Raw genomic sequence first — 144,179 nt, forward strand, 5'->3', positions numbered from 1 at the left:
CAACTTTGGGGGAAAGTGCTGTATGTGGGACATTGTTGTTCAACCGCTTAGTAAAGATAACATCGTGACCCAGTCGCCAGGATCACCTGTTGCCTTTCAAACACCCGCTCAGGAAAAGATCATGAATTGCCCTCGTAGCGTCACAGCATCTCCATAAAAACACTCATGACTTCTCTACGATCTGCGCTCCATGACAACACAACACAAGGTCGTGGTAACATCCAAACAATTCACAGTAAAAACGTTCTCCTTTGTTCTCAAACTAAAAATCTTAAATCAAGGTCAGCTCCGGGCTTTGTTACGCACCTACAACCACCACTTCTCCTTCCAGTAACAATAAAGAGTAAAGCATCTAATACGACTAAAATGTACACATTTTTCCAGTGCCACAGTTTTAATGTGTGCGTTTATTTTCATTGTGGTTCATCATCATAAACTTTTTTCAGACACGAAACGATTTGCCAAAATGTAAAATTCCAACATGTAATTGTGTGCGACTAAAATGTTCTCAAAGTTAATAGAAAAGTACAACTTCTGTATTTTCCGGGGAGACGAGACTGAATATCATCATCATGTCATAAAAACTTGGTCTCAAACTTGCGGCCCACATTCTATTTTATGTGGTCCGTACCTTAAGATCAACCTCTGGCCTCCTGAACGACCTCCTTCACCTGTAGAGACAGTAGAGTTTAGACTAAATATAATACTAATTATGATCATTAGCTATTGTAATGAACAGTGAGCAACATATATATATATATATATATATATATATATATGTATATGTATATATGTGTATATGTATATGTATATGTATTTGTATTTGTAATAGTATGTACACAATCTTGAAGCCAGCACCTCACAAAAGCTTTTTTGCGGTTTTTAATGGGTTTCACTGGGACATTTTTGGCACTAAGGCTTAAAGTGGGAGTATTTTTATACAGTTATTGACACATTTAGAAAATAATAAGAACATATTATATATATATATATATAGATATACAGTATGTACATATATTTGAGCATTATTAGTGTTTTTATTTTATACAGATTTTTTCTTTAAATTTTTCAACACTTTTACTTTGAAATTCTGCGAAGTATTATAGGAGTATACTTGCATTATCATGATGGAATATTGTGATATAATATTAAGCAAATTTCCCCCCATAGTTGAGCATTTTCTTTTCACATGGCCCCAGGTAGTTTGAGTTTAAGGTTAAACAGTGATCTAAATCAGGGAAAAGTAACCGTGAACTCCAACATCTGATCTTTCCACATTTACTGTTGCAGCTCCAAGCCCAGGTTTGTGTGTGTGTGTGTGTGTGTGGCCTGACCTTGGGGGCACTGTTGGGTGCCATTGATTTGTTTACCTGTGTGAGGCTGACAGTTTCTCATTAGGTTTCTTTCGCACAACACTTCCAGGAGAGGAGACCAGAGTCTGCACTTGGGAGCCGACGGCGTGATCAATGCACCTGATAGATCGGCACTGGCAATATAATTCTGTTGAATGGCGGTTTAATGGATGCGAGTGCTCCATTTAGTGGCCTCAATAATGTGCCTTTTGTGACTGAAGCAGCTTTGTGGGAGTTTGGAGGACACTCGTGAAGAAGGTGTGTGTCTAATCATGCCGGGAAAATCCTGACGCATTGATCCAAAAGCAACTTATCGTTATTTTTTCTTTCAGATTGCGTGGACGCAGTTACACAGAGGATACATTATAAAAGGGCAACACAATGACATTAAAAACTCATTTTCCTCACTTCTTTTACGATGCTGCTCTCACTTTTTTTAGTGACCTTTTAAAAACTGATTTAATATTTGTGTCATAATAACTGTGACACCTTTGGATCTGTGTATGATGATGTCATGAGAAATTAAACAGCAAAGCCTCACTGTGCTTTTATTTGTAAACCCAGAGTGGTAAAAAAAAAGAAGCCTGAAATTGGACATGGACACTAGGAGGCAGTGTTGTCACTGTCCTCTCAAACACCTCAGTGTGGCGGTGTTTGAGGAAATCCTCCTGTTTCAGGTATTGCTTTGTTTAGTCGACCAAATTTGAGTGGACAAGAAATTACTGCTTTTATCCTCTTTTTTAATATAGTTTTATTGTTTATTTGTTGTTTTTATACTTCCTACAGTGTTTTATTGTTTGTTCTTATGTCTATTTAGGTCTTATGTTTTTGGTTGGTATTGTTTTAGCTCTGATGTACAGCGGCTGTTGTTTTTTAAAGTGCTTTAAACAGAAAGTTGGATTGGATCTGTGGACAGGTTCATTTAAACGAAAACATACAAGCAGAGACTCAATAAAATATGTATATATGACGATATTAAAAGTATTACAGTAGGAACAAAGTGTATAACACCCCGGGGTGTTGCACCACAGGCTGTCTACTTCTCAGAGCAGTCAATACCATATTTAATGGGCAGGGACAGTCTTGGGGGGGGGGGCAACCGTTCTCTAATGATCAAAATAACACTCTGTCACTGTAATAGCCTGCTGTTCTTCATTCTTTGCCCACGACGGACCCAACATTTCTCATAGCTTTGTTTACAGCAGCACTGCTGCCCCTGTGGTCGCCACCGACTCCCTGTGTAACGTCGCCCCATCAAACATGATTACTTTCATTGGCAATTGATGGATCGCAGTCACTTAGCAGGGGGCGGGGGGGCGGGGGGGCGGGGGGGGAACTTTGATTCGGCGACAATTGTGAGGTTTTTTCTTTTTGTTTATGAAGACATGCAGGGAGCAACAGATGGCAAGCATATCTATAAATAAGTCACTCTCCTGAACGGGAGATTAGTGCATTTGAGCTGCTTTTTAATGGTCTCTGGGAGAGATTAAAGAAGTAATCTGATTCATAATGCATCTCTCTTTGCAGTGAGTCACTCGTAAACAACAAGACTACACCATTCACACACACATATACTGTGTATATACATGTATATATATATATGTATATATAAAATGTTGATAAATATACATGAATCCATCGTGGTTTCAGCCTGCGGGTCACAGTTTTCCAAGTTATTGAAATAAAAAGGAGTGAGTGTGTGTGTGTGTGTGTGTGTGTGTGTGTGGAAGAGAAATCTCAATTATATAACCGGCGCTGATCAGCCTACAGATCGCCGCCCACCTGAGGCTGAACCTCAGCCTCCTCCACAGATATTGACAGAATTCTTATCTTTTTTTCTCTCCCTTATTTTCAGACAAATATGAAGCCGTGATACGAGTTCTGTCTTCCTCCACATTTTAAGGAACTTCTTTTCCTCACAGAGATGTTTTTGTGTTCATAGTAAATAAGTATGTACAGTTTACACTGCACACACACACACACACAGTCTTGTACAGCATTCATAGAAAGGACACTCCCTACATTCCCTATATCTTAACCTGAAAGGTCCAGTGTGCAATATTTAGGTGGTAGTAGAGGATTATGGCCACATGTAAAAAATAAATACAACAGCATGAATTCTGAGATTAGTCAGAATTTTTGAGATTAAAGTCAGAATTCTGAGATTAAAGAAAAAGTCAGAATTCTGAGATTAAAGACAAAATTCTGAGATTAAAGACAAAATTCTGAGATTAAAGAAAAAGTCAATATTTTTGAGATTAAAGTCAGAATTCTGAGATTAAAGAAAAAGTCAGAATTCTGAGATTAAAGACAGAATTTTTTAGATTAAATTCAGAAATAGAGATTAAAGTTAGAATTCTAAGATTAAAAAAAAGTCAGAATTCTGAGATTAAAGACAGAATTTGTTAGATTAAAGTCAGAAATAGAGATTAAAGTTAGAATTCTGAGATTAAAGAAAAAGATAGAATTTTTGAGATTTGAGAATTCTGCTTATGTTTTATTTTCTTATACAAGTGGCCCTAATCTCTTACATATCAAATAAGGAGCATGTTTTGAAAGGACAAACTAAAACATCTTTCGGAAGGAAAGCATAGATTATTATAAACCATCACAACTAAATGCTGAACAATGCTAATCAAAACGAGCCGTAAACACTCAAAACAAAAAGCCTTTTAAATGAAGCGTTGAAGCCTGAGGGCTTAAGGATGTTGGCTGGTCGTCATAAGGTCAAAATGTCCTTTCAAAGATTGGTTTGAATCACAGTTTGTCCTCTCTTGTCCTCCGACAGACGTGCACACACACATGCACACACACACACACACACAGTACAATAAGAGAGGGAGAACTAAAACGGAGCAGAACATAAGACAATCTATAAACACATTTCCAGGAAATGCAAGGCTCAGGACGTCAGATAAAGCAGATTTGAGGGCTGGATCTTCAGATATCTGCCGTCTGGACAAACTCTGTGAGCGCCTCTTAACGTCACTGTACTTCTGTAGCGTTCTATGAAACCCGAGAGACTCGGGTTTGGTTCTCGTCAACGGTCACAGGCCAAACAACAAGCCTTTCCTTATTTCATTTAATGAATTCATAAACATGCCCAGGTGAGAAGGTGAATGGATTTCCTGGGATCTATTGACAGGTTGTTGTAACGAGTAAAAGCAGCATAAGGAGTCATGCACGCCTGAAGAGGACAGTTACTGTTTCCTGTCCCAGCCACAGTTCATCCACAGTTGTGTGAGTGAAGCTGGGTTTCTTTGTCACGTGTGTCGGCAGCTCTGACTCACTCAAGTCTGTGTTCAGATTACAGCAGAATATTTCACAATGTGACGTCTGTGTAATTCATGCTCGCACAAGTATGAAAATATCAATTAATAACGGATGTTGTTAAGAATATCATGATACTATCATCGATCATTTCAATTATTATATTTATGATTATAATGAAATTAATTAAGCTTTAAAGAGCAAAACAAATACAATGTGATTAAAAGTAATAATAAACAATGTATTATTCAATGTTCAATTCAATATTCACATCGACAGGGTTTCATGACAGATTAAAAAACAAACAACGGGAGGAAGAAAGAAAGACAGACAGCAAGAAAGAAAGAGACAAAGAGAGAGGGGGAAAGAATGAAATTGGGATTTAAAGGTAGACTACAGAAGAGGATTAGGCCACATGGAAACAAAATTTAATTTTTATTTTCTGTTTTATTTTGTTTTTATTTGTGGCCCTAATACTCTCCTGTAGTAGACAGTGATGATATTGTTTATGTACAGAATATAGGCTGTACAGCACTTCTGTTGTTTTAAATGTGCTTTATAAATAAAGTTGGATTAGATTGTATGAAATGAAGGGAAACTCTGCACTGATTTTCACAGAAAAACCTTTACTTTTACTTCAGTCAAATATCTGAATGCTCTCTCCTCCTCTGAGTTTCAGAAACATGACATAAAACATGTCTTTCTCACAGTTGTTCTGAAACAGGCTCACTTTCTTCTCAGGGATTCAGCACCGCGGACAGTTCCGGCTGCACGCTCCGCCCACTCGCACGGGGGCTCCGCGTCGCGCGCGCCGTCCGTCCAATCGTTGCAGTAGCAGCGCGAGCTGGAGAGAGCGAGGATAGAAGAGACGCAGCTTGAGGGGAGAGAAGCTTCCACCGAGAGAGAGAGAGAGAGCGAGCCGAGGAATCCACGCTGCGCTGCGTGACTCTGCGGGTTCAAGCACGCGCTCATGGGATAAAAACCTCCCGCTCACATTTGAGCACTTCCTCTCTCTCTCTGTGTGTGTGTGTGTGTGTGTGTGGCGCGCGCGCCGACCGTGTGCCTTCGCATGTGTTTTCTGCGAGGACTGAGAAATGATTTTGCAGCGCGAGCGCGAACGAAACCTCCCCACGCCTCTGTGATCCTCATCCACGCGCGGCGGTGATCTGACGTGGATCCGTTTGGACGTTGACAAACTTTTGCGCGAGCGCGTGTGAGTGTTTTTTTTTTTTTTTCTTCAATTGTTGTTGTTTACTTGGAGCCTGAGCATCCAGGACGACATGGAGGGCGAGAAGTACTTGCAGGAGCTCGTGGCAGAGAAGGACACGCTAGATCCGCATTTTCAGCACTCGCAGAGACTCCTGGACCAAGGTAAATAAACACGCTTTAAATACTCACATGTGAACGCTTGGTGATGGAGCCACAGGCTGAACCACGGCTGCAGCAGTAAAGCTGTGTGGTGTTTTTATGGAGTCTTGGCAGTTTTGTGAAGTTGTTGTGCACCAAAAGGCAAAAAAAGACACATTTGCTTTCTTTTGTTGGCTTAATGAAGACAAGAGGACACTTTGTCAATTCATCTGCAATCATAGGAATTCAAATGTCCACCAGTGTAGGACACAATTTAAAAAAAAGGACAAACAGAGGGATTAAAATGTATAAAGATTCCAAAAGATAAAACACAAGTGCTGCTGATTGTGACTTGCAGGATTGAAAACTACACAAAAGCACAGTTTAAAACTATAAAACGTATATTTGTTATCCATGATAAAGGTAAATTATGACAACGTGTGTGTGTGTGTGTGTGTGTGTGAAGGTCTCCCCTCGACACACACATTCTTTGTGTGGACACACACAGACATAAATCCATTCCCCAGCACCTTACACTAACCCTGAACCATCACAACCTAATTCTAACCCTAAAACCAGGTCTTAAACACACACACACACACCTTGGAACGATGAAAGCAGCGGCTCTGCTTCAGTCACGTCCTCATGTGTCGGCTGTGAAGTTCATTTCACTCCACATTCTAAAATGCACTGTAGCAGCAGCAGCAGCAGCAGCAGCAGCAGCAGCAGCAGCAGCAGCAGCAGCTTTCATTAATCTGCAGCTTCTGCTTTGAAGCTGTGAGGATTTTTTGCAAACACGCAGACGCCATGGAGCCGCTCGGTGTTGGGTCCACAGTGCGAGTGCATCCCCCTCCAGCAGCACTCACTCGTGGGCTTTGTCTACAGTCGAGACTGCTGTCGTCTTTAAAGGCAACAGACGAGACAGCGGCGTCAGTGAGCTCAGTGCAAACCGTCCTGCTGCACTGGAACTCATCTGAGTGAAGATTCAAATTTGAATGCTGTTTACTTGGAATTTAGCCTTTAAGTACATAAGAGTGGAAAATGTAATCATTATAAATATTAAGTGTACAATCACATGCTTTTCATTAGCCAGAATCAGGGTTTTGGGGCATTTTTAATGAGGCCATCACATTTATTTGACGGAATCTTTTGAGTCGTTAGATTGCTAGATTAGAGCTACACTTCATAGTTTCTCCAAAACACCTGGAAGAGAGCGGTGAGCTGCATCATGGAGCTTCCCTTCCCATAAGGGTTTACCTTAAAATGCCAGAAATAAGGTGAATCTATGTCTAAAAATGATAGTTTTTGGCTGCTCGGTCCACTGTAACCACTGAAAAATGACACCTGGATTACGAGCACATGGGAATTTATTCGACCCTTAGTGCTCGCACGGCGCAGATCTGTGCCGCAGGTGCACTCGTGGTAATTTTTGTGCAGAAGTCACAAAATTAGACCGTTTTTGTTTTGTTTTTGCTCATAAAAAGGAGCCAAGTGATCTTTCAAACACAGTACATTTTGCTCTGGTGTGTTTATATAGTTTACACGTTTACATTCAAACGTTTACATTGCACATTCTTATACATAGTAATGGGAAAAGCAGGCGAAATGCTCTGTGTTCATATCCAAAACAATAGAAAAGTACACGGAGACAAGAAAACACAGAGGAAAAAGTACTTATGTCTTTGCGACTGCTGTGTATTTACAACAGGAATCACTGGGGAAACCGTCGTTGTCTCATTTTGTCCAACAGCTTGAGGCGAAGACGTCGACAGAAGCAGCAAATCCTCACAGACTGTGGAGTAAAACACTCGCTCACCGCTGTTAGTTTACCAAAAATAGTTTGTGGTTAAAGTGACTAATCACTTTAACTCTCCGAGTCTGTCACACTATCACACGTGCCAATCTTCTCTCTCTCTCTCTCTCAGATATAAACAGATTGGACCACATTACACTGAGCCCAAGGTCAAATGAAACTTGCTGGGAGTGGTGTGACATGAAAGCGTTTGGTGATAATCTTTCATGATAAAAACCACTGGGATGAACCAGTTTGGAAAATGTGACACTTTGTTGATTTTCAAGGAATCTTAAGCATTTTTATTTTGATTATGGTTCTTGGGTCATATACAGTGAGGTAAAAACTGATTGACTCGGCAATTTAATTTTTCTTTATTCAACTTTGGGTTCGTTTTTTTAAGCGCAAACACTGGGACAGTGAATATTCTTCCATTAGCTATGACATTTTTACACTATTGAGGTTTGTCACCATTAGATTTTAAGGTCTTTTTACACTTGTTTAAACTTTAACGCCGCGCGTGTCTTTGCGGTTTGTGCTACAGGAAAAATTCCAGTGGTTTCTGAAAGCTGAGAGAAGTTGCACATGAAAGCCAACGTGGTGTTGTTATTACAGTCATTTCACTTGTGCTGTTGCAGGAAGGAAGGCGGAGAATCGGCGCCACAAGTACATACGTTTCCATTTTGGCCTGTTTTTTGGACAAAGATTTAAATGTTTTTTATTTTAAATGACATATTATACTGTTTAAATTTCAAATTTAACACAAAAGCTGGGGTTCGTGTACAACTACAGTGTTGTTTTTCTTTTTCTCCATTTGAAATTGTTAATACAGTATTTTAACGTGCAGTAAATTGGAAATAACTGCCAGATATTGAAAGTTATTCTGGGAAAAAATGGGCAAAAGCACTTACTCACAGGAACATTTTCTGATCGTTTCACACCTGCTGTAATAGTCTCTTCCGTTGTTGTGAACCAAAGGATTCACTGTTTTGTTTTTTACTTTAATTCATGCAAAGACAAAGTTCACATGGACTAAAAGCTGTAAACAAAAGTGATGTAAATGAAAATGCCGGTGAGTTATTCAGGTCAGATATTTACGTGGATAAAAAAGCAAAATCGCTCACAATTTCCAGGTTTTGTTCAAGCTGGTCTTCATGTGGAGAGCAAACCATAGCAAGCACTTTATTAATACATTCATTTCATTGACAAGCTCCTCCCATCGCCACGTTTGTTAGCCTTGCTAACGTCTCCTCCAGTCACCAAACAGTAAATGCTGTGACCAAGACTATATCTGTATATATATATATATATATATATATATATATATATATGTATATATATATATATATACATGTATATATATATATATGTATATATATCGCCTGCATTGACACCATGGAACTTCTGCTTTTGGATCGTACTACAAACGCATAAACGCTCCAGGGTTTGGTTTACCTGGACTCCTGGATTTACCTGGTGTGACCGCACCCTTAAACCATGTTTCCATCAGGAACAGAACTAAAGTACCCAACTGCAACCTTTTCCTTGGGGTAGCACAGTAAAATGGGAACGTTACGGGTGGAGCTAGACTGGCTTCACTCACGACAGTCAGCTGATAGAAAAGCGTCACTCCCTTGCAACCGGCGTCTATTCTCATAAAAAGCTTTGACGTCTTTTTGAGACGGACAGGAAAGAGACGAGCTGCTGGATGTCCTCCTGTGTTGTCTGTTGGGTCGCAGTCCATGTCCTTCTTCTCTTTTCCGTAGCGTAACTGTACCGTGATGGAAAGAGACACTTCTCTGGGGATGACCCTAACCCAAATAAAAATGATGGAATAAGGATTAAGAAAGATTCTTAGAGCTTTTTAACAGTTCCACTGAACTTCATTTGTGATATTTCTGGAGGGGGGCAAAGGTTGCCGATGGACACCATTGTGAGTGGCAGAGTTAATCTGTGACATTTCGTGAAGTGAGTGGAACTCTGTGGGGCACAGAATCCGGCCAAAACATTCAGTCTGCCACAACTCCAACACTGTAAATACTGTTATCTCTCTCATACACAACAGATGGACCCACAACGCAGCTTAGAAGAACACTTCCTCTGCCATCTTGCTGATGAGTTCTGGACTTGATTATGCAATCGTCGGGGGGAGGAAGTGCTACAAATGGCAAATATGAGATTAGCGCGGGTCTAGAGAGACTCGCATTCAGGAGAAATTAGGGGAGCATTGTGTTTGGGAAGCTCGGGGACAAGGCGGAGCGCTTTGATAAGTACGGGCCATTCGCAGAGCTCTTCTCCCACAAGGAGCGTATCTCTGTGACGAGCTTCAAACAGGCAGCGGCAGACAGACAGGCGCGTCTTAAACCAGAGCAGGAGACAGACAGACGTGTCGCAAACCAGCACAGGAGACAGGCAGGAGCGACAGACAGACAGGCGCGTGGCAGGGAGAGCAGACAGGAGACACAGGAGACAGGCAGGAGCTTACAGACAGACGCCTTTAAACCAGAACAGGAGACAGGGCAGGAGCGCAGAGACAGACGCTGCCTTAAAACAGAACAGGGGACAGGCAGGAGCTTACAGACAGACAGAGGGGTCTTAAACCAGAACAGGAGACAGGCAGGAGCGACAGACAGACAGACAGACTTTTAAACCAGAACAGGAGACAGGCAGGAGCTTACAGACAGACAGACAGACGGGTCTTAAAACCAGAACAGGAGACAGGCAGGAGACAGACAGACGCTGTCTTTAAACCAGAACAGGAGACAGGCAGGAGCTTACAGACAGACGGACGGGTCTTAAACCAGAACAGGGGAGGCAGGAGCTTACAGACAGACACGCCTTAAACCAGAACAGAGACAGACGCTGCCTTAAACCAGAACAGGAGACAGGCAGGAGAGACAGGCAGGAGAGACAGACAGACGCTGCCTTAAACCAGAACAGGAGACAGGCAGGAGCGACAGACAGACAGACGCTGTTTTAAACCAGAACGGGAGACAGGCAGGAGCGACAGGCAGACGCCAAACCAGAACAGGAGACAGGCAGGAGAGACAGGCAGGAGAGACAGACAGACGCCTTTTAAACCAGAACAGGAGACAGGCAGGAGGACAGACAGACGCTGCCTTAAACCAGAACGGGAGACAGGACAGGAGCTACAGACAGACAGACGGTCTTAACCAGAACAGGAGACAGGCAGGACAGACAGACAGACGGTCTTAAACCAGAACAGGAGACAGGCAGGAGGGACAGACAGACGGCCTTAAACCAGAACAGGAGACAGGCAGGAGCGACAGACAGACGGACGGTCTTAAACCAGAACAGGGACAGGCAGGGCGACAGACAGACGCTTTAAACCAGAACAGGAGACAGGCAGGAGAGACAGGCAGGAGAGACAGACAGACGCTGCCTTAAACCAGAACAGGAGACAGGCAGGAGCGACAGACAGACAGACGCTGTTTAAACCAGAACGGGAGACAGGCAGGAGCGACAGGCAGACGCTGCCTTAAACCAGAACAGGAGACAGGCGACAGGCAGGAGAGACAGACAGACGCTGCCTTAAACCAGAACAGGAGAGAAGGGAGACAGGCAGGAGCTTACAGACAGACGCGCTTTTAAACCAGAACGGAGACAGGCAGGAGCGACAGGCAGACGCGGCTTTAAAACCAGAACAGGAGACAGGCAGGAGAGACAGGCAGGAGAGACAGACAGACGCTGCTTAAACCAGAACAGGAGACAGGCAGGAGCTTACAGACAGACGCTTTAAACCAGAACGGAGACAGACAGGAGCGACAGACAGACGCTGCCTTAAACCAGAACCAGACAGACGCGTTTTAAACCAGAACGGAGACAGGCAGGAGACAGGCAGACGCTCTTAAACCAGAACAGGAGACAGGCAGGAGAGCAGGAGAGACAGACAGACGCTGCCTTTTAAACCAGAACAGGAGACAGGCAGGGAGACAGACGTAAACCAGAACGGGAGACAGAGACAGACAGACGCCTTAAACCAGAACGGGAGACAGACAGGAGCTTACAGACAGACGCTGCCTTTAAACCAGAACAGGAGACAGGCAGGAGCGACCGACAGACAGACGCGTCTTAAACCAGAACAGGAGACAGGCACGGACACATTTTGGGAGGCGTCAGAGAATCTACATGGAATCTTGACATTTTTTTTTATCTGTTTGTTTTTATCCGTTTTCAATTTATTTGCAAAGTGTGAAAACTTTGTTCGTAACCATAGAAACAGCAGCTTTGGCAGCGAAAAACATTACGTTTTTTTAGTGTTCAATTAAGAGTTCACATGTATGAATAAATCCACTTCAGACTCACTGTCCACTTGTTATTCCCCCTTTGCCAGAGACGACAAATTAAAAAGTAACTTTGAAAGAATAAAGAAAATGTTCTGTATATTATCACAGAGAAGAAGTGACAGAGGATATTTTGTGTAGAGTCTAACGCACGATGACGGAGGGAAAACACTTTGTCGTTAACGAGGTTAAATGTTTGTATTAAATATGCCAATTCAATCCCTGATCAATAGTGAGTTTATTGGGAGTGATTATTATTATAAAACTACTATAATAAGTTCAAATTGTCGCAGCAGCAGCAGATGCATTCAGTGTGTGGCTGCAGAGCAGCGTGGAGCCCAGTTCTAACCCCAGTGCAGCACATAAGCTCCATATCTAGTGCTTTATAATTGGACATTCCACCGCAGGAGCTCCGGCAGAATGTTTGCATTACATTAACAGCCTCAGCTCCGACCAGCCCAAACAAAGCATTGTCTCATTTTGTTAATTCATCTCATTTAACAGAAAGGAGGCTTATTTTTAGCCGTGATGAGAGTTAGAATGTCCACACTAATGTTGATCGTGATCTGTGGACACACTGAGCGACACGGCGAGCACAGGTGGAGGCGTCGTGCAGCCGAACCCCCGTCTGAGAACCGGGAGTCGACCGGTGATTTGACCCGCAGATGTAGCGAGCTGTACGAGGGCAGACGAGGGAGCAACGGCAACCTGCTCTGCATGCAGACGAGCAGGAGGAGCAGGAGGAGCAGGAGGAGGAGGAGGCCGCCGCCGCCGCGGTGTTTGCTTTGCTGCAGCCCCCACCGGAATCCAGGGGTGAAAAGTAGGGCAGGGCAACACAGGCCATAAAAACCCCCCTAACAAGGACTCATTTGCAGACACAGCGGCTGCATTGATTTCACTCGCTAATGAGGAACGCATGTTCTCACTCCATATGGCAGCAGTAATGAGTCAACGGTGCCATCATCATTTAGCTTCTTTTCCCCTCACTCAGTGTTTAACACGAGTCATTTCTGTTTTCAGAGAAACAGACAGACTTTGTCAGGGAATCGCAATTCAGTTGAATTCAAATCAAACACATGACGTGAGTCTTTCTGTTCCCGTTGAGGTGAGAAAGTGATGATAAACTGCCCTCGGGGTTTTTTTTATGTCATTGCAGTGTTTGAGGAGGAGTTGAGGAGTGATGCTATGTTTGTCATCAGAGAATCCAGAACAGGAAAAAGAAACCTTTTACTCCACACTTGTCGTCTTTCTTCATGTGTGAACAGGAGACTCCTGCTTTCACTTTACAGTACATGGACATTAAAGGGTTAAAAGCTAGTTTTTGACAGTATATGTTTGGTTTAGGCCTTAAATCACACATTATTTTTAACAATATTCTATTCAACAGATTCCACTGTAAACATGACAGTAGCTAACTGACCATCATTTCCTGAACAAAGAACCCATTAAAATAAATGCATGAATAAAAACAGGTAATAGTTCTCAATATTGCTCCACCTACTACTAAGGAAGCTTAAGGGTGAATTTGAAGGTTCTCCAACTAATAATGAGAAGATAAAGATCAAGCGTGTAGAAAATACTGTCAACATTCTTCAACTTCACATTCAGTTCAGTCCATCAGGGATTAAAGTTCCCCGTCGCGACGACAACATTCGGGGGGACTGGGCGTTAAGTGTAACACATGTGTACGTACCAACCATTCGCTCGCTACCTGCGTGTATTTGTACCAAACGTTTAAGGATGAATACACGTGCCGTTACACCCCGGTTTATATACTCTATATACTTCATGTTCCGGTCGCCATCAGTGAATAAAGTTGTCTGGAAAAGACAAATTCAATGTCTTTAGCCCATTCAATACTCGCTGATCATGTTAAATGTTACAGGTAAAGTCTGATATAATGTGTGTTTTTTAGGGCGGAGCTTTAACACAAGAGCAGACGGGAGGGGGCGGGACCCGTCTGTTTTAGTGTGCAACCTTTTCCAGACTCCTACCAAACTTTATCGATTGACGCTATCTGAACATGACAATGGTTTCAAATGTCTCCTAAATAATTATATATATATGCTCAGGAACCAGTACTAGTTAAATAGTAATTATTATTATTATTAGCGTTTATTCTCTCCATCTGTTCACCGCGCTTCTCTCCCGTCTCCGTCATCCGCTCGATGCATAGCTGGCCTCGGGCTCAGCCTGTTGATTTAACGCTGCCACTGTCACATTTTCCCATGTAGAACAGGCTGCTCCGCGACAAACGCTGCATTCATATTTCAAATGTTCACAAAGTGTGTGTGTGTGTGTGTGTGTGTGTGTGTTGTCCCCTCCTCCTCCTCCTCCTCCTCCTCCTCCTCGTCTTCCACCTGCATGCATACATACAGTGCTGAAAGGCTGCCTGGAGCTGTCTGCTACAGGACACAGTGATCCAAGAGGAGACTTTCCAATTAACGTGACTTGCCAGGGTGCTTTAAATAATGCAAAGTGCACTTGTTTAGGCAGGAGCAGATGATGTAGAAGTGTGTGTTTGCTTGGTCGGGGACTGGGTGCAGTTTTTGATACTCGTGTCATTTAACACACCGAGACCATCAGTCCCCCGAAGATGAATTCTGAAAGCCGTGCATTCTCCTAAAAAAAACCTGAGGAATTGTCAACGTTAGCTTCATCTTTATTTCCCGACCTCTGAAGCAAAACGGGAACATGAAAGGAAAAATGGCTTCAGGATAAACTTTTCTCTTTTCTCTAAAAGCAACGTTTCAAATTGACATTGGCAATTTGAAACAATGCAATTATCAGACGGTAAAAAAAAGGCTGAAAAGTTAGTATTTACTGAGCCTCACAGGGAAATGAAGGGGGAAAATTCTTCATTTATGGGCTGCAAACTCATGGTTTAGTGTTTCACTGACCTCCACCGATCCAATAACAATAGCAGGTTGTATCACGACAGCAAACCAGACGCCAGCAGAGCAAGTAGAGCAGGTCGCTGCTAAATATCAGAAAGCCTCAGCACGCCTCTCAAAAACATCTGGACCAGAGGAACAAATACGACAACAAATTCAAATGAATCAAATTTAGCAAATGCTCTGTGAATATTTAACTAACCTCTTACATGACATGTCATTTAGCATGTAATGGAATTTAGGTTTAAATTTTGCCGCACTTTTACATTACATTACATTACATTACATGTCATTTAGCAGACGCTTTTATCCAAAGCGACTTACAAAAGTGCATTTAAACATTTGGGTACATATAAGAGCTGGAAGTAAGTAAGACAACATCACGTGTTGCTGACATTAAACCAAACTAGGTTGAATGTTTGTAAAGATTTAAACAAACTGTGGGACAGGATGTGTTTGTGTAACGCGCGCTAGCTGTTTTAAATGCTGTTTTAAAGTTAAATGTAAATGACAGTACTGAAGAATCGTTGAAGCAGCACCATTTTCCACCATTTGAAAATCCAGTTAAATTCGTTGCTGTCTGTCGATGTCTGTGTCAATAGTTCTCGATCCATGTTTCTTTTTTCGTCAGAGGCAGAGAGGGATGAAAAAAAGGTTTCGAGACCCTGTCACGGCCTTATATCTTGTCAATCTTTACTTCTGTCTCTTATCCTCCTGCTTCTCTTCAAACGTGTGTCTCTCGCTCTGCAGCTCAGCAACGACGACGACACCAGAGTCATTGTTACCGTCCAAGTATCGGCTGTATTCACAAACACTGCCTCATGTATTAATAGGATATACACATATTTTGTTGCATCCAATCTTAATTGGTTCATGGAAGTATTTTGAGTGTTCATTACTCTGAAGATTATTTTTACTGACTAATTGATTAGTGTCGTTGACGTCTCATTTGTCCATAAACTAAATATATTCTGTTTGCTGTCACAGAAGGGCCAAAAAAAAAGTAGAAGAAGATTCACATTATTATTGATGTTAATAATAATGATAATAACACATGATGTGTCATCGGAGATTGAGGAAACACTGGCTTCACTGATAACGACGCTGCACTCAATTTTGAAATTGAATTTACATTGACATGACCGTTTGGATCGGTTCCTCAAACCTGGCGATCTCAAGTACTTAGTACCTGAAACCTCGGGGGGTTTTATTTTGAGCATGGAGGAAATTCAGCGTCACCTCCTTGCCAACATCACCTCTGCATCACTTATGGATTCACCCATCATGGTTTGCTGTCAGAGACACAGACAGGACACAGACAGACTTGGATTACACTGGATTAGTTTGTAAAGGAGAGGAATTGCCAGACTGTATCAATCTGTTTACTGCGCCTGAGGCCGAGAGACAAAGGGAGATGAGGAGAGAGGAGTGAGGAGAGGAGAGGAGAGGAGTGGAGTGGGTTTGGCGAGACTGGAGTGAAAGTAAGAGTCTTCTCTTCCCCAGGGGGAAGGTTATTTGTAAAGGGATTGTACCAAAGTCGGTTACAAAAGGGAAAATGCAATCTGTGGGGGGGATGGGGGTGGAATGGGAGTTGAAATTGAAGGAGAAACAGGTTATGGGAGTGCTGTCTTAGATGTGATGGTGATAAATAAAAAAAAAAAAGTTCAGCTGTCGAAGAACGAAGAAAACACAAGAAAAGTCCGAGCTACGGTGAAATAAACCCTGCTTTCCTCATTTTTAACAAAAACACAACCTCCTGCGTGAGTTGAGTGTTCTTACAGGTGCAAATGCAGGAGTGGTTCAGTTTCATGCGTGACTAAATCACTGTCATTACAGCGCTGAGGAAAGACAAGTGTGATTATCCCTCCACGGATCAGACGGGTGTGATTTTCTGTGGTTTTTTTTGACACCGTCACAAACTCTGAATCTTTTCTTCCACTAAATCACACTTCACATGTGACTCTGGATCCTCCCTGCATCCTGCGCCTTCATCTCTGTCGCTCTCCCACTTCTTTATTTATGTCGTTTTGTGCGGTTGGCACCTCTGTATAGAGAGGATTGCACTGGATTAGCTCCTCCACCTTCCACAACTGATCCGATCCATTTTGTGTAATCCAACTCAATTTAATTATGTTTATCGTTCCACCTCGCTGGTGCCGAGCAGCAGCAGCAGCAGCAGCAGCAGCAGCAGCAGCAGCAGCAGCAGCAGCAGCAGCACCTCGCCCAAGATAAGCCCGGGGACCTTGCGTCTGCCTGAGCTTGTTGCTTCACAGACAGATGGTGTAAGTCACCTACACTCTCTGTAAATACTGCGCGAGGCACAATGTAATGTTTCAGTGGAAAAAAACCCTCCGTCCAAACGTCGGCGATTACAACCTCCGTTATTTGTGGTGCAATAGGAATTTGTACGCTTAAGCAGGCTCCACATCCCACGATTTAAGATTTAATGTGCCCACTCATGTACACAAGACACTTTATTACTTCTTAGAGAGCTAGGCCTTGGCATTCGATATCAGAAGCTCTCAGTACAAAGTTGAAAGCGTCAGTCTGAATGCACTGAGCTGCAGATGTTAGCATCTGCTCTGTCATTTACACTGTTTCTGCAAAACCTCTGATCTAATCCAGTGACACTAGTCTGTTCTCTACTGTTTCTGTTCCTTATTGTATTCAGGGAGTTGTGTTTTTTTTTTGTTCATAACTTCACAGAGAACAAAACCATGTCAAAAAAGAAACTGGGAGGAGAATTAATATTTCTCTCTACTCTGTGGCTTTGAAATAAATACAACATCTGCCCATCAATCCACACTCAATAAGTGAAAACATCCATAAAAAATAAAAAACCCTGACCTCGACTGTGATCAGGTCTGAGACGCCGTCTAAACCTCGGGAACTGGTCCCCCAGTGGCAGAACGACGCGACTGCACATCGTTTAAAAAGCCTACAACCACGGCAAAGATCCTCAAAGAAAAGCTGCTGTGATCTGCAGAGAGACCCGAGGACGGCAGTCAACAGACTTCCTTCCATCTGCTCGGGAGAACGAGATAAACTGCTTAAATCCAAGCTCACAGCGACTCACACCACCAGACTCCAAACTGTGATTGTTGCCAGAAAGTCTACTGAATTAAAAATGTCTCAATAATACTTGCTAGTTTAAGCTATTTTACTCTGGAATTTACAATGAGTTCTTTATAAATGTGTACAAATATTGTCCACAATGAGGTGAATGAGTGAACGAGACAGAGCTGAAAATGATCACGACGTCATAGAAGAAAACTAAAAAAAACTAGGAAAAGTTTGTTCAAATACCACTTTGATGGCCGATCAACCCACGATGGCGGCCCTCCTGTTAGGTTTGGATCATGGTCATAATGTCATTTTTTCTTCATCCCAAACTTCTACACCTGCGTAGCAATTTTTGTGCATGTACGATAATTGTGCTGTTCAGGGTGAATTTGTGCACACTGACTGGCCTCAACGACGCCATTCATATGCATGAAGTCATTTTAGACTAAATCACAAACCAATCAAGGACCAAACGTAAAACCAAACGTAAAACCATCCAAAGACGTCCCACTAAGGCAGATAATGAACAAACTGTGAGCTTTATACATCTATAATTCCACCTGCATCTAGTAAAGTGTATATTTCAGAAGGTTTGAGTATTAATCCACATCAATGTGCACTAAGTGTTAAATATCCTTCTCCCCTAGGGGAGAAGAGAGAAGGAGAAGGAGAGTTAACCTGTGTTGTACTGAGAGTGGAGGAGACATGGATGCTCATTTACCACCATGTGTCCACCAGGAGACCTCTCTCTCTCCCTCTCTCTCTCCCCCTCTCTCTCCCTCCCTCTCTCCCTCTCTCTCCTGCTGGGGCTGCCTGCTTCCCCGTGTCTCCCGTCTCTATTTTAAGAGCCTCGTATTAAAGACTAATTGTGTTCGGCATTTGTGCGGACGTCTGCCTCTGGTTTCCTCCTCCTCCTCCTCCTCCTCACATGAATGAATAAGTAAATAAATAAAATGCAGTTTTTACGGCCGCCGAATAATCTCATCTCCTCATTTTCAATAAGCGCAGCCCCTCTGACCAGATGCCGCATGTGCATAGATTCTTGTTCGCTCATGAATGTGTCACTACCGTTCCAATGGGCTGTAAAACATTCATTAAGTCTTACAGGCGAAGCGTAAACAAGGGGTCAAATCAGGATATATGACCCTCATAACAAGCCCCGTCCTCCACTCTGTGCACCGTGATAAAATCATACTGCTGCTGCTGTCGGACTCGGTGACTGATGGCTCGTATGAGCTCCGTTCGGCTGCCCCTCTTGTTCAGAGTTTGACCTGAGTTCTGCACAACACGAGGCTTGTTAGTTTGACCTCGTGGTGAATCTGTCTCTCTGTCTGCCTGTCTGTCTGTCTGTCTGTGTTCTCTGTCTCCGCTGCCTTCATTAGTCTGTGGGAACTGTTTGGGGATGTACAGCAGTCTGTTTTTCTAAATATAATCATCAACAAATAATAATATGACCAATATGCAATAGTTACACTGTGAAGAAAACACATGCAGATCTACAAAGGTTTACAGTTTTATTTACTGACAAAATGACCAATATTTAAGCACCGATATGATGCTTGCTGATGCTCCAGCACTAGAAATAATAATAATAATAATAATGATAATAATAACAATAATAATACTAAATTGTTTTATTATTATTATTATTATTATTATTATTATTAATAATAATAATAATGATAATAACAATAATAATAATAATAACAATAATAATAATAATAATAATGATAATAATAACAATAATAATACTAAATTGTTTTATTATTATTATTATTATTAATAATAATAATAATAATAATAATAATAATAATAATAATGAGAAGAGTTTTCAGCAAGACCAGGTGAAGCTTGGTTGTTTAATTGGGGTTTCAGTGACGGTCACATGGTGTCGTGGTTAGCACAGACAGAGTTTCCTCTGAGTTCTCCGGTTTCCTCGCACAGTTCCAAAAACATGCAGATTTGGGGGATTAGGTCAATTGGACACTTTAAGGGTTCTATAACGGACAACTAGCTTTGAGGGGGTTTTTTATAACTAAACAAACTTTGTCTGGTTTATTTACAAAATCATTCAAACTGAGGAATTTTGGTTTGTGGACAAAAACCAAGAATTTGAGAACATCATTTCCAGGTTTGACAAACAGGGATCAAGTATTTTTCGACATTTTATGAACCAAGCGATTACTCAGTTAATCGAGAGAATAATCAAGTTAGCTGCAGCCCTTTTTTTTGTCAAACAGAGAATACGACTCTCCTGTGTATTCTCGTAATTAAGGTTTATGACAGGAAGTCGGTAGATGTTGTCGCTGGTCTGTGAAGTGGCTAAATATTCCCACAGAAACGACAGCAAACAGACATTATTATTATACTGTAATGTTAACAACGTCTTCTTCTGCAGTTTCCGCGTAACGTCACAGCGCCTCTCACAGCGACGGCATGTGTACTACAAGCGTTTTTTACCGTTTCCGTGTAGATGAGGCCTAAATTGACCGAGCGTGGGAGTGGACGGTTGTTTGTCTCTCTGTGTCCCTGTGATGGACTGGCGACCTGTCCAGGTGGTAGCCCGCCTTTCACGCCATGTCAGCTGGGATTGGCACCAGCAACTCCCGCGAAACTCATGTGGAGGTTAAAGCGGTAGGAGATGAATGAATGATTGAAAAAAAAAACAGAGCTCTGTGGCACAAAGTTCTCATAATATAATCTCTAATCTCTAATTTAGCACCATCATTGCCCCCCGCCCCCCGTCCTACTGCATAAGCAGAAACTTCAAACCCAAAAAATGCTTCAAACCCTTCAGAAACGTCTTCACCCTCCTTGTCACCCTCTCAGCTCTCCTGCGAGGGCAGTGTCGCTCTCAGCAGGCCGGGTTTTCCCTGTCACATGAGCTCTGTTTGACTTTCAGCCGAGGATCAGTCCGTGCAGATTTTGCACATTTGTCTTTTTTTAAACGGAATATCTGTTGACATAGAACATCAGCATCAAAAGAACTGACGGATAATAATTCATGAATGTAAAAACTCCGAGTCCGCTGCAGCCGTTTCATTAGGCACGTCGTGAATGAGCCGCTGGAAAACAAGAATCACAGCTCAATTCTTGTCTGTCATGTGTAATGCAGCTCTGGCAAAATATGATGGTAATTACAGAAAGCGTGCAGCACACACAGTCGATGGCTCCCAACGTGGCGTGTCGATGGGAGGATGCGAGAGGTGAACGGATAGAAATCAAGTTTATAGATCTGTGGTTCGCACTCGCCCACCTCTCCATCGAAGGGCCCCGGGTTTTAATTGCTGTCTGACCAGAGTTGCTTCTGTGTGAAGATGCCCCGATTGATAGGAGAAGCAGGAGGGGGGGGAGAGAGAAATGGTTTTCTTTTTCTGTGGTTGTTGTATTGACAGCTTCTCATCCTGGAGGAGCTGATAAGAACACAGGATCCACACACACACACACACACACACAGAGGAGTGGATTGCATTTCAGGGCCAGGAATCAGAGCTGTTTTTCGGGGACGAGCGAGCCTTAGAGGTCCTTGTGCTTGACAGTCGTATCCAGCGTCTGAGGACACCGAGGCAGGTGGAAATCTCTACAGTGGTGGGGCATGTGGGGCGTGTGGGGCGTGTGGGGCAGGAGCAAATGCAGGAGCAAAGAGGTTTTAACCTTGTAACATAAATGAATTGGCTGCATGCACAGGGAGCATCGTGTTCACAATCAATAAGAAGAGTGCATTGATTCACTGAGCAAAACACAGGAGAGCTTTTTGCATGCTGCATGTGAGGTCACAGCTTTATTTACTCCCCCACACACACACACACACACACACACACACACACACGTCCTCAGCAGCTATTTAAGTGAAATATCCTTTTTATTTATCAGAAATCTCACTGTATTTTTTATGTACTTAAAATTGCGGCTTAAAAGAGGATATGATCACCCATTGAAGGCAGATATGAATACATTATTTTTAGTGGTGATTTGAAGTAGCAACAATTGTGCAGAAGTCACAAAAATAGACAGTTTTTTATTTTGTTCATAAAAACGAGCCAATTGAACTTTGAAATACAAATATGATCTTATTTTAAAACATGTTTTAATACTTTTTTACTGGCTTGTCGGTGTGTTTATATAGTTAAAAGAAATGTCATCAGATTGCTCAGGTTGTGCTGAAAAAAGGATATAAGACACGCTATATTCTTATAGCCTCTGTATAAACTGTATGTTTTAACATAGTCATGGAAAGAAAGCAGCTGAAAAGCTTCGTGTTTTAAGGGTTAAACGCAGAGGTCAAATTCACTATCACTCATTGGTGTGTGTCGCAGTAAAACTTTATTCCACATTCTGGTTTATTCCATGAGGCTTTTGGAAACTGTATCCATAAATACACGAGCGTTGTAAAGTTTCAGACAGAAAATAATGTCCAACCTTCAGTTTTGATAAAAATGTGACTAAAAGACTGGATTTCACTGCAGAATTGTGTTGTTTTTTTTTGTTTGTTTTTTTTTGGGCGATTCAGCCGCCGTGCTCTGGTCAGGGAGGAGCCCTCATGTATCAGCGCAGGGATCACATCACCGATCAATACTTGATGTGTAATGAAAGCCAAATATCTACAGTAGGAGCAATAATACACGTACTAACCCCTCACATGAAATGACATCACTTCAAACACTTGACTTATCCCTCTTTGTGCTCTTTGTTTTGCACAATGCTTCCGAGGCCCCCGCGCTATATATATATATATATATATATATAGATATATATGTATATATATATATATATATACGTATATATATATATATATATATATATATATATATATATATATATATATATATAGATATATATATATATATGTATATATATATATATATATATATATATATATACATATATACGTATATATGTGTACATTCATGTGTGTGTGCGCATTATAGATCTGAGTGTCAGAAGTACATTACCCTCACTGAGCTCCTCGGGTCACTCAGCGAGAGGTAATTGTGGCTCCTGCTGAGAGGAAAAAGCCCAACTCACAGGAGCCACTTTCCATCCATCACGACTCATTCAAAGCCAAAGTAAGAGTCGGAATCCTGGGCTTCGGCCTGTGATGTTTTTCTTATCACCTTTTCTCCACTTCTGGCGGTTGGCAGTCGGAGCCGCTGCCAGCTCAGCTCACTTTATTTCACAGTTTGCAGAAATTAAAGTCGGCGACGGCCGGGTTCACACTCATTTAACTCCGAACGACACGTATGTGATTTATTAGCATTCTGTTTACATTGAGACTTGGCATGTTCATGCTGGATGTCTTTCTGTTTCTGTTACAAGTGAAAAATACATAAGTTAAGTGAGTGATGCTTTATTTATGCAACCACAGTTACAAGTCACGGTGCCATGCAATATTTCATGAAGACAAATTAAAGTAAATAGAGATTTAGTGGAAGTGAAATTAGGTAGTGTAGGGTCGCAAGGAAATGCTTTTTAAAAAGTTTTTTGAGGCAAAGTGTTTGAACATTGGAAAAATATACAATAAATCTTTTGTTTTTGGACAGTTTTCAATGAATAAAGTTCCAGTGGATGCATCATTGCATCATTGTAATGCATTTTTTAACTAAATTAAAATTTCAATTCCAACTGTTTTCAAACAATATAAGGCTTTACGATTTTTTATTTTGATTTTTGACTAACGTGATTTAACTTATATTATTAGAGTAAGTCGGTAAATGCAGTTTCAATGTGTCAATATTTCCAAACAACACTTTTCTAAATATTTTGTATTTCATTGTTTGAAAAAACACTTGTTATTGACCCTCTCTGATTTGTAAATATCAAACATTTGTTAGAAAATCCAAAACTCAGTAGCCAATCAGCAGGTAGCTTCCTAAGACCCGCCCATAGTCAGAATCGCAAACAAAAACCACGGCACAAAGAACAAGTGTATTTTCAAACAATAAAATACTATATCTTTGAATGATGTTTTATTTGCTTTTTAAAAAGTGTTGTTTGAAAATATTGACTCAAATCTAATTCCATAATGTGTCTGCACTTAGAGGAGATTTTTTTTTTTATTAACCATCTTATTTCAAAATAAAACCCCATAAAAAGATTTAGTAATTTATGTAGAGCTGAGCATTTCACAATTGAACTCGACACACATTTGTGTGAACTCTGCAGAATTTTCACGCCAACACACCGAGCTCATTCACACCGACGGCGGCGGAACACACACCCGTCACATCCACTCCATCTCAGCTCCCATGTGCCGCCGCAGGCCAATTCCCACTGAAACTGTGGCGGCGTTATTCAGTCCCGGTCTACCCGGCTGTTCTCTCCACATAACACAAATAATAACCCCCCCCGGCGATCCGCGGCGTCTGCCTCATTATCATATTTATTTAAAGTATGGTATGACCCATTTCATTCCAACACGGGTTTGTCTTGTCATGATTGAGTAGTCGCGTATTTAAGGGGAGCCTCCCGAGATGCCGCTGCACATAATGGGAACATTACTATTAAGCATAGTCACAGGCTCTGTCCTTGTCATTAAAATGAAAAGACGAACACTCCTAACGAGTGCATCGTTACAGATATATAACAGAATATTGCCCTTGAGTGAATGTTGGAAATCCACCTCAGTCACAGATCAATAATCTGTCATGTAAGCAATACGAGATGAAATACTAAATATGTTTGTGACACAGTATATAGAGCGGTGTTGGTGAAAGGACAGGGCTGCGGTGCTGCCCTTTGTAACCCGACCACTCTAATGGACCACATCTGATGAATGTCCATGATTGCACCAATAAAGCGCTGAGAAATCCTCCTGATTGCCAGGTGCACACGTCAGTGCGAGCGTTAATGGCTGAATCTGTCACCGGCCTGTGGCCTGGAATGGAAGATTAATAGCAGGTTGAGCGTCCACCTCTTATCAAAGTTATCAAATGCCCCCCCCCGGATATGTTTCCCCGGGACTTGGCCATGTCTGGGCTGCATCGATCTGCCGCTCACAAATTTATGGTTATGTTTCTTCAATTTGCAGAATGGCAAAAACATTGTTGTCTCCGCCGGCATCAGTCATTGACTTCCTGTAGGCGGCCGGGCCTCAACCCCAGCTGCCCCTCGGTCCCACGGGGTCCAACCGTCTCCGCTCGTGCCAACATAAATGTCATCGCCGATATTTCATACATCTAATTGACCCTGACCTTCTCGATTCTTTCCATCTATTGACGCGTGTTGTCTGTTGCTTTAAATAAAGCCGTACCTGCCTTTGTAGAGCCAGAGCTTTGGTTTTGATGCTGCAGATCATTCTGTTAAATCTGTCGAGGTCTGCATGAGCCGGGGGTGATGGGAGCGTGTCTCAGACTTGTGGAAATGAAAAGCTCGCCTAACCTGGTTTCACCCGACACCTTCGTGACTTTATCCTCACTTTGATTTCACCTCAGCTCCGGCCTCAGCCTCAGATTTAGCTCCCTTTCATCCCAACATTTGTCCTCACACGGTCTTGTTTAGCCCGGGTTTCTCGGAACCACTCGTCAAATGGCTCTAAGTTCTTGACTGATATTTCACTGGAGAATGTACATGTGTGTGTGTGTGTGTGTGTGTCTCTCTCCTCTGGGCACAGCACTGTTCATACAATCTCATTTGTTGTGTTTGCATTTTTAAATTCTGCTTCATTCTTTATTTTAACGTTATTCAAGTTTGGGGCAAATAAATCATTTACAATAAAAAGCAAAAAGGTTTTCGTGACCTTCCTCCTTAAATCTCAACCTTGGTTTCTTCGTGTGTGAAATCGCTCTGAAGTCGTTATTGTTGTTTTAATCCGAGTAACTCCTGTTTCTCTGATTCAGCTTCTCTCCCCCGTCGCGTCGCTCGGGTCATCGGCTGTTTCTGTCTTTTCCAAACATCTTCACAAAGCTCCAACATCTGGACGGAACATTCTCTCCGCCTCCTGCATTACGCCTCGGCATCATTTCGATTTTCAGTTCTTTCGAGCTATTTTTCACATAATGAATTCCACACATTATGGAGTGCAAGATTGAATTAATCTTCTCGTTCTGTGGCACGCTCTCTCTCTCTCTCACTCTCATGCTCTTCATATCTTCTTCCTCCTCATCTCTGTCTAACAGACAATGGCTTGTGCTGCCACAGGCTTCACAGCAACTTACCTCACTCACTCGCTAAATAGGTGGTGACGTTATCGGTGTGATGCTGAGGGGAAAAAGTACAGTAAACCCACACAGCGCCTTACTCATTGGACACTTTGGTAAATGTGAGTTCTGGATCAGGACTTAGTGATTTGCCCTCCTGAGGTGTGAGGTGGGTCGGAGCAGGCATCCGAGGGGTTTCCAGGTAGGAGTAATGCTACTGTTTATGGGACAGAAGGGGTCAGGGGTCATCGGGTGGGCACCCTCCTTCTCTGGTGTTCCGATGACAGGCCCCCGACGCCTCCGGAGGGCTCAGATGTGCCCCCCTCAGCTCTTAGCCCTTCTGTGCCACGGATGCTATGTTGGAGCCCAGGTGGCATCTTTCCTCTTCATCCAGAGCCATCGGCTCGCCTGCTCAGCTGCATCTGAGAGGGTTTTGAAGGCTTGGCGTTGGGCTTGGCCTCGAATTCCCAAGTCCTTAAGCAGCCCGGTCGATGTTTGTCCCACAAAGCTTTGCTTTTCCGACCACGTTGCTCAGCATCGGCTGCCAGCTCGGCATACTTGAGGCTCAATAGCATCCTCCCAGGGCACGGTCAGCTCTATCATGTACACTTTGTGAAGTAAGGAGGACCAGAGCACAAGGTCTGGTCTGAGGTTCGTGGTGGCGATCTCCAGTCGGAAGCACAGCCTCTGACCCAGATCCACCACCAATCTCTAGTCTCGTGATCCTCCCAGCTGACCAAGGTGCAATGTTGTGCTGGTCTTATACCAACTTATACCATCACAGCATTTAATCCTCCGAGTTCAACACAGAGTATGTGAGCTTTGACTACGGGGCTTGAGAACACATCCATCCATTAAAGACCGTTAAAGATTGAAAGAATGGGTGATTCAGTGCAGCAGTGGAGTTGTTGTGTGCCGTCTGAAAGGAGAACCAAAACCTACGTCTGTATTTCATACATTTGAAGCCAGCTGTTGTTGTTTAAGGCAGAGACAGAGGGAGGGAGGGAGAGAGAGAGTGGCAGCCATCCAAAATCATGTTTTCTCATCAATATTTGATTCAGTAAAGACAGTCTAAACACTCCAGGATGGGTTATAGTTGTTTTGCTTGTGCAGTTTAATCACCGAGAGCTCACAGAAGCAGGGTAGTAAAAACTATTTACAACAAAGCTACTCTCTCTCTCTCTCTCTCTCTCTCCCTCCCCCTCTCTCTCTCTCGCTCCCTCTCTCGCACACAATGAGTAAAAGCCCTGTGGCGGAGCTGGAATTATCATAAACAAGAATATTCTGTTCTGCAAAAACAATAATGTAATGACAGCTTTGGCACCGGGTAACACGAGCATCAAGAGGTGGTGTCTGGCCCTTAATCAACTTTTTTTTAATTGTGTACAAATTGACAGTGTCTCTAAATGTGTGATATATTGATATTGCATCATATGTAATGATATTTTTATATATATATATGTAAATTACGTCTGTGTCCATCTGACTGTTGCCAGAGTGAGTCCATTATTTTCAGAATAAGTTCGATTTTATTTAAACATTTCTGTTTTTCACAATTTGAAATGACTCTGAATGGCTATATTATCCACCAGCAGCATGTGGTTAACAACACATAATGTGTGCGAGTGTGTTTGTGTTTGACCTTTACCTGCTGAGGTTCCATCCCATTATCACCTGCCTACAACTGGTGTGTGTGTGACCTTCACAGCGATTGTTACAATGAGAGTTTTTCATTGGCAGGTTTTATGCAAACACATTTTTCTATTATCTATTATGGCAGCACAACAGAGAAAAACTAGCAATAATGACAAGTTCTGACAAGCTAAGCTAAAAGCTAAAGACAATGGCCAAAACACTGTTGAGACTGATTTAAAATAATAATACTTGCAGTTTTATTCAAAATTCTGCGCTTTATAGCATTTTTACACTACGGGACAACACATACAGTGGTTTATACAGATAAATAAATAAATATGATCAGGTTCATAATAGTATTTCAATTCAGGGGGGGCGTAAAAACATTTCTGGGGCATGACAGAAAATAATTGATTATAATGCAATAATAATAATAATTGCATTTATTTATATAATTCAGTGCATTTATTTATAATTATATCATTTTATTTATATCATTTATTTGAATGTTTATATAATTTATTTAAAAATAAGTTGTATATTTTTTATATATCATTTTCAAAAAAACCATTTTGGTTTAAGAGGAACTTTTTTTTTAAGAAACCATCAGCTTCCAGGAAGAGTTCCAGTGCAAAGCTGCTGATTTTTCATAAATCAAAAATATAATCAGAGCGTATCAAACGAAGCTGCTTGTCACGGTTCCAAGCTCGAGGTCGGCGAGGACGACGGTGTGTTTCGGTGCAGTGTGATGCTGTGCACCGACTCCAACCTAAAGCGTGGGTGAAGTTGATGGCAGCAATTGACAGTCGCTCGTCAACTGGGACCGCGGCGTGCTAATGATGTGCATTGTATGGTGAGGCCTTACACATGCATCTGCTATGGTGCGAGAACGGATTCTCACTTTCAAATGCGCGAAGCCACGTCTTCAGCATGTTTCGCTGTGAACTGTCATCCCGGAGAGAATGAATAGAGTATGTCTTACCTGCTAGTTAAGCTGCACAATAATTGGGGGAAACAACCCTGCTATTTCAGCTTTCCTTCCCCCATCATTCTTTACTCGCGTTGTTGTCGCCGTCTCCCCCGCTCTGGCTGCTCGACTGCAGCGACGAGCCGACACTGGGCAAGAACATGGTTAACATGTTTCATGTGACACTTTAATTTCCTCTCTGTCAATCAGTGCAACCGGCTGCATCTTTCTTTGCATCTTCATTGCTCCACTGACTGACGGGAGCTGCAGAAACTTGTGATTACGCATGAGAATGTTGCATATACTGGATGTGCAAATAAAATATGTATACGGTTCAAATTGATATAGAATAAGGCAAACGAGTATACATCTGAGAAAAATATTCCTAAATCCGTGCAGCGATTGTATTCTATCCTGGACTAAACTAGCCGTGTACAAAAGAGCCACCACGTGTTTTATGTGGACATGGGTGGCTTTAAAGGAATCTGCTATTCCACGAAAATGGATTTTGTTTACAGTAAATCTAGCACAATCTGGGCACGGAGGTGAGGGCTCCTGGGTGCTTCTGTACGCCTGCAGTGGCCTCGGAGAGACTGTCATAAAAATGGCGCGTCCTGAAGAGATAGCCGGCAGCACTGCTGAGTCGACAGCCCCGCTGTGTCCTCGAGTAGTCCATTAGCTTTACCTTCCCTCTTCTCCACACGATCCTCACAACACTAAATGAAGCCAGGCATATTTTCATCTTCCTGACAGCCGGGCTGCAGGTGCAGCCAAGGGAGATGGAGGTCTGTGTCAGCCTGCACATTCTTGCTTGCATGATTGGCCCAGATGTTAATGCACAGACCACTAGTTCATCGATACAGAACTTTTCTCTATTCACTATTTATCTGAAAGTGAATTCCCATCAATATAAGTATGACTTGGCAGAAGTTAAATGCCAAATAACCACAGTTTATTTCCTTTAGTGCCGCAACAGCAGCCCAGTTAAAAAGGCAAGAGGCTTCGAACTCCTTTAAACTTCTTCCACGAGCTCAAATAAAATAAATAAATGAGTGCCGAGTCGCCCATGTTAGCCAGTAACTTTCCAAGTTCAAATGAGCCATACCAGCCTCCCTCCATCTACGGTATCTAGGCAACGCCACAGAAAGCAGTAGCATCGAGGAAGTTGCCACACAAATCTACCCGCATGTTCACAAGCCACCTACAGTGTGTGTGTGTGTGTGTGTTAAAGTGTGTCTTTACTCGCGGATCGCACTTAAAACCTGGAAAAAATACCAGCGTCTGAAAGAACACAGTGTGGCTGCCAAGCCAGTCCACCTTCTCGTCCTGAGATGCTGTTCTCAAACTAGTCATTTGGTCCCTCAGTTTCTATCTTTTTCTTGAAATTCCAACTGCATCCTGGAGTCTTCAGTCGCAGTTAGATCTCCCTCAGTTTGAGTCAGCCTAGAACCCGTTTTGGACAAACTGTAAGTGCTGTTGACTTTAACGGTGAAGAGGTCATTACACACATGGGGATAGTGTATGAGGGGAGGGTTATTAGAGGTCTGAATTATCACTGCTTTTTAATTCAACATTCTTTAAAGGAGTCGGCTGTTTGGCACACAAGACACAAACCACTCACTTTAGGTCACATTACCACCCCGGTGGCTCAGCAGTGGCCTCTCCTGTCCACGGCAGCAGCAGCCTGTCTCTGGACTAACGTGTTAAACAAACACAGATTTTACAATCATGAGTGGTAGCCTTCCCTGCTTTTCTGCCAGGCTTTTTAACAGGCTGCGCTATTCTTTTCAAAAAGCTGACTCTGAAGCTTCATGTGCCCAAAAAGGGTGTATTTTCGTTCATATAATGACAAACGTTCGTCCGTTTCAGATTAAAATGCTTAAAGGAGAAGAAGATACAGGCAAACAGATGATTGTTACCACATCACAGCAGCTTTACATGAAGTATTTATGTGCAGTAAGAAGCTTTCACGTCCTCCGGGAGAAAGTTTTTCCGTGTGTGTGTGTGTGTGTGTGTGGAGGAGTTGCTGCATCCGCTCAATCTTGAGCCATGGTGGCCTTTACAAAACTAACCACCCACTCCAGTCAGAGATACTTTTTTTTATTTTTTTTCAATATAAAGTACATCTGCCAAAAACTCACCATGCGAGAATATGAAAAAAGAAAATAATGTGCACACTCATGAGCAAACATTCACACGTCTCTCTGCAATGTTTATTCTAACAGACAAGCACACTTGGAGCTTCTGCTGAAAAACCCCCAGCTTCTTCACCCAGACACTTCCTATGAAGACGTGTTAATTATATTTCCCATGATGCATCTCCTACCACAGCAAAGTTTTGCACAGTTGTGAGAGCAACTTTCAGACATGTAAAAGGCTACGTGGACTCTGTGGGGGTTCAAAATCCAAAGAGTGAACGAGTTGGTTCCAGGAACTGCTCGTAATGGCTCTCACCTCCCTCCACTTCTCCTTGGTTCAGTTACGGCTTTCATTGTCTTCATCCCCATATTGTTTGGAGTCATGGCGGAGTCGGGAGGATGCAGGTGCTCGGAGCCAAACGTGTCATTCCCTCCGGTGTGTGGTCGATAATGAGACTGGGAGAGCGGTATGAATAACTCCATGAACTCTTTTTCATTTTCTTAATCTGTCCCCACAGGCCAGGCGAGCAACACTGAGTCATTATTTTCCATCAGGTTGCTTTGCTACTTGATCACACATATCACTTCCTATGGGGAAGGATAAAAAGAAGGAAAGGGAAAATCTCCACTGCACAAATGAAAAGAGCTTCGAAATTCAATATCTTTAATAAAGATGGGGGAACAAATCTCCTTGTTAAGCCTCATGTAGGATTATTAACAACTGTCTTACAACTTTAAGTCAGCGTGGAACCTGTGACCTCAGGTTATCAGACCATGAAGGCACGAGTGGAGCGAGTTCAGGTCTCAATCAAGGAGAACAAATGAAACCATTCTCTACAGTTTTCCTCTTTCATATAATCCCACTCTTGATGCAGATTACCACAGATGTGGTTAAGTGCTTGGCGGAGCGCACAGATTCAGCAGGTCGCCACTGTTGCTTCTCAAGCGCGGAGCCTGAAGCAAAGCTAAAGCGCTCGCGATTGATTTAATCACATAAAATAGGAGTGAAATGTGGGGAGGAAGCTCTGATCTGAGCGTCTCCCCCGTGCTTTTAAAAGTATCGAGGCAGAGGGATCTTGCTGCTTTTCAAATCCTAATGAAGTAGTTGAAGAGAAAATGTCAAGGGCTGCACTGAGGACTCTGTGAAACATGTGGACGGACCCTTGAAATGGATTCTATAATAGGGGAAATATGAAAATGCAAATTAATGTGCGTGTTTATCTTCATTTATTTAGCCAGAGTACACTCTCTTTAGCAGTGGGACCTTTTATTCAAGAGGCCCAGAGGCACATGATGATTCTGTACCCCCAGTCCAGAATAAACCCGGGGTTAAAGCGGCCTATGCAAGATTATACCCCAGGTATATTATCGCCTAGGCCTCTTTAACCCCGGAGTATAAATTAACCTACACAAGAGGGGTATAGTCTGGCCTAGAAGGGTATAGTCTGGCCTAGAAGGGTTTAGTCTGGCCTAGAAGGGTTTAGTCTGGCCTAGAGGGTATAGTCTGGCCTAGAAGGGTATAGTCTGGCCTAGAAGGGTACAGTGTGGCCTAGATAGTGTGGCTCTAGAAGGGTATTGTGTGGCCTAGAAGGGTATAGTGTGGCCAGAGGGGAAGAGGCTGGCCTGGTTATAGTCTGGCCAGAAGGGTTCAGTCCTAGAGGGGTTCAGTCTGGCCTAAAGTGTAGTCTGGCCTAGAAGGGTATAGTCTGGCCTAGGGGGTGTAGTCTTGCCTAGAAGGTTATAGTCTGGCCTAGAGGGGTGTAGTCTGGCCTAGGGGTTCAGTCTGGCCTAGAGGGGTGTAGTCTGGCCTAAAAAGTGTAGTCTGGCCTAGAGGGGTATAGTCTGGCCTAGAAGGGTATAGTCTGGCCTAGAAGGGTACAGTGTGGCCTAGAGGGGTATAGTCTGGCCTAGAAGGGTATAGTGTGGCCTAGAAGGGTATAGTGTGGCCTCGAGGGGTGTAGTCTGGCCAAGAAGGTTATAGTCTGGCCTAGAAGGGTTCAGTCTGGCCTAGAGGGGTTCAGTCTGGCCTAGAGGGGTGTAGTCTGGCCTAGAAGGGTATAGTCTGGCCTAGGAGGGTGTAGTCTGGCTTAGAAGGGTATAGTCTGGCCTAGAGGGGTGTAGTCTGTTATAGTCTGGCCTAGAGGGGTGTAGTCTGGCCTAGAAGGGTTCAGTCTGGCCTAGAGGGGTGTAGTCTGGCCTAGGCGAGAGTATAGTTTAGCATATACTCGCCACACTCTGGCTTGGGCAGAGTAGTTTATTCTGGGCAGGGGTTAATCTGGTCTGTTACACCGGGTGTCATAACCTGAGACTATATGCACATGCCAAGTCATGACAAGGAGTCACTGTACACTTTAAATGTGGAAACATGTATGAAAACAATATGGACTTTTTTCCCGGCAATTATTCTCCACTGAATCAATGACCTGCTGGATTGTCTTGCCCCCGTTTTTTTTTTAAAACATTGGTATTGGTTGACGAGTCGTATCTGAGATTTGTTTGTATCTCACAGGTCGACTGCTTGTGGTGGAAATGAAGTGGCTCAGCTTCATGTTCACCTCCATCTTCTGGCAACATTCAATTCAAACAAGCACAGAACAAGCGTGTCCTCAACTTCAGGTCTCAGGACAAAGCGACACAGTTTTTTTAATTGCCCATTTCTCCACCCTCCCCTCCCTGTTCACTATAATGTTCTCTTTCATAAAATCCCAGAGACGTGGTTCAGAATCAGCAGGTCGCCACCATCGCACCTCAAGATAAAGCACTCGCATAAATGATACATGGGAGAAATAAAAGAGGAGAGGAACGCGGGGAAGCTTTTGCTCAGGTCTCCACCTCTGCTTCTAAAAGCCTGATCAGGCACAAAAAGGTTCATCAGATTTGTGACCTACTGGAGACGGCGCTATCAGAATAGCAAAGATTAAAAAAAAAAAAAGAAAAAAAAGAGGTGGCAGATTAATCAATCAATGATGACATTCAACGATTTTTTGCCACAGAAGGTAAAAAATGATGATGCAAACTAAATCCAATAAATAGCAAAGAATGCTTGAGCACAAAGAGGACGCATAATTAACACTGAGAGGTTGACTGATTTTACTTTTGCTCATTTAAAGGAGACTTTTGCTGAAAACGTGTGTCTCGGTGGTTTTTTCCCTCATGATTCATAATCAAAGCAAAGACAAAACAAAAACAAACAAACTACAGCACGCGAGAGCTCGTATGATTAGTGTGGTGTCCATTCAGAGATGCTCAGAAATGAAAAATACTGTTTGCAAACACACATGGATTCCACCAAACAAACGCTTGGCAGTGCTTCCTCTGTCGGTCATTGAAGAAACATGAAAGAAACGCTTCATTCTTTCATAAATGAAGTCTCTTTTCAGTTTCCTGCCTTCTTCTTTCTGACATTTATCATTTCTTATTTATTCTTGCACCAGACTCCTCTGGTAAATATTGAGATTGTAGACATTTCCCTGGTAATTGTTGGAGACTGACCCTACAGTTGGGCATTGTTGGGCTTGTGTTAGTGAGTATATTTACAGTCTGGGCTCAGAAGTCGTTTACAATTAGCGACGATGATTGAACTGTTGACTGGTGTTACGCTGCCTCTGTACACGCGTTAATGATCACTGTGTCAGCCATTGAGAGAGAGCGATGTTTATGAAAATGGTCTATTCCAATTACCCAGCTGTTATTCCAATGATGTGCAATTATTTACAGTCATAACTGTTCCGTCTAAGGTTTTTTTTTACAGCTCTGGTGCCTCCAGGCGCGCTGTGAGGGAATCTAAGGAATAAACAATTAAAGAGTTCTTTGTTTATTTCATATATAGCAAGAGTTTTCCAAAACAAAGTAGATTGTAATTGTGTTTAAATCAGGAAATCTGCTGGTTTCAAATCCTAATGAAGTGTTTGAGGAAATGTGACGGGCTGCACTGAGGACGCAGAGAGACACGTGGACTGTCCCTCCACACATGACACCGCTGACACGATGATTTTCTCATTATTTACGTAGCCTCTTCAACAGTGTGACCTTTTTATGACGGATTGAAGTGGCCCGCGTTGCTGCTATCAGCACACTGAGATGATAATCCCAGGCGTCACAACCTGTAGAAACACATGACAGGGAAGTCACCGTACACCTGACGGGGGTGAAAACATGCATGAAAACAATATGGAGCTTCTTGACTGAATCAATGAGCAGCTGGATCGCCGCGGGTCGACGGGTCATTGCTGCGACAAATGACATCAGATTTGTTTTTAGAAAAAAATATCTTTTTCCAGGGATCTCGCAAAAAAAAATCCACTGGCTCGTGGTCGAAACGTAGCCGCTCAGATTAAGTGGCTCAGCTGCATGTTCTCCTCCATCTTTGGAGACGTTTCAATGACGATACAGGCTGAGACATTGTTCAAAGGGGGGCGGTGTCCATTTACCCAGGAGAGAGCCGGTGTAATCCATCAGCACAGCCCTGGCCTCAGCTGCCGACTGCTAACCATCCCTCCATCTCGCTCTCTTCATGACTTCCCCCCAACCTCCCCCACTCCTCTATCAACGTCTCTATGTTCCGTCGCTCCGATGCCTTTTCGAGGCACACTGGATTAAACACGGATGATTTGCAGCTGAACCGGAGCAAAAGCATGCAAATATATACATTAACTAACAGACACGTTAGCAGCAACAAGGAATGATGAGAATATTAGTGAATCTGCAAGAACAAGGGCTTCATGCTGCAGCTTCCATTCCACTTTTTCAGCCTTTTACTTACATTTTTACTTAGTTTACGTGAAATAAAGTTGTTATTAATTTATTAAACAAACATATCTTGGAAGTGGTAGTAAAAAAAGTCAGAAACATTACATTATGACGTAAATTAGCTGCTCTTATAATCATAATAGTTTATCTTTAAACTTAAAAAGTTAGTCCCGGCATTAAATGTTTGATAAAAACGTTTCAGTTTCAGTTTTCATGAGCACTCTCTATATTATTTGCAGGTAATATTGCAAAGTTATTACTTTACCAGCTTAAGTTAATTGAGTTAATAAATAATTAGCATGAAAGTAATTCTACTCTGGATTCAATTATTCATGGGCAAATGTTTAGTTTTCCCTAATCTGCAGCTGCAGCTGTAGATTAAAGTCTCCAGACCTCCTACCTGTAATCCCTCTGCTGTGTTGCTGTGACGCTCGCCTGCTCTTCCGGTTCACAGTCGTCTGTGTTCTGTCCTCATTATCAGCAGCAGCAAAAGTAAGAGTGAACAATGCTCTCAGTGTGCTTCACGTCTGGAAACGAGAGAACGGTGCGCCCATTGAAGAATATCACTTACCGAAACGCTATACGGCGTCACGGGACGCGGAGGAGACGCTCGACTGCGCTTCACAGTCGTCCAACTGTCCAACTGTCCAACTTTTGTCCGCGGCTGCGAGGAGAACATACGAGGACTCATCATGCACATAATAAAGTGCACTCACATGACGATCGTCATCGAGGTCAAGGCTCTGGAAGACAAAATGAAAGAAAATCCCATAATAATATGAGACAATCTTTCTTATAATATGAGAGTTGAGGCGCGCACGGAGGAATGATCACACTTTGCTTCGTACATTAATATTTGATCGCAGTGAAATCATTTTAATCTCCTTCTCTAATTAAACTTTTGACAGTCGTGTAATGGAGGTTTGGGCAAAAAAAAACAAAACAATATAACACATAATGATTTAATTAGTCCCTGGAACTCATTAGGGGGAATTTACTCATGTACATTAGCTATCAATCCCATCATTCCCCAGGGATCATTTCACAAAAATGTTCAGTTTTGATGCCCCTTCATGTGTCAGAGGTGAATATTAATTAATTAAGCCATGTTTATTTACAGAGGGGAAAATAACTCCTCCTCCTCCTCCTCCTCCTCGGCTCAGTCTCAGTGTCGCAGAGCAACACGAGTGGAGACACATCGCTGTGTATCGAGCAAACACAAAGTCGAGCTGCTTGGTGGTTTTTTTACTTTTATTTCCGCTCCCTGTGGAGCAAGAGTTCACCGTCAGAAAGTCTCTCTCGCTCCGCTGCGTCTCCGGGACGGGAGCTCAGATCATGGCAGCAACTTATCAGCGATGACAGCTTTTACATTTTCAGCCAATGCCTTCATCTTCACTGATTTTCCCCAGATAACACACACACACACACACACACACACACACACACACACACACTCACAAGCAATCAAAAAAGAGCTTTAGTGGCCTCACAAACATTTGTGTGACCAAGAAAAAAGGATCATGTAACTGCAAAGTGAGTGAATAAAGGGCTGAGGACACATATATATAGATGTATAGATATAGAGAGCCCCGCCCCCCCCTCCCCTCATAGGAGGCAAATCATCTACACAACTTCTTTCAGACAGCACTGACTGAGCCTCTCTTGGCTCATTAGGACCTCCCTCATAGCTGTAAGACTCTTCATGGTCTAATTCCCCCGAGCTGGAATCTTTTTGGGCATCTGTGACGTGAATGTTCTTCAGAATAGTTTCAGTTTGACGCGTCGTAAAGTGCGACTTTTAATAAATGAGAATAAGAACGTACATGTGAAGAGACTGCAGTGCTTCCTATAACAAACGTGACACGCGGCTGAGATTTACATTTTTAAATGAAATGAACTTTCACTCCCAGTGAAGCAGAACAGTAAACTTAAGCAGCACCAACACTGAAGTGTGGAGAGAAAACATGATTTACAGCCAGGCTTCAAATTAAAAGCTGCAATATGCGAATTTAAACCATGTAACACATAATAGAAACAGCTCATATCTTTAAGTTCTCATAGATTTGATCATAGAGCAAACTTGGGATCAATTAACCCCTTAACATCTAAACGTCACATTTGTTTTTTTTTGCATATTTTAAGCATAAAAAGAGCAGAAAAAGTGCTTCTGCCCATTTTCCCAGAATAACTTCCAATATCTGGCAATTATTTTACAATTTACTCCATTTGAAAACACTGTTTTAACAATTTAAACACTGCACTTGTACGCGTTTCTACACTTTGCATGTTTCTCTCAATGTCTCTTTGTCTCTCAATGTCCAAAAGAATGGAAACTTATGTACAGTACAGGTGTTTTTCCCACACTCTCGTCTCTGGCGGCAAAGACACTGATTCTCCGGCTTCCTTCCTGAAACCGCACGAGTGAAATTACCATAATAACCGCACGTGGACGCAACTTCCGAGCTTTCAGAAAACATTGGGATTCTTCCGACAGCACAAACTGTCGTGTAACTACGGCGACGCAAAGTGTGCTTGTCGTCTGCGATATTATCCTGTAAATATTGAATTCAAATCAAATCTTAATAACAATAAAAATGTGACAGGAAAACATTTCCTCCTTTTCAAGGTTGTTGTTTTTGTGCGTGTGTTTTTGTGTGTGTGTGTTGGTCCAGGTTTCACACACACACACATGATGAGAGGGTTCTGTAAAGCCTGTGAATGTTGTTGGCAGCTTCATTCACTCACACACAGACTACAAAGCTTTGTTTATTGAGCTCCACGTCTCGTTTGCCGCCGCCGTCTTCTCAGTTTCATTAATGCATTTTATTTTTTCCCCACTTTTTTGCAACGTGAGATTCTTACAGAGAGTCGTTAATGACAAACACAGCAGCGTCTCACTTTACGACTCTATAATCAGTCCATTAATGTTTCTAATGTCCTTTAACATTAAACACTCCTCTGTGGAAGAGAGCACACTCAAGGTTATTAAAGGTCAAAGTTCTGCTCTTCACCTTTTTTAATTACAAGAACTTAAATGAATCCATTGATCTAAATCTCTTTTATTATTCAGTGGTTCAGTGGTCTTATGCTGGTGCATCTGTGTTTTATATTGTCTTATGTGTTCCGATTATTATTTTCTTTTCTACACTCTGCTCCGTTTATTTCTTCACCACAACTGTAAATCCATCTGCAGTGCCACAATGCCAGACTACGGAAGAGGATCAGGGCCACATGAAAAACAACATTTGGAAATGCAAAGAAAAACTAAGACAGCAGTCAGAATTTGAGATTAAAGCCAGCATTTTGGAGGTAGAAAGTCAGATTAAAGTCAGAATTCAGGAGATTAAAGTCAGAATACTGCAGATTAAAGTCAAATTAAAATCCAGAGTTCTGAGAAAATGTCAATTTGAGATTAAAGTCAGAATTCTCAAATCAAAGACGACTTAAAATAGAAAATAAAAAATAAAAAAAATAAGTGAATTCTGAGACTGACTTTTTCTGATTCTGGTCCTGGATTCTGGCTTTTAGAGTTTGTTACCAAAGAAAATCACCTACAGTGTGACCCTAATCCTCTTCCGTATCACGCTGCTGCTCAGGAAGTCAGAATCAGAGGCTTGGTCTGGGTTTGTGGCGGCGGCTGCTGCTGCTGCTTCATGTCAGCGCCTGACACTTTCCTCCCCGTGCACACAGCCGGTGCAGAGAGGCCGCTGCTGCCGCTGCTGCTGCTGCTGCTGCTGCTGCTGCTGCTGCTGCCGCAGGACGACTGCAAACATCAGCCAGCTGAGCTTTTTTTCAACAAACTTTCAAATAAATTCAAAAAAATACTTTATTCATTCCTCAAGGGGTGGAAAAAAAGTGCTCAGACAATTCACTTAAAAGAGAACACTAAAAATACCCATCACTCTAAAAATATGTCTGCTCAGTGGTGGATTAGGTTCAAGTGGAAATGCATTAAAGTAAACCAGCACTTCACACGTCTGAGAGTCCCTGGAATCATTCTTACATGTGGAATCAGCACGACATCCTGCTGCATGCAAAGTAAAGTATGCACTGAATGCAGCTGCAGTGCTGAGAGGCTGACAGATCGTGTGTGTGTGTGTGTGTGTGTGTGTGGAACACCTCGAGCAGAAGAGGTGATGCAGCAGGAATATTTCTTTCTCCTTTGTGGATTTTAAATGACCTTCTCTCGCCGCTGTGTACCACACTCTCTTAACGGCTAATTATACACTTAAGGCTGTGATATATGGAGTGTATGAACTCACTTACATTGTGCATAATATATACGTGCAGTTAATAATTTAGACTCATTTAAATTTTGATATTTGTGATTTACATAATTAATGGGCTCGTTTGCACTTTTACTTCTAACAGGGATTTAGGACGCCTGCGTCGCTGTAGTGTAGGTGGGTTTATGGAGAGAAGATTCTGAACGCGGCTCTCTGTGCTGAACCACTCACACCTGGATTATGTATATATATATATATATATATATATATATATATATATATATATATATATATAAATATATATATATATATATATATATATATATATATGTACATATATATATATATACACACACAGATCGCCATGTGACATCTGACCCCAGGCAATCACTGAAATGCTCCACTAATATTTAAACTTTTTCTTGAAGCTTTGCACAGTGGACAGTTGTTGCCATGGTTGGAATAGTAAAGAACATGTGCAAGCAGTCACTCTAAATATACAGTATAAAAAGAAAAAAATTCTGAGCGAAAAGTCAGATTAAAGTCCGAATTTGGAAAAAAAAGTCAGATTACAGTCCGAATTTGGAAAAAAAAGTCAGATTACAGTCAGAATCCAGAGAAAAGGTCATCTTAAAGTCAGTACTCTGAGAAAAAAATCAGATTAAAGTCAGAATTATGAGAAAAAAGTAAGATTAAAGTCTGAATTATGAGAAAAAGTCATCTTAAAGTCAGAGTTCTTTGCACAGTTCTTTGCCTGAGAAAAAAGTCAGATTAAAATCTGAATTATGAGAAAAAAGTCAGATTAAAGTCCGAATTATGAGAAAAAAGTCAGATTAAAGTCTGAATTATGAGAAAAAGTCATTTTAAAGTCAGAGTTCTGAGAAAAAAGTCAGATTAAAAATTCTGAGAGAAAAGTCATCTTAAAGTCAGAGAAAAAAGTCATCTGAGAAGAAAAGTCAGATTAAAGTCGAATTTTGAATCAGGTTTGAAAAAAAAGGATTACAGTCAGAATCCAGAGAAAAGGTACTTAAAGTCAGTACTTGAGAAAAAATCAGATTAAAGTCAGTCTCTGAGAAAAAATAAGATTAAAGTGAGTTCTGAGAAAAGTCATCTTAAAGTCAGAGTTCTTGCACAGTTTTTGCCTGAGAAAAAGCAGATTAAAATCTGAATTATAAAGAAGAGTCAACAAGTTAATTATGAGAAAAAGTCAAGATGGAATTTGAAAAAGTCATTTTAAAGTCAGAGTTCTGAGAAAAAAGTCAGATTAAAGTCAGAATTCTGAGAAAAAAGTCATCTTAAAGTCAGAGTTCTGAGAAAAAAAGTCATCTTAAAGTCAGAATTCTGAGAAAAAAGTCATTTTAAAGTCAGAGTTCTGAGAAAAAAAGTCAGATTAAAGTCAGAATTCCGAAAAAAAAGTCAGATTAGTCAGAGATTTTTTCAGAAGTTTTCTCCGTCGACATCCGACAAAATAATTGTAAATATTATGTGAATAATGTTTTGTCAGATTACAAAAAAAAAAAACACGGCTCAAAGAATACATGTATTTTCAAACAATAAAATACAATATTTTTGAATGATTAAATCACTAACTTTTTTTGCTTCTTAAAAATATTGACACAAATCTAGTTCCATAGTCCGGGGTCACAGGTCCACGCGATCCCAAGACGTTTTCCAGATATAGAGACATAATCCCCAATGTGTTCACATAATCTGGCAAAAATAGAACACTCTCACATCGACGTAACGACGACGGAGCTGCTGTGCAACGCAAACAGAGTCGGTGGAAAGTGACAAACTGACTAAAATCACTTGTGATGACACGTTCAGTGGTAAACACTCACATCAGTCCAGATTTTCCTCCCTTTAGAGACAATGAGGATATTTAATGAACCGTTTTCACAGACTCACGCTGAGGAAACTGTGTTAAACTGTGTTACAGTTACTGGAATTCTTTTTCTCAGCATGACACAGTGAATCTGCTCTGTGATGTGAGTGACTCGTGTTTTCATCAGTAAACAAAGAACAACATTCATATGAAAGTGTCTGCCATCCTAACGTGGATCCCGACGCCGATCCTAACGTGGATCCTGACGCCGATCCTAACGTGGATCCTAACACGATCACCATCCTGGCGATCCTACCATGGATCCTGACGCCGATCCTAACGCTGATCCTAACACAGATCCTAGCGGATCCTGGCGGATCCTGCCCTGGCGTTGATCCTAACGTGGATCCTGACACGATCCTGATGCCGAGCCTAACGTGGATCCTGACACCGATCCTACCGTGGATCCGGCGCTGATCCTAATCCTAGCGCAGATCCAGATCGGGATCTGCGATATCCTTGGTCCTAACGTGGATCCTAAAGTGGATCCTAACACCGATCCTAACGCGGATCCTAACACTGATCCGTGGACCTAATGCGATCCTGCGCAGATCCTACGTGGATCGCGTGACCCTAACGCCGATCCTAGCGTTGATCCTCGCGCCAGATCGCGCGCGATCAGGATCCTGCGTGGATTCTAACGCTGATCCTAACGTGGATCCTATCTTGGGTCCTAACGTGGATCCTAAAGCGGATCCTAACACCGATCCTAACACGGATCCTAACACCGATCCTAACGTGGATTGTAACGTGGATCGACTTCTGTTTGCCCAAGAAAACACAATAAAGAAACTTTAAACAGAGTCTGAGCAGTCTCAGCACGGGCAGACGATTAATCCCAAATACAAAAACCTGTCAGATAATCCATGTAAATATAAGAGAAGAGAGGATGTGTTTGTGGAGCTGATCCAGAACTCACGTCTCTGAATGTTATTTCGGCCGATGTCATTTCATTTGCAGAATTGATTCTTTTTCATCTTGAATTGTTTGAAGCTCTCCAGCGTAAAGAGACGACAAATGGCAAAGTAATTGATTTGACCCAGTCAGGAACCGAGGTTGACCGAGCTTGTTGTGATTAGAGGACGAGCTGTGCTGACGGGCGGAGCGTTAGCTTCAAATGGAAATGTTTGAGGAGAATAATTTCACATAATTCATCATTCACACCACTTGTGCTGCCTTTAATGCCTCTTTAATGCTCTCCGCCGCCGCTCCGCTTCAGCGGGAGCCCTCATCACAGCGGGGGCAGGCGCAGAAAAGCACCGCCGATGCTTCTGAGCATTTATCTGTAAGTCTGAACAGACACGTGAAGAGTCATTGAAATGAAAATGAAGGTGGGCCCGGGAACAGGCCCTCAGATAACGACGTACATTAAGCAGGCACAGTTTTCATTTTCAGGCCCCCTCCACTGCCTAATGACAGTTTTATGGGAAACTTCATTAGGCGACAGGACGTGGACACGCTGAACATCAGCTTATGCTAATCGTGGGATGCAGCGGCCTCGCTGTGGTCCTCTCACGTCGAGTCACCCTGAAGAAACTAAAGGGTTTTCAGAGTGGAGCTCGGGCTGTGACCTCACACATGATTTATGACTAATGAATTCATATTTAAAGGGATTTCTCTACTGTTCCTCCCTGTCCGCTGAGGCTTTGATGCTTCTGGCGTGACGCAGTGAAAGTGCACACGGGTCGCAGGTTGACTGTGATTCATTTAAGTTGTAATCTGAGCAGAGGACAGTTAATGGCGTGATGGTGTAAAACAACCCCATAATGACACTGTAGTCTCCTCAACTTATTATTTCTGGTTTTAAATCATCCCAAGAATATATTCCTACACTGGTGTACGACATTTGGGTTGAGACGTGTGCTGCAGAACTTAACTGATAATTATGTATCATACACACCTCAGTTAAAAGACAGAGAACAAACAAAATATTAAATCCAGATTAAAATTTGCAAGTGTATAAGCAGAGTTTCAGCTTCTTAAATGTGAATCATTTCTTCATTTCTTTGCTCCACATAAAGAAATCATTAAAAACGGAATCCTTTTGGTTTGAGGACAAGAACAAGCCATTTTAAAAACGTCATCATCATCAACGTTTTCTGACATTTTATGGACCGAGCGATTAATCGAGAAAAGCATCAATAGAGTCATGGATTATGAAAATAATGGTTAGTTGCAGCTCTATTTATGAGGGGTGTGTTTAAGGCTCTCACGGCTGTGTTGTAGATATGGTTGCCTAGTGACCATGCTCCCTTTATATTGCCGTGGACTTGGGTGACGTGGCGTGGCGTCATGTGATGGCGCGTAACGCCAGAAAGCAACAAATGATGTAAAGACGTTTGTTTCAGTGTTGTTCAGGTCATTTGAAATGTGAGGTGTCGTTATTCAACTAAAGGCTGGTTTGATTTGTTTTATCTTGTGTGTTTGTTTGTTTTCACTCATAATTATAACATCCATTCATTCATTCATATGCAGAAGCATTGCAACCAAAACACGTAACTCAGGATGAAATAAGACTTCATTTGTACGAGTGGTTACACACTGAAAAAACAGCGGGGTTATCAACTTCTGCTTTGCTGGAATATTTTAATTATCGTGTAAGTGCAGCCACTTTTAGACTGTAATGTTCCTTAAAACCTTAGAATTTACCATTTAATTAGAATTCAAACCATAGAATTTCTTATATTTGACACCAATCTGTGACTTTACTTCTGTTACACCATTGTTTTAGCTCGTTAATGGCTTATTTAAAGTCAGCTGTAATATCTTACTTTTTGAGATTAATGAGATTATTTTGCTGGTGTGGAAACTTGCTTGCCAAGATTGTTTCGTTCTTTGTTAGGCAAGGACAATTTCCTGCAAATGAGGCTTATTTTACTTTCTTGAAAATCTTTTTTTCTGCAGTGCAGCAACGACACTTGGTATTTGGATGGATGGTGAGGAGGATTAAAAAGCAACAACAGCCTTGAACAATAGCCTTGAACTACAGGATGTGCTGAATTCTGTAACAAGACCGGCAGGAAAGGGAAAAGTTATCTGAGGATGATTTTGAAATCTAATCATATAAATCAATGGTTGCAGCGACCAACAACTTTCTCTATGTTTACATCAACATCGCCAACATGCTGCACACAGGAAGTCCTTTATGTCAATGACAGCTGTAAAGAGGATTGGGGGTGTGACCCTTTAAAAAGAAGTGAATTCTACTACTCAAAAAAAACGTTAGGATACATGGTCCACGATACCAATAATATCACGATACACTGTGATAATCGATGTATTGCAGCGATACATCACGATATCTGTGTATAAGTGTAGAAAACAAAGACAAAGTTACGTTTACATTTGTATTCACCACATAGAGAAAAAAGGTCATAAAGTCTGTGTAATGAATGTGGATGGAGCTTCTCTTAACGTAGCTTCCTCTCCCGCTCTAAACTCCCGTCTTCTACAACTTCCACCAAAGTTTCCCAGTGCTAGCGCGAGGAGACATGAAGTAGTGACCAAACGGCTCCGGGCACAAATTTGTGCGAGGAACCGCGTTATCCTTCAGATTATTGTTATATCCGTGTCTTTGCGGTCATAACGTGCATAAAAAACTCTTGAAATTTGCATGGAGGTCAGGTCTGGCCAAAATGCGATATTGGCATAGTTCCTGGACCTGTGCATTGCTCAAGAGCTCTATAGCGCTCCCCTAAGGTGAAAGGAGAGGCAACATTTAGTTCCACGATATGTCCCGAAACTTGGTGGAAAGATGTTATAGATCGAGACGAACAAAAAACTCGACCACAACCATGGCCTTAACTCAACGGGAAGTCGGCCATTTACACTTTTGGCGTCCATTTTGGCTATTTGCACCCTATGTAAACGAGCAAGACGCATCAAAGTTGAAAAGTCATCGGAAGGTTTTGCAGATTCAAAAGTGAGGTGAGGGAACTGCCTCAGCCCTGACTTGGGTGGGGAGGCGAGGGCCCCATCATGATGTGCAGTCCTTAAAATATCGATATCGGTATGAGTTCTCATATTGCACGAGGAAGGACAATGATCACCAAAGGTTACTGCAGGTTTAAATCCTGCTGACTCATGTTTACTCACAACCATAGTGCATGTGACCTCAGCTCGACAGAGTGCAAACAAAGCGTCAGTATACTTGGAGATGACATGCACCCTTGATGTTTCATCCCTGTTTATTGCAGCTCCGTGTGTCACAGATGAAGGCACATTTACAGAGCTCAACCATCTGCCAGCTTCGATAATCTCCTCGTGAACCAGTCTTTAAATGAGCGGTTGTCAATGAAAAAGAAAAGAAAAGTGCAGCCTCAAACCATCTCCACCATCAGTCACAGGTGTATGAAAAAAGCCTGTAGCCATTCTTTTATCTCGGAAGTGAGTACGAGAACATTTAAAGGGCCTTAAAAAACAAGCTTGTGCACTTTGAACAACCCCGACACCCACAGCGATCTTCAGGGAACTTTAATGTTCTTACACAAGCGTTTTAAATGTGTAACTCAGCCCGAGGGCGACAAGAGAATCCCCTGAACATGCCGTGATGTTTGCAGTAGAGACGCCGCCGCCGCCGTTACCGCTGAGATCGATGGATTAAAAATCATATGGTGCCATACACGTCTATAAAGAAGGAGCCGACTTCCACAGAGATCCACAGAGATCCACAGAGCGGAGTCCCCGGCTCTCTCTCTCCGGCTGTATTTATGATGCTTCACAGGCTGGATACCGAAATGAAAGAGGCACCACTCGAGGGGCTCTCGGTCTTAATCCGCGGACATTATCACTACACTGTAAGCAGGTCTTGGCTCGTTACCTCGCAGTGGAGAGCCAGGCTGGCAGGGTTGCAGGGAGAGAGAGTCAGAGAGAGGCAGAGAGGGAAGACGGAGGAGGGAGGAAGGGAGGGTTTCGCCCCAGCCGCTGAGAATGTAATCTCTAGATTAGGGGGGCGAGACGAATTCCTGCTGCCACCCTGACCTTGTAAATGCAATGGAGGAGCCAGGAGGAGTGAAATTGACATTTCAGCACAGGAGCGGGTTGAGGTGTGTTTATTTGTTTTATTTATTCAGTTCATCATGAGCTAAAAAAAATAAGGGTCCCAATAAAAACAAGGGGTCACAGACTCGGACACCGTGGTCCGAGCTAAATGTGTGCGGTCACAGTGGAAGCACACGTGAAATGTTAGGTGACATAAAACTGTAACTCAGTGCTTTTTGCGTCCAATATCTGGCAGTTATTTACCATGTACAGCATGTTAAACTAATGTTTTAACAATTTTAAATGAAGAAAAACAAAAACATATTCATAATAACATGTTTTGAGTCTGTCAGTGTGCAAAAACAGGCTTCCTGCAAACGGCACGAGTGAAATTACCGTAATAACCACAACACGTTGGCTTCGACGTGAAACTTCTCAGCTTTCACAAAGCGTCGGAATTTTCCCCGTGAGCACAAAACGTTGCTTAATGATTCAAAAGTGAGTCGTGTCGTCCGCGATACTCTCAGTTTTAAAGGGTTAAAGATAAAAGAAGGGTCAATTTGAAAGAACTCTACCAGACGGATGAAAAATGATATCATTATAAATGAATTATAAATGACTGAGAATGAATGCTTCCACTGTCATTTATACAAAATGTAAGAGTTTTGTAATGCCCAAAACTTCAAATATCATCAATTATTTTTGAGCTTTGGCCGGCTGCTTATTGTGGCTAATAATAGATACTGAGAAAATGCGAATAACGACGTTTCCTTCATTTGACGTCCTAATCGCAAAACAACAGAGTAATTGTGGATTCGGTGTACGGCATCAGCTGCACAAAGGAAGTGACGGGAAGCCGCTGATTACACACCAGCTACTGTAGTTTCTGTTCCCAGAGACACTCGGTGAAGCAGAGCAGAGAAAGTCAAAAAAGTCTTCCAATTTTTTCAGTTCAATTATTTACACACACAGACACACACACAGAGCAAAGTTCTTTGTGCACACAGTCTCTAAAGTGTTGAGATGAGGAGCAGTTCATGTAATAATAACCTTTCATTTCTCATATTTTTCAATATTTAACAAAAAAAGTCGAAGGTTCAACATCACGCACGTGCGTTGACGCCCCCTGGGTTCAGATATTTCTTTCTCACGATTGATAAAAAGCAAACGAGCCCACACACCAACTACACGCCACAGCGGATGACGACCAGCACCTTACTGTACGCCTTTGGAAGAATGACGTGATGTGCATGTAATTCCCTGTCGTCGACTAAAAGCAAATGTCCAAAAATAGCCTTAAAAGGACGATAAATGAGACAATTGTTACATTTCATTTTTTTCTTTGACTGCTCCCATAAGAGTCGTCGCTCCAGTGGATTTTTTCGCTCCACATGATTTGGCACAGTTTTATCCATATGACCAGGGACTTTCGGCACAAAGTCAAAGCCAATCGGCACAATATGGGTATCGGCAGATATTGGCTTTAAAATGTATCTGCCGATATGAGTGATGACTACAACAGTAGGCTGAATAAGCTGCTGCCTCTACATCTATGGGTTATCAGCCAAAGCACTCCCGATATATCGGCCTATTGGACATTGGCAAAAAGTCCAATATTGTGCACCCTACATTGGCATGTAGACATGAGGGGCGAGGGATGAAACCCAGTCCTTCCATTAGTGAGGACAAGAACATCGAAAGAAAACAAGACAAACAAATATTCGTTGAAATATCGTCGGTGCGAAATCAATTTGCCCCAATCGCCAAAAAAATGTCCGTTCAGTCCGAGAAGACGGCCTCCCCCGTCCTGACATGATTGACACGTGTACCAACTTTCGTTCATGTACATGGAACGCGGCAAAAAGTCACCTGATTTTCATTTTCGTAAGCCCCTCCCATTTCCAGTTTTCCACGCTTTGGAAAAAGATCGTGTTTTATTTCGAGGAAAAATAAAAAGAATAAGTAGAACAAGTTTTGTTCAAATACCATTGGTGCAAATTTGCCAAAAACGTACTGTACTGTATTTGTACTGTTCAGGGTGAATTTGGACAGGGGGGTGGCGCACTTATTGGCCCCTCCCACATCCAATTTTCGACATACATTCCCCAAACCTTGTTCAGATGTAAATTTTCACCAGGTCTGATGTGGTGAGTTTTTGGGGCATTGGAAAGGCTTCAAAAAAGGAAAAATAAGAAGAAAATTGATTTGGGTTCTGAAGTCAAATATAAAATGGAATGAAATGCAACTTTAAATTCAGAATCCAGCATGGCTTCCCTCGTTCATTTCCTGTGCCAACTTCACCGGCTATTCACGCCATAAAACGGTGTCATAAACTCTACAAATCAAAGTCTGTGCTGAGTTAACTGGAAGTTGGAGATTAACACAGATTTGAGAATAACCTGGAACAGCCAAAGCAACAGAAAGTTGTTATATAATATATATATATATATATGTATATTTGCTTTTAGCTGTAAACCTTTGGCTCACACATTATTGTTTACCAAAGAGCCACTGCTTAGGCTGCCTTATTAGAGAGCTGCTGACCCAGTCAGTGCTATTTTTCACAGTTAAATCACAGAAACACAGCAACACTTTGATATCACTGGTAATCAGTTGTGTTAAAATGGAAATTAGGATGAATAAAATAAAGTTAAGAGATAAATATGGAGCAATTACTCTTCGTCCAAACACTTTTTATATGGTTCAGGTTCACTGATATTAAAGGAAGACTTGAGATCTGCAGCTCCAGAGAGAGAATGATCGGATCAATACCGCGGTTATGTTTGTGCATTAACTCACAGCTGACTTACTTCTTATCACTTTGTGTTTGAACATGATGGAGAGCAGGATTTTAAAGCTGCAGCCACTGTTTAAGGCCTGGGTTTGTTCAGCAAAGCTCGTTTGTTGCTTATATGAAAAAATCAAAACAAACAAAATACCCATGCAGAGGTCTTTGTCATCCAATACACTATGGTTAATGATAGCCATCTTCTAGCGCTTCATCCTCCACATGAGGGTCACAAAGGGCGGTGGCACAGGGTGAAAGGTGAGGTACATGATTGGGAGTCAGGATATGTTTGTGACAGTTGATAGAAAGATAGAATTCAACAACTTATCTTGAATCATATGCACACACAACACAACACAACACAACACAACACAATACAGCCCTAAAGCGACCTCAGACGCTTCACCACCGTCCTTGTTCGTTCATTCACACACACACACACAGCAGCAGGAAGCAGGATTTTACTGAGCCGTATATCACATTATTCTTATACTTTCGAGACATTCCACTCCCCCCGCAGTCTCCAGCTTATGTGTCAGCTCTAATGACAAGCATTTCAGGTGCCTTACTTAAAGTGGGTTTAAGTCATTTATATCTACTTAGTATCTGTGTCTGATCAGATAATGAAAAAAAAAAAAAGGCAAAATCCGATATGATCCATACAACCTATGTGACAAAGAGAGACGTCTGCCACTAAAAGTGCAGGAGTTTTTGAAATGCCCAGTAAATTATTGTATTGGAGGCAAACAGTATGTGCAGTGGTGGAAAAGTTACTATATTTGGCAACTTCTGCAGACTTCATCTAAAACAGTTCCAAAGCTGTTCCGAAAGGCAAAAAGGTACGATCATACGGCTCAGTCTTCTCCTGCATCTATGGTTATATCTCAGAAACTAATTATGTTAAGGTGATGAAATCAATCAGGTGTGATGGAGCAGGGAAACATCTAAAACTGCTCGCCTACATAGTGCTTCATGGGTCTGCCCCCACCTCCTAAAGGCTTATGTTACCCCTCAACTGCTCCGTTCATCAAAGGACTGTCGTCTGGTGGTGCCCACACCCTCCACATTACAATCCACTCTTTTCATCAGAGTCAGCTAACTGTCTATCTTCATGAAGCTCTTGAAGAACCATCTTCTGTCCTAGCACTTTCCCTAATATCTCCTTCTGCACTTGGATCCACGTCGGCACTCTAACCCTCAGTCCACTGTTCCTATCTAATGGAGTTCTTTCCAACACTACTTATTCCTCTTTTGTAAGTTGCTTTGGATAAAAGCGTCTGCTAAATGCTTAAATGTAATTTAAAACATGAGGACAGGACGGACCCCGGTCCTCAAGGACCAGGATGATTGGGAAACACCGCTCTAAAATGGTCCTTTCACGTTGTGTTTTTCTTGTATATTCTCATAAATGCTCTTTTCATTTTCTACATGGAAATCTTCTATATCCTTCAAATTGTTTCATTTCCAAGTATTTCCTTTACAGCGTCCTGTAAAGGACTCAGACACAAAAAGTGTCCATTACTTAAGACCAAACGTTGCTGATCATCGTCAAAGACACCTGAACTCGAGGGAACTCTCCACAGCGAGCACACGTCAGTGATGTGAAGAAGGCTCATATCTCTTTCTTTTTGAAACCTTGATAATGACTCCAAGGCGCTTCTAACTGTGCTTAGGGAAAATCACACGAGCTGATTCTGTCGTGCCACATTCACAGATTATTACACCTGCTGACTGATCGCAGAGTTCCTAAAATGTCAAATGTGTTTCTCCTTCAAAACAAAAGCAGGGGTTTGTAGTCGTCTGTCATCGTCTCCTAACATAAAATCAGAGTGAGAGTGTTTTTGACGAGGGCGAGAAGGAGGAACGTCGTCCAGAGTCTCGGCATGTTGCTAGGCGATGCATTAATATTAATGCCGTCTTTTCTCTGAACGCGTGCCCTCCCGAGATACGTCTCCATCTCATGATGCTTCTTTTTTATCCTCGTTGCGACTCATATCAGGGTTTTAATTCCATTCTGCAAATGTAATGCTGCTGTGCGTTTACGGCGCCAAACGTGTTCAGCTCAGTTTCCTATCGAAAAGCGTAAGTGAAATAAAAGAAAAAGTGTATATAAGATGTGGTGTTTGAACAGAAACAGCATCATGATTGCTCTCTATTTAATTCTTTTTTTCCATTTAAAACCATTTTGCGTAGGAGAAATAAATCTGTCATGGAGTTGACTTTTCACTTCACAGCCTTGAGTCTTTGTCGTAGCCTCGCTGCCCTCTCGCCGCACAGAAAACAACAACACACCTTTTCCCTGGCACTGAAACACAGATGTTATCCGTCTGATTAAATGTTCAAGGTTAAATCTCCGAATACATCAAAGTCCACACCTCTCTCCAAAAGAAAGACTCGCGTGAGTCGCAGCCAGTATTTTTTGCTTGTTGCCTGGAGGTGCGAGCGTTGAGCGTCCCCGACCATCGTTTCTGAGAGGAACTCCAGCACGTGGCGCGTCCAGTAAATCAAGTATATCGAGATGACTGAGAATCAGTGAGTCGGTGAGATCAGTGTCACCAAAGAACGCAGAGTTCACTCAATATTCTTCAGTCCCAAACAGACAACAGCTGTTCAACCACTACACTTTACACCTGGTCTGGAATGAAGTGAAAACAAGCTTGATGTGGATTTTCAGCCACAGACGAGGATGATTACGACCGTTGTAAACGGTAATCAATGAATCGGTTGATTACTTTCTCAGTTTCTCTTAAGTTTATTTGCTTTTTTTGGCCCATAAACATAGAAAACAGTAAAAAAAGATACCTGAATTTGAGAAAATGAAACCTATTTTAATTTATCAATTATCAAAATAGTAACTAATATATGTACAGTTCATGCATGTGTGAGTTGACTAATTGCTTTAGCTGTGCTTATTAGTGCTGAAACAATGACTCGATTATTAATCCATTACTAAATGAAACTATTTTGATCATCTATTCATCGGTTTAAGTGTTTTTAAGGAATTAAAGTGACGTTTTCTGATTTTCCAGCTTTGTAAATGTGAATATTTTCTGGTTTCTTTGCTCCAAAGTACATAGTACAGAGGCACATTGCATACATTTTGGAAAAAACAAACAAAAAAAAATCGTGCGAGGTCCTCTAACCTGCAAGTGACTCCCATGGACCGATGGTGACTCCGCCCACACATACATGCTGCAAAGTCCTCAGGTGCCTGCGTAAAGTCGACAAACCAAAGGTGATACTGTGTATGTGACTTAAAGACAGATCAAAGTCAAACTTGATTCAACCAAACAAGTCGTCCATGTCGTTACTGTTAAATCGAGCTCTCAATAATTGTTCTCTTTAAACTCAGAAAAGAAGAAATGACTCCGAAAAACAAACCAAGTGAATGCAAGGCGCTTCCACTGCTTATATTATATTTGTACACTAAATAATGAGCTCGAAATGACAGATAGTGGCTTTAAAAACAGAGAAACCACTATTATGACTTTGTAAAACAATCACAGCACATCCACCGATGCCTCGTGTGTTCACTAACCCGCAAACGTCAACTCGAGTCAAGTGTAATTGACTCTTCTTCTTCTCCTTCTTTCCCTCTTTTCGTTGCAGAGATCGAAAAAGTCCAGAAAGACGACGACAAAGAGGAGGAGAAGTTCATCGACGTCGTCATCAACAAGAACATGAAACTGGGCCAGAAAGTTTTAATACCAGTCAAGCAGTTTCCTAAAGTAAGTGTTGTAGTACATGTGGTACATGCACCGCCACCACCAGAGACTTCAGTGCGAGTGTGATGAGCACAGACGCACAATTGTAGATGTGTGTTATTTATAGATAATGAAGACAACTACAGTTGCTCTGCTTTCCATTTGAATTCCTCACAACAGCCACTTGACAGTTTTTGTTGATGCTTTATGTTAATAGATGTAACACATGTGGAAGACAGTAAACAGGCTGACAGAACTGGGCTAGAAATTCTACTTCCTGTCAGAGGAAGGAACTTTTTTTTTAAGCTTTTTGAAAATGTTACAGCTCCTCCCTCACTGATAACATTCATCTGGTGGAAAGGGAATCAGTTCGAGTCCCCTTCCTTCTAGGAAGGTTCCTAGTAGAGGACGGGCTAAATGCAGAGGAAGATTAAAGACAAAGTCAATTATTGCTAAAACAGGCTTCAGTGGAATCACCTGTTTACCAAGTTTAGAAACACCACTTTTATTTCTCCGTCGTAAAATAGGGGGTAAACGATGACTCATGTTCAAATCAGAATTTAAAATCAAATTAGCAAATTGCCAAAACAGCTTGTTTGTTATGTTGCTAAGTCATTTTCCAGTTTGTCCAACCACTTTCTTGTTTCTGTGATGATGCATCAAGGTTTTGTATTATTATCTGTTACACGGCAAATATTGAAATGAAATTTCATTTAAAAAAAGATCTCAAATCATTCACCCGAAAAAAAAATAAAAAATAAAAATTCCAAAAATTATTTTGTGACCAGTGTGAAAAACAGAGCTGTGTGATCTCAGGTGGTATTATCCCGTTGAGCCACTGGACCCTCTGACCTGCTGTCTATCATAATAATTAACACCATTCAAGGCGAGAGTGAATCCTAACTGTGGCACAAAATGTCGCGCGAGTCGTCCTCGTCAGCTTCTCCGCGACCTCCACGTGAAGCCGCCGCTGTGAGCAGTCGCCACTTTTAAAAGCACTCAGAGCCTCGGCCGACACACAGCAGTTTACTGACGCCACACGCTCTCTGCGTGACAGGGATCTCCCGCTGGGAGCACGACTCAAAGGCTGATGTAAAAGTGAGAGAGAGGGAGGGAGGGAGGGAGGGAGGGAGGGAGAGCCGCTCTTTTACAAGGACATCACTCCGGTTTTCAGTCTCGACTGAAGCACTGAGAAGAGCAGCGGAGAAACGACAAAGGAAAGAAAAAAAAGCCCCAACATGGAAGCAGTAACACCTCAGAGGTGAATCTGGGTTTATTTCCCTCGTGCTGTTAGAATCCTTTTTAATGACATGCACTGTAAAAACAATTCAGTCAGTTTCTAGGTGGTAAAATCTGCAATATACCAGATTTTATATTAGTCCACACTCAGCATTTATTTTAACACTAAATTGTTGCTTTTGAAGACTCACCACGGAGTCATGTTAGCAGCCGTGTGACAAATGCACTCACAGTCGATGAGTCTGTTTAATTCAAAACAAGCAGAGAGTAAACTCGGGTTTAAAAGATTAACAGCCTTCTCTTACACCCGCCGCAAAAGCAAATCCCAAACATGAACACATGCAGTTTTCTATTATTTATTATTTTAATTAAAAATGTACTTGTGAGCATCTGAATCAGAGTTTTCGGCCCATGTGGACGGACAGACAGTAATCTTAAATAACATGTAACGAGAAACCTGCACAAAACATAAGAATGAACAAGTTTTCATTGAATTCCTGGAAAACTAACAGAGCAGAAACTAAAACCCTGATCTGAGTGACTTTGCATTGGTCTCACGTGAGTGGTGCAGTGAAGAGGGAGGAGCCAATCCCAGGTGACACTGGGGCGAGAGGCAACATACACCTTGGGCCGGTCACTCGCCTCCGGACGGGCGCACACAGACACACACGCAGACAGACAAACAAACACACAGAGACAAACAAACACAAACACACACAGACAAACAGACAAACACACACACAGACAAACAAACAAACACACAGAGACAAATAAACAAACACACACACAGAGACAAAACAACACACACAGAGACAAACAAACTAATACACACAGAGACAAACAAACAAACACACTCAGACAAACAAACAAACACACAGAGACAAATAAACAAACACAGGGACAAACAAACACACACAGACAAACACAAAACACACAGTCAAACAAACAAACACACACAGACAAACACACAAACACACACAGACAAACAAACAAACACACACAGACAAACACACAAACACACAGACAAACAAACAAACACACACAGACAAATAAACAAACACACACAGACAAATAAACACACACACAGACAAACAAACAAACACAAACACACACACACAGAGACAAATAAACAGTGTATGAACTGTGGGAGGAAGCTGGAGTTTTATCCCTTTGAGTTATAGAAACATCATTTCTATTTGGGAGGACCTGGAGCTTAAATGTGATCTACACCTTCATTATTTGTCCTACATGTGGTTAAAACAGGTATTTTACAGTCCAATTGTGACACGTGTGTGTATTAAATTCTTCAGTGTTTGAGCATAAAAGAAGTGAAAAAGAGGAAGAAGAGAGAGTTTGTAGTCTCTGCAGCTCAACATAAGAGCTGGCTAATGTGGACATGATGGTTCTAAATCAGTCCTAAATGATTACACACTCAGCTCACATGATATTGGTATCAGAACTCTTTTGAAGTTCTTATTGAGGATTTGACTCACAAATGTCAGAGAGATAGAAGATAGACAGAAGTCTTCCTCTCAGATATTTACACACATACACAGGTGTGCACACGCACGCACACGCACACACACACACACACACACACACACACACACACACACACACACACACACACACACGAGTCTTACTGAGCACATAACTGGTAATCCCTGGTGTTTATCAAACATCAGAATCTGTCTGCGGTTCTGCTAATGCTTTAGGTTTCATGAGGGATTATGAGGCTCATGGAAACCTGTCTGCATGGGGCTCCTTTCACTGTTCATGTCTGCAGGCTTTGTGAGAGGATTGTGCTGCTGCTGCTGCTGCTGCTGCTGCTGCTGCTGCTGCCTGTAATCACCAAAATAAAAGCTGATGTGTTTAATCACAGCTTGTTGCCTGCTGTGCTACAAAAAGAGAGACGAATAAAACACGGAAAATAGAGAAGCAATGTTGGGATGAATGATGAGGAAGAGGAAACGGATGATTAGCAAGACAGCGGACACAAGTCTGTATGATTAATCACACTTAACTTGTGGGTGTACGATCCAAAATATTTTCATCATGTCCTAAATGTATTACTGCGAGAAGTGGCGAGAGGCGTGTGTGCGTGTTTGCAGAGAGTCAGCAGCAGCAGCAGCAGCAGCAGCAGCAGCAGCAGCAGCAGCAGCGTGATTGTGCTGAGGACAGCAGGACAGGAACGACAGCGGAAGAATAAATCACCCGCTCGCAGCCACAGTCTGAACTGGAAATAAACCAGTAGAACTCGTCATGCCTCACTAATGGCCTGCACTGCTCTCTGCCAGGAGAGGCTTTCTACAGACGTTTACGTCGCTGCTGTGATGTTAAACGTCAGAGCAGGAAGTGTGTTCTCCACAACTGTAAACGACAAAGTCTTTGGCTCTGCGTTGTCATTGTGTCCCCGTGATAGAAAAACGTCTCCCAGAAGACTCCAGTTTCCTGTGTGACACTCTCTGGCACCAGGGGGAGAAAAAATGACAACTTCTGTTTCCAAAAGCAATAAAAGGGAATCGTGTTTACTCAATATATAGTGTTTCATAATTTCATTGTTTCATTATTATGACACCACGGCAGCTCTGAGGGAAAGTAAGTAAAGTCTGGCCACATAAAAGTTCCTCTGGCTTCTTTTTAGGATAAACTGTATAATGACTTTATGGTCAATAGATTCACAAGTTCATACTGTAAGTGAATGACCAGAACATGTTAGTGTCATACAGTATCCTTACATCAGAATATAGTGAATGACCAGAACATGTTAGTGTCATACAGTATCCTTACATTAGAATATAGTGAATGACCAGAACATGTTAGTGTCATACTTGAGGGGCAAAAATAAGGACTTTCCAAATCAGGTTGTAATATCTGTCAAAAATAATCACTATTAGACATTTTCCTCATATGCTTTTTCTCATTGAGGCAATTCGAGCGTCGCTTAAGAAACAGAATCATACTCTGTATTTGTGACCAGCCACGAGAAAAATGGATTTTGATATTTATTGATAACCATTGTTCAGACTACTACCATAGTTTCTGTCCTGTGAGCTAACAGACATCACAGGTCACTGACAGCTTAGACCACTTAACAGGACCAGGTTGGAGCCAGCGTGTGAAAGCAGGACCAATATTCCTTCCAATATTCCACTTGTCCAGTTTCTTGTGTGTCCGCCTCCTTAACCCTCTTTGTTTGTTTTTGTGTTGCCTCAGTTTGTTTGCTCCCTCGTTTAAGGGGCTGGGATTGGATTGGGTTAAAGTATTATGTTGAAAACAGAAGTTACATCGCTTTGACGGAGATGCCATTCATCCTGTTGTGCATTAATGCGCAATCCAAATAATCTTGGAGAGATTATTTGAAGGTTGAAATGTGTGTCGCTTTAATAAATGAGGGATTAGACGGACATGGCTCTCCATCTGTAGTTTCCAAGGATCAGAAATACGACACCGATGCGACACAATGAAATCATCAGTCTTGCGCAAATATCTCAGCATCTAAAAATCCATCAGTGCTCGGTTTAAAAAAAAAGAAAAGGAATCACCTGTGAGGAACAGCTCTATCACAGAGAATCAGCAGCGTGGAACTCGCGTCCTTTACCCGTTTGGTTTTTGATGAAAAGCTGCGTTTGGCCGAGGATGGATTTAACCTCTCTGCACATGCGTCTAAAATGTCTATTTTGGAAAATGGCTGTGCCACTTCAATGCCAGGAGCCAAAAGGTGACGCTCGCAGCTCAGGAGGGAAAAAAAAACAAGAACCATTGGAGTCAAAGTGATCACTCTTGCCACTGCTGCCTGTCACACTGAACAAATTGAATTTGTCTTCCTTCGGTGGCTCTTGTTGGGGCTCTAAACAGCGTATTAGTGGCTCTACTTATCAAAGCTGTCAGGGCAAATCTGTTTATGTGAACGTGATCCACCTCCACATGACTTTACACACACGTGTGCGTTACATGCTGAGCACTTTATTACATTCTTCAAACGAGGTTTGTAAACGTTGTAACGACACTGAAATACAGTCAGTTAAGGCAAAGAAATACAGATAAATATCCAACCATTTGTTATCCTTGCTGGGGCTGGAGATTGGAGTCAATCCCAACTCCTATTGCACGACAGAGGAGAGGTTGCCAGTTCATCACACCACAATTCACATCCAATCATTTTAAAGCCTGTAATTAATCCGCTCCGTCTGCAAGTTTTGGACTGGAGTAGTAGAAGCCGAAGTAACACGAAGTAAACACGTAAAGAGAACATGCAGGAAAAGAAATTCAAATTAAAAGTCCGGATTCGCTCTTTTAATTTGAAATTATTATCGTATTATAAGCAGACTTTTCTACGCCCAGAGCAAACTACTGCTGAATTTAAACACTGAGCATGAAAACTGCGGGGTTACAGGAACCTCTTAATAAAGGTCTTTTAATAAAGTAAGAATTAAGTAGTCGCCGAGTACCGTAATGGCAGCGCCCCCCACAGACCTGGAGCACTTCCGTTAATGAATATGCTTGTTTTCTCTCCTGCTTGTGTTTTCTATCTTGCTTGTGTTTTCTGTCCTGCTTGTGTTTTCTCTCTTGCTTGTGTTTTCTCTCTTGCTTGTGTTTCTCTCTGCTTGTGTTTTCTATCTTGCTTGTGTTTTCTCTCCTGCTTGTGTTTTCTCTCTTCTGTGTTTTCTGTCCTGCTTGTGTTTTCTTTGTGTTTTCTCTCCTGCTTGTGTTTTCTGTCCTGCTTGTGTTTTTCTCTTCTGCTTGTGTTTTCTATCTTGCTTGTGTTTTCTTCTGCTTGTGTTTTCCTTGCTTGTGTTTTTCTCTCCTGCTTGTGTTTTTATATCTTGCTTGTGTTTTTCTGCTTGTGTTTTCTGTCCTTTTCTGTCCTGCTTGTGTTTTCTCGTCCTGCTTGTGTTTTCTCTCCTGCTTGTGTTTTCTGTCCTGCTTGTGTTTTCTCTTCTGCTTGTGTTTTCTATCTTGCTTGTGTTTTCTCTCCTGCTTGTGTTTTATATCTTGCTTGTGTTTTGGGATTTGTGTGTGTTTTTGGTTTTGCGTTGTTTTGTTTTTGCAGCACATTTCTGTGGATGCATGCGTTTGTTTGTGTTTGTGAATCTGCAGCTTCGTTTCTCCTCCTGCGTGTGTGTGTGTTGGGTCGTTGCAGTTCGTTTGACCCCCGTCGGCCACCGTACTTTGGTCAAACTAGCATTTCTGAACCACTGCAAAGCCACGTGCTGCTGTATTTGTTTTTTGATTTATACCTACTCGTCTCTACATCAGCAATCTCTGAATTGAATCCACAGATTGTGTCTTTGAATATTTCATACATGGTAACTGTCGATTGAGGGCATTAAAAATCAGTGAGTAAGAAATATCGACTTCACAGCAGCTTGAGAGCGTTCTTTAGCATAGATTTCGTATGAAGACGAATACTTCCTGTGTTTCTTCAGCTGCATTTATAAATATTATAAATGCAGGAGGAAACTCTAAGCTCGTCCCAAACCCCTCATGTGTTTTTACATTTTTTATTGCTCTTGCTACAGTTTCAACGATGTAACCAGATCCAAACTGGGGACATTATTACAACCTCGACTACTACGACGAGTACTTTGGACTGGATTTATTGGATGTGTGCACATATTATGTGAATTCATTTTTTCATTATGTAGAAGGAGAAAAAGGATGTCCGCAAAAATGAACAACAAAGAAAAGAAAAGAAAAAGGTTTGTCTGCCAGAGAACAAAGCATATTCTTCCTTACATTAAGTGCACTTTTAATTTACTTTTAGGACATTTAATTAAATTAAAACATTACCTACAGGTCAGTAATTACATCAACAAAATCCAGCATAATTAAATTCCCGAAATAATGAAGTAATCTTTATTTCAAAGTGTATTTTTGGTGGCTAACTCTGTTAGATTAGTTATTACAGGACGGATTTAGATAGAACACGTTCCGTTTCTGTGTTACAAGCTGTGCATCGCAGTCGCTGTTGCATCTGCTGTGATAAGAAAATAAAAAGCATTTGTTCTGGCTTTAGCTCAACAAGACAGACTCTAATTGTTTCCCTGATTCCAGTCAAACTCAAGTCTGCAAACACAGTCCATTTATGTCTGCGTTACATTCTGTTTCACAGTCTGTCTCATTTCCTTGTTCCTGTAAATTTGCTCCTTTTGTGTTTGCCGCCCGACGCCAATGCCATGCACGGTTGATAATGTGCTCCTACAGTTTTATATTGAAACCAACACAAGGGCACTTTGTTCTTGATTGAGCTTTTTCTCCTTCAGGTATTTTTATCCAACGTCACCGGGAACAAAAAAAAAAAACCCTGAGCGAGTCACACAACCGGCGTCGTCCCAAACTAAGCCTGTCAGAAGGAATGAGTGCACAAAAGGTGTAATAACACGGGCATGGAGATGTCAGCTGTGTGATGTGGCTTTGCAAATCATTGTTCAAGAGACGGGAACAGCTCAATGATCAAGGCTTTTTTTCCCAGGTGGAAATGATGGATGCGCAGGACATCAGTTAAACTCCGGCTCTGCCGTCTCCTTTCATCATCCCTTGGTTAACTTGCAAACATCAGAGCCGGGCCACGCTTTATCTGCTCGCATTACTTTCAACTGCTTTTTACTCTGCAACAGCCATGTTTGTGGGATTTGATGTACGGCATATTTGAAGTTAATCAGTGTCGTAGTAGTTTAGACAGCGTTATATTTTCCACATTTATAACACATATTCCTTAACACTAGAATTACCATGGGTGATAAATTTGTTGAAATTAAACATATACGAGACCATGGTGACCCTGACTTTTCCTATATATGTGTAATTATTCTATTGATTTGTCAATTTGACCGTATGCATTATAATTATAATTTTTGAATTCTGACCCCGCCCCTTGAAGGCGTCACCGAGACTACTGCAAGTTCCTTTACTTTTGCTCATTTTCAACATCTACACTCATCAATCACAGTCAACGTGAATGAAGCCAAGTCCACAAAAAACTGCACACATAATAAAACAAAGGACACTTGTGTTAATGTGTGAACACGATCTTTCATCTGTGATTTCAATTTTCTAAATTCACCTTGTCCTTCCTCATATTTAGCGTCACCTTTATTCACTATTACATACCCATTTATTTTCACTTTGTACTTTGATTTCTGAAATGATATACAAATGAAGTATGAGCGGTCAAAATGACCACTATGGTGCATCATTTCCCGGGGTTCGAACGCTAAGATTATTTGTATTTACTCCATTACCAATATATTAGCCAATAAGAAGCAAGTACAAGCCCAATCCTATTTCAACCCTTGCTTCTTAATCCCACACCTCCACTCTGCACGTTGGATCATCGACAGATTGGCCAATGTAGTCAACAACTTTGACAGGAGGCCACACTCTAATGCTCTCACATGTTGGCAAGGTTGTTGGGTGTTTGAATTGGCACAGTGGGGCGTTTACTGTGACACGAGGGCCGGGCGAGGGCCGAGCGAGGGCCACTGCGACCACATGCAGAAACTGGACTTTGTGTAACACCGTGGAAACCTACAGTACAGTACAGTACAGTTCAGTCGAGCCCGGATAAAAACCCAGCAGTCAGTAACTGCATTAGCAGCGAATCACAAAAGCTCACCTCCCAAATCCCTCACCCAGGAATTGGCAAAGCTTCCTAATAAGCACTCGCTTTTGCAAAAAAAACGCAGGGGAGGTATAGGTGAGTGGTAGAACAAAACTGGCTCCTTTTCTTTTTACCTCCCGCTGGTTAATTGATGACCTAAATAGTTGGGGGAGACAGCTGAATAATTCACTGCAAAAGAGGAACACGGTGAGGGGGGAGAGAGGCATCGCTCTCCTTTTGTCTCTTTGACCACCGTCTGCTGCTGCTGCTGCTGCTGCTGCATTTGTGTTCCGCCGTGTCGGAGTTGTGCGACTTTGACGAGCGTCTGCAACACAACGTGCCTCGACACTGTCGCGTACAACATTCCGCTGTTTATCTGCTAAAAACACACGATGACCTTGTGAAAGCAATCCAAGCCAAGACGCTGGGTGACGGACGGCTGAGCTCCAGATGTGGTCAAATTTAAATTTAGCTCAGATAAATGTTTCTGAAACATCCTTGAAACGTTTGGAACTAAGTCCAGGACATAAAGCTGTGGACAATCGAGCAATTTTACCTAATATACGCCATACAAGTATTACGTTGTTTAGTGTTTGTCCATACTTGGGACGTCACTGCTAACATAAAGCATCGTGGCTTAAAACTAGAGCTAAAACAATTACTGGAATAATCCATTCATCATTTGAAGCTTTGATTAAAACAAGATATCTGATAGTTTCAGCTTCTTAAACGTGAATATTTCCTTTGTTTCTTTGCTCCATAAAACAAAGAAATCATTAAAAGAGTGAATCATTTTGGTTTCTGGACAAAAACAAGACATTTGAGAACCTCATTATTTCCCGGTTTGACAAACACGTTTTCTGACATTTTATGGACCAAACGATTATTCTATCAAATGAGAAAATAATCGACAGATTATTCGATTCTGGAAAACAATCGTTAGTTGCAGCTCTAGTTAAAACGTACAGTGCACACAGAAGCTATAATATATATAATATATCATTTACACCAACTCTATAAACACACCTGAGCAAAACTGTTTAAAATCAGATGGATGAAACTTGGAGACACGTCACAGGTCAAAGTTCACTTGGCTCGTTTTTATGAACAAAAAGAAAAGAAAAAAGCTCTAACTTTGTGATTTCTGCACAGTTATTGCAGACTAAAAAAATGCAATATAAAAAGTTAGATATAACTTTGACTCAACAACACATAAGATGAAAAAAAAGCCTGAATATGTGACCTATAAACACACACGCCCAGGATGTTCATATAAGGAGTTGTGCATTATTCCCACGGTAATTTACCGGCAATGCTACCATGATGACCGATGAAACAGTGACCTAAAATGATGGGGTGTGAAGCAGACACACACTCCTTCAAACATGACACGTCTTCTGATTTATCCTCTCTCTCTCTCTCTGTCTGTGTGTGTCTCTGTCTCTCTCTGTCTGTCTGTGTGTGTCTCTCTCCTCTCTCTCTCTCTCTCTCTCTGTCTGTCTGTGTGTGTCTCTCTCCCTCTCTCTCTCTGTCTGTGTGTGTCTCTCTCCGTCTCTCTCTCTCTGTTGCAGTTCAACTTTGTCGGCAAACTCCTCGGGCCGCGTGGGAACTCGTTAAAGAGACTACAGGAGGACACTCTCACCAAGATGTCAATTCTGGGAAAAGGATCCATGAGAGACAAAGAAAAGGTAAAAGTTGAGTCTTTATTCCTGCTCTGCTCCCGTGACTCCCTCCACTCTTTTACTGCACTCCACCTTCTCGTGGTTTAAGGAGAGAAAAGGTGGGCTGGACAAATCTTTGAAGACGGAGACACTTTTATGTAAAGTCTCGACCACGGAAGACAAGGACTTTGTCCTCTTGTTCCACTTCTCCTGCGACGCAGCGAAGCCTCGTCTCGAGTGGTTAAAAATGTTTAAAATAGTAAAAGTGGAAAGAAAACAACGGAAGAGTCGGCTGCTGACAAGCGCCAGAACCAAGAGAGAAAATACAGTAAATCAAAGTGGAAACAAGAGAACACTGTAATTAAACTCTTCATATAATTGTTCTCCATGTCCCCAAGGTTCCAGGCGAGTGAGGGAGGGTGGAGCAGAGCTTTCTTCTTTCATCTTCTCAAGTTTTTCTCTTTAGTTTTTTAAAATATGTGACCGCACACATCAAAGCCCCTGCTTAATTATTATGTCACGTGACCAATTCCCATTCCCAAAGGCAGTATAGCTGATGCTGCCCTGACATAACGCAGTCAGCGCTTCTTTCCTTTGTGCTTTGCTATTTTGCGCCTGGATCACCTGACGTTCACTCAATCCATCATTTCAGAAGAGAGAGTTGTGGAACTTTTGTCTCGTGACCACCCGCTGCTCTCAGAGCTCAGCTGTCAAACACACGGCTCCGTGTCGAAGATGTGACGGCTGGAGTGAAGCTTGGGTCGACACGGTGTCATCATGACAAGTAAAATACTAACAATGGTAAAATCAAATCTATTGTATCCACATGACTGTTCTATAAATGAGTTTTCTGTAGGATTTCAACATTTCTATGGTCAAAATCGCTGAATTTACACATTTCCTGTGTTCAAATACACGTGAGAAGGGCATCCATACTTATTGTTGAACAGTATGGAATCGATTAAAGCATCATTTTAAAATAAAATTGAAATATAAGCCGGGTTAACGGTGTTTTACTTAGTCGAGGTTTGTTTAGCTTTTCATATTCTGCATAAACAAGTCAGATTATGTCTGTGACATATTGTGCAGATCAAACTAAACCACCTTCATGTGACGTGAGTGAGGTCACGCTCTCTCTTTCAGCGTACAGCTCTGACGGATCCTCGTCTTTACATCATCTGCCGTGACGGTGGAAAGACAAGTGAGGTGTCATCACCCGGTGGGCGGGCGGGAGGAAGAAATGCTCGCTGGGTCTCACATTAACATCAACAAAGATCAAAGATTTGAACAATTATCTGCGTTCTCTGCAGCGTCACCGCGGAATATAAAGAGGTTGGAAAACAACATTGTGACTTTCTGTGTGAGGCAGTGTGAAACGCATACATTCCTCCTGACTCGTGACTCTCTGGTTGTGTACAGTGTGCGCTCCATCCGTGCACTGAGAGTAGAAACATGTTGTTTCTGACAGCAGAGCCTCACGTCGCCCTTCTGCCTCGTCTTGGAAAAAGCCTTTAGGTAAGAAGTCGAGCTGTCTCCTCGCTCTGCGGCTGCCCCACGGCCCGACCGACACGCGGAATTTTAAGTGCCCAACACTACAACGACACATGCTGCGCAGCCGCAAAACAAAGAGTCCGCATCCAGCTGAAGATGAAGTAGTGGCGGAGGAGGAGGAGGCTGTCTCCCTCCCTCCCTCCCTCCCTCCCCTTTAAAGGTAGAAGAAGAAGAAGATGAAGAAGCTCTGCTCCGCACAGAGAAGGCTGTCACTCATAAATCCCACAGTGGGTTTGTGCAGACAGGTGAGGTCAGCACATCTCAGTGACACATCTTTTCCTCCAGGTGCTGGAGACAGAGAGACACACAGACCTTTGATCACAGAGAACAAATCACCTCTGACAAACCGAGGGCTAAGAGACTATTTATTTCCTGTTAGTCCACTTTGTCTCCAGCGAAAAGGGAAACTACATCATCTCTACTTATGTAATTCAGCTGGAATGTGTTTTATTTAAGTTTTCATACATACACCAGCTTTTCATAAAGGTCCATCCTTACGTTACTGAACAAATCATTCGTGCATTTTCTTTTCCCAGAGTTCAGCTGCACAGATGCTGCACAGATCTGACTGACAGAGACAGACAGACAGAGACAGAGGGAGAGACAGAGAGAGAGACAGGGAGAGAGAGACAGACAGACAGAGACAGAGGGAGACATGTTTGGCAGTCCTCACTATCGTTCACATTTCCATAAACTTTTTCAAATGAAGCTGTTTTCAAAGCCGTGTGCAGCCCATGTGACCCAGTGGCTGTCAGTCAAATGTAGACCCACTTATGTGGAAGTTTAGGCACATTTTGGAGTGACTAAAATAAGAAATAAAATGCACAGTATTTGTGTAATTGTCTAAAAAACCAATCAATGTATCTAAATCTGAAGGGGAAAAAAACAGGACTATTTTTTATATTTTATATTTTTTATAATTATGACTTTTTATCTCATAATTTTGACTATTTATTTCATAATTATAACTTTATCTCATAATTTCGACTATTTATCTAATAATTATAACTTTATCTCATAATTTTGACTATTTATTTCATAATTATAACTTTATCTCATAATTTCAACTATTTATTTCATAATTATAACTTTATCTCATAATTTCGACTATTTATCTCATAATTATAACTTTATCTCATAATTTCGACTATTCATCTCATAATTATAACTTTATCTCATAATTATAACTTTATCTCATAATATCGACTATTTATCTCATAATTATAACTTTATCTCATAATTTACTATTTATCTCATAATTTACTATTTATCTCATAATTATAACTTTCTCATAATTTCACTATTTATCTCATAATTATAACTTTATCTCATAATTATAACTTTATCTCATAATTTCGACTATTTATCTCATAATTATAACTTTATCATAATTTATTCATCTCATAATTATAACTTTATCTCACTATTGACTATTTATCTCATAATTATAACTTTATCTCACTATTTATCTCATAATTATAACTTTATCTCATAATTTTATTTATCTATAATTATAACTTTATCTCATAATTTTATTTATCTCATAATTATAACTTTATCTCATAATTTTGACTATTTATCTGATACTATTATCTCATAATTATAACTTTATCTCATAATTTGACTATTTATCTCATAATTATAACTTTATCTCATAATTTTGACTATTTATCTCATAATTATAACTTTATCTCATAATTTTGACTATTTATCTCATAATTATAACTTTACTATTTATCTCATAATTATAACTTATCTCATAATTTTGACTATTTATCTCATAATTATAACTTTATCTCATAATTTTGACTATTTATCTCATAATTATAACTTTATCTCATAATTTTGACTATTTATCTCATAATTATAACTTTATCTCATAATTTCGACTATTCATCTCATAATTATAACTTTATCTCATAATTTGACTTACTTTGAGGATATTTTTATTATCCAGGCTGAGTTTTAACTCTTTTTTTTTGGCGCAGATGGGCTTCCATAGATATTTAACTGTTGATTAGGGCGAAGGAACATACCAATTGTACAGGGCGGGGTTAATGTAATAAATCAGAGTTAGAGCATTTATCAGAAACAAACAAAAGAAAAATCCATAAATGGGACTGAACTGGTTGCTCGGTTGACGTCCACAGTCCATTTTTATGTTGGAGCCTGGACGCCAGGCGCGTGGCCGCCTCCTGTTTTCATGAGCAGATTTACTCAGAAAACAAAATGTAAATAGAAGGAAGGCAGATGCCTGCGATAGATCGGACAAACAGACCGCACTAATCCGCCGCTGTGGGCAGCTGCAGAGCTGGATCCATCTCATCACTCCTGACAGAGGTGCCTTCATGCACGGTGTTGTACACAGCACTGGGCTCTATTTGTTTATTTTAGATCTATTATTTATCATTATTGGATTCTGTTTTGATGCCAATGCTCAGCTTCTTAAAATCCAAGTCTTGTTGACACTCACCGATGTTCACACGCCGCTGCATCTACAGTATACACAGCAGTGTTTTTCTTTTCTATATCACCCATCATTCACATGCTGCCAGCACAGCTGCCACGAGCAATTTGGAATTCCATGTCTCACCCAGGGAGGCATTGGCATGTAAGGTAGAGAGGAGCCAGAGATCAAAGCTTTGGGTTGGAAGAGAACTCGCCCATCCACAGCCTTTGCATTTGATTTGTTTGGTGAAAGTGCTGCAAAAATAATTAGCATTTGATTGATTGATGACACGTAAATCACACAAGTCCTCAGACAACATGTGCTGGAATTTACTCCTCGTCCATTTTCTGTCGTGCAAATGCACGGAAGAGCACATAAAAGAGGAGAGACAGATCTGCATGAAGTCATCTGTCTCTCTCTCTCTCTCTCTCCAACACCCCGCTCATCACCATCAGAGCCGCTGCTGTGTGCAAAGGAGCCCTTTGCTCGTAAAGCACAGATTTATGGAGGAAATTAACATATCATTAACATACCACAGGCACTCTTAAAGGAAGGTTATTTATAATTAGATGATATCAGAGACACTGGCTTGCACGGTGCTGGTGAGGGAGCCGGGGAAGAGGAAGTCGCTGCCATTGGAGAGGCCCAAGAGAAGAAACTGGGACACAAAACGTGTTGTTGTTTAGTTTGTGTCATTTGGTGTGAGACATTTGGGGGCTTCGCTGTCCTATTTCCCCGCCATCGGTGACATTCTGCTGGCCTGCTTCTGTCGTCACTGTTTACATTTCCAAGCGGAAGTGTACTTCTGTGGAGAGCGGCGCGTTGCATTTTGCTCCAATTTCACCGTTTTGAGCAGAACTTGTCCAGGAATTCATCTTCTTGAGGCCTTTGGAGGTGAAAATGGACTTTTTAAGTAAACTTTGTGGCTTACAACTTTACAGTATGTCCCGATGAAGCTAAAGCTGACGGCATCTGTATTGGTCCCTTGCAAGTTACTCTCTTGTGCATCAGGAGGCAGTTTTGCCGTAAAAAGCCTCACACAGGGATTCCTATGAGAAGTGTTGTGTTGAAATGACGTAACATTATCTGTCGCTCTGAAAACAGCTCTGCTCAGCAGTACTATCAGACCTGATCGAGGGAGCTTCTGTGTCTTTATATCTACAGCAGCAGCACAACACACATTAATCCCATCAAACCACAGAGCGACTGGGTTTTTTTTGAAGACTTCTGAAACCGAAGCACAAAGTCGGCATAGCCTCGGTCTGTCTCTTCCTGTGTGCAGTGCAGGGAGACTGCAATACAAGATCTAAACACAGCTATAGTGACGAAACACAGACTTAATCATCACTGCGTGAACTCATTCGGTTTGGACGTAACAGACGTTTGTTTATATTTAAAGTTTGTGCAGTAGACTTTTAAAAGGACCTTTGTGTATGATTTGGTGGCATCTAGCAGTTAATATGTCAAATATGACACTCCGTGTTTTCCTCCTCTGTGCGGTAGAAGATGTTTGTGAGAACACGGATGTCCACAAAAGTCACTCTGGACGTTAAGGAGAAAAAAGCTGTGTGGACAATGTCCTGCTGTATTCATCAAATATGACATTTTCTGTCGTTCAAATACGATTATGGGCCAAAACAAACCATTTATTACAAAATGAGTAAAGATACTGTATATACAAGTTATTTTAAGGTAAATTGAAAACGTTTCATTCAAAATCTCATGTTTAAAGACTTTCATACATGCAATAAATTCAAGTCAAAGAGTAACTTGAAATCATTTCAATTATCACCCAAATAATGACGTGATTATTATTTTTCTCCATTATGGAGCAGCCCTAACTTTAAGCTTTAAGCACTTTATTTCTATTTTATTTACAAATACAAATATTTCTTATCCTCCCAATGTTGATGCATTTGCTTTGCAGGAGCCACAGTCACGACATATATGAGAAACAATGAGAGCCGCTATTACGATGTGGTGCACGAGAACACATTCCTCATCTGTGCATCGAGGACAGGCAGCTGTGTGAGGACAAAAGCAATCGATTAAATGTGACACCTACAGTTAAAATGACTAAAGGCACTGCCTGTTTGTTGCAATACAACAAACTTCACCTAAAAACAGTGTGTTTTTGTTCTGCAGCACGGAAGCATCAAACCTCATTATGTAACCATTATGGAAAAAAGAGGAAATTGAAAATGAAACGCAAAGAAAATACACGACAAATGTTCCGACTTAAAAACTCTGTTCTTGTTCCATCAGGAAGAAGAGCTACGGCAGAGCGGCGAGGCCAAATATCACCACCTGAACGAGGACCTGCACGTCCTCATTGAAGTGTTCGCCCCCCCGGCTGAGGCCTACGCCAGGATGGGTCACGCTCTGGAGGAGATCAAGAAGTTCCTCATACCAGTATGTTCTGACACACTCATGGGTTTACAGAGCTTGTTCGGACTCTGAGGTTTACAACCGAACCAAAACCTCATCCTAACCTACTCCTATCCATCGCCAGTCCATCACAGGGCCACATAAAAGACTAACAACCACTCACTCTCACATTCACACCGACGGTTAGTCTACCTAATCCTCCTAACCTAAACCATAACAAGTTAATAAATCTTAAGCCCCAAACTTAACCAGAGCCTCAGAAATACAGGTCTGCCTCATTAGGACCCAGCTTTGGGTGGACCACTGGTTCTGAGAAGGTCAAGGATTATATCAAAAAAAAAAGAGAAGGTCAGACAGAGGTCACACACATTCTTGTTCAGTATTCTTAGTGAGGACATTACGCTAACCTTGTGCTCTGTGCCCGATGGCCGTGTAGCGTGATTTTGAACCACGACATCCAACGGGACGCAACAATGGAGGACGTCCAGCAGCTCTTTTTTCTGCTCGGTTTGTGGTCACAAGGGAGTGACGCTTTTCTGTCGCCCAATCAGCCGACTGCCGCGGTTCTAGCTCCACCTGTACCGTAGCATTACTTTGGTACCTCAAGGGAAGGGTACTAAAAAAGATGGAACATTTGGGGCCAGTTATTTTGGTACGATTTCTAAAGGAAACCAAACCGTTCCGCTTGGTGGAAACACGCCATTAGAGTTGTGAGGAGCAGCCAAAATGTCCTGACTTTTTTATATGCTCACAAAGATACTGTATATACACAAGCCTGTTCACACTAAAGTCCTGTCACTCAGTGTCCGTACGTGTGTGTGTGGTTCTAAAGTGTCGGATGAAGCGTCTGAGTTCTGGTTCTCTCCCGTATCAGAAAAAACCTCCTCCATGGCAACATGGAGCTTATTTACTCTCCCCCCCCACATTCATTATGTATGATCTCTCCAATGCTCAGAGCAATGATGATCTACATCTCATTAATTACCTCCATCCCCCACCTCCACCACCACCGTAGCCTCTTCTTCTTCTCCATGAAACACATTTATTGACAGAGTGAAGAAACATGACAATCATATCAATCGTTTTAGGATTAAACACTCATTTTGATAGTAATATTAACAAAAAATGAATAAAATGTGTGAGAAAATAAAGGTAAATGGGATCCGGGGGCTTTTATCAACGTGAGATCACGGCAGTACCCTAAAGTACGTCATTAGATATTCCCGCGGCTGTAGCCCTGGAGATAAAGGATGTCATTTAATACAGACTAACTGAAAGCCAGTTTATTGCTGACTGAGCACGTGTTTGTGTGCAAATGTGTGTGTGTGTTGTGAACATGCTACTTCTCTGTGTGCAGGATTACAACGATGAGATCAGACAGGCCCAGCTGCAGGAGCTCACGTACCTGAATGGAGGCTCGGAGGACGCCAAGGTGCCATCAGTGAGGGGCAAGTCAGTCACCCGTACAAGAGGGACACCTGTTCCTGGGCCTCCCAGGTGAGTGTGTGTGTGTGTGTGCGTGCGTGTGTTGTATATGTACGCCGTGGTTCAGCTGGGGATCCGGTATTATTTACAGTTGGAGAAGCTACTGGGAAGACGGTGTTTGTTCTTTGCTTTCTGTAAACGGACGTGTGCGGTGTCTCGTTGCAGTTTCAGAGTTAATGGTGTCATTTAGAGTTAGAGCACATTTACGAGTAATTTAAACCCCCGTCCATGTCACAATAAAATTCACTTTTTGTGAACACAGACGTTCCCGTCATCGTGAGTCAGTGAATGCGGTTGTTTGTTGAAAATCTACCGGGATTGGGGCCGGATTTTCCGAAACGTTTCAGTGCAAATGTTGGCAGCCGGTGTAATGTAGTGGCTCCTGATTTACCAAGGCGACAGCTCATTACACAGTCAGCTCCTGCACTGATCCTGGGACTGCCCTGCGGGAGCGCGCTCTCCGTGAACAAGCAGCATGAATGGGACGCCGGCGCTCGTTGCCAGAAGCCGGGAAACAAAGCAGAATGAGACATAAGTGACACAAAAGTGACGAGCGTACTGATTTTACGCTCCGCAGCTTAAAGAGAACAATATTTTTATGCTCATGAACGGTGGGAAGACTCACAATGACGTGCTGACAACTATTAGCAGAGCTTATATACCATTACAGCTTTGGTAATTGTCGTCCCTCATCATTGTCAATGCATGCTTCAGGGGTTTCACTGATCTCCTTGGTGAATTAAACACTGTTCTAGGTACGTTGCATCATCGCTTGTTTGTGTCCATACTTATTCTACTTATGTCCATATTTTGGTGTGAAAGTTTACCGAGATATTTTAAATGTACTTCAACTAAGAGGTCAAAGGGCGTGGAGGTGGTCAGTGTGTCCCTCAAACCAGAGAGAAACTGTGTGCAACAACACGTGACAGTGTCTGCAACGTGTAACGTGCGAGACACGAGAGGAAAGGGTTAATTATTCCCAAATCTAATCAGAAATAAAGTGTTTTCAACCGACTGACTCGGCATTTCTCTTGACCTCGCTGGGCCTGATACTCAGAGGTTCTATTCCATCTTGTTAGAATTCAGTTCCCCATTAAAATGACTTAAGCAACATTATTATTTATTAAACAAGAGAGAGAGGTGTGATCAGTGCGTTCATAAGACTCATTTTCACACGCGCTGTTACATCCTGAACAATCAAACGACTTTATTTAAAGACGTGCGACTCCCTGCTCCCAAACAACAACTCCAAGATAGAAGATAGATATTTGCCAATATTAATAACTACTCTTGTATTATGACTTGGTCAAATGTCAGCTGACACCACAGAGTCGGAGCTGAATTGTTGAGAAGTGCAGACGAACGACAGCCTCTTGTTATTTAAGCCTCGCTGGTCTGTGCTGACTGACAGAGAGCAAAGTGTCTCATAATGGAGCCGCAGTGATACAGGACTGATACAACTTCAAAGAAACCAGACAAAGACTTCCTGTCTAATGTGATGAGTTATCTTCCCCTCCCTCCCTCTCTGTGTGTGTGTGTGTGTGTGTGTCGAAGTTGTTTCTCATTTTCTACAAGAATGAATGGCAGCTTCGCGGCGTCTGAAGGCAGGAAAATGAGCCCTGATATTCCAAACTGTGCTGACAGTGTGCAGACCTCAGCTCGAATTACAAAGCAGAGAAGAAACCCACAGATGATTGGCATAAAACTACAAAACCAAAGCGGGGCTGCTATCTTTTCTTTTTTTCTTTTTTTAAAGTTGCCCCGTGCAAATATGCAAATGTGCGGTTGCTTAATGAGCTTAACGTTGGGTGTTCTGTACAACAAAGAAAGAAAGCAAGAGAAACAAACTGGACAAGAGATGAAATACATCTAAAGCTGATGATTTCGGGTTTGCCTGGACTGAGCTGTCAAAATCTTTTTCTTTTCTCTTTCATAAGAAGTTGATTTAGAAAGAACTATCACACTAATTATAAGGACTGTTGCAACGCTGGCCTTGCTCCATTAATATATTCACTCATTCCCAGTTCTTCACGATTACACTATTACAAAAATAGAATATTTCTCTTTATTCAATTTGTAACAACCATGAAGTTATTTTCTTAATCGTCACTGCACTGTTCTTTACTCTTCTTGTTACCCCGTCAGCTGCACCTGATTCGTTTTCACATGACATTTACAGCAGCGCTCCTTGCGAGCAACATTAATTACACACAAACTGGTCAGTGTGTGGTTTTTGGATTCAGAAATGGGGAAATCTGTTGTCCAATTATAGTCTATACAAGTGTTTTTTCACAGTTACAGTGAGCAGGGAAAGAAAAGAGCATTGACCTGTTAAACTCGGCTAAAACAGATCCACCATCAAACACTGCCCAGGGGATCGTGTCCAATTTCTCTCACTTTAAGCCAAAAAAAACAAACAAACAAACAAAAAAACGACGTCTCGCAATTTAAATGCTTTGAATGAGGTCGTTCTTCAAATCCAGCAAAGTCCGATGCTCGAAATTGTGGGATATATTATCATTATTATTATGCTAAAAGGTTATTATGGAATTATTGTTCCATAATAAAAAAGCAGTTTTTTATTGATGTTGCCACGCCAGCTTCGAGACTCAAAAACAGGATACATCTGTAGTGAAATAAGCTCGGCGGCTCATTAGGGAGCATGAAAAACAACACTAACAGTAAATACATGTACCATTATGCAGTGACTGGTGTCAATAAACATTAGCAACGCTAAGCCACTTTTGTATACGTCTTTATATGTAAATGAGCACGAGCTCACCTCCCTTCTATCGCTGTGCACCCACGCTAATTCCTTCTCCTCTGAGATCACACAAGACTACAAATAAACACACTCATGGCCATTAGAAGACTTTAACGCTCGTGAGTATTGATGCTGTGCACTAGAAAAACAAACAAATAAACACCACCGCTTGTTTGTTTCATTAGATTCTCGGATAAACAAGGTCACACAGAGACGCCGTTTGTTTGGCGTCGGAATAAAAGTGCACTTTAATTAGCTTTAATTTACCTAATGTGAGAGCGACACGACTGACTGAGGTCCCACCGGCTCCTGCACAGGAAGTAGAATATAGATTTGTACAAATGCACATGTGCTTAATGTTGATTAGCGCCACTGCTCAACGGAGACTCTGCAGCTTCTCTTTGACTCGACTGCTGCTGCTGCTGGAAGAGAAGCTGAGCTCTTAAAGGAGAACAAACTCGAAAAAACTGAACTCTTTTCCTTCTCTGCTCGAGGGGTGGCCTCATTTCCCTATCAAGTAAACATCTATTCATCACTGTCCTCGTTATTCAGAAAATCAGATGTTTCCTTTTCTCGTCCTTCTACCCCCAACTTTGCGATGCCCCTGCCAACGCGGCGCATGCAGCACAGATGAAATGGGAAGCACAGAGAAAAAGAAATGACCCGCAGAGCAATTCTGCTGCTGCTTCAGATCATTTAACTGCTTTTTTAAAGAAAAGCTCAGGCGAAATGACATTTCTCCAAAGCACAAGGTCAGACTGCCTTTGATTCCCACCGGAGCAGCTCGACACCGCCTCCATTTTGACTACACAGCAGCTTTGACTGTGGGGTTTGGTGTTAATTGGTGGAGATGACTGTACAGATCAGTTATCTCACAGCGGCTCGCTCCTCTCTAAAGGGCCATGTTTGTTTACCTTGACATTGGAGGGTGAGACGTGCAGAAACGTGCAGAACTGCTACGTGTACAGGATTCACGGGGGCCAACGCACGATAAGATTTGCAATATTGATAATGTCCCGAAATCAATACCTTTAAGGCGATCACAGAATGATATGTCAACACTTGTCTAACAAAGGAAAGAAGAAAGTGCAGTGTTTGCATTCTTGACTTTACCCTCACTCCTGAATCAAACATAAAGGGTCATGAAGTTCTCTCCAGCTCTTTTTAGTACCATTAAATGTGGACTTTGAAAACACAGAGCCGGAACCAGAGGGGGGTTATAAGGGGGCTCAGCCTCTCATTTGTATTTGGATCCCTGTCGTTTAGCTTCATACAACTATGTGCTGTTCCACTGAAATACAGCAGACGAAATCAGGGAACACCGTTTTTGATTTTAACCCCCTCTGTGACTGACACCCCTGTTCTACGCTGATGATAAAAAATATGAGCGGTGGCTACTGCTACCGGCTACTCGGTTACACGATTACACGGTTGCATGATTAGATCACAGAAGCCACACACGCGTCACGTTACAGCAAGGAAATCGGCACGCTATTCACACTGGGTGCTATGCTAAAACATCTAACGTCTAAACGTAGCGCCCCCTATTTAAAGGAATAATTCACAGATTTGCATTTATCATTGTATTACTGGAATAGTGGTATTTTTGAAAAATCGTGCTTGAGAAATATCTTCCTTCTGTTCTTTGTTTCGTGACCACCAGTGACACTTTACATTACATTACATGTCATTTAGCAGACGCTTTTATCCAAAGCGACTTACAATGGAATAGAGTACAGTCAGCGAGGGGTGGAATCGAACTTGCGACCATGATGTTTTTTGCACTTAGGGTACCGGTCTTAACCACTGAGCCACTCCACCCCCCACACTTCCGCTGTTAGCGTAACTGTTAGCAAAGATGGTGGACACTGTTTACATTCTGGGAATGAGGTCCCGCCCCCTATCAGTGGGTCTAAAAAGTGCGGAATTAGCTTTGCAGTTTCAAGTCTTGGACCAAGTGTCACTGGTGAGCACGTAACAAAGAAAAAAGAACGAAGATACCTTCTGAAACTAAGGTTGGGAAACACCATTTTCCAAAAATGAAATGCGCTACCTAGAACCCTGTATATTGCCAAATCAATATTTTCTATCCTATTCTTATGACTATGTGAAGCAGTTGTTTTTTTGTCGTATTTTTCAAACATCTGAATGTTCACAAACACACAAAAGTGCAAAGCATCAATCACTGAGTTGCCAGAAGCATCTTCATCTACATGTTCCTTAATCGACAACAAAGCCATCCAGCCACAAAAATGTGTGCTGTGTTTCTTTAGTAATGGATGTGTGACTCACTCGATTCTCGGCAGGAGGAGAAAACCTGCCCTCCATCCTCGCTGTGCCCGTCTCTCTCTCCACCTACACACACATATAACCTGACGCTCAATGTGTCAAAGTCATCGTCAAGTCACGCCGGCCGATGTAGGAAATCATTTCATGGAGCGGAAGTGGAAGAGCTCGAAACATAATAAACTCCAGCACCTCATCATAAAGACAAGAAATATAGAGTGGACACCGCCACACTCATGAAATATAACAGTATCCTTGTAATTCTGTCATTTCTGACTCCTCTGGATGTCGATGCATCTTATTCACGTGTTTGCACGCGGCTGTTTCTCACTTTAATTAACAGAATATGTTAAAAAAGAAAATCTATTTCATCTCAACCTGCTGCGGATGTTTGTGTCTTCTTGTGTCAGGAGTCGAGGAGGAGTTCCTTCCCTGCACGCAGCAGTGCCACGAGGAGCAGCCCCCAGAGGAGCCCCACTCAGCCGGCCTCCGTCCTCCAGAGGGAGGGGGGTGCAGAGAGCCAGAGGTGCCCCACCAGCTGCAGGGTACCGGCCAGCTCCTCCCCTTGTCCAGGACACATATGGAGAATATGTGAGTGTTATTTAGAGAGCGCCTGGTATGAAATCCACTTTCCCAGTGACTCCTCGTCAGCCGAGTGACTTTCTAAAGCGATTTTCTATTCTTATCTCAGTCACATTATCATTTTCTCTCCGACAGCTAACATTTCTCTGAGCTCATCATCTGTGACAGAGCTAATTCTTAGACATTTGGGAGATTTTCTCTGCTGAGAACTCTCTTTTACTTGGTGTAAATATACTGTATTTTACAGACGTCAGATTTACTGGACCGGCAACAATAGAACAGCAATAACTGGCTTTGTGATACCGTGGTTGAAATGCAGCCCATTAGTAAACTCAAGGGCACAAACTTGGATTTGACGGCAAAAGTCTCTCGAAAGGCCTCTGTCCAGTTCTCTCTGACACGACTGCTTCATTGATTTGGTGTAGACAGATGTCAGGGGCTTAAACTACTGCTCTGTTATTGTTAAACTTCCCATTCATTTACACAAATGCAAGTTAAAACTACCCAGCAGGAGATTGTGACCATGTAAGAAACTTAAAATATTAGCATTTACTGTTGTAATGTGGAGTTTTACGCTCAAATGTGGCGTAAAAGAGCGTATATTTGTTATGATGTAAATATCATGTTTACGGATAAATTTGGAATATGGCTGATTAAACTAATCCCTAAATCCATAAAGCTAATCTTTTAACCCCTTTAATCAACTTCAATCCCATTTTGACTGACATACTATTATGAATTAGTTTTCTTTGAATTGTTGTCGATCCGTTTGTTGTAGAATTGATGACAATTGCTGGATTTTAAGTAAAGCTTGTTATCATTATATATAAAATGATACGGATTTAAACAATTTACGTTCTACTCCGTGTTGGTTTAGAGACAGACAGTGAATTATATTGTTAAATAATGCGTGGTCGTGTCATTTCTCAGGGATCAGCTCGATCAGCCTTTGCTCGACACCAGAGTGAGATCTGGACACTTTTAACAGTCTGGAGACTTCAAATGACTTCATTTTGGTCACAACAAAGCCAGTTTGGATGCAGCGCAGACGGTGCTGTCTCGTAACAACGGAGCAGTCCGTGTCTGTTCCAGCTGATCAATAAGAAATGATGCCTCCTCCAGAGTTCACGGTCCCTCATTCGTCTTTATAGTCCCATGCATTTTTAAATCCTCTCAGTGATCGTAAACCTTGTCACAGCATCGTCCACTGTCGCAGCGGTTTGCAGAACCTCGCCATTGTCTCCAACCAAATGTAGGAAAATCAATAAATAAGAAAACAACCTCAGGACCTATAACGCTTCTTTTGATGGTTGTAAATGTCAACTCAACTCGCAGCCTGTCAGACCATAGAACACCAAAGTCACCTGACATCATGGAGAGCAATTCACATAATGAGCAAATGATCAGTGGAGAGAAAAAAACAGAAGAAAAGATGCGCAGCCATCTGCCAAGACAGGTTGGGGTGAAAGGAAAACAATGGGGGACAGAGGAGAGAGACCAGGATCAGACATACAACAATTGTATCAAGTTGTAAGTTAAGACAGAGTCAGTGATGCCGTGTTTATAGAACTACGATGTCATTTATACACACCTTTACATTATTTTTTAAATTTGAAATGGCAGTTTCAATGATCCAAAGTCAAACAGATACATCAAGTATTTTAGTGTGAATTTCTCATTGAAGTCATTATTGAGATCAGGTTTTATGTTCATTCTATTCGTCATGACGTGTTTCCACTCAACGGAACGTTACGGTTCAGTACGCTGTGTATTATTTTGGAATCGTACCAAAATAACCAATAGCCGCAATCGTTCCTTCCCTTGGGGTTAACAGAGTATGGGTGGTATGGTAAGGTATGGGTGGAGCCAGACCTACGACAGTCAGCCGGTGGGCATCACAAAAGCGACAAGTGTTTCTTCAACGCCCGCAGTCTACTCTCATAAAAACTTGATGTCTTGTTGAGACAAACAGCCACAAACCGAGCAGAAAAAAACTGAGCTGCTGGTTTTTCCTCCATTGTTGTTTGTTGTGTCACGTTTCGATGTTGTTGCTCATTGTCGGCGCACCGGTACGTCACACTACATTCTCTCCCATTCAAGGCCATCGGGCACAGCGGACACAAGTAAAAGTACTGCTATCAGTCCAAACGCAAGCCCGACCCAGGACTTTACTGTTCCAAACCGTTCCAGACTGAACTGTACCACGACGGATAAATGGCTTTAGACTTCCAGCCTTTGCGCATTAGCCGAGAGCGTCTCTCAGCGCACTGTCAGAGCAAGTTTCCTCAGGAATCCAACATCCACATCGCATATTTATCAGATAGAAGGCGGAGAGACGGTGCCCCCCGCGCTGGAAAATTGCCCCAACAGCCCACACCTAATCACATCTGACAGGTTTATTCAGAGGTTGCAATTCAGATGCATGGAGGTCGTAGAGAACGACTTCTCCACCAGCTGTTTCGCATCATTGTCGCGGTTGTAAACCCCCGACATCTGCACCTGTGTACTTGGGTAGGGGGAGGGGGGGTAGAAAACAGACCCCCAGCCTCTGCCAGATGATAAATCTAACAACACTGCTGCAAATTAGAAGCCGAATGAGTTATCTGAATACTCTATCACCATCCCAGGACAAGTGTTCTCCATCGAGTGCTAACAAATAGGCTCTTGTATTCATCAGTGAAATGACAAAGTGATGTTTCTTGTTCACGTTTGTTGCCTTCATTTATCACTGCTTAGCATCCACTCGTGCGTGTTCCCAGCATTCTCTGGGTTTTTTTTGCTACGGGCCAAAAAAAATGTGTTCAGCTGGAGAAAATCTCCCTCCTCTCTCTTGTTTTCCGACAAAAAGACAGGATGTAGTAACATAACATATGGGCACAGTATTTTTATCTGCACTGTTTTTGGTCATCATAATCCACTGGGTTTATAGCCTGGAGATGTATCACTATCAAATGTCCCTGAATCCATTTGTTAGCAAACACAATAACAGAAATGCTATTACTCCGTGATCTGTTCTTGGCAGAACGGTTTCTATGACTGCGGCCAAATCTTATTTCACGTAATTCATTAGATGCACGGAGATCTTATGTCTTACCTGCGGCTAATCCCATCGGAGAGTGTGTGTGTGTGTGTGTGTGTGTGTGTCATCTTCTACTGCAATTTGAACTCTGCAAATGTGGGAAAGTGATGAGGACAATCAAAATATGACACTTAGAAAAATACACTAACTTCTGTCTGTGTTTGTGCGGAGGCTTAACGCCGTCGGCCATGGAAACCTACACATGCAATGCACATGGGCAAAATCCTCTTGACACAATAATCCATTCAGACTATAGTGGGTCCTTGAAAGCTGGCACTTCTCCGCATGTGTCCTTGTCGTCGTATTAACCTAAATAGGTTGTAATGGGCAGGAAAATATTGCAGATACAGTAATAAAGAAGCTGCATCTAACTATCATACAATATCAATAAAGAAATGACTGAAATTGTTCACGTGGGTCAAACCCTTATGACTGTAATGTAATTATATTTTTCTATGCTGCAAATGTGATTTAGTGACAATTTCCTTGAGAAAAGTTCTCTAATTGCTTCTTCATTTCGTCTGAAAAGAGCTGTAATTTGTTTTCCATATTCATGGTGCCCACAGGATGAACCCCACAAACTTCTCCTCCATGACTCTTTCTGGTGTGAATGTTAAAGTTTTGGCGATTTCTCTTGCTGACGTTATTATTTTGCGTCTTCCATCCATTTTCTACCGTTTTATCCCTCACACGAGGCTTTGCATGTCGATCTCAGCAGACTTGGGCGACACTCACTCTCACACCTACAGTCAATTCAGAGTGTCCAATTTACCTAATCCCCATATTGGATGTTTTTGGGTCTCAAACCCAGGTCTTCTTGCTGCAAAGGCAGGAGTGCTAACCACTACGTCAACCGCTTATTTTGCGTCTTCATGAAAAGAAATGACATCACATTATTTGTATATTTGCTGCTTCCTTCGTCTGAGAACGGGCTCGGCCAAGGTCAGCACCATCACACCTAACTGAGGGAGCGCTTGTGTGTATACAGTGGCAGTGCTGTGGTGGGCGGGGACAAAAGTTCATCCCGTAAAAACTGCTGAATGACCAGGGTTTTCTTGAGCAGTAAAATTCACTTCCACACATTTCCGTGGCTGCTTCTTTGTGTTTTCAGTTATACACGAGCGCCAGTGTTTGTGTGACGTTCGGCTGAGCTATAATACCATAATGATATACATATATATATATATATATATATATGTATATATATATATATATATATATATATATATATATATAAATATATATAATATATATATATATATATACATATATATATAAATATATAATGAAATGATATATATATATATATATATATATATATATATATATACATCATTATGGATATATAATGATATATATATACCATTATGGAGGCTTCATCAGCATGCAACTGAGTTTAATTTTTAATATTATAAGTATAACTGCAAAATAAAAGAGTACTGAGTACTAAGAGTACTCAGTGCTTAGTGTTAATGAACAAAGTTGAAACCCACCCAGCTGTTATTGTGTGAACTTTCCATCTGGTGATGAAGATCAGTGGAAATGAGATGCACATATTTATGAGTTCCAGTGTGAGAAAGGCCTCGACCCCATGACTCTGCTCAGTGTAAGCAAACACGCTCAAGTGCAGTCAGTTTTTTCTTTTATTGAATTTCATTTCCATTGCAGATTATAGTAGTTGCTCAGATTATAACCTGGCGGAGGGAAGCGGAGCTTATTGAAAAGCAAAGATCAGGAGGATCAAAACCAGAGGTTGGTAAAATAACACACAAAAACATTTGTCAAGCGTAACGCAGAGTAGCGATACTTCAACTTGATGCATGGGGGCAACTGTCTGGCATCCGCACTCTGATAACACGAGTACTAGTTCAACCCCTGCAGCTGAAAAAGCCTCGGCAAATTCAGAAAATATGCTGGCAAGAGAAGCTGAATAAATGACACCGAGATACTCTGAGAAACTTAAGACCAAGACAGATGACTGAGGAATACACAAGTACAGGATCATGTGTTTTCTTTAGAGCAACATCACGGGGGTTGTTGTTTTTGCCTCCATCTGTGAGAACTGATGTATGGAGGCGAGACGCTGTTCTCTATCAACAGATGGTATCATAATCGAATCATCTGGGAGGAACAAGACCTTTTCCCGCTTGATTGGATCATTTTCTTGCTCTCTTGTCGGCACTTTGTGACACCTTTTTGAGTTTTCTGCACAGGCTAATAAGTGAGGCTTTTGTCACAATCCCAGTGTCACACCACACTCTTTTCCTTCATTTCTCTTCATCCTTGCACCAAAATTCAATGGTACAATTTCTTGAGGCAAAAACCCAAGAGTCACATTTCCAAAATCAATGCACATCACTCGTCAGTCAGTCTAAAGTGAAAAGACAGCGGTAAATAAAAGAATGTTGTTGTTTCCTCAAGTTAACCGCTACATTTAACTGGCCCCTGCTAATAATAAAATAAATACAATCAGGCCAAGTGGAAATAAAGTGTTTTTTGGGGGGGTTTTGAGCTTTGTCTGCTCAGAGTTAATTGATCTTGCTGCTGTAAATAAATAAAATACAATTCTGGACCAAAATGAACACAGAGGCTTCAAATTAAACCGACAGTAGTGGTCAACACTCTTGCCTTTGCAGGTCGAAACAATACGGAATTAGATTATCAAGCAATTCTTCATAAAATATCGATTTAATCAATTTTATTTCTTTGAAAATACAATATTTGTTCGCATAGGATCGGAATTTCGCTTGCTCCGGCTCTTTTGCGTTTGCGCTCAAACGTCTTCTTTTTCGCTCCCTGTTTCTTTTTGTTCGCGATACTCTCCGTGGGCGGGGCTTAGTAAGCTGCCTGCTGATTGGCTACTGTGTTTCGGAGCGACAGCTATACAGACCAGAAGTACAGAAGACACAAGCTTGGAGTCGCTGTCCGTCTGGAACTCGTTTGTAAAATATCTCAAATATAATCTGACAAACGTTAGATTCTTACAGAATAAGTTGTCGGGGAAAACGAGTGGAATTAGGACACAAATCTAATTCCATAGAACAAGGTTCTTTCTGCATGTTCTCCCTGTGTGTGTGTGTGTGTGTGTGTTTTCTTCAGGTTCTCCAGTTTCCTCTCACAGTCCAAAAACATGCAGAGGTAAATTGGACTCTAAATTGAATATAAGTGTCCCTGTGATGGACTGACTATCTGTCCAGGGTGTAACTCGCCTTTGGCGCCGCCTCCACGACCCTCATGTGGAGGATGAAGTAGTAGAAGTAGAATACGTGAGGTAAACTGGTCAGTTGCAAGAGCTGTTTCTGTTCATCGTTCTGAATTATCTTTGAGATGGTCTTTAAAAAAATACACAATACACTGCGATCGAGCACCGCTGAACTCATTTGGATTAAGAACAGCAGATCCAGTGGCTGAAAAGCCTGCTCTGGGCGTCAGTGTCATCCTATCTGTTACAGTGGTATTGTAGAGCACAGTGGAGTGGCTGTGATAGCGCTGTTGTAACATGCAGTGCCAGGCCCTCTGTTAGTCCTCCGTGGCCTCAGAGGCCAGTCCTTATCTTTTAACAACACGCCTCTCAGCTATCCACTGGCATACAAATGAAAGACTCACTTAGAGGCTGATCTCTCCCTCCCTTCTCTGTCTCTCCTCCCCCCTCTCAACCCCTCACTGCACACTAATCCTGTTTAGTGTTGAAAAACACACAGCGCTGTTGCAGTGCTGCTGCTGCTCCCAGATATTCTGAATAAATGACAAATCAAAGCGAGCACAAGATATAAAAGCCTGACGTAACTCACGTGTTGCGTGCGACACCAAAGAAATCATTTAAAAATGTGACAATATGATTTATAAACCGAGCAGGTTTCAGCGTAACGCGGTGGTACAGTATATCTTTGGCATGATGGAGAGTGCACGAGATTATATCTGTTCTTTTAATTGTAACCCACAGACCTTGTTGATTAAAGGACTGTATTGAAATGCAAGGAGTAATGAGGAACTGAGTCACGAGCTAACGAGGACAACCTCGTTATCCTTCACATTATTATTATATCTGTGTCATCTCTGAGGGCGTTAACGTGCATAAAAACTCTTGGCGAAAATGCGATATCGGCATAGTTCCCGGACCCGTGCGTTGCTCAAAGGCTCTACAGCGCCCCCTGAGGTGAAAACAGAGGCGAAATTGAGTTCCACCGAATTTTCGACCAAGACGTACAAAAAACTCAACAGGAAGTCTGACATTTTGAATTTTGGTGATTTGCACCCGACGTAAATGAGCAAACTCGTCCGAGCGCGTTTGTCGTACCGACATAAAAAAAACATGCCAATTTGTATTAGACACATCAAAGGTGGGGCCACACGGTGGTGTAGTGGTTAGCACTCTCGCCTTGCAGCGAGAAGACCCGGGTTCGATTTCGCACCACTGGTATTTGAGCAAACTTGTTTAGGAATTAAACGGGAATTATAGTTAAAAACACATTTTTTGCTCACTTCCCTCAACTCGCTTTGATCTGTATGTGGGTTACCGCGGCAACTCCAGCAACAGCCAAAAGTAGGTTTGCAGGAATAGCACGCTGCAAGCTCTCTATTCTTTTACATCTTTTATCTTTTTAGGTCCAATCGGTCCATGATGATGAAACCTGAAGAGCCAGTCATTGCACCACCTACTGGCAACATGAAGGACACCTTCATTAACAACGGTTTTAGTTTTTAGAGTGTGGTCTACTGAACGTTTGCTATATTCTGATATTACAAATTATTGTCGGCCTCTCACGGAGGGGCAAAGCAATGGACATTGCAGGTCATAAACAAAATGTGATAAAAGGACTCTCGTTAAATCAGCATAAGCCATTTAAACTTCTCCTCAAGCCTCATGTTGTCAGCGGAATTCAAAATATGTTCCACCTTTCAGCACTTTGCATGCATCATGTGCATCTACTGGTGCTCATTTTAAATAAAACACCGTTGTCTTTGTCCGTTTGCCTGAACTCTTGACTTTGCATGGGGGCATGAAATCAGCCGTGTGCCGCTGTCGTTACATCAAATCATGAAATGCTGTACGTTCAAGTTGAATCTCTCCACTAAGTGGCAAACAAAGTCCTGATGTTACGTGGACAGGCTGTGGACGCCCTGCATGGTCTAAACTGGCAAGTGCTGGCTCCGCTCCACAACTGTCCGTGAGAACTACGTCACGCCGACACTGTTTGTGTGTGAGTTGGTGAATGAGGGGTCAAACACTTTGGATTAAACTTTACAGTTTCTGTAATGACTGCACTTAAGAAAAGGCAAAAAACAAAGAATATCATCTCTATTAAATAAGTCTAAAAAGCTTGGAGAGAACATAGTGTTCTTTACTTTTCTCCTTTCATAACAATGAACATTTCTTCCCATAATGCTAAGCTCAGGCTGCGTTTATGTATCACATGGAGTCTATTTTGCTAAACATCATTATATGCATAATGGAAACCTGACTTTAATTGAGAAACATCCATTTCTTTTCACAAAGCACTGAATTCTAATCTATGTTCAGTCAGTAGATAGAAATGTGATCGCAAAAGGAAATTAAATTGATTACATTTAATTGTTATTGTGCACAAACTTTCGCTCTCTCGGTGAGCCGGGATTGGCACCAGCGCTCCCCCGCGACCTTCATGTGGAGGTAGACAAATGAATGAATGAATGAATATGTGACCAAGTGTTGCTTGGTTTTGTGTTCACCGCTGTGTTTTTCCATATGTATAACAAATGTATAAATATAACACAGCGAGCGAGCAGCATGTCGTCATTAAACCTGGACGCCTCAGACAAACAGGGAATCACACACGGTTCCTTTTCTAAGTACATCATTTAACTATTTCATTTTTATTAAAGTCATTCTGTCGAGCCTGACGTTAAAGGAATAACTGACATATCTGCATTTGCGGTTAATAAAGATAAATTAAAATACAGAAACAACGCGACACTGTTTATATTTGGCTACATTTGTCTTCTCTTCATTTATGATAATTCAATATTTCATCACATCATTCATTTCTCTATATAGACTGTAGCCTGTGGTCAGTGTTTAGCAGTGTTGTAATCTAACAAAGTTTATATATCTCTTACTTTTACTCCACTACATTTCCTCTAACTTTCTTTGTTAATTGTTACTACCGAATCAAATCATAAGAAGAAGAGTTGATATTATGGTCTGTAGTGATTATAGTGCTTCTTTAATATTGATGATCTTTCACACACATTCACACGCTACAACATGGGGTTAAGTGTCTTTGCTCAAGGACACAGTGACTAGCAGAGCCAGGAACGGAACCCACAACCTGCGAGTTGAAAGGCAATTCGCCCTACCACTGATCCACCACAGCGCAATCCTATCTCCTCCCTTTTTTAATACTTTTACTTCTAAAAAGTACATTTAATACCAGAAAATGACTTTTGATACTTAAGCACAGGAAACGTCCTAAACTTTAAGACTTTTAATAAGTAATGTTATAAAAAGTGATTTTAACTTACCTACCTCAGTCGTTATCCTATAAGATACTTTATCTTAGTAACCTGTTGTCCTCTTCATGAACAACCTTTGAACAACTCTTCCCTTCATCACTTCAGCGGCTTTGTTTCACCTTTTCTTCCCAGCGACATTCAGTATTCAAAACCACGCTTGTTTATCGCAGCCTGGAATAAGTGCAGTATAATGGAGAGACACACCTTTAAAACACAATTCAAAAGAATTAGTGAGATTTTCCTTGTTTCGTGACAAAAACAGAGGCGTCGCACTGACGTTTCCTGCAGCTCACACACACACACACACACTGTAACCTCAGTCGGAGTGTTTTAGTTAAAGCGCTCTCAGATTTTTCAGCTTCAAAGGCTTCAGCTGTGACTTTGAGCAAACTTGCATTGTTGTTTCCACCACTTTAAGACGCTTTGAGCGTTAACACTTCATATATGAACTACAGTCTCTCTCTCTCCATCTGTTTGTGAGTGAGTGTCTTTCAGGAATAACATCTCTGCCTAACCTTTGTTAGAAGTAATAAACCACAACAAGAACACAGTCACTGTACGACGACTGACATGTCTGGACACTAACTGGAGCGAGGGCTTGGTCCAAATAAGCCACAGACTATTATTATTGTCTGTGGTTTAACGAATATCTCAAACTAGAGCTGCAGCTAACGATTATTTACATAATCGATTAATACGACGATCATTTTCTCACATTAATTGACTAATCGTTTGGCCGATAAAATGTCAGAAACTGTTTCAGTGTTTCTCAAACCTGAAAATGATGATGTCCTCAAATGTCTTGTTTTGATGATTTTGTCCAAAAACCAAACATGTTTCACTTTTAATGATTTCTTTGTTACGTGGAGCAAAGAAACAAAGAAAATATTCATATTTAAGAAGCTAAAACAATCAGAAATCTTGTTTTAATCATGAAGAAAAGCTTCAAACCGATTCATGGATTATCAAAATAGTTGACAATGGATCACTTCCATCACTTTACATCATTTGTCACTTTATTTTCTTATTTCTTTTTTGTACATTTTTGTAGAATTTGTAGCGGTCATTTCATTTTTTTATACAACAATAATAAGATGTGGAGAAGTGCAAACTCAAGTCTTTTAATTTAATTTTAAAACCAAATCCTTTTTTGAGTGGGCTTACATTAAAGAAACCATTAACCATATATACAGTATATATACATAAACATATATATATATATATATATATATATATATATATATGAAAGACTCTTGTGTGTGTGTGTGTGTGTGTGAGCAGTTCTGTCACACACCCTTGGTAAGTGCAGGATTAAAGATAAAAGAGTCAACTCAAACGCTGTCATTTGGCAAATGCATGTTTCTAATCAGGATTTAGGGCCTTAATAATAACACGAAATGTGATGAGCACTTTCTTCTTCTGCTGCCGCTAAATCTCAAACATGCAAATCAGGGCCAGATGGAATTAGCCAGGACGCGTGTGGGGGGGGGCGGTATCAGAGATGTGTCGCGAGGGGTCGACGCCTTTTGTGGAACATAAGTCCCATTTATGCCAAATTAAGACGGTGCGGCACTGCTTTCCTTTGATGTTCTTCTTGGCAGGGGCCTGGGTGTGGTGAGGGGATGGGGGGGACGGGTGGGACGTGGGGCGGGGGATGATTGCTGGAACACAAACAGATGTTCAAGGCTCACGCTTTGAGGTGGTGATGAAACGTGGACCCAGCAAGAGTCTTTACATCCCACTGACACAGAGACAAGGGCAGAGTCTGCTCTACTGACATGAAGCACATGAAGCGCTTTGACCTACATCTGTGCCATGACGCCTTCAGTGCTGAAAAGTACCCTGAAAACAAAAAAATACAATGAAATGCCACCCAACACTGACACACTCAGTCATTCCTGTTCGTACTAATCTAAATGAATCAATGTTTTGTTTGTTTGTTGTTTGAAAATACTGACAAGTCTAATTCCATAGAGCACGTAGTTGGCGGCGTCCACGTGGTCTCAAACTGCAGCTGTGCTTGCTTTCGTCTGCACGTGGAGAGCCAACGTTTGCATCACGTGGTCCCCAGTGGACATGGAAAGTCCACGCGCTTAATCAGAACCAGAATACTTTTATTATGCCGGAGGCAATTGTTTAGTTACAGTTGCTCCATGTCAGAATCAATAACTTAAGCAAACCACTACCAAAGTCAACCTTCTAATGAGAAGCTTACAGTACAAGAGAGAAAAAATTTAATTAAGAGCACCAAAAGATTTAAATCAAATTAAATTAAATTAAATTAAATTAAATTAAATTAAATTAAATTAAATTAAATTAAATTAAATTAAATTAAATTAAAAACATGTAAAAAATATAGAAAGTTTACAATGTTACACTTAACCCCCTCCCCAGTCAGTCCACTGTGTACTGTGTACTGTGTATATCTCAGCTTCCCCTCTGTCAACTCACCGAAGCGCTTGTGCATTTTTTTGTCTCCGCTCCTTCAGGAATACGACGACGGCTACGGAACAGCGTACGACGACCAAGGATACGAGTCGTATGACAACAACAACAACAACAACTACAGTAATCAAGGACAAAAGTAAGTCAATCTCCCTTCCAGTGAAACGTTAGTGCTTTGGTTCACTTCCCTCACTCAACACACAGAACAAACAAAGGTTAAACCTTTACAGCAAAAGTGAAATGAAGCTAAAGTGAGGGATTTGTGGATTTAGTGTCGTTTACACTCTGCGTTCCTATTATTGTGTGTGCTTCATTTAGATCATTGGAATTTAAGGATAAAGAATAACACAACACTCTCACTCCTCGTATGATAGAACAAACCTCTCTTTATTTAACATTCATTCCAGGATTATTGAACTTTAGGGGAGGTTTTCCCTCGGTGTAAAAAGGCTAATTGCTCATTGGAGTCGAGGTAAAACTGGGAGTTTCTAAGGTTTTTGAGAACAGCTGGATTACGGAGTCATTTGAGCTCATTTTCTGCCTCGTTTGGAACTCGACAGACCGCTTCCTGTTAGTTCACTTATTTTGTGAAGGGTGAAGTGAAGTGTTTTCTGACTGACCTTTCAGTCGTCCTTTAAGATTAACCGCTGAGACCAGGAATTTAATGTCGGTGTCTTCAAACGTGGATCTTTAGTTATTTGTGAAGCAGTTTGTGTTCGTGAGCCCTGAAAATAAACCACTCTGTGATTCCCTGCATGGAATTAAACATATCTCATTGCATTAAATGCTTTCTCTCGGTTGTAATCACTCTATATATTACATATACTGTGTATAAGCTTAATGGCACGTTGAGGGTCCTGCGCGGCTAAATGCAGCATATTGATTTTCTAACATCCCGGGAGCTGCCACGCTCTCCAAATGACACAAGGTCAAAGGCTTTGTGTCGCTTTGTTGGTTTTCACCACAGTATTCACGCACGCCTGCATGTGCATGTGCATGTGCATGTGCCACTTCAAAGGATTCAAAAGGATTGTTGTTACACTTAGAGTCAAATATTGGAGTGTATCGGCAGCCGGAGGGGGGGAGAAAAAACAGGGGGAGGGACAGAGAGAAGAAAAGAAGAAAACAAAAACATTATTCTGTCTCTCGGCGTTTGCGAGTATAGGGCGGTCAATGGTTTGTTTTGTGGAGGTGTGAGGATCTATGTCACCAAGGTGTCATCCATCTTTTCTTTGTTTGGCCAAATCTCACACACACACACACTTCTGTGGGGGTGGGGGGTGGAGAGATGCTCGCTGGGCGGATGCAGGTCTGCCTGCAGTGATCTGCAGTGATTTGTTTTAAAAGCAGCCTTGTGAATAATGGAGTCTGGGTCGGGCCACAGATTTTTTAAGTCCCTTATTTGGGCAGGAGACAGAGCGACTCAAAGGGGGACGAGACGATGAAGTCTGAGCCTGCGGAGGAAAAACTTAGAATTCAAACACTTTATGAGAGGACTGGGTTTGTTTGATTTGTCTCATGTGGACAGAATTCACTTAATCAATAGTAGAATTCGGAGAATCTAGCAAAATAAATTGCATACAATATCTAACGCAGAGGTCTCAAACTTAAGGCTCGAGGGCCACATACGGACCTCCGATCGTTTTCATGCAGCCCACCACTCAGCGGGAAGTTATGAAGAGTAATAAAAACATTTTAACATCATAAATACGTTTTTATCCTCAATAATAAATTGGTCCATATCAACACAAGTCACTTTTATTTTGAAGTTTTGTGAAACCACACCTCCTGAACTGACATTTTTACACTTGACCTGCCCCCTACTGGTCAGACGAGATGCTCAGTGGCCCCCAGGTCATTTGAGTTTGAGACCTACTGATTTAATATAATTATATTATTAGACTTACTTTCATAATCGATTAATCTGACGATTATTTTCTCGATTAATCGAGAGATTGTTTGTTCTGTGGAGCAAAGAAATGAAAATATTCACATTTAAGAAGCTGAACAATCTGAAAACTTGTTTGAATTCCATAAAAAACATTCAGACTAATTAATTGATTGTCAAAATAGTTGACGAGTCGTTTAGTAATCAATTAATAATCAATGAATCGCGTAATTGTTTCAACCCTACATGTTGTAATTATTATTATTGCAAGTGAGACAGGGTGCAGACTTGTCTGTCTCTGTAACAGACGTATAAATATTTAAAGCAGGTCAGTTCGTGATAATCACTGTATTGCCAGGTCTACAGGTTTTTTTTATTTCTATTACTACAGATAACATTATTTGTGGATTACTATCAGGATTATTTTTTTAAAAAAATGAGATGAAAAGTGTTTCAGAAACCAATAACAGACCCAAGTAATCCCATTAAAAACACGGACTAGAGGTGCAGCAACTGGCATTCTCTTCATTCTCTCTGAATCCTATGCACAAGCACAGATTCCCACTGATGCTGATGGATCTGTTTCGTCAAACACACACACACACACAACAGATTAGACTAAATTAGAACAGAGCAACATAGCACTGTGCTTCCCTAGATTCTCTTTCGCCCTCACAATCCCATTTAGCTTGGTGATGGACAAAGGTGCATTATTTTCAACCCAAGCCTGAAGTCACAGCAGGGCCCAGCTGCTGCAGGGGCCTTGAGGGGCGTGTGTGTGTGTGTGTGTGTGTGTGTGTGTGTGTGTGTGCTGGTGTGGAAACCAAGTCTCTTAACAATGTTTCTCACTGCCTAAGGAGCTCCCACTCACCAATCTGAGCTCTGACTGCGTGGCAGGATTTCACTTGCCGTAGGATAACAAGCAGAACAATTTACAGACTCTCTGTCCTGGTATTAGCCCGATGGCTTTTTGCAGGAACCGCTTGTGCACATAAGGGAGAAAAGGGATGTGGATTGCTTTTTTTTCCCGGACTGCAACAGTGCATGGATTTACTGACACCTTCATTAACTCAGCTGTTGCTGGTCATCACGTATTGGTTTGACAGTGGCTCGCCATCTGTGTAAACTTATTTTACTGAGAAAAATGATTGTGAAATGTTCTGCAGAATGATTAGTTATCATTATAATTTGATGACAACATGCGTTGGTAATTATTTAAATGACATTCAATGTAAGAGGATTGAGGATTTGTCCAATATTTACCGTTATATCAAGAAAACTAGAGTGCACTCATTTGCTGGTCACACAAACAAATAATATTTCTAAAAAATTTAACTTAACTATGGCTTGTAAAATTAAAAGAAATCTCCATAAAGCTATAAGATACTTTTTAAATTTTGACCATAGACCGAAAGAAGTACGACTGCCACATTTAAATAATCTATAAACTATATTAAAAAAAAGTACTAAAAATGTTTAAAATTGGATTGAATTTATGAAATGTTGCTCACTTTTTAAAAACGGTTTTAATTTTGTGACTTGGGCACAATTATTGCTACTTAATATCATGACTAAAAATGTCATATAAAATGAATCAAAACTTTGACTCAACAACACATAAGATGGAAAAAACAACAATCTGTGACCTATAAACAAATCACAGATTGGTTAAAGGCCTATGTTATTATTATTATTACTATAAATACATCATTATTTCATTCCAGATGATGAAAATGTGCTCTTAAAACTGGGATGAGTAGCTTTTAAATATAAACAAACTATTGTCAAATGAGTGAAACACGACGACGTTAAGACCTCGGCCTCAACATTAGTGGACAATCGTACCATGTTGAACATTAGACTCATTGAGGAGACAACAGTGAGGACTTATATAATATAATGGCGTTACAGTGACTAGAACTGTCATATTAATGATATGTTCACGTACTCTGGATGTAGTCAAAATGAAAACAGAAAGACTGGAATAAATAAAGAGACGAGACAACAACAACAACAACAACAACAACAACAACAGGGTATATTTTAGACATGATCACATTTGAAAGGCACAAAATAACACTCACAAGTGTCAGACATGAGCCCTGAAGACGTCTCAGTCATTTCCTAAGAGAGCTGACAGCTCGTGGAACCTCGTGTTTATACAACATACTGTTCCATTCTTTCTCCTTCTTTTTGGAGAGGCTGCAGAGCTTCACCTCGAGAGAGTTATCAGAAGCCATGGCAGTTGGGTACCGACGGAGTGCTAAGGTCAGAGAGACTGGAGGACGTCGCTTCTGTGCGGAGAGCTTCTTTAATGTTATTAGCGGCGAGAAGGTGATGTCTCTGTAGGGAAATGAGGAGGATGACAGCTGTGGCACAGCCGCGGCTGGACACTCGGCGAGGTCACAGCGAGGTTGTCTCATGCAGTTCGGGTGCAATCAAAGCATTATTTCATACTTGACACCTCAGAGACGGCTGGCTGCTGACACCTCGCACCTCGCTTGGGTCGGCGCGTGTGCGTCGCGGGCCGGATCCCGGAGGCCCGCGGGTAAAAGGATAGCTGTGTGGCGGTGTTTTAAAGGGCAGACACATCCTCGGGGATCAAGTGTAAATCTTAGTACAAGAGATGGGCACAGAAAAGAGCAGGTTTCATGGTGTAGAGCACTGCAGAAGTGATTGCTCAAGAAGAAGAGCCCTTAAACTACTCGCAGCAACGTGAGCGCACGCACACACACACACACACACACAATGCCTCCAGTCGGACTATTATTCAGTGAATCCCTTTGGGATTATTAAGTCATTCTTTTTTTACACTGCACAATACTTCCAAGTGCCCATAACACGTCTACAGCGGCTGATCACACAGAAAACCAAGACATCTCACCACATCCTTGAAGTTTAATCAGTGCAGAATCTCCCTGAAAGCACATTCACACAAGAACAACCTTTTAAGCATCTTGCACGCAGGTTCTCAGGTAGTTACAGCTTCTATTCGTAGGTATGCCTGACGGCTGTCAAGATGTTGTTGTCGCAGGAGAAAATACCACAAAGAAGCCACCGATATCGGGCTCACGGGTATGAGAAAGTAGTCATTACAGCAGTAAATGATCGAGTACACAGCCAAGTACTACAAGCACCTGTGATTATAGACGTAAAAGGAGAGAGTGAGGGAGTTTAGAATCTAACAACACTGTTCATATCATTCAGGGGAGACAGTCAGTAAACTATTAACAAAAGAAACAAAGCAGGAGCTAAAAGAAAGATATGAGCAGCACATTATGGTCTGTTATAAAGTACAGCTCTACACGGTTTGGTTGGTTTTCCTCCTTAAAATGGGCGGAGTCACAAAAACAGAAACGAGTGTCTTGTAAAGCAGTTGTTTTCAATGTAACTGAATCATTGTCCAGCCATCATCCATCAACAAACCTTCACTCTCACATTCACACCTACAGTCAATTTAGAGTGACCAATTTACTGACAGTAATTTACCCATAATGCATGTGTTTGGACTGTGGGAGGAAGCCGGAGGACCCGGAGAAAACCCACGCACACATGGGGAGAACATGCAAACTCTGTGCAGAAAGACCCACTTTCTAACCGGGGCTCGAACCCGGGTCGACTTGCTGCAAAAGTCAAGAGTGCTAACCACTACACCACCGTGTGTCCCAGATTAAAGACACTTCCTTTGCTAAATGTCGGAGATTAATGCACGTTTTCAGGATCGTTAAAGGAAAACTTCCCAGATTAGCATTTAACTTTGTATTACTAGAATTCTTGTCTTTGTTACGAAACAGGGGAAACACAATCTTTCAAAATGCAAATCTGTGAAGTCTTTTTACTCATCTACAGTCCAGCATCGTTCACTTTGATTCTTGTGTCTCTTCCAGTGCACGGCAGTGTGACGGCGTCACGCAATAGTACCGCCTCGGCTCGCTTGGAACCTAAAAGCAAAATAACCGTGTTGTGTTGTGCTAGTGGAAACTGTCTGTCCGTCTGTAAACACATATTTACTGATAACGTAGGCTGCACGCAGGACTATGCAGAGAGAGAATCTCACTTTCTGATTCATTGATTTTATTTTCCCACCCACAGTGGCAGCCACGGTGAGTCTGAAAGCTCACACTCACACACACACACACACACACACACAGGGAAGATTTACTAACACAATAGCAGCAGAAACCCATTCTAAAACTGTTATTCTATATACTGCCAACATGCATAAAAACACAGTATGGAACGTAGGAAAAAAAGACTGACTGTCTTTTTATTTTGAAGGAGCACAGACAGGTAAACGGCATCATGGGAGGGTCGACAGGGGGGAAAAGAGAGTTTAATGCAAAAATAAAGCACACACGTAAATCTTTTATAATTAGTCATATTGTAAAGTGAAATTACAGCAGCTTTCCCAAGAACATACAGTTAGCATCAAAACTCCAAAGAATTGTCCACAGAATTGTCCATTGTCCATCCGTAGAGCTGACGCAGCTCCTGATACAAGTATAAAATGTTCATTGTGAGGTAATAAAAAAAAAACAATGATTCATTCGATTATTTTGCCAAATGAAAATCGTTTCACCTCTCACACGCGGGGCGTTAAGAGATTTCACCTTTTAAAAATATTAGCGACAAGAAGTAAACGACATACAGTTCAAGGCCATTTCACTGGTTTGTTTTTATCAAGTGCTGCTTCCTTAAGTTGCTGCTCGTCACATCAGGAAAAGCCAAGGCCGACAAAATCCATTCAGCACAAGACGTCAGAAATACACGCTGCTGCTTCACAGGTGCTCGGGATATAAAAGCGAACCCCCCCCCACCCAGAGACAAAGGGGTGACAACTTTCATGCACTTTCAGTGAAACATAAGGATGACTTCTTACGTCACAACTCCATACATGAGTCACTGAGAACAACAATCATCATCAAATCTTTGGGTTTAGGCTTTTGTAATCTTTCTATGACTCTCCAGGAGGTCAGGACCGGAGATACCTTTGCAATCAGCCACCACATGGAGCAATCACTATTCTATCCATCAGGATGCTCTCCATTCAAAATCACGTCAGCCAGTTATTTCACACTAATGGCGTGTTTCCACCAGCTCGACTCGTCTCGGCACGGCACGGCACAAGTTGTGTTTCCATAGTACCAGCTCTGGTGAGGTTCCAAGTGAGCTGAGGCGATACTAGGCCAGACCGCCGGCCACTGATTGGTCAGAGTGTCGTCACGGGAAGAGACGTCCGACACGAGAATCAAAGCCGAACAATGCCGAACTGTAGATGAGTTAAAAAGACTTAACAATCCTGAAAATGTGGGTTCATCTCCAACAATTACCAGGGAAATGTCTAAAATCTCCATATTTAACAGAGGAGTCTGGTGTGACAGTGTCAGACGGAGTCTGTGCTCCAGTCATGGAGGACGTTCTGAACAAATAGTTTTAATGACCTGATTCTAATGATTCAGTTAAACTGAAAACAACTGCTTTTCATGTCACTCGTCACTTGTTTGTATGTGTGTGTGTGTAAAATGAAGCCACGGCATGCAGTGGTGACTCCGCCCATGATGAGTAGGTACTATTTTGTAGTGGAAAACCAACCTAAGCTGGGACAATAGTAGAGGAAAGAAAATCAGTCAGCATTTTATTTTTTCAGCAAAGAATAATTGAAAAACGTGATCACAGAAGGACATGATGTGTTTCTTCTATATCCTATTTCTGCTTAAGGATTCACAGTCACGACCGGTTTACATCTGCAATGAAGCAGGACATCAGACGCCGGTGCCGCATTACCTCCACAGCCCTTCCTGTGTAATATCCTCGCAGATTTCCCCCCAAATTTATCACAGCGCACGGGCGAAGATTGATAGTGATGTAAGAAAACAAAGACCACAAGGGACATGTACTACATCATTCAGATTTAACACCGCCATCTGTTTCCTGATGCCCAGGAACGGCAACATCAGTGCTTAAGACAAAGATGACAGATGTGCTGGAGACGCTGGGTCTTTCACCTGTGGAAAAGTAGGCCTGGAGTCAGACGCCTGATCAAAGAGACACACTTATGTAAGAGGTGTTGCGCTGGAGACAGATGGGCATTTCTTCTTTATTCTCGGTCAGTGAAGCTGAGGGAGAAACAAAGCCTCAGACACCGAAGAGTGCTAATGAATGTCAAATCAAAAGCTGGTCCTGTTTAGAAAGTCAAAGCACTTTTTACACCTGTGACATGGAGATGTGCGTTAATGAGGTCTAAACACACAGAGCTGCACCTCATCTGCAGCTCGTGAGTGAAGCTGTGATTCCAGATGATGAATGACACAAGTTACCAAATACATTTATCTGAGGACGATGCGACAGGGGAAGGTAACGCAGGCGAGAGAGGTCCATCACACACACCTCCCACAGAAAACACGTACGGGGTGAGATAACTGGCAAAAAGACGCACACATACTCCGATGGGTCGGAACCCTGAACGAGCCGCGCAGCTGGGTGGAAACGGACGAGGGTGCCGCTACATCTGGAGCAAATGTCCGTTGAATATCCAATTTTTTTTATTTTACTAATCTCTTTCTAACTCGCTGTTGATTCTTTTCTTTTTTTCTTTTAAATCACGAGCGAGTATGTGCGCGTCTTTTTGACAGTTATCTCACCAACGTGTGAACCATGGAGTGCACAGTGCAAACACAAGTGAAAGAAAGGAGACGATAAAAGAAATGTTTCAAGCTCAGAAAGCTTTGGTTTTTACTTTTTAAGCATCGAGCTGCCAGAATCCTTTGAAAACAACCACCGTACGTGACGACGTTTTTACAAAGCCAGAGACCGTCCCATAAAGACCGTTACCATTCATTTCCCTACCAAACCAAATCCATTATGCACTACGGCACATTAAGATTTTTATTTTTACTTGCTGTGGGCACTGTAGAAATGTACAAAATGAAATGGCTCCATTACATTTTATTGAAGTAAAGTTAACTTCAAAATTGGGCTAAATTATTAAGCCCAAGTGCTCAGTTAATCTACACCAGAATAACTGTTGTCTAGTGGCCTTTACGTTCTCATAATCCTGACTAACGTCAAACCAGATTCCAGATGCAGTGAGGGCAGCAGATGCTGGCGAACCTCCGGCCATACAAAGCAGAACTCTCCCAGTCTTTGTCCTTCACTAAACACCTCGAGGCTCCGTGATCTTTTTGTAACTGAGAGGAGAAAGTATCCAGGCAGAGACCATGTGAAGCGTTATTGACAAAACGTCACCTCGGGAAATTAGAGGCGCTTTACAGCTTTTGTTGCACCCGTCTTTGCACAGAGAGCAGGTCTGCGTTGGCAGCCGTCAGGGCAATATTCCACCGTTATCGGCCGGTTCCATCTTCGGCAGTAAAGAGACAGAAAGGCTTAAGTGAACAACGGTATTTTTTTTTTCCTTCATGATGTAAACAAAGTGAAAATAAATTAAGGGGGAAAATGCTGACAGCAGAGCGCATGTAAGCGAGGCCCCACGATGAGTTTAGGTTTGTATTATGTGGATTTTCTTCTTCTTCGTCTTGTTAAATATGACACAGGGCTGTGCAGCAGAGCCTGAAATAATCCAGCATTTCACGCGCGCCTGACAATGTGTCTGCAAGCACCTGTGAATTGTGCCAAATTGATTTCCTGACATTCATAAAAATGGATGTTTATTTTCAAAGGCGACCTCTGCGGAACAACATCCCCTCGTTTTAGCATGGTGTGAAATCTAATTATTTAGTGACCCTCGTCTGCGGGGTGCGCGACACGTGGAGCCGTAACATGCCTTCACTTGTCACCTGCGCCTCTGTGTCCCTCCGTCTCTGTCGGCCAGTGACTTGTGTCAAGGATATTCCAGTGACTTCACATCCACGGCAGATGCACGGTGGCACCTTGGAAACCCTGCTCTTAGAGCAGCTATGGGAGAGGCTGCAGCACCAGCACAGGGGGGGAAGAGCCTCGCTTGCTCCCACCGGCTCGGCATTGTTTACAGCTGAATTATGGGCTGTGTAAAATTTATGCTAAGCCTGACTTAAGGCACAGGTCTCTTTAGAGAGCTGTCTCATGTCTCATTGAGCCTCCATAGTGCTCTTAAAGTGATCCATCCCACAGACTCCAATTGGTCATGTTGTCTGGTTTCGACTCGAGCAAAGAAAACGTCGCAGGAAAAACAATGAAGCCAATCAGTTTGTCACGCTCCTGCTGTTGAAGGGCATTATCAGAGGCAGGGGAAGCTGCCAGAGTAACAACCTTTGCCCCGGTACAATAGACGTAAACAGCGGTACTTGTGGCGCCCAAAGAATTGCAGAATTACAATCCAAGGTAATGTCAAGATATTTCTTTTGTTTGGTTTTTGTATGTGACAGACTGCATTGAACCTACTGTCAAATGCAGAAACAATAACTGGAAGAACTGCTGAGACATTTGTGCTGTGAGCTGCACAAATTAAATCAGACATTAGAAATTAAAATGACACCCACATAACCTGTAACAGGAAGTGTGTTACTAAAATATAAAATATAAAACCTGCCGTCAGCAGAAACCACGCTGTAAAAAGATGGGATCAGGACTGAGGGCTAAAAAAAAGCCTCATTCTCTGACAGAAATGATATGATGCTACCAGTATTTCTCACTCATTTTTTTAAATCAAACAATTATCCCTTGCGAGATTCTAATCATCCAACCCTAATAATCACAATCATTAAGTCAGATGACCTAAAAACACATTGTTGCATAGAATCCTGAACTTCTACTCTTGAGGAGGCTCGTGCCCAAAGAAAAGAAGATTTAATAGCCGAGTGAATTTGTAGAAATTGATTTCCCGGATCTCCACCAAACATGTGTAATTTGATAAAGACGCAGAGCGTCTCTGCCCCTCGACTCCTGCAGCTCAGTTTGGCTTTCAGCGACCGCAGAGAGCCACTCCATTACAGTAACAAGAGAAAGTAAAAAAATTGTAATTCGTTACTTCCACACTGGCGTGTCACCGCTGTCACCTCTTTGCCCTCGGCAGTCGGGCGGTGTCGGTGTGATGTGTCGGAGGCTTTGGATGATGCCTTCAGCTCTCTAATCCGCAGAGCTGAAAAGGTGCTGCTGTCGCTGACAGACTGACAGGCAAACGAAGACGACCCAGCTGTGATGGCTGGTGTCGGCTCGGTGGCAGCCTTATGATGAATTGCCTCTCTTGAATGATAGTCCTGTTACTGAATGATACCGACGCAGGATTGTTCTGTCAGCAACTCACCGCTGACCGCGGACAAAAAAAATAAATAAACAAACAGAGTGTACGGGGGAATGAACCGCCATCTTTTTATTTTTCATTTAAGTTGCCACCGCTCATAGATCTCCATATGCAGTCATATGGAACCAGAGGTTGGGGCACTTATGCGCTGGAGGAAATTGCCTCGTAGAACCACAAATGTGGCCAAACTTTTGAGTGCTTGTTGTTTGTTATATTCTCTATTTTGTGTGTCATCACTGTATTTGTGATGCTCTGCAGAACACACACACATACATACACCTTATTGTTGCTCTCTGTTTACCTTACTCTGGTGTCTTGTTTACAGCTCAGACGACTACTATGAATACGGACACAGTGGAGAATCATACGACGCATATGGTGAGTTGTTGCTAACTTCTCTCCCTCCGGGACATCTTCTATTGTCAGAAGTGTCTTCTAGTCCCTGAATTCACCGTCTTAGTTGCCATAGCACCTGGTTATTTTCATGATGTTCAAAAATAGTGTCAACAATAGACGATGATAAGAAGCATACACACAAGAAACACGAGTAACTTATCACTAAGCGTGATCACTAATCTACTTTAATTACTGCAACACATACAAATCCTCATGGAATTATTTACAGTATGAATAAATGTACTGGGCCCAGCCTTGAGCCCTGGGGAACTCCACAATGATCTTCAATAACCTTAATTAATTCATTTGGATATTTTTAATGCCTTCTTTAGGTTTTTATGTATAAACTAGGCCACACGCCAGATGTGTGCAACACTTTTGAATCACAGCACATCCAGCTTTTCCGTTTTGGCACCCATTAAATAGTTTAGATCGAGAATAACACCGCTCTCGCCTATTTTCTCAACATGCCCCAAACAGTTCACAGGAAAATAGATGATAGTGAAAAAGGTCTTTCAATGTCTTTACCTGTCACACAGTATATCACAAACACAACACTATCTGTACCTGTTTTAGAGTAAAAGCAGTTTAGCTTTTCAGTTCCCTGACATATATACTTCTTTCGTAAAATATTTGCAGGGCTGTCAGATGAATTATTAATTCCACTGAGTCCTGGCATATAACTGAGAGGCATATTGAACATATTATTTACTACAATTTTTGAAAGCAATCCCTATTTGAACGTGGCACCCAACCCCAACTGAACAACGGTTGGGGTTGGGCGACGCAGCTGCATCGAGTGATGCTCAGTAACTGTCCTGAAGGTCTAAAACCATATCACTGATTACGCAGTTGTTGTACTTTGTTTGGTTGTTTGTCTCTTAATAGATTTAAAATATACAAAATGGTGGTGTTGATGGATTCAAGGTTTAAAAATTGGGAATTGGAACAAAACAAAATATCGGCCTACAAACGAAATGATGACATCTCATGGGGAAAAAACAAAATACAGTCTATCAAACTAATGTTCACGAGTAGTTACTGTACTATCGCCTCTGCTGTCAGTTAAACAGAAGAGATTCACAGTATGATTAGGTCCACTTTAAAATAACTGTTTTTCAGTTAAATGTGATTTATCGCGCCTGAGAGACGAGGTGCGAGGAGCTCCAACTGAACGGAGACAGTGTTTAACACGACTGTGTCAGCTTTACCGTCACAGTACAAAAAAAAGTGGGCCAAGGTCAAATCTGCCGCAGCGCTGTAACGACAGTAAAGCTATTATACAGTAAAGTAAAGCAAAGCATGACCCGTGGATGTACAACACGACACGGAGCCACCAAACGTTCTGCGCTGACCACTAATTGCACTGCTGACAGGACACCTTATTATAAGTTTGAAATCCTGACGTTTAATTCTTCCTTAAGGACAGAAAATCCCATTAAAATGTTCTTTGTGTTCTTACAGTTGAAGGTTGTGAATGTGTAGTCTTCTGTATTAACACTCAGATATCGTTAGAAACAACTCAGGTGACGCGGGAACACTTTTGGCAGTAAAGGCCAGAACGTCAGACCTCGTCTCGCAGATAATCCCGGAATCGCTATCACGCCGTAGTGTTGCGTCTAGTATGTTCACAGTCAAGCGAATGAGTTTGAATCAAACATACTTTTTTTAAGAACTGAATGTCCACACACACTTCTCACATACTGTACTGTATATTAAACATGTAAATGTCTTTTTTTAACGTCGTTCTCGCCCATGAATCCGCTTGCATCACTGAACTTACCGAGGACCTACTTTTTTGTGTGGTTTTTATCTTGTAGAAAATTTGAATTTGACTAATAAGTCAGAGCAAAATAAGAACTTCCCTCCCAACTTTTGTGACCGCACGGGCATCCACAGCTCATTAGGAGCGGTGGTGTGCACACACACACACACATGAAACATGGGTCACACACACAGAAGACAGTTCAAACACACACACACACACAGCACTGATGTGCATCTTCAGAAAACACAAGGTTACCTTGGTGTGTTTCTTCAAAGTGACTGTCAGTGAAAAGGGTGACAGGTTTAATTAAGGGGTATTGGCTCGTGTGCTGGCGACAGAAAGAGCTTGTACACATAAAAACAACAAAAAAACAGCTCCAGGGAAGTGTGTGCGGCGCTGGCTGCAGATCAGACAAAAGGGTGCCATCGATACTGGCACTTTCACATTGACAGTAGCGGGGGTGAACAGGAGCTGATTTAGGCTAATGGTAATTGTGACCTTTTACGCCGGGAGCCACTAAATGGGTCCTTTTCAAGTAGCTATTTGATCCTCTCGTTCAATTATCTGAGATGCATCTTCCCAGGTGAAAGTCAGGCCTCTTTTGTTAATATAAACCGCGTCAATAGCAGACACTTAAAGTGCTCCATTGCTCACTCTCTGAATGAATGAATGATTTAAGTTTTTAACGTCTCTGTGGTCACTACTCTCTCCTGTTCTTCTTAAATCAGGTCAGGAGGAGTGGGCAAACAGTCGCGGCAAAGCACCGTCGGCACGGACGACCAAGGCGGCGTACAGGGATCAGCCGTACTCCAGATATTGAACTGTTTATACAACCTGCACAACCTGAGTCCCCCCCCCTCGTGGCGGTTTCAACCCAAGTAATGGATTTTTTATGGACACTCCCATCTTTTTAGAATCGAAAAAAAAATTAAACCACAAAAAAAACAAAACAAATGAAATACTGACAGTCTGAAAATGAATTAGGTTGCTATAAAACTGTAGTAAAAAAACAACAAAGAAATCAATTAAGGTATGAATGGAAGCTCATTTCTGCCAGAAATGAAAAAAAAGGTCAAACTTAGCCTTGAAATTATAAGATAAAAAGTCAAAATGATGAGATAAAAAGACATAATTGTGAGATAAGAAGTTGAAATTGTGAGATAAAAAGTCGACTAATAATTTCGACTTTTTATCTCACAATTTCAACTTCTTATCTCACAATTATGTCTTTTTATCTCATAATAATGACTTTTCATCTCATAATTTTTACTTTTTATCTCATAATAATGACTTTTCATCTCATAATTTTTACTTTTTATCTCATAATAATGACTTTTCATCTCATAATTTTTACTTTTTATCTCATAATAATGACTTTTCATCTCATAATTTTTACTTTTTATTTCATAACTATGACGTTTTATCTCATAATTTTGAATTTTTATCTCATAACTATGACTTTTTATCTCTTAATTTTGACTGTATCTCATAATTTTGACTTTTTATCTCATAACTATGACTTTTATCTCATCATTTCGACTTTATCTCATAATGACTTTTTATCTCATAATTTTGACTTTTTATCTCATAATTTTGACTTTTTATCTCATAATAATTACTTTTTATTTCATAGTTATGACTTTTTATCTCATAATTTTTACTTTTTATTTCATAACTATGACTTTTATCTCATCATTTCGACTTTATCTCATAATTACTTTTTATCTCATAATTTTGACTTTTTATCTCATAATAATTACTTTTTATTTTATAGTTATGACTTTTTATCTCATAATTATTACTTTTTATCTCATAATTTTGACTTTTTATTTCATAATAATTACTTTTTATTTTATAGTTATGACTTTTTATCTCATAATTATTACATTTTATCTCATAATTATGACTTTTCATCTCATAATTTTGACTTTTTAGCTCATAATTATTACTTTTCATCTCATAATTTTGACTTTTTATTTCATAATTATGAATTTTATCTCATCATTTCGACTTTATCTCATAATTATGACCATTCATGTCATTATCTCATTATTTTGACTTACTTTGAGGATATTTTTATTATCAAGGCTAAGTTTAACCTCTTTCTTTTCTGGCAGAAATGGGCTTCCATAAATATGTCTTTTCCCCGTAGAAGAAATGGACTGGACATTAAGATTAGAAAAACACATTAAGTTTCTCTCCGTGAATGTGAAGAATGACATTGTATCAAGCCAAGTTACTGGGTATTGATGAGTAAAACCAGCACAGGCTGTTTGATGCAATGTTTCTACACAGCTGCCGGTGCAACTTAATATGTCAGCCTCTCTCTATCTCTATTCTTTAAACCTTGAACTGCGTGGTTGATCACTTTAAAATGTCGTAGTTTAGTTCTAGGAAAGTGCAGTTACAGTAGATATATATTTCTTTCTGAGGGGTAAAATTTGGTGAACTTGTGTCCCTTGTAAATTGAACATTATCAAAGTGGAAAAAAAAAGTTAAGTCATACATACATACTGTATACATATTGTATTGCTGTTCCCTCCTCTCTCTTTTTTTGTATAAATAATAGTTCTCTCTAGTGTTAAAGGGCTTATAAAAGCATGGTGTGCAAACTGTGGATATTGTCAGCTGTTTTATTCTGAAAAGCCTGTGTAGTTGTGTTCATGATCTTTGCCCATAAAACATCCACTTTAATACGTCTATAAATAGCTGCTCATGCATTATGTGCACACACATCACCAGAGCTGCAAAACAGTCTTGATTTTTGTGATTTTTTTCTCTAAATAAGTCATTTTGATGTCATTTTGATTGATGAATTTTTGATTTTTTTTCTTCTCCTGACTGTGTAGGCGTCGCAATCAATTTTCAGATAATAAATCACATTGCTGGTGAATTGGTAATCATTTCCATTATCTCGGGAGATTTGTTCAGCTATATTGATTCTGAGCTTATGTAAGCCCTTTAATATCTTTTTCCCTCTTTGTTGATGCTGAATAAACATTTTCAAAGAAAAACTATTCTGTGTTTGAGGAATAATTACAGATACCGATAAAAAGACTCATAATTTAAACTAACCCACCTAAATGAACATGCTTGGAATACCTCGTTAAATACAAATGGTATCATTTTTACTACATTGTGTATATATATGTGTATATATATATATACACATAAATGAATAGCAAGATTACCAAAAAATACTTACAAACATACGGCAAGTGGCTGTTTGTGACCTTGCGTATGACCTTGGTAATCTGATAAGAATGGTTTACCATTTGTATTTGAGCTCAATGCGATGCATTTTCTGGCAAATCTCTCTCTCTCTCTCTCACGACGGAGAGTTAGAGGGATTTAGCGATAGCGGCATCGCCACTCCTGAAACTCTAGCCGCTCTGTTTGCTCGTGCAATTTAACGTGAGGCAGAATGCCGATCACGTCGAGCGTTGTCGGTAAACACACATTAACTTTCCTGAGTGTTTACCTCCCCCCCCCCCGACAGACGCCAAAAAGCCTCCTCGACCTCCTCCTCGTTCGGTTCAGTGCGAGTAGGAAGTGGGTTGGGGAGGGTTCTCTCTCTCTCTCTCTCTGTCTTCTTGGTTCTGCTCTCCTCCGATCACGTGAGCCTCTCTCTCTCTCAGCCGCTTTAAGAGCCTCTCTGCCTTTGCCCCGTCCATTAAAGAGACTCTAAATGACCCCAAGCCGACCTCCACGGAGCGAGCTGTTTAAAAAGACCTCCGTCCCACAAGGTAAACAACCTGAGCCCGTTGAACCTCTCCCCTCTAACCTCAGTTGCTCATAAAACCTCTCTAAACTTTAATGTAACACCTGTTTTCCTTTCATCTGTTAAATCGATAATCTAGACCACAAAGCTAGGAATAATTAGTCTGTAAAAAACATGATAAACAGCAGTAACATGTGTAGTAAAAATAACTTTTTTTATAAAAATGTACCCTCTTGTTACAAATAATTGAACCATAAACAAATGATGTTCTTCTCATATGATAAGCTGTGTGATGTATTTATGAACCTGCATGGTCATAACATGTTTGTTTACATTCTTTTCAGGATGATATCGCAGCTAAACTGGGCCATGTGACCGAGGACCGCACTGGCGTAGAAGGTACGTTTGTCATCTTCTCTATTTTGTGTACATGATTATTCAGTGATTTACGTTCAAACAATTACATTATTACTAAAATGACTAAACAGTAAGACTTATGCATGATCATAGTGAATCTGTGCAGCTTCTTTTTTTAAAGTTATTAAAAATGTACGTTCTTGTGTATGGATCTACTGCAGTGGACAACACTGAATATGACTGAGATGATTTAGTGACAATATTGACAATATTCACAGTTTATAGGGGTTGAATGAGGGTGAAAGATGTATATGTACACGGTGAACCTTCATGGTCTACAGGAAAAATACGGAATCAGTAGGTCTCTGATGATGTGGCGTTGATAAACATGATAATGTACAGCAATGTCCAAACTACGGCTCTCGGTGAGATGTTGTTCGGCCCCCAGCTTTGGTTTTATAATGTATTATTTCATGGCCAGGGACGGACTTGGACAAAGAAATTGCCCCTGGTCACCTTTCACCCCCACTAGCTCAGCAGGTAACCTGGGTTTCGAACCCACCCGTCTCATATTATGTTATTTGACTCCAGATGTTTGAAAGGAAGTTAAAAATGATAATTGTGACAATGAAAATTACACCTTTATAAAACAGTTCATTTGTATGTAAATGCCACACGTCGTAACGACAACACGTCGTAACGGACAACACGTCGTAACAAGAACACACCGTAACAGACAACGCGTCGTAACGGACAACACGATGTAACGGAAAACACGTCGTAACGGACAACACGTCGTAACGGACAACACGTCGTAACGGACGACAACGCGTCGCAACGGACAACACGTTGTAACGGACAACACGTCATAACGGACAACACATCGTAACGGACAACACGTCAAGCTTTGTATGAGGGCGTTGAATAAACAACGGTCGCTTTTCTGTCATCCAATCAGCTGACTGTGGTGGGTCTAGCTCCGCCCATACCGTATTATTATGATTATTTTTGTACGATTCTGAATGGAAACACAAAAAAAATTCATACCGTACCTAAGTGTTGCACTCGGTGGGACACACACACCATTAGCTAACTTTCTATGACTTCGGAAAAGTAGACATTTTTATCTATACAATGCCGTATAAGCTGTTACACGAGGGCTGGGGGATAAAGTGTTATGTTAGGCCAAGGATTAACAACAATCTGACAAGAGGAATCCTCTCAGATGAAGGGGTCACCCTCACAGAGAAATTCTTCAAAAATCCCTCAGAGGGCACCAAATGAAATATGCTACAGAGGATGCAGCATTATCTTGACATATCAAATATTAATGTGACTTTGAGGCAACTTCAGGCCTCTCTTGACAGCTGTTTAAACGCAGGAAAATATTTCTCTGGTGCTCCTTCAAAATCGCCTCGAGTTTGGAGTTAGTCGACCTTCAGCTCTCCTGCTATTACCCTCCCACAATCACCTCAAGGGGATCCACGTCCCGCCGGACTCTGTCTCGCTGTGCACCTCTGCAATTAGTGTGCGAGAGCACTCGGTGTCATCTGAACCGCTGTTGAGCCCTCGCTGCTGCTGCTGCTGCTGCGTGAAAATGACACCCTGCGCTTGTATTAAGCAGAGACGCTGTAATGCCTGATTGCATTATTTCAAAAAAGAGGAAGTGCGGCCTACAGAGTGTGACAGAGGACACTTTTCTCCTTTGTTTCAGCAGAAGCTCACGCCCTTCCCTCTCTCTCTCTGTCTTTGTAGGCTCGATGAACGACACACACCCCTCCGAACATTCAAGCCCGTACAACGTCAAAGTGAATCCACAAAAAAACGAGGCCCATCATCCATTTTCAGACTTTCAGGTTCTCTGAACCCTGCTGGGTTTGGACGACACATACATCGCAATATACATCTTCAGTTTTTTTCTCCTGAAGAAATGGCCGGAAAGAGGAAAAGCACACGAGGCAAATGGAGTTCCTCGTCCTCTGGGAGGGTCTGTCGGAGAACATTTATTTGAAATGCCTCTATATACATTTTACACACACACACACACACAGGAGATTGTGTCTCTTTATTCAGACTACCTCTTATATTAGACATTAACTGTAGCCTGTAATGGAAGAGGAGTGAATAAATGATGAAATATGGTAAAGGTAGTGACACATTAACCGATATAGAATCCACTTCAGTTCATTTGTCATTCACCATGTGCCTTAAAGTTGCATTGTAATGACAGGTTTGAATGTTTATGTCTGCGCGGTGGAGTTCAAATCTGGAGCAGTTACACAAGCTGTTTATTCCTCTTTCCTTTGATGCTGCCGCGCGGCCACCGACAAAAAGCTTATTCCAGATGTATCGCTTAATCAGAAACGACTTCAGTGGATATTACAATTCCAAAATAGCTTTTCCTATCGGATAGAGAGCTTCCCGCGTCGGATAGGCCGAGCCGCGTATCCCACACCGTCACATGTCCTTAGTGGCAGACAATGGTTTTCCATTAGAGGGGAGTGATTCTCTCTGGAGCCTCAGGCCAAGCCTCAGACAATAACATGGCAGCCCCGGAGCTCGCCGAGTTGACTCTCAACGCCCTCGGGGGCTGATTCTCCCTCTGAAGTGGCTTATAACGACAGGCTTATCTGAGCCATGCTTGTCCGAGTTAATAAAGCAAGAGCGGCTTATTTGATTAAGAATGCATACAAAGGGAGGACGTAGTAGTCGTCTGTCACCACGAGACAACTCCATTTCAACACTCGACTTCAGAGAGAGCGCGAGGGACTTTACGTTTAACCAGGAATAAAATAATAAGAAATAACGTTACGTTCAGTGCCAAGTAGGGCTGTCAATCTTCCCCTATAATCGAATTCCAGTTCCATTCCTTATTATTTTTAATATTTGAATTACATTCAAGTTTTTAATTTGAAATTTGAATACATTGAACAAGCAGGGACACTGGCGGCCTGCAGGTGCCTCTCGCCGGTGTTAATAGAATTAGCCACGTTGTCTGTGGTGATGATGAGGAACTCTGACTCACGCTCTACTCTCCCGAGTTTGTCGCCGCTGCATGTGGCAACGTGTTCGGCCGTGTTGAGAATTCTATCTTTCAGCTCCCACTCCACGGCTAAGATCCGTGTGCCTCGGCTCAAGCTCTTGGATGAGGTCTCTGGGAGATGTTCATCGGTCTCATGTCTTTGTAAATAAAGCGCACCGGTTTGTCTGTGACAGCATTCTGACGAGCAGCTGTGAACCCCGCGTGAGATTGTTGTGATTCACAAAACTTTATTGTTCCGTGAGGGTCGTACGTGACCACAGGAGGTATTAGAAAGAGGGCGGGGCTTCCGTCGCCACGCTTTAACACGTGTATAAAGAAATAGTCATTACAGCATTTGATTATTATTGATTTTTCTAATATTTGAATAACATTTGACTACAATACATACGTTTTAACAACTTTGAATATTTCAAATGTGAAAAACTGCTTTAAAATATGGTGCAGTCTCCATGCATCAGTGAGAGCTTTTAAATGAAGATGCAATGAGAGTTAAGCATATTTTGGTCGACTCATATCATAATTGTTTTCTGGTTTTTATTTTAAAGTGGATTTGTGTTTCTCTTCCTGATTCATGCTCAGGATTGTTCTGTAATTAACTGGAGCGCTCTAAGTCTTAATACTGAGATTAAAACAGCTTCAGATTGTGTGACCCCTCCTTAGTGGAGCGCTCACATTGTGACGGATGGATTATTGCAGGACTGTGAGTGAACTATGGTGAATATTGTAATAGCAATAACACTGAAACGATGTTCCATCGCCGCTGTGTCGCTGACCGATGGACATCAAATAAAATACAAGCACGTGGCCACAGCAGGTGCACATACGGGGAACAACAACATCTGCACAGTGTCTGTCCGTCAATACGTCCCATACACTGTTATGTGTTCAACTCACTGACTCTGTAAGTAAATACATGTCTGTGTAATAAAGTCTGGTCAAAAATAAAAGTGAGAACGTGCGTGTGTCCAGAGTGAGTCATTATGGAAAGTGAAAAACCACGAGAAAGAAAGGAATCAGGCAACATTAAGGACGTCAACTGCCGTAAAACACCAAACAAGAAGAAGACGAAACAAACAACCATCACCTGCAGCAACATTATTTACCCCAACACGTCCTTGAAATGAGCGTTAGAGCTCAAACAAGTTTGCGTTGCAAAGACTGCGCCTCAGTATTCCAACCTTTTAAATATTGTATGTTCTCTTTCACTGCAGCCCCTCCCTCTCTCTTCCTCCCTCCCTCTCTCCCTCCCTCCCTCCTCAAAGGCAGTTGCTTCTCCGCCGTGTGTGTAATCTGAGAATAAAATGGGGCTGTGTGTCTTCACCAGTCAAATGATTTGATACAATTCCCATTGCACAGGGTTATATTTTGTTTTTATCAATAAACGTAATCAATACGTTTCAATCAATTATCAATATACCTTTTTAAATATTAAAAAGGTATCGGCACGAAACGTAAACAATCTTTTTCTTTGCCGTGTTCAAAAGCTTCCCCGTGAGGACGGCATCCAAACGCTGTAGTACATGTGCCAGGACTGTAAGTGGCGCCGTAACCCATTACAGATGAAACAGAGGAAAGAAAGAGAAAATAATGTCCATTTGTGAGTCATCTTTCAACTCGGAGGTTGTGGGTTTGATTCCCAGCTCTGCTAGTCTACATGCCGATGGATAAATGTCAAAACTGTAGCAGCAGCTTTGAGTGGTCATCAAGAGTAGAAAAGCGCTAAAAAAATTAATAAATACAAACCATTTATGTTTGGTGCTGTTTCCGTGTGAATATTTAGTGACTTTTTTTAATTTTTAAAAAAAGCAACTAGCGACAAATCTACCCACTTCCTGTCATAAATCTAAATTCTTTACGACAACGCGCGACTGTGCCGCACGAGATCCATCGAACTGTATTTACTGCGGATTGAGAGTCGCACACACACAGAAGCACTGTGTGAGCGCAGCGCACACACACACACACACAAACAGAGCGAGCTGTGGATGTTCAGTGCAGCTGACTGTGTGTGGAACAATCACTGATCTGTTTTGTTTGTGAAATCTCGAGATATCTAGCGTCTTTTCAGACTGACTTTAGTTGCTTTTTATTGACAGTAAACTGTCAAACATTCTCCAAACACAAGACAACGAATGACAGCGCAGGAGGGAGAGGGAGCGGGGAATGTGACGTCATCATTTTCCTAAAGTAGCGTATTCTCTGTCTACATGGAAACGCAAGGCTGGCGTTTTGAGGATGTTCCCACTCTGGGCGGTGTTTTCAAAAAATACTGTTTCATGTCCTAAAAACGCCGTCGATGCGTATTCACCTAAACTCCATTTTCAGTGTGTGGAAATAGAATAAATGGAAAAGTTGTTTCCCAAAAACCAAACGAATGCTTCTGCAGTCAAAGCGTCAAAGTTTTTCAGACAACAATAAGTTTTCCTTTACCTTGTTACCCAGTGGAGGCGTGGTCGGACAGCAGGAGGCGTGGTCAACCCGGTCATCAGGTGACCGTAGAACAGAAGACACAAGCCGAAGCTGGTTAACAAGGTACAGGAAAACTTACTGAACCAAAAACTGTGTGCAGTTCTCTGTTGGTCGTGCACCAACACCAACATCTTGCTTTTTCATTTCGGTCCTCCAGGTGAGAACAGCAGAGCGTTAGATTCCCCCACAGTAAACAATAAAGCCAGAGTAAGGATGAGGTTTCAGCACTTTTGTTGGTTCCTCCACTCCACTGGTCAGCCTGGTTAATAAAGTGTTGTGTACTGATGATTTGATGATTACCCAGTCCCCAACTTTTTATTGTTTTCAACCTCGCTGCTGCTGCTGCTGCTGCTGCTGCTGCAGCAAGGTTGAAAACAATAAAAAGCAAGAGGAAATATTCCTGGTATAAATATGCTCTGTAAATCAGCGGCTCAAGCAGAGTCGGGAGATTAAAACAATTGTTTACTTTCAGTGTGTGTGTGTGTGTGTGTGTATACTGTATATACACACACACACACATGCATGCATATGTGTGTGTGGGGATATAAGCAATAAAATAAAAGCAGAGCAAGTGCTGAAAATGTGATAACAGAAATGACGCCATCACAGCTCAATATCGACAGTGTAAAACATTGTTTTTCAGCCACTTCTCCTTAATGCAGCCCAGTAACACGGTAAATAACGAGGAAAAGAATCAATGTCCTGCTGTGTGTGTGTGTGTGTGTGTGTGTATGTGTGTGTGTGTGTGTGTGCGTGCACGTGGAGGGAAAAGTCTGATTAAACGTAGCTGTGCTTTAACAACGCTGGACTGAGCGCTCACACTGTAAATTAGCCTCGGTCAAACAGGCAGAACAGCATTAGTGTAATGACACAGTGGAAGTGTAACGAGCTAAATGACTAAAAAACAAACAACATACGCACAACAAATGAGTATATGCTGCTCACAGGAGGAGGAGGACAACACACACACACACACACACACTGTATATAACATTTTTCTTATTTCATAGACTGGAAAATTAGAATTATGCTATTATTATCTCATTATCTGAGATCAGTGAAACAATATGGAACGTTATGCCACTCAGCACTATTATAAAGCACTTTGTAGAAAGGTACTATAGAAATAAAGTTGAATTACTTACTTGTAAGTTGTAACAGCTTAAAGCAAGTTCAATGTAAGACTTCTCAAGACATTGGTATCGTTACGTCCCGGATGAAAACTGTTTTATTGGTTCCACTGTCCTAATCTGCGTGATGTTACTGCACAAGGCAATAAATTATTCTTTTTAAATAACTGTTTTTATTTTTGACTAAGGGTCACACGGTGGTTTAGTGGTTAGCACTCTCGCCTTGCAGCGAGAAGACCCGGGTTCGAGCCCCGGTTGGACCAAGGGCCTTTCTGCATGGAGTTTGCATGTTCTCCCCGTGTGTGCGTGGGTTCTCTCCGGGTTCTCCGGCTTCCTCCCACAGTCCAAAAACATGCAATGTGGGGATTAGGTGAATTGGACACTCTAAATTGACCGTAGGAGTGAGTGTGAGAGTGAATGGTTGTTTGTCTCTAGTTGTGTGTGGCCCTGCGATGGACTGGCGAACTGTCCAGGGTGTACCCCGCCTATCGCCCGATGTAGCTGACATTGGCACAGCACCCCCCGCGACCCTCTGGTGGAGGATAAAGCGGTTAGATGATGATGATGATGATGAGTTTTGACTAAGCCAACTTCCTATGTGTTAACATTTTCAAGACTGGTAATACTAATTAATCTATTGTTTTTAGATTTATGAATTCAATGCCTTTAAGACTTTGAAGATCTGTGGGAACCCTGAGATTATTTAGATTTTTCCATAGTTTTTATTTTTTTTTTATTTTTTTTTTAAAAATGATTTAGTTTTATTTTGTTTTTTTAAAAGTATTATTTTTGTTTAGTTTTCATTAGTTTTAGTTTTTTGTGCCAGTAGAGAATACAGTAAATACATACACTTCTTTTAAACACAAAAGGATTACATATGAAAACTGTTTTTGTTTAAACTCTACTTTTTATTTCAGTTAACGAAAAAGTTTTTTTTCAATTTTAGTTTTCGTTAGTTTTCTCCGTAACGATAATTAGTTTGGTTCCCTGCCCTGAAGCATGAGTTCAGGTGACACCGAGTAGGTCAATGTAACCTGTTCAGACGCACGTTCAAAGAGATCCATGTGCAGCCAGCGTTAATCTGCTATAAAAGGCTTTCATCAGATTTGACATCAGCATCATGTGAAGGTTAAACAGAGACAGTCAGTGTTCTCATGATGGGAACTCAAAACTGTGCTGCACAAACGGGATCAGTTATATTCCAGGCGTGTGCGGGTGGGAATCCAGTGACCACACATCACAGGATCCAGGCATGAAGCTGAAGTTTCCTGTGAGATAGAAATGCAACTTCATCACGGAATAATAAGACAAAAAGTCTGATTTGACAAAGTGTCAAATGGGTTTTAAGGAGGGATTTAAAATCAGACAAGGACGAGGCCTGTCTTATGTGCAGAGGCAGATCATTCCAAAGTTTTGGAGCTGTGACAGCAAAGGCGCGATCCCCTCTGAGCGTCCGCTCGGTTTTAGGCTGATCAGCTGACCTGAGAGAGCGAGCAGGTGAATTATGGGTGTAGAAGCTCAGAGAGGTAGGGCAGGTCAAGGCCATTTAGGGATTGTGGCAACGTTTTGTACGTGAAGACGGGCGATGGAGGACGCGCTAAGCCCACGTAAAGTGAATTACAGTAATCCAGCCGAGTGATGACAAATTTCAAAGTGTTGTCTCGAGAGAATTGACTTTATTTTGACCAGCTGCCTCAATTGTAAAAAGCTCGACTTAACAACGGACCTGATGTGGTTGATTAAATGTTAAAACGGGTTTGTTATAACCCGCTCTCTCACCCAATGTCACCTAGGATTATCTCTGCCTCTCCTGCAACAGTAATATGTCTCTCATTGGGATCTTCCTAGCTAAATAAAATGTGTCTTTTGGTCTCAGCTGGCTGTAGAGGACGTGTTTCTGTCTGTGTGTGATTGACAGCAGCTGCAAGGCAGACGCCGTGCCGCTCTAACACCGCGGGGAATGTCACCTAAAAAAAAGTAAGCAAAGCTTTAGCTTCACCACATCAGCAGATAAGTGGTTATTGGTAGTATTAAGACGTGAGGATCACACCGGCGTCTAACTGCACCCAGCTGACATACACAGGTGCTACGACGTGCCGCTGCTTAGCAGCTCATTAGCAAACTGTAGTTTTCCTCTGTGAATGTTTGTTTTGACGACGAGAGCTCACGTTAGATCCAGAGACACCAGCATTAAAAGTTAATGTGGGCTGTTTGTCTGTCTGCAGGGTGAGAGTGATGTGGTGCTTGTGTTACTGCTGAGTGCAAAAGGGTTTAAAATGACATAATATATGATTGGTAATACAGGAAAAACTTCATCTACAGAGGTACACACACACGTATATAACAGATGCAGATGAGGCTGCAAAAAATCTAAATGACGCAGTAAATCCCTCCCTGATGTCAACATTCTTCCACACGTTCCACTTGACAGTGTATTTGAACTGTGTACTCTACACTCGCTTTATAATAAAAAACAAAGTCTGCAAACACCAGAGGAAAGACGTGAGGGTGTCACTTGAGCAGATTTCACGCAGAACCTCATTTTCCAGTTATCACTGAAATGAACTTGGGTTTCACAGACCCATCTTTAAGGCCCTGGTATACCTCTGCAAACTGAATTACCCGCTCACCAAGCAGAACAAACATTACACAAGAGAAGAAGAAGAAGAAGAAGTAGGTGCCAAGCATAGGTGTCTGAGCCGCGACCTGGCGACCCACGAACCGCCCGACACCCGGACTCCCCTGCCCCGCCGGGCCTCTCACATGATGAGCCGCTCAAACCGGGCTAATCCCAGGAAGCTGTAGCATCGTTCTCTTCTTCTTCTGTCTTATTCCCTGCGTCCAGACTTGTACGGTCAGAGTCAGATACTGCAGGACCCTGACGCACGACTGAACCAGGATCTTCATAAGGAGATCCAACCATTTCTTTTTACTTATTAAAAACCGTTGATTAATGACTGCATTCACAATGAAATTGGAAGCATTAACAAAAACAACAATTGCTGCAAAGGCCCATGTGTTGAGAGACTTAAACGTGATCCCTCTGTACAAGCACGGTGTCAGTGGTCAGTCAATCCTCCCCCATCACTGTGTCTGAGATTGTGGGGGCCATGCCCAAGGCAACACGTCTCAGTCAGCTTTGGCGTTACATCAGTGTTAGTGAGGTGATGAAATGGACCGTGATCCTTTTCTTCAGTGTCCTTGAAATAAAAGACAGAGATAGATTCAAGATACCATGAAGAGTGTCTGTCTGTCTGTCTGTCTGTCTGTGCCTTTTTTCTGTGCTGGATTTCATGCACTTTTCATTATACTGACCTCTTTATTCCTGTCCTCTAACTTTCTCCCATTCACTTTTATTCTCTTTGTTATTTTAGGTCAGTGTGGTGATGCTGATTAGAAAGAGTCATCCCTGGATGTTTGACCTCTCACTGTCAGTCAGTGTGAACTCACTGCACTTTTCTCAGCTTTGATTCAGGACTTTAAACACAGACACATCCCATTGTGTGCCATGCTCATTTACCTTGAATGTGAATAAATACAATTACTACAGCACAGTATCACACTGGAATTAATTGATATTCTCAAGAGCAACTAAGTGGGTAAAATGCATTTCATTTTGCACCACAGCCACACTCACTCAGACCAAAGGGCAATTAACCTTTGTATGTTTCTGTTAAATTGATGTTATCAAAATGATCTTGGGGCATTTTTAAAGCATTTCTCACCAAATCTCATCTTTTGTATCCTTGAGGTTAGAGATGTACCGATACCATTTTTTCCCTCCCGATAAAGAGATAAAGAGTACGGATACTGATACCGGTGTGTTATAAAAAAATATATATCATACTACACCTGCATGACTGTGATATGATTATCATCATCAAATCCTTTACCGTATCAGTCACGGGGGTCAGACAGTGGAATAATCTGGATGAGCAGATGAAAAAATCAGCAAAACGGAGTGTATTTAAAAAGAAGTATGTGGAGACGACCATTAATCGATACAGAATGACCCAAGAGGAAAGTATGAAAGAGGTCAGAGACAGAAATCTGTAGACACCGTGTGGAGACGGCAGTGGAAGCAAATGTAACCAAACAACAGCTGACATACATGGAGTCTGATTGACTGCATCTCTGAGTGCTACCTGATGCTGAAATGTTTTTGTCAAAATGTTATAAGAAAAAAGACAAATTATGTATTGTACGATGAAAATATGTATTCTGTGGGTATTGGGGGCGGGACTAGATTCCCCGCTTTCCCTTTGGGTTATGTGTATTTTGTAAACTACACTAAGATGGTGTGTGATGATGAGTGATCTAACTGACGTGACCCAAATAAACATATAAATAAATAAATAAATCATTGGTGGTAAGGTTTGGCTCAGGTTAAACCCTCTGTAAAACATGAACAAATACAGCAAATGGACACCATTTATTTTTTACCAGTGATATGTTATTTCGTTTTTCAGCTTGTACGTTTGTTTTGACTCTGGTCCAAACACCGCGGCGCTGGCAGAGCTTCATGTTTCCATGACGACTGACCGGGAAACGACGCACGTGACATAATGTTTACATGACTCCAGATTGTTAAAATGAGTCTCTGAAGTAACGCTAACCTTTAAAAACAGAGGCGTACATACGCAGGACACAGGTACGCTGGTTAGTTGTCGCGCTGCTCTTTTCGTTTCATAAACGGGCCGCTCCAGTTTGACTGTAGGCACGCTAACGGAGCTAACTGGTAAATACTGGACACTACAGGTGTCCGGTGATCAGTTCTTCTTCACACCTCTAAAACGGCACAGCTGTTTCAAGAGCAGCGAAAAAGAACCGCGTCAGAGCTAACGGAGCTCTAATAAATTACGTGGTATCGGAACGGTGCATGGACTCCAGTACTCGCCGATACCGATGCACACATTTTGGCAGTATCGGAGGCATTTCCGATATCGGAATTGGAACAACTCTACTTGAGGTTTGACTCAGGACTCATACTTGCTCGGTGGATTTTTTGAACATTTTGAAACATGAATTGTCTACATCTATTCCTTATACCATGAGATAATGCATGTTATGATTTGGCCCAATAGAAATACAATTGAATGCTAGATACTCTATATGGTTAGTTTTTGCCTTTCTGGGGCAGAATTGTTCGGCAGGAACACATTCTCCCGAGCTGCTGCAGTGGCTTGGTCTGGACGCCTAACCAAATAAAATCCCTTTGTTACGAGTACGAGTCCTGTGTCAGTGGGGTCTTTTTCTGCCTCATCAAATCATCACCTAACATTACATTTATTGACATGAAGCTGTAAATGTAAAGCACATACTGTGCAAGAAAAGCAAATAGGAGCGTACTTATGTGTGATATTAACTTGTGAAAAGGAAATAGGCATTGTACAGTGGTGTCGCAACAAAGAACCAAATCAGATGTGATATGAGGTATCTCATTTTGTAAAACTAAATATAGAATCCCCACACGTACACACTTACACAACTGTTAAAGTAGAAATATGAAAAGGTGTTTACCAGTGTGTCGTCCATTACAGCTAAAGGTCATTTCACTTTCAGCTCTTCTGTGTCTTTATGTAAAGCAAACAAATGGTTTCTCTATCATATACAGACAAATGCATTCAGATCATACTTCATGACATTAAACTGCACAACAGTTAGTCCAGGTTTTAATTAACTGCAAAGAATGGACAGTCAGAGCTGCTTTGTGTTTCCTTTACCTTGACGATCATGAAAACGGCTGCAGACGGAGAAATCTAACGTGGCCGCCCATCCTGAAAGATCACTGCCGCGTTATGGCGGGTCATATTTAGGGCAAACACAACGAGGTAATTTAGTGTGAGATTTAATTAAATGGCTCCGTTTTATGTGGCTGAGAGCTGCAGGAATGGTCAGGGTGGCTGTGTGTGTGTGTGTGGGAGAAGTGAGATGACATAAATCAGCAATAAAGAATTCAAACACCCACCTGCAAAAAAAAAAAAACCCACCCTCTAGAAACAAGAGGCACTTTTTGACGTTAATTTGTCACACTGCTGCATGCGCACACATCTACAGGGAGAATGATAGCGGGGCCTCCTTCACTGTTCCACACCCAGCCCCATTTAATAAATCATTTGGGGAAAAAATATCACATCTCTGAGGAACCTTAAACAAGAAATCCTCCAGCAGACTTCCAGCAGGGTCACGCTCACACAAAAACACAGTGAAATAAGCATTCTTTTTTTCTTTGTCTTTATCCAAGCAATTCTTCACAGGGAATGAAACTGGCTTCGACGAATGATGCTCAGGGGTGCTCTGTGCTTTTTGTTTTACCGTCTTTGTTAAAAGACAACTTTGTCCTAATTTCAATTTAGCACTTTCTTCCCCATCAGCCATTTGTTGGACACCGGAGCCGCTTTTACGAGGAAAGGCGACTCTAACATTTACACACGTCTGATGTCCTATTCAGGCACTCGGAGCATGTGGAGGACAAAGCGGTAGACGGGGAATGAATGAATGAATGAATGAATGAATGAATTTCGTTACTCGCAGGACACACAACTGAATGCTTTAAATGCAATGAGGCGATCTATCACCATGAATAGAAAACTCATACACAACCACATTTCAAAGACTGGCATCACAACACGAGCGTAAGGTTCTAAGAATGCTTACACTTTCAAAGAAGCTCATGTTTCCATTCAAGAACACCACAGGAAATGAGACAAGAGGGGGTCATCTTAGCTTTCCCTATTTTAGCGCTCTGCTGGCTGCCAATCACCATTCAGTCAAAAAAAAAAAAACATAAATAAATGAAAGACCAACTCAGAAGGACATACTTCCTGTTATGCAAATGTAATTTTCTCAAAATATACAGCTTAGAAGCGCAGAAGACTGTCATGCCCCTGACAGAAAATAATTGAGAACAACTGGTCTATAACATCGCTATAGAGCCCTTGAGCAATGCACGTTAACCCCCTCAAAAATGACCGCGAAGCCACGGATATAATAACAATCTGATGGAGAACGAGGTTCCTCACACAAATTCATGCCAGGAGCCGTTTCAGCCCGTCATTCGTGGCTCGGGCCCTAAACTAGTGGTGCACAGCTGTCCTTTGATGTTTGAACGGCAGGGCTATTGTCCACGACCTTCACCACGGACACGCATGTGTTATAGCACGCGGCTTTGCAGCTTCTCATTAAACTCTTCCTCTGTTTTCCCACAGCTGTGGATCCACCACGTCTCCTGAAACCGCTTCAAGTTTGGATTTTCTCTGAAAATGCAATTATGTCCACGCGGGGAAGAAACAATCAACTTCTCTCAAATGTAATTAAATATGACAAAAACAGCAAAATTACAGACGACATTAGTGCTCGGCGTGATTGACAAGGGCTGAACCCACGGAGAGACGTTCCAGGGAGGTTTACATCCACGTTGAATAGCTTCAGCGGCTCTGCCCCGGAATTTGATAGGAACACCGTGACCGTACCCTCAATCGTTAATGAAGGCTTTGTCCTCCACACACGCGCAGGATGTAGAGAAAATGGGCTTTGGAGTGGATCATATTTAATTCCCCTCCGTGTGTCAAACACAGAGGGGTGAGAAAATGTTTCTAAACATGCGTTTAAAGGCTCCGTCAGCAGGGAGAATTTCAACATCAATCTCTCCAGTCCTTCACAAGTCCCACTGACACCAGATAAACAATGCTTTTGTCAGTGTGTTCACTCAGGGTGGGAATCACAGGGTACCTCGCCATACATTCTCCACGATACCGACAGATTTTAGACATTTCTCTGGTAATTTTTGGAGATTAACCCACGATTTTTAGGATTGTTAAGTCTTTTTTAACTCATCTACAGTTCGGCTGGATTCTTATGTCGGACGTCTCTTCCTGTGACGTCACAGAGTATCGCCTCAGCTTGCTTGGAACATTGCTGAGCAGGTACTAAAAAAAGTACCTGGTACCAGATACTATGGTAGTGGAAACACAACTTATCCGTGCCGTGGCCGAGTCGAGTCCAGCTGGTGGAAACACGCCATTTGTGTGTAAGAGATTGGGAGGTGTTTGGGTTGGAGCCAGGAAGCTCCAGCTCTATGCCAAACAATCACCAAATCATACTTTTATTGATCAAAAGACTTTTTGCGGACACATTCTGATGACTTTTGTGCTGCACGGTGGGAAACACTGGCATGACAGCAGTTTTTTGTCCCCTTCCTCATAAAGCACGGCTCAGAGCATTAAAACGGGAATTTAAAGAGGGCTGATGGAGGAAGTCTGCGTGCATTAAAGCGACTATATTTGGTGGCTGAGTGAGGCAGCGAGGCTACAAGCTGTCCCTACCAGGGCCACTTTCAAACTGGATAAGTGACAGCACAGATTCTCACTCCCTCGCACTGCCAGGCTGCTGGCCACCGCTCAACATGAGAAATGCTCATTAACATAAGTTGAGAAGGTGCTGTCAGCCAAAGTGTTGCTGCAGACATTTTCACATGTATCAACGTCGCTTTAGAATGATGACATACAGGATGGGATATATGATTTTCTGCTGGTGCTACTTTGGCTACTCTCTCGACTTTTCTGTAGCCAGTGCGTCGTGCTACTGTTGTTAAAGTGAACATCCTGCCTCTCGTTGGTCTTCACGAACAGATACGATGTAATATTATTTGTGTCCCCGTGAAAACAGGCTCTGTCAAGCGACACTACATCAACACGGACAGCACAGGGGCAGGCGGGGACAAGGACAACTTTCTTTGTGTTTTCAGCCCATATTCCAGCCTGTTTAGAGCCGTCACGCTTGACTTTACAACAATGCTGCTGCTTCCTCCGTCTGTCTTCACATAAAACGACTCACGCCCTGCATGTAGAGAGTGATTAACACCAGCATACTGAGAAATACAGAGAGCGCTGTGTGGAGCTGATAGACTTAATCAGCACGGTGTGAAGTCATTGAGACAATGTTTGATTTTAAAGTATTACAATGTCTTTTATTTGGTAAAATAATGATCTTTAAACTACCACAAATGTTATTTTTAGGTTGGCGGCCTCATGATCAGATGTAACAATCGCTGAAGATTAGAGTCTGAGCATCAATGGTGCATCATTTTGTGCAAGCCTCCCACTCAGTGTGTGTGTTAGGAACCCTGATTGCAGCAGTTTAGCAGCATTCAGCCAGGATTTATGCCATTCTGGAGGCTGCACTTTAACCTGAAGTACAGACTAAGTTTTGTATGAGTACGAGCATTAACAGGTTTAATATTACTGGGAAAAGCTAACACTGCACTCCCGCCTCCAAAGGTCAACTTCAGTCTATCACGATGACCGTCAGCTATATGTCGTCAACTCTGAAACACTTTATCGCTCAAGTTTCTACAACACAAATGTCTTTTTAGTAGTAACGTGGCATTACTGACATAATATGGTGTTTTTGCCATTAGTTTGAGTGCTTTTTGAATATTATTGTAAAATGAGATCTTTCAGTGACAGGGTGTTATAGTCGTGACATTGTTTTTTAATATGATACACCCTTTACAAACAGGCTGTGAAAGTTCTTGATAAATAATGCTGTTAGCAGATCGCCTCAGGATGAGCTAGCGTGGTGCTAACGGCTAGCTCGCTGTGCAGCTTCGTAGCCTCTGATTTCAGAGGTTAAAGAAAAATGTTTAACCTCTGAAATAGCAGTAGCACACACACACACACACTGTTGTTGTGATCATGTGATCTACATGGACCCAACACGCAGAGCCCACGTGATCACAACGGGCGCTGCTGGATAGAAGTGCTTATATCGGAGATTTTAGAGGCAGTCCGATATAATCCGATACTTGTTTTCTGGCAGATATCGGACTGATGTCAGATGATATGGCTAAAAGTGAATCAATCATGTGATCATTGATCTTGTACATAGAACACCACATTTATTATGTGTTTTGTTTTTTCTGTAATGTTGTTGCTGATATTGTCTGTCATGTTTAGTATGTGTGTGTTTGTCTTTAACTCCCTGCCCAGGGACCAAAGATGCCAATTAGCTGTTCAGCTAACTCTGGTATAGAACTGGTTGTGTACATGGTCCCTGTCAACTAAACTAATAAACTAAACTAAGATCAATTACAGTAACAGAGTAACATTTTCTTTCCCTTGTAACTTCAGTTTTAAAGCTTGTGACCGTGTTTTACTATGAGCTATGACATGAAACATAGTACAAGAAACATGGCTACACTGTAGTGAGCTGGAGAGGTCACTACTACACCTGTGGATCGTGGGTCCTGTAGTATTTTGTTTGGCCATCATGAGTAAAACAGGTTTACTGATATCTTATGGACTAGCATGTGACATAATTTTATAATCCTGTGGTGAGTCAGCCTCGGTGGGTTACTGTGGCTGATGATCAAAGCACCTGTACCCACACACCTACGCTACCTTCTGCCTCCACTGACTCATGAACCCAAGTCATGCCACTGTTGTGCAAGACAAGGGGAAACAAATGCAACTCTCCTTTTTTCTTACCTCCAACCACGCCACAAGCCCAAGTTGGTTGCCATAGCAGCATGAAATGAAGGAAGCCTGACAAGAGTTCCATACATTTTTAAACCACTTAACGGTTACTGCCTGGACGCTGCCCTACCCTTCAGCTGCTGTACAGCCACATCAGTGTCATGCTCCGGCTCCCTGGAGGACGGCTGCCACTACGGGCTGGCTGCGGCTCCAGAGCCTAATTGGGGCCCGAGGACACCTCCCTGCGCGGCTGCAGCTGTGCGGCCGCTGGCTGACGGCGGGATCACAACCCTTTGACTATCCGGGGGTCAGAGGTGGCCCGGGTGGCTGCTCAGCATGCAGGGGCTGGAAGAGGACTCCACTGTGTCCTGACTGGAATCCTTCAGTCTGTCTCTGTGGACAAATGAAGCTGATCTATGTGCTATGTTGTCTGTGCAGATTCTCATTTATCAAGGTTGTAGATGTCTTGAACTGCTACTGCTTCAGAGACCATGGGAGAAGACGTTATGTTTGAGATCCCTCACTTATGTGATCACTGCTCGTCTCTTTCTTTAGATTCTATTTAACAAACTGCGACAATGTTTCCACCGTATTTACATGTGGCGTCCTCAAGCACCAGTAACCTTTGAACCTTCAACATCACTCTCCAAGTATCAACCATTTGAATTGATGGATTGATTAGACAGATTTAACCGTAATCTTTTACTAGCTCTTCAAAGTAAGTGGGATTAAACTGACATGAGACGGACTGTCAGATATTACAAGTGTAGAAAAAGACTGTAACTGCATCACAGCTCCATTCTGAAGGCTTCTGTGAATGCAGTGGACAAAAATGTGAAACCGGTGGATGCTCAGTGGCTCCCAGGATTTTATTGTCGTCAGAACGGAAACGACATCGATAAACATTGAAAAAAGGACACTCAGTGAAACTGTACTTCATCCAGGTATTTGCACAACTTGACCTCTATGACCTAAATAACTAAATCTATTTTTGACAAACAGCCACAGCACAGACTACAACCATGTTCTGAGGCTCAGGCTCCGTCTATTCCAGCGGTGGGCAATTATTTTTCCCAAGGGACCGTGTATGAAAAACAGAAAATACCGTTGAGGGTCGGATTAATGGGCTGAACTAAATTCTGCTCAATATTAATCTCTTGAGATTGCATCGTTTTGCTGTTTATATAGGGCAGCACACAAACACACAGTAAACAAAATGACTTTATTCAACTACTGCAAACCAACGAAAATATGAACGCACTCAACTACGGAACTTACAAACAGAAATGTTATGATATTTTTCTCACCTTTGACCCCCTGAACATGTGTGAAAACGGACGAACATTGGCACGCACATCAGAACTGCCGAAAAATTCAATAAAATAACGGAATTGCCCCCACAGGTCACATGCCTATGGAGCAGGCCGAAATTTAGTTTCACCGAATTTCACAAAATTTGGTGGGATTATTGTTCGGCCCAAGACGAATAAAAAATCCTTTTGACACCATGACCTCGACTCAACAGGAAGTCGGCCATCTTGGATTGTGGCGTCCATCTTGCCGTTTTACAAGTTTACAAGTTTCGTAACTGAACGAACTTGTCTGATGGCGTTCATCGTAGCAACCACGTGGAAAACGCGTCAAATTGTTCTAGACCCATCCAAGATCAAAAGTTATCAGGAACCTTCGCAGATTCAAAAGGGCGTGGCCACGGCAGCCATCGGAATTTTAGTGAATTTTGACGACTCGCCACGAAACAGGAAGTGCGCTATAACTTCGCCATACTTTGGCCTATCCGCTCAAAACTTCATACATAACACCGCCCCGAACACGTCTACGAATGCAAACTTGACCCCGATGCGATGTCAGCCATTTTGAATTATGTGTTTCGCCGCTAAACAGGAAGTGCCCTGTAACTCGTCCACATATTGACCGATTGGCTCAAAACTTGATATGTGAGACCATGGGCCCACCCTGAACACATCTGCAAGACATCACCTGCACACAGGAAGTAGATCATCTGAAACAGGAAGTGCCCTTTAACATCACCAAACATTGACCAATCGGCCCGAAACTTCACATGTGACACATCAGGCCTGCCCTGAACACGTCTGCAAGCCATGACCTGCACACAGGAAGTAGGTTGCCCGAAACAGGAAGTTCCCTTTAACTTCACCAAACATTGACCAATCAGCCCGAAACTTGAAATATGAGACCAAAGGCCCGCCCTGAACACATCTGCAAGCCATGACCTGCACACAGGAAGTAGGTCTTCCCAGACAGGAAGTGACCAATCTTCACTAAACTTCACATGGCATGCCGGCGGGGGCGGTGGCTGCGAGGTCCCGCACAACGTTGCTTGCAGCTTTAAATTACATTTATTTTCCCTAATTTCTAATTAACCTCACATCCCTGGGCTGCTCGGGGACGACCAAAAGGCCGGATGTGGCCCGGGAGCCGCATCATGCCCTCGTCTGGTCTACTCCATATCAGCATTTGTCAAATATCAATATCAATTTTCAGTGTTACAGCTGAGGCAGCTTTCAGCAAATAGCTGTAACCTATTTAAAGTTAGAGTATTAAATGCTATCTAGCCAGCATTATGAAGGACAGGCTTCAGCCACCGTGGAAATGTCTCCCAGCAGCTAATTCAGGCTTGAACTCCAGTGAGGGATGAGCAGTTCACCAGAAGTACATCGGTGTCCTGACTGACAGCTATGAGATCTGTGAGCTGACTTTGGCAGACCTAATAAAACTCTCTCATCATTTCTCCATAACGACGCTTTCCTTCGTTGTTGCCGTCAAAGATCGACACAGACTCAGAGTCTGCGACAACTCTCGCCAACTTCAGCCAATTAGAGACCAGGACAGATGTGAACATACAACAACTCATCATAGCAGGAGGAGAAGCTAGTGACGCAAATCAGCAAAATTAACTCTGGTCTCTTTTATTTCCTGTGTGTTTTTGTGACTATTCCTCATAGTATTTACTGACACCGACTGCCAGACTCCAGAGAAGAATGCAGGTCCATGAAATATTTAGTAAATACTTAGTAAACCAAGTAAATAAACTCAAACTCTTTCCAGACTGAGCCAAAATCAAATGCGTACTTGTGTATATGGATTTATTTTTTTCCATGTGTAAAATGACACATGACTTAAATGTTTCAGTGTTATTTATCATTCAGTAAGTGCACACACTTCACACTGTCAATAGTTACTGCGTGTTCATGTGTCATTGGGCAGCAACAACAAAACCAAAACACCTCATCCTCTCGACAGTAATTCATACAAGATAACCAACATGACGGTGGTGATGGTTTCATTTCACAGCCCTCGCAGCATCGATTATTGGATTTACAGCCGGATCGATCCAGCCCGCGTGATCCACATTCATCATAATCCCGCTCAGCTCTCAGAGAAGAAAAATCTGCTGCTGTCTGGGACGACGAGAGGCGGCGGGAGACATTCGTCTTAGTAAATAAAAATGGATCCGCCAAAATCAGCAATCGATGCGGCACAAAACGGACAAAGACGTAGAAGCCAAGCACTAAAAATGGAATTTATCGTCACGCTCAACACTTGGCAGTTTTTCATGGACAGCTAAATTCCTCACTCACAGTGCCTGATGAGTACTGGAGAGTAAGAGAGAGACAATGATGTATTTTTATTTATTCAAGTAGACCGTGTCAGTGCAGTGCAGTGACAAACGCTCTATTGTGATAAACATGTTACTGCTCAGACTCCTCTTTTTTCTTTTAACTAAGCTGGAAAACAAATGACGTTTTTTTGGTGGTGATTTAATTTCCATAGTAAAAGGTACGCATGAACTCGGCGTCACCTCGACGACAGCTGCTCATGAAATCCATCCTTCTCATGGCTTTGAACACCGTTATCATCAAACAAGAGTGGTCTATATTACTGTATATGCACTCCTCATATATGGTGTGAATAAAAAATACCTCCGTGTGGCGTTTGTGCAGCAATATCCTCATAAAAGGCAATAAACTATAACCGATATAATCCACTCTGCTCCGACTCCACTGATATTTACATACTTCTAGTTATTTGCCAATTATGGGCTAACACTTCTTTTTCTGACCTGTGGGGAAAGTCTTTAAAGTTCAAAATGTTACTATTCTGTAAATTGATACTTGGCTAGAATCATTTAAGGATCACAAACCAGTAACAATGTACTGAATAGCAACCAGAGGGCGACTCCATTAGGGCTGCAATTTGATTAATCGAGTGCTAAATGAATTGTCAACTCTTTTCATCATCGATTAATCAGTTATAGAGGGTTTTTTAACAATTAATAGCAGCTTTCAGCTTCTCAAATGTGAATAATTGCTGGTGTCTTTGCTCCGTTTGACTAAAAAAAATCATTAAAACTGGAAAAGATATTTGAGAACGTCATGATTTCCAGGTTTTGTGAAACTGAGGACTTCATGGTCTAAAACTATGACACATATGAACGGACAGCGATGTGACTGACATATCAATAACATATCAATAATGAATTGCAGGTTATGATGCTCTAGTACTGAATGATGGAATTGGACGAGTGTTAATCGAGGTATAAAACCGTTTTCTGTCATTACATTCATGATTAATTCCAGTGTAAACGTGTGTTCTGGTGTTCGGTCTCTACTCAACATGTCAGAAACAACCTCGTGTCTAATTTTCTTTCTATTTCACCCTCTCTTTTTCACGTTCACTGTGGCCTGTAGAAGTGAAATCTCTACACAACATCTACAGCCAAATCCACTCCAGCTCCTGCGAGGGCTTAATAACAGAGCATCAGACATCTGAGGGAAGAGACGATCATCCCAGAGGACAAAAATGTGATTATAAACTGATTAGGTGGAGGAGAGTTGGATAGGAATCACTCTGGAGTCTTTTTTTAACCATTAATTAGTGGTTCTGTCAGTGCGGTTCACTTTGCGGGATGACTAATGCATGGAGCTCTCTCCCACTGCTCTCCCTGACCAGTTGGTACATTGCTGTCACATTTGCATATGTAATTCTGACAGCGAAAGAAAAATCCCATTGCCTATTAATGTAGCTGGCGTCCTGTAGTCTTTTCTGCAGCGTTTATTCTGTTAGAGACTCTGAAACCAGATGACATAACAGCAACAGGATGTCTGCCTTTCGTCAGTAATTGGTTGACTTGAGTAAAATAACTTGCGGCAAAGTTGTGCAAATGAAGCGCCGCCGAAGAGTGTGAATGCATTTGCATTTCTGCTGCTGATGCTGCACCAAAACACACAATACTTAGAATTCTGATTTAATTATAGCTGAAACAAAGTGTTCTTTTCTTTTCAGCCTCTTTTGAGAACTTAACATTTCCCTCTTTTGACGCCGTCATCTGAGAGGTTTGGTAAGATGCTCGATGTAAGAGGTCCGGCTCAAGTCTCGCTGCATCTGAGCCGGAGTTTCATCGGCTCCTGATAACATCTGTGTCATGTCTGCAAAGTGTTTTGATGGCTGTACTTTCACCTTCTTGGATGTTTGACTTTCACTTTTGTTACGAGTGATTTTCTGCCACGCAAATAAGAATGTAGCAATTTTAGGTGGCTTTATTGTTCGGTGGTTAGTAGAGCTGAAACAATTACTCGATTATTAAATGAGTAAGTAATCGTCAACTATTTTGATAATCGATTTTCATAATTGAGAATTGATTAATCGGTTTGAAGCTTTTTTTATGATTGAAATGAAAACACGATTGTTTCAGCTAAAATCTGAATATTTTCTTCATTTATTTGCTCCATAAAATAGAGAAATCATTTTAGTTTGTGAACATTGTCATCTGCAAGTTTGACAAACACTGATCAAACCTGTTTGTTTACACTTCATCAAAAATGGATGATTATCCTAATAAAAGACTTAGAGAAATACAAATGTACACTAATCCTAATCCTTTTTACGTCTCTTCTTGTAGTGAAGCTCATGAGTGGACTGAACAACCCGCTATTAGCACCACTGTCAGTGTTTCATACGTTTCAAAGACAAGACGTAAACAAAACCACACAAGCAAGAAACTACAACTATAATAGCTTCAACCATCAATTTATGCATCTTATTTTCAAACATGGAACACTGGAATTGTCTTCATTGACCAGAAGTTGCTGCTTGTCAACGACAGCTCCGACCTGAACTCTCAACAAACACGATTCTCAAACCAAATCAAAGAAAGAAAAGGGAAACGAATACTTATCTATAAAAGGGCTCAGACAGAAGCAGGAGGCGGCTATAATCAATAATTTGACATGAATAATGGGGTCACAACACGAGAGTGTAACATCAAAGGTCACATGTTCTGACAAAGTTCTTTATCATAACCTGACGACGGACACAAACGCCACATGAATGATAAAAATGAGGACACTGTGATATAAACAGGCCACAGTCTGCAAACACATTTTAATATGTAAGACGTTCCCTGTGGTGAAAGAGACACGTTTAATCTCAGTGGGAATATGTTTAATCTGCATTCAATCCCGGCTCAAATGACTCTTGAATGCTAGCAGCTTTTTATCAGGTTTTCCACTGGCATTAGTGAGAGCGCAAGGAAATTTCTTCTTTGCCTGTTCCATTTTTGGCAGCAGTGCTAATAGCAGAGTGACAGGTTTACATCATGTGACACTGTAACACACTTCTAACGCTTGTTTTGTATCTGATCTGATTATTGTAGCTGATCTTTTAAACATGTGATGCATGAGTTCCTTAAGCCTTTCTTGAACACCCTGGTCATTGGAGCTCTCTCCTCTTTGCCAGCCCGGAATTCAAGGAATTGCTTCAAAGACAACTGTATTTGTCACTATTGGAAAATTGGGAAGAGATTTCAGGAAGAAATTGGACAAAAATGAGTTTGAAACAAAACAAAAAACACTACAATGTACATTCGAGGGGAATCAAAGCCGCACTGGTACCTGGCCTCTCCAACAGCAGTGACCTCTGAGCCCTCGCACACCCACACTTTGTGTTTTAAGTGCAGCCCGTGGGCCTCGTCCACAGTGGTCCTGCCTGTAATGTACGGTGCAGCAGCATCCCTCGCTACATCCCCGTCCAGGTGGAGCTTTATTACAAACCAGAGAACAGTGAGAAGCTGGAGGAGACAACCCCCCACACAACCAGACACCTCGCTTTATATACAGCAACGTTTCCAGCAAACCACCAGCACCAAAGCCCAATGACACCCTTGCTTTTAATATGTAAGGCATACACTGTAATACATCTATGATGCTGTGGTGGTAAAAGGAGATTTATGACACACAACAAGCCATTAAGGAGCTGTATGTGGTGGGGTAATCAGGGGGGGGAAATGGGGTGGAAATTCTCTTCTTCATGCCACATTGATTCATCCTTCAGTGAGAGAAACCTCCCCATTATGCACACCTCATCTAAAAGGGGCCCGAGGACGATCATCGCTGATCCCAGGTCTGCTGTGAGGTCAACAGAGGTGTTCCCTGCAGCATCTGGACTCTCAGGAGTGCTGCCACACGGCGGCTTGATCCATGGGGTGTTGATAATATTGCAGCATGAGCAAAGAGTGCGCACCGTGTATCGCTGAGAAGCCCTGTTTGCTTTGTGTAGCATAAATACTGTCTGACCCTCTCTTTTCATGAGTCACAGGAGTTCATGTGTAAAGTGGCTTTCAGACAGATATAATAAAAAGTTTCATAAAATATTTTTAAGATGACAAAGCCATGCTTTTGTACAGTTGTGTAGGAAACGGTGAAAAACAAACTACAAAAGACGACTGAAACCACAAAAGCAGACTTACTAAGACAAATATGTGAAGAAAACTGATGGAAAATAGTCGTGCTACAAATGAACCAGAAAAACCATAGCAGAGATTAAGAAAGTTAATAAAGAAAGGAAAATAAATGTATTATTATTGAAAAGACACAATCAAAGTTGTGGGGACTAATGTTAGTGTCACTCCATCAGGAATCACTCGGTGGCATTGAGATATTATTTCTTATTTTAATCACTTCAAGGATTGTCAAATTTGTGTAAACAATTATTTAAAGCAACAGCAAAAACTGTAATTAAAAAAGCATTCACAGTGCGACTGTAATACAATGAATATAGTGTACAGACCAGAGTCTGTTCACAGGTCACGAGTAGTTGTAATGCATGTGTGTTAAAGCATTTGTGTAACACTCACAGTTCAGGGGACGGAGAGTCGCGTCGCGCTTTGGGAAAAACTTTCCTTCCATCCATTTCGTCCTGAGCTGCTTCTCTTTTCCCCACAGACTCTGAACAAACAAGTCAGATAAACAACATTAATATACAGTAGCATATACATCTAATTATTTTGTACGATTATTTTGAAATAATGTCATTCATTACCTTTAATAACTGAGTATTCAGATTTGTAGGTAACATCATTTAACCCATCGCAGAAGATAGCAGTTTCTGCTCATCAAGCTTTAAGGTCTAATTTAGAGTGTCCAATTTCAGTCTAATCTGCATGTTTCTGGACTGTGGGAGAAAACCCACATGCACACGGTCTTCTTACTGCAAAGGCAAGAGTGCTAACCACTACACCCCCCCGTGTGGCCAACAAATGATCGTACCAGTTTCTTTAGATACGGTTAATCTGTGAAAGATCTCAGTTTGATGAGCAAGTAAAACCTCACACTTCACCTCTGAGGGCTGAGGGTCTTTTACCAGTGAAGTGAGAAGCTGGCAGATGTTTTCTGTCATTTTCTGTCATTTTCTTACAGATTAAATTGTGTAAAAATGTCAGGTCATGTTAAAACCCTGCATCAACAGATCCCGGTTCTCGTTGCCGGACGACCGCAGCTCACTTTGTATTTCGTCGACTCAATTTGTGGCATATCCGCCCCACACAGAGAAAAGCAGCAGTAAATCCACTTTTTCCATTTCACTCAAAAATCTAAGCCCTGTGGTAAAGACCATTCTCTGTCCCCTCTTTGATTTGACATTTCATTTTATTCTTTTCTGCCACTGGGCTCACAGCGCTGAGATGGCAGGGCGACACAGAGGGGTAATGCTGGCACAGAGTGGCCCTAGAGTGCATCAGTGGCCAAAGCTCCAAGCAGAGCAGCCACCGCGGTCAAGGTTATGATGCAATGAAAGCCATTTGCCTCATATTTCCACGCTTCAGGCCACTGTGGAACAATTTCAGGGCAGCGCTGCCTTGTCCCAGGCCCTCCAACATGTCATTTAAATTGTGACAGTGAAACCAGATCAGTCAACAACTGAAATCCACCACTAATGCCACAAAAAAACAACAACCTTGCAGGACTTAACTGACAGATGAAATTATAGGATACAGTCTTACTAAATTCATTACAATATGACCGTCTGCTAACATTGTGATGAAGATCCTGGGGCCTGATTTCAACCGCAATCGTACAAATGACCAAGATAAAGAAGAGAGAGAGACAGGCACACTCTTCAAAGTGAGTATCTTTAATTAATACTGAAGAATTAGCAGAGAGGGGACTCGAAGCTCTATTGATCTTCAACCGCTTTTAATTAACTAAGTGAATTATTATGGCGGATGCGTTCTTTAAAGCAGCTTATTTCTATAACACCCGATGATTCAAGTCTCGATCTGTCACATGATTGATGTGTGCTGAGAGTAGTACGAGCACAGACCTTTGAAACAGAACCACATTTGCAGGTCATTCACAGTCACATCGCGGCATCAAATCAACACAAATGCCATTATTTTAGAAGTGGACTCCACACGTCTGCATTTTACACGACCAAACAAATGCCACTAAAACAAAACCAGCGACGCCACTATGCAGTTACTTCGTATGGATATTACCATCAGCCTATAAAGCCCATCTGTTCCCACTGTCAGGATGTACTTACAGCGACTTTTATTTTTTTCATTTTTTCCCTCGAATACAGTTTGAAAATCATTTTGAGGGCTCACTCACTTGAACAGAGCCAGCACAAGTCTGTTCCTGCACTATGTAAGCAGAGTTTAGTGAGTCTGTCAGGCTGTTTTCTACAGTCGACGGCACATCCAGTTGAGGCCGACCTGGAAGTGAGAATATACTAGTCTACTACTATATAAGAGTCACAAGGGGGCGACTCAGCACTGTTCAGCTGCTTTGGTCCTCGCTAAAGTCTGTATATTAGTATATATTAAAAACAACATCACAATTAGAGCTGCAACTAACGATTACTTTCATCATCTGTTAATCTGTCGATTACTTTCTTGATTAGTCAAGATTCGGTCTTCGTCAAACCTGGACATGATGATGTTCTCAAATGTCATGTTTTGACCACAAACCAAAATGACTGTTCTGATTTCTTTGTTATCCAGAGCAAAGAAATGAAGAAAACACTCACATTTAAGAAGCGTAAACAATCGGAAATCGGAAAACACTTTAAACCAATGAATCAATTCACTTAACACAATCACTTAATAATCATTTCATCGATTAATTTTTTCAGCTCTTATCACAACCTCTACTTTCAAAAGCAAAGGTGGAATCGGGGATTTAACCACGCCCCCAGTGTGACGTCTGTGTCAGAGGAGAAACAACACAGTGTTGTGATTGTAGCCATCGTGATTTCTCTGACAAGACAACACACACACACACAGTGTGTTATATGTGCGTGTGTAAGCATAGCACAGGACATCGTGAATGACATCTGCTGTGAAGAGAGCACACTGCAGTTACACAAAGGAGTCACTAGATGGCAGGTGGCCTCTTTGACCTACAGTTGGTTTCCAATTGACTGGTTATTGTTACATATTAAATCATTCAAATTTGACAATAAGGCCTTAAGGGTGGTACATTGCAAACAAATGATGGACATTATTATCACGACACCACGTAGACAATCAAATTATGGGAATTAAAAGTGAAAGCAAAATGATCCTGGACTAAACTGGACAAGACAAGACAAGACCTGCGCTAAAAGAGAGGAAAAATGATTGAATCAAACGGCAGCCCGTGGCCGAATGAAAAGGGAATTTGGCTTGTAAGCGGAGGGTTGCCGGTTCGAGTCCCCACTAGGTCAAAGGGCAGGGGTACCAAATCCCCAATGCTCCAAGGGCCACTGCTCCTTCTAGGAAGGTTCCTAGCAGAGGATGTGTTAAATGCAGAGAAAGAATTAGCCCTCAGGGATTATAAAGTATGTATAAGTATCACAACCTTAAAAACAAACATCTAATCAAGGTTTTGGAGAATCCTCTACTCTTTACTGTATATTTGTGTGTTTGCTGTAAAATTCTGAGCATGTGTCTACTGCAAGTCGCCAGAGAACGTTTTGCACGATTTGAAGCCAATTTTCATAACACTTAGTGACATTTTAATCATTTAACAAGGTGACTGGGTACACATTTTGCAGTCAGGAGAGATACTTTTTCACCTCGGCAAATACCCAACAATTCATTAGCGCAGTATGTCACAGAGTAGAGAAGCCCTTTCACGTCTGCTTTCCTCTGTTCTGAAGCCTCTGTGTGTCTCACAGCTGCTACACAGGCCTCCATTATACATGAGGTACAGTATATGATAACCTCCCCGTGCTCATCCTGACCCTCTCCGCTCCCCAGATTGGTTATTGATCGTGCTTCCTTTAAGCGTACGGGCTGCATGCTCCTTTTCCTGCATCCTCTCTCGCTCGACCAGCTCTTTACGTACAGACAGACTAACTAATGCGTCGTCTCTCCTTGCATGAAAAATGCTGAATGGGACGAGCCGTGTCATCCTCTCCGTAAATAACGATTGTTTTTCGGAGGCCCGTCAGTTTAGCTTTGCAGTGGGATTTTTTTTTTTTTTTTGCAAAAGCATTTATTTTTTCCAATTCAATAGATCCTCATATTTCATTACAGCGTTCCATTTCCCCCCTCCACTCCTCTCCTCCCTGAAAGTGAGCGCATAGGGACATGTGGCTGTAATCCACGGCACAAACCAAACACAATCGATACACATGATAAAGAGACTAATCAATCCATACCACTTTGTCTCAGCATCTATCTTATCACAGGAGCGCTGTCTGGTGGATTAACGTTGAATATAGGATTGAACATGATCCCAAATGCACTGAATACTACATTTATAAAGCAGTTGTGGCCCTGCTGTATTAAACTATACACAAATGTCTTTATTATCCTCCACCAGCAGCAGCAGCGATCTACAGCGCTAACCTTTAATGGAGAGTAGCTCTATTGTGTTTCTTTGCCCTCTATTGTGATTGTGTCTGTACTTAAAATGAGCTATGACATCGTGTATGTGTGGGAGTACTCTTGCATTTCAATATCGCTGTTGCAGCATTCATTAAAGAAAAAATAACCCAGGAAATACATGCCGCTTCATTTTCTTTTTAACCGTTTCATTACTGAAGGCATCTGGTTGAGGAGCAGGAACTGGTCCTTCAATCTCACTGCAGAGCAAACAAAAAAAGCACAAATATGTGAATGCGATCAGCGTTTGAGAGGCAACCAGGTCAGCGGATACGCTCTGCATAAACTAAGACACCAGTGAGGGCCACGGGATCACCTGAGATGAAATGTGGGTGGTTTTTTCCTGCTTTGTTTTGGGTGCAGAAGCTCATACATCATTCAGCCATCCCCGCTGACAGGCAGCCAGCTGTGTCCGCGTCAGTGTTCTGTCAGAGCAGCAGTTCGCTTCAATCAATCATCTGATTACCCATTCCAACATTCTCCAGCATCAGAATGATGTCATGAATCAGACACGTGAAATTGGCAACCCTTGGGTAGAATTTGTGAGCGAGTGAAGGTCTCCCGGGGGAGGAGCGCAGTGACTGGTCCGGCAACAGCGGCTTTTTAAGGAAACATAATTGGGCTGCTGGGACAGACTCCCGTCTCACTGGGAATCTCCCTGCTGGGGCCTCGGTTTGTGCCTCTTTTTTTCCCCCTCGCTGTTGTACAACAAAATCGATGATTCGTAAACAGCGCCTGGTGACCCGAAACGTCGTAGTCACTGTTGGGTGTCAGTTTGGCGAACCAACCCTGCCACTTCGCTCAATATGATTATTCACAGTCAAATGAAAAAAAAAAACATGAAGCACTTAACAGACACTCAACAGAGCTCAGTAATGACTTGATCACGCCGTTCACAGTGCCCTCCCCTTACCCATTCACCCCACACACACACACATGCAGGGTAAACTCTCTCTCTGAGCTTGTGAACGCTGTGCTGTGTTGAAAAGGATTAGAAAGATCTGTGCTCAAACCGACTCCTTCATGTCAGGATTGCAGAGGTAGCTGCAGGGCTGTGATCAGACCCCCCATTTTATTTTTCTTTTTTCTTTCTTCCTCTTCCTTCGTCGTCCTGCTGTGGCTAATGGGAGTAAGAGAAGCATCCATTGAAAAACCTAGGAAGTGTTTGCCGTGTGTGGTGGATGATTTTCTCTGTGGGGTTATGATGTTGTTAGGACACTTTTTCCCGGTGCAGCGTGGCCACACGTGGTGTAAATGGGTCTGTTCCATTCAAACCGTATTACGTATAACTTTCTGCTACATCCAAGAAGCAACCCCTTCACAAAGATATAAAAAGTGCACACGCTCAAACCACCGACGGATCAGCACACGTGTCACCTGTCAAAGAATCTAGAATTAACAACAATGCACCTGTAGACACTAAGTGCAAATGGGTGTGATCCTAAATGGGGCAGAACACTGGTCTAAAACAGGGGCAGTAATATCACTTTCACTTCTAAACAGGGCTGCACAATTCAGCCGCAGGAGAAAGTAGACAGAATTGTGTTAAGTGCTAAATTTGAGATTTTTTGTCTATTGCGTCTTAGTCGCACACAGTTGTTCCGATTTTATTTCTCGGTACACTTGTTGCTCTCATGATTCCAAACAGATTTTCAGTGTACTTCCCTTAGCTCCACCCACACTAAAAATAGGAGGAGCAATATCACTTTCACTTCTAATTGTCTATTTCTTCTTCTTTCTTTTTTTTTTTACACATGGCCGTGGTGGTGTCACAGACTGAGTGGCAAACTTTTCTATCCATTTTTCTATGGTGTTCACAAACAGCTGTGATTAAAAAAAAAAATACACTGTCCCCAGATGAAAAGCAGGCCGTTATGAATGAAGGAAAAAACAGAAAATCTGTCTTACAGTTGCAAAGTGCAAGATTTATGCGGACTGAAGCGCTGCGGTCTGCACCGCGCCTAAATCAAATGATTAAATGAACACCGGGAAAAGCTATTTGTTTCCCCTCGCTCTAATGTTCCTACCCACAGCTCTGTGATCACAACCTTCACTCTCATACACGGCTCCCTGCGACGGCATGGGTCAGGAACATCCCCATCCAGCATTTCATTATTCATTGTTCTCATTTCCATGAGAGATTCATTTCTTTCAGGAAGTCATCTAGAAAGCACTGAATGCCTATTTCCTGCTGGCCGATGTGCAGGGGGGGAGGGTGGGGTATGGAAATCTAGTAAATAGAGCTGACAAAAAAAAGGCTGCCTCCACACAAATAGCCTGCATTTGCCAATGATAGGAATCACAGCATGTTTTTGTTGGCCATGGTTGTTTATTTATACATGCATACGAGATATCTGTGCACCATTATACCAGAGTTTCTTTACATTCTCCGGCAGAAAACATCTATTTTCTTTATTATTCATTTATTAGGGTTGGAAAATAATATATTGGCTTGGTCAGCAGGCTCATTGTGTGATTTTGCCTCTACATCGCTGGATGGCGTCGGGTCGACTTGCTTCGTGTGCACAACAAATCAGAGCGACGTGAGCGGGACAAATTATATACAGTGGATTTTTGCATGGCGTGCACATTCATTTCAGCACACATTCAGTAGCAGTAGTCGTGACGCTGCGAACATGTCTGTATAATCTGTTTACGATGAGTACTTCTGTGCATCGACACTCAGGCGTCACTTTCATTTGCTTTTGTGACTAAATGCTTATTGTTTTGAACTCTTTGGGCCCGGTCCATAAATATAAATAAGCAGAAACCAACAGGATGCATGTACACGGTTTAATTTACAGCTAAAGGTAAAACTGGTCTGTGAGAAATGTTGTAATGCCTCTAGTCATGGCTGTTGCAGTAATATCAACTTCAAATAGATACAAAACTATATCATTTTAAAAAGAAATGTCTAAAATTCCTTCTTCCTAACCTTTCTAGCATTAGAAACAGCTAACATCCTTTCTCCGTGTCAAGTATTCCATCCGTCAAAGTTCATATCTCCAGCACAATTTGGTGTTTATGGGGGAAATGGTTACAGTTCACTAAAAAGAAAAATGATGACAGTGAATTTAAATAGCAAATGTTGATGACAGGCTCACGACACAACGCAGAGACCTCCATGTCCTCACATTCATACTGTGTCTCTCCTCCCTCCTCTCCTTAGACCCCACATCAACCATCCCATCCCCCACACACTCTGCTCCATCAGTTAACTGTCTCCCGCTCGAACCATGATTAGTAACATGAACTATAGACCGTGAATAAAAATGGACGATGTCTTCTTTAGGTTCATGATTTGACTGGCACCATGTTGACCTTCACCGATGTTGGTAGATACTAGCTGTCAATAACACTGGTGCCCACTCATGTGATTTACCACCTATTTTGAGCAATGCATTGAAAAAGTTGGGTGCAACTACATAACAAAGGCAGCAATGCAAATACTTGGTCCGAACCCTGCTCTAAACGGGAACATAGTTCTTCTGAAGAAGACCTGAATCTAGCGACTGAGATCATTCACTCATTTTTGCAGGCAGCAGATTCTCCCCCTGGTGGCTAATAACTGCTACTTCACCTTCATATTTACAGCGCTTCACTTTTCATCCATTTTTAATGCACAGTCCATGCATGTAACATTAAAGTTTTGACAGTGCTGTCGGTATTATTATGCAGCTGTATGTTTTAATACAGCAGATACTTGGGCCTACATTGTTCACACAGCTGTGCTATAAGCAGGCATGAAAAAAAAATCTCTTCTTCACAGTATAGCGACATTTAGACCATTTCATATAATATATATATATATATATATATATATATATATATATATATATATATATATATACCAATTGCTACTCATGGAACTTTCCAGTATAAGTATAATTCCTGAGGATTAGGGGTTTTGGTAACGGGTGGCACCAAGCTGCCAACATATACATATATATATATATATATATATATATACTTATATATATATATATATATATATATATATATATATATATATATATATATATATATGTATATATATATATATACATATATATATACATAAATAATCTAAATATCCCTTACAGTCTTTGCTTTTACCATGTCAGTGGGAAAAAGAAAATATACTCTTCCAGTTGAGGTAAATAAAAGGCTCATAGCTGAGTTGTCAACACATTTCTGAGCGGTGTATCGATCCGTCCAAAAAATGGAAAAGTGACTCCATTCACGTCCTTTGATCTGCAGAACATGACATGTCCTGGACGGACAGATGGGAGCAGATGTGGGCTTATTGTGGTGCCATCACATCACAAGCACAGTTGTAGCAAAGGTAATGTGGTAGCTCGCAGGTAAGCGATACCCGCGGCGAGACAGCGGCGTGGATCTGATATCAATCAAAGTCACATTGAAAACAATCAGCTGATATGATACAGCCCCACGCGGACCGCAAGAGAGATCTGAGGAAGAGGATACACACATGCCGCAGGTATAAGACGTGGTGTGGGATCCATTATCACATCCCCCCTTCAGAGGATGTCACCTGTCATTTTACACTACTCAGCGTATTGATCATTTTGCACCCCCATTTAGAGTAAGATTCCACCCAAGGTGACACTAGAAAACACCAGAGAGGGGGCAGGACTGTATCTCCTTTGCAAATGAGCTCTTAGATGAGTTAATTTAATCCCTGGACTAAACAAATTAGGGTTAGGCTGTATCATGTTCTCTGCCAAGTCTTAATGGCCCCCATCCTTTCTCAGGCTCCATGCGAGAACGGGAGAGTCCCACAGCCCTGCCTCATAAAATCTAGCCACAAAAGACAGGTAGGTTGCTCTCTCATCCATTAGCCGCACAGCTCTAATAGCGCTAATGGATGTGCTAAGAATAGACGGAAGGAAGGGCTGGTGTTTAAGAGAAAACACGAGGCTTGTTTACCTAATGAGCAGCTACATAAAGTTTAGTTGACAGAGCAGTAAATTATCTCATCAGCAGAACAACGCAGAGTAACACTGCTGCTGCTTAGATAACGCGCCGGGATTCCACCACCACTAATACAACTACAGTCCATTTATTTTCATTTTTACTCAAAAGGTGGACGTTAAAACTCATTTAAATGGTTATTGACATGGTGTGAATGTGAGGGTGAATGCTTGTTTGTCTTTATGTATTGGTCCTAGTTTTGATTATCGATCAATCGGTTTGAAGCTTTTTTCATGATAAAAAACAAGATTTGTGATTGTTTCAGCTTCTTAAATGTGAACATTTTCTGGTTTCTTTGCTCCATAAAACAAATTACAAACTGAACCATTTTCATTTGTGGACAAAAACAAGACATTAGAGAACATCATCATTTTCAGTTTGACAAACACTGATCGACATGTTTTAACGTTTCCTGACATTTAATGGACCAAACTATTACTTGATTAATCAAGAAAATAATCGACAGATTAATTAATCCCCGCCTTTCGCGTAGAAACATACAGAGTCACTGAGAAAATGTGTTAAAGACGTAATAAACCAAATGCAGATTCTGTTCTTCACACATAATAAAACAGTGGCTGAGGACAATATGAAAACATTCAACTGCATAGTAAAAGAATTATAGAGTAAAGAGTGAACACTTTATGGCTCAATGAGCTCCTAAAAATCTGGCACGGTGGCGGTGAGTAACACATTTCCCTGAGAGTAGAGACGGTATTTTCAGCATTAAAATGTATTTTTTAGTTGTATTACTAACCTTCACCTACACTGAAAAACAGCAGCACCACAAAGAGGCAAGTAGGCTTGTGAAGTAAATAAAGGAACCAAAACTACGCCTTAGTGCTCTCCACAGAAGACGGAGCCAGTGTTCAGAAGCAGCTCTTTAACAAAAGGCACAAGTGCTGGAAAATCACTGGTAACTGTTTCAAAGAGAAACCGGCACTCTGCAAAGTGAAGAGGGAGGAGATGGAGGTTCATTCACAACACACACTCAATGTGCACGGATAAGAGGAAACAGGGAGCAGGTGCTTGAGCACCACCTGTGTTATTTTTTAATGTGGGCCATCAATTTCCAGATAAACATCTGCATTAAAGTGCAAATGTTTAAAGTACGTCATTTCTGCAACTTACAAACGCCTCCCACCCTCTTTGGTTTTCTGTCACGCACGCACGCTCCCTAACACACACACACAGCAGCCACTTCTTCCAGATTACCTCCACTCAGGTACCATTATGACAGCCCCCCCCACTAAACTCGCTCAGAATTGTTTGCTATTGTTGTGGCGCAGGCAGTCACTCACCACTGGTGCACATCTCACACAACTGTCACGGTAGCTTCGTCGGGACGGAGGTTAAATGACACAATTAAAAGCTACGTTAAATAAAGGGAACCTGTGAGAAAGTCCAGAGCAGAATCACGATCAGTGAGAATAAAGTTTGCAAAAAGGTATATTTTTTCACCTAAATTCACCTAGAGAGTAAGATTTGAGTGAGATAAAGAAGACAGTGCATCATGAATATCTTCTTCACTGGAACGGTCTCAGAAGCATCTCAGATGAAACAAGCTTTTTTGACACGTCAGACGTTTTTCGTCTTGTTTCAAGAAACGGACTTGAACTTTATTGGAAACTGCATGGTCAACATGCCCAACTCACAATGCACAGTACAGTGTGGCTATTTTTCTTACACCGCCTAATACGAGTCCGGAACGCTAACTTCAAGACATTCTGTCTCAAAATGCCAGTTTCTAATTTAACTTCAAATAGGTGTTGGACTGGATCTAAAACAGAGTCACAATTATAACACTAAACATGAGTTAAATACACTTGGAACAAACTTCTTCTGAGGGGAAAATACTATTTTTGAGCATCACAAGCTTATTATGAGACACAAAACATCACAATACTAGTAAAAGTTTTCCCTACTAATTTCAAGATCACTCCTGTAAGGCTTTAATATAATGTGTTCTTTCAAGAAATCTTACCAAGAGAATTTTCACTTGTTTCATTGGCAGATTTTTTTTTGCTTATTACAAGCAAAAAATATCTTGTTTTTTTTTTGGCTTATTTTTGAAATGACCTTTTTTACGGTTTACGTCAAAGATGTGCCACTGTTGCATTCATTTCAACAATTAACTATGAGGGGGCCTTTTTCTTTTACTTGAGCTCATTTCATGCAGTGAACATCCAATGTCTGGTCTGAAAGTGAGGGCACGTTGCTGTACAGGTCCTTTCCTTTTTATTCCTGTGTAGTAACTATCGTATTTTTGCATTTCAAAATATTTCCAAATCACCTTGACACGACTCATTTTAAGCACTTCTTCAGGATTCTCTCCACCCCTGGTCATGACTGATGAAGAGGGGTTTTTTTTTTAAGACCCCACCGTGGTTATTATATCAATTTAAGGCCAACGGTATCCAAGGCCCTCACCTCCACCTTTAGCCACAGGCAAGAATTCACAAATAGACACCTTAGCCTGCCCCAAATGTCACTGTCTGTCAACTTTAAGCAGCTTTTAGTGCACATTTTCCCCCCCAAGCCCAGCCGACACCTGTCATCTTGATTAAAGAACTTAATCTGCCTCACGTATTCTATGATCTATAAAAAAAGAAAAAGCCGAATGAAAGTAACTACTGCCTAAGCAAGATCTATAATTAATGTGGTCACATCCAGTGTGGTAAGAGGAAATCTGATGTCCCCCCACCCGCTCCTCCCTCACTCTCACACCGTCCTCAGCAACCCAATAATCCCTTAGAGAACCAAGCAAGCTTTGAGGCGCATAAATATAACCGTAGTATCAAAACTTTTAAATATCTGCCATTACTGTTCTGACAGCTGCCGACACTAATTCACCGTCAACCGTCGTTTCCCCACATCCACCAACAGCAAACGCCAGTTCAGTTTCACTGCCGCTGCCGGACGATGTTTATCTCTTTACCAAGTACAAATTTTATGGAGGCAGAAATCTTATAATTATCAGATGATATTTAGTGGTACGAGGACCTATTAGAATCCCCGCTAATGTATTTATTTTCTTAGGTAAGGATTTTTTTTGACGTACTAAATGTTGCCGAAAATGGCCGGTAACTGGCTCGCAAATCAGAACGGGCGAAACATTTTATAACATGAGAGGTAAGGGCATGTTGCATGTTGTGTGTCAGGGTCCTGTAGTCTCTGACATCACCATCAGGTGGCAGTACGTAAATCTGGACACAGGGAATAGGTTGCATTCCTAAGAAGAAGAGAACGATGCTACATCCTCCTCGGACACATCTGGTTACAG

The 144,179-nt window shown here is 41.7% G+C and overlaps 1 protein-coding gene and 1 long non-coding RNA gene across 3 annotated transcripts in view; one reads left to right on the forward strand and one right to left on the reverse strand.

The window, feature by feature from the left end:
* Positions 1 to 5,491: 5,491 nt before the first annotated feature.
* khdrbs3 (KH domain containing, RNA binding, signal transduction associated 3) lies at positions 5,492 to 110,619 on the forward strand. 2 transcript variants are annotated; one of them, XR_006362446.1, is made up of 11 exons: positions 5,492 to 5,993; positions 53,135 to 53,253; positions 63,643 to 63,759; positions 69,998 to 70,144; positions 71,478 to 71,617; positions 77,066 to 77,246; positions 89,298 to 89,392; positions 100,702 to 100,754; positions 103,269 to 103,418; positions 106,606 to 106,660; positions 108,374 to 110,619. XR_006362446.1 is itself a non-coding variant. In XM_044052744.1 (9 exons), exons 1-9 carry the CDS (start codon positions 5,903 to 5,905, stop codon positions 103,358 to 103,360), a joined length of 1,035 nt encoding a protein of 344 aa, XP_043908679.1. In that variant the 5' UTR covers positions 5,492 to 5,902; the 3' UTR covers positions 103,361 to 103,494. The 2 variants fall into 2 exon arrangements, 1 of the variants encoding a protein (XP_043908679.1); XM_044052744.1 differs by lacking the exons at positions 106,606 to 106,660; positions 108,374 to 110,619 and having other exon boundaries at positions 103,269 to 103,494.
* Positions 110,620 to 131,801: 21,182 nt separating this feature from the next.
* Positions 131,802 to 144,179, reverse strand: part of LOC122786443 — a 38,427-nt gene continuing 26,049 nt past the window's right edge. Inside the window, exon 3 of the long non-coding RNA XR_006362447.1 lies at positions 131,802 to 131,999. This is a non-coding gene — a long non-coding RNA (uncharacterized LOC122786443). The remainder of the gene's footprint in view (positions 132,000 to 144,179) is intronic.

The sequence above is a fragment of the Solea senegalensis genome, linkage group LG20, assembly GCF_019176455.1.
Source record: "Solea senegalensis isolate Sse05_10M linkage group LG20, IFAPA_SoseM_1, whole genome shotgun sequence".
Lineage (NCBI taxonomy): Eukaryota > Metazoa > Chordata > Actinopteri > Pleuronectiformes > Soleidae > Solea > Solea senegalensis.

What these genes read in the sequence shown, in the direction of transcription:
- khdrbs3 (XM_044052744.1), top strand. Translation starts at nt 5,903, where the DNA reads ATGGAGGGCGAGAAGTACTTGCAGGAGCTCGTGGCAGAGAAGGACACG. An exon ending in CAGTCAAGCAGTTTCCTAAA is followed by an intron (nt 53,254 to 63,642) that starts GTAAGTGTTGTA and finishes TCTCTGTTGCAG; the next exon opens with TTCAACTTTGTCGGCAAACT. An exon ending in AGGACACATATGGAGAATAT is followed by an intron (nt 77,247 to 89,297) that starts GTGAGTGTTATT and finishes CCGCTCCTTCAG; the next exon opens with GAATACGACGACGGCTACGG.